This window comes from Apium graveolens, chromosome 7 (assembly GCF_009905375.1).
Source record: "Apium graveolens cultivar Ventura chromosome 7, ASM990537v1, whole genome shotgun sequence".
In the NCBI taxonomy this organism is placed as follows: domain Eukaryota; kingdom Viridiplantae; phylum Streptophyta; class Magnoliopsida; order Apiales; family Apiaceae; genus Apium; species Apium graveolens.
Window position 1 is genome coordinate 3,409,038 of NC_133653.1, and position 144,179 is coordinate 3,553,216.

Sequence of the window (144,179 nt, forward strand, 5' to 3'; positions counted from 1 at the left end):
TTTGACTTTTTGGCACACATGTGTATGAGGTTTGACTATATAGTTAAAAAAAATCAAAAATTTATTTTTGTAAATAAAAGTTTTGATCTCATATTTTTATTCAAAAAAGGAATTTCTTAAAAATAATAATTCTAGTTCCTAAATATACGTACCAAAAAATCAAACGTCATAATAAACTCTGTAGTGATGATAGTATAATACTATTATTGTAAACGTGAAATAATAGTAACGTTGTTGCTATAAACCTGAGACTGAGAGAGTTCCGTTGCGGAAAATGTGAGAGGGAATCTAGGGAAGAGTCGGTTACAGCTGGTGATGTATGTCGACATGCATATATCTCTACCAAACGTACTAGGTACAAAAGCTCCCTTCTCTGGTTGGCTAGTTGCATATCGGTAAAGATGTAAACGAATCGAATTCGGATGAGTTTTTAATGAACTTGACAAAAATTCGATGAGTTTTTAATGAACTTGACAATTTTTTTTGTCCGAACTTGAGTTCGATAATATTTAAACAGAATATGAATTCTTCGTGAACATATCAAATCGAACCGAACAAAAATGAACTGCGAACTGTTCGTGAACATTATATGCATTTTTTTAAAAACTATTTTTAAAAATTATTTTCAGTAAAGAATTGTATCCATATATTAATTAAATATTTTTCACCAATAAAATATTTATTTGAAATAATCATAAAAATATAATTAATATATATTATTAATAACACATATATTATTTATGCATATAAAATTATAAATATACTATTTTTTTTCGAACCGAGCTCGAGCATAATGAACGAACCAAACACGAACCTAACTCGAGTCGAACACCTTAAAAGTTTGGTTCGGTTGATTAAGATTATTGAACAAAAAATATTGTTCAAACTCGAATTAGATAAATTTATCGAACAAGTTTATTAAACTCAAATTCGTACAAACCGGACAAATTTAACGAATAACTCGATTCATTTACGGGCGCACGCATGCTTGAATCCATTACATCTTGTAAAGTGACTGAAGAGGATACCAATACGCGAACAGGTATTGGATTGAGTTCAACATTTTCTTATCATTTCGAGGCCTATTTATTAAATTTATCACACAAATTTTTATGTTTAGTGTGAATCATGTTACTACAAGACAAATCTGTTTTCCGATCAAGTGTAGATGAACATTTTGAGCCGAGATACTTGCATGCATCCGCCCACTTAAACCTACTTCTAATTTGTATTTACTTGATATTTATATCCTAAATGAAGTTGCGTACAATCCTTGTTTAGATGAGACCCAGATATATATTTGCAGCTTACGGAAAGTGTAAGTCAGAATAAACAAGTTCCTGTCTGTAGTGACAATTGCAGTTTTGTAAGAGGTTCTCACGTATTGTATAAACACAACTTACATAATTAAAAACTCTTTCTGCTAGTGTTTTACAGGAAATAAGACAGGGAAGTTCTGTCATATTAGTACTTTTCTGGTGATCGTTATGTTCAGTTTTAGTAATATATCGGAACCTGTAAGAACAACCTTATAGTTTTGCAAGCTTGCTACGGTGTTTTTGTTAAAGAGTATAAGATTCGGGACTCGGGCCTTCCTCTACCACCTTAAGGTTTGAGTGTGATTGATTACTTAACACGGTATCAGAACTCGGTTTAGGGAGAGATTCGGGTTCGAGTCCTCCCACCCCCATTTATTTAATTTAAATATTGTTTGTTGATATTGGTATTGGTATTGGTTACATTTGTCGTTTTCAATCGTAGCGAAAAGTATCGTACGATTGAGGGGGAGTGTTAAAGAGTATAAGATCCTGTTCGGACCTTCCTCTACCACCTTAAGATTTTAGCACTGTGAACCCTCAGGGTGAGATAGAAACTGCAACTATGAAACAGATCAGGGTGATATAGAAAATGCAATGATGAAACAGATTTCATAGAGATACTCAAAAACCATAATACGAAACGCTTGAAAATGAAATGAGCTTATTTGTTTGTATGCCAGATTCTCGTCATCGGTTGATTTCATTGAAGTTAGTAGCTAGGGAACAAGAAACTAAATCATCTATGTGTTTCTACTGTTGTAACTTGTTCCTGGGCAACTTTGGTTGGAAAACAATAGCATGCAAGTCAGCTTCGACTGATAAAATCAGGGAAACAATAGTGTCTCGACTCTCGAGTTACCAACTCGTTTCTGTTGAAGAGTATATGATCGTGTTGAGTCCTTTTTGAGTTTCTCTACTGCCTTAAGATTTTAAATGGACCAGTTACTTAACATGTGGTTTCTGCTTTGCACGTATGATAAAACTTTGATGAATGTAATGGCCTGAGTGAAACTCGTACTACTAAGGCTCTTAGTACTATTAACTTTTATGCAAGTTAAAGACTTCACCAGACACCAGAAAGATTAATGTTTCGCATTTTCAAATTAGTCTTCGATGAAACTAAACTGCTTTCTGATGACAATTCTCTGCAGTTCATTTCAAGATTCTCAGAATTTCATAGCAATTTAAAGAAAAAATGACAAAAATAGCCTATTTTTAAAAAATTTTAACAAAAATCTGAAAAAAATGGTCAATTTTAACTGATTGAATACTCCTCAGTTTGGTATCCCAATTTGTATAGTAAAATAATTTTATTTTTATTTCCTAATGGCGTTAATGAATTTTAAAAAGAAATACAATTAAGTTGTGATAAATATAAATTTTACATAATTTACCTACAAAATTTTCATATCATTTATGAGATAAAGTATATTATTTTTTTTTCCCTAATAAAAACTCGGGAGCCCTAAATTTCTTATGTATAAAAACAAATTCATTAGTTTGCATTCTTACTTTCTTTCGTTGAGCTTTGGTAATGTGATAAATAAAAAAAATAATATCCTTTCATTCACATTAACTAAAAATTTAATTATACACTATATTATTATAAGTGAAACATGGTTTCGTTTGATCAGTTGGTTAAAGTCTTCCTAAAAAGTATATTAACACCTTCCAAAATAAATCATGTATCTAATATAACCACAAACTCTATGGATTATTATTCAACTTAATTTCTAATCGTACTCAATTTTTTTTACCTCTTTTATAGGAAACCAAACACTTCCAAAATTAATTTTAATAATTCATATTATAATATAACAAAATAATTAATAAATCAAGAAAATATTAAAAAAAATACCAAATCCACATACACCATTGTTATTCAATATTTTAAGAGACCTACATAGACCGTAATATATGGAGTTTTTAAGATTTCATCTATCTAAATTTTGAATTTTTCAATAATATAATACATACAAATTAATACGCAAATCTTTTAATTTCATTAATCTGAATAATATATAATTATGATATTTTATAATTTATTTTTATAAAATAATAAAATTATAAATATTATAATCAGTCCGTGCATCACACGCGTTATAGGTTAGTATACGTAAATATTGGTCGTAATTTATTATAAATTATAAATTATTAAAAGAAGAAGAAAGTTTCACAAGTATACCAATATTTTTGAAAATAATAGTATTATGTGTGTATAGATGGTATGGTTCTCTCATTTATAATTTTCAAAAATATTTTTTTTTCCAAATTCTTTTTTATAAACATATATTTTTAAAAATTAGGAATCACAATAGTTACCGATTTCGAAAATCCGAAATATTCGGTTGATATACTGATTTGTGATTTATCTATTAATCTGTTAATTTTTAAAAAATGTAATAATTTATCAATGATTATCGGAAATTGGTCAAATCATACAGATATTTTTGACCGATTTTTGAATAATCTTTTGATAATTTTTGAAAAATCAATCGATTTTAATAGCTATGAAAACCATACCAAAAGAAGAGAATTATTTATTATTTAATTTTAAAATGAATGAAAAATTCTCCCATTAATTTTGATTAGAATTTAGAGTTGGCCGAGAAAATGAGCATGAAACAAGAGCCGTCCGATACACAAAAAGGAACAATCCAGACCCTCCAAACCTCCAGAAGCTTCTGCAGCTTACCCGATATAGAAGCATCTAGAATTAAGCCCAGTCCTCACTCTCCCCCTCTTTATAAACCCCCCTCAAAACACTCACTAATCCACATCGCATTCACAACTAATCATCAATTAATCTCATTACTAATCTCGATCAAACCCTAATTAATTACTCTCGCAATGGATGACGATTTCGATATGGCTCCTCAGATGAACGGCGGCGAAGGAGATGACTTCATGGACGGAGATGAGGCGGTGTCGTTTATGAAGGTCGGCGAGGAGAAGGAGATCGGAAATCAGGGGTTGAAGAAGAAGCTGATTAGAGATGGTCAAGGCTTTGACTTTCCTGATGCCGGTGATGAAGTTGAAGGTATTAATTGATTGTTTTTTTTATTTTAATTGATTAATTGGAGTGGATGGTGATGGTATCGTTTTTGAAGATCAACGCTAATTGGGAGTTTTGGGAAAGTGGAATTGATAAAATACTGAGAGAGAGAGATTTTATCCGTGGGAGAGAGAGACTGTGTTTATGTGTGGGAGAGAGAGAGAGAGAGAGAGTGAGGGAGAGGGAGAGAGAGAGACTGTGTTTATGTGTGGGAGAGAGAGTGAGAGAGATTTTATCTGTGGGGGGGAGAGAGAGAGATTTTATCCGTGGGAGGGAGAGAGGGAGGGAGGGAGGGAGAGATAGGGAGGGAGAAGGAGATTGTGCGTGCGTGTGTGAAAGAGGGATTTTGTTTTTTGTTTTTGATTTGGTTTGTTTTGTTGCATTTTGCTTTTGTGTAGTTCATTATACTGGGACGTTGTTGGATGGGACGAAGTTCGATTCGAGCCGCGATAGGGGAGATCCGTTTAAGTTTACTCTTGGACAAGGTTTGCCTTTTGGATTTCTCGAATTTGTGTTGATTGTTAGTGTGTTTTGTTGTAAAGTTTTTAATTTTAGCTGGTAATTTACAGAATGCTGTTATGTGATTACATTGTGCTTATTGAATGACATTAATAGGTTAGGATTGTTGTCATTTCTATCAATCTCGAATTTTGGCAGTGGGGTAGTTGTTTTGTATGGCAGCTGTAGTGTTACTGTTACCCCTTTTCGTTGTTTATGCATGGTCATATATTTTGCTAGTGTCTGGTTTGAATATGACATTTAGTAAAAATTGCGATTTTTATGCAATAGCTGTTGACAATTGTAAGAGGAGGAAATAATTTATGGTTTCGAAGATAGTCTGTGATTTCATTGTGAACTGGACTTCAATCAGTTTAGTTGTGTAATTATATTTAATTTAAAAAGATATATTTTATTAGCAATTACCATTTGGAAATGTCAGTGGCAAAGCCTTCAAAATGCTTTTTTGGTGGCTAAATTTGAAAAATATGATGCTTTCTCTGACCCAGCTCTTAAAATTTGTGACAAGTTTTTCACTTTTTCTTAGTGAGGTAGAGCTATGTTTTGTGGTCGTTTTATGTAATGGTGATTGTATAGTTTATGATGCTAGCTTTCCTTCTCAAAGTTGTGCACTAAAACATAAAATTTGCAGTATATTGAAATTGAGATTATTCTATCTACCATGCATAGTATTAGTTTTTATCGTATCATTTCCTTTACAGGCCTTCTATATTTAATTGTTTACAAATCATTTGTTCATTGTTGATTTGATTTTGTTATAATAGGGCAAGTTATCAAGGGATGGGATCTAGGAATCAAGACGATGAAGAAAGGTGAAAATTCCCTTTTCACCATTCCTGCTGAGCTAGCATATGGTGAATCGGGTTCTCCACCCACGATTCCGCCAAATGCTACTCTGCAATTTGATGTTGAACTCCTCTCGTGGGTTAGTGTTAAGGACATCTGCAAGGATGGTGGATTATTCAAGAAAATCATCAAGGAGGGAGAGAAGTGGGAAAATCCAAAGGATCTCGATGAGGTGTTAGGTATATTACTAGTCTTTTTCTGACAGTTTTTGTTACTTGTCAGTTGTGTATATAGATGTGTTTGTTTTTATTAGACAGTGATGACAATATGTATTGGTGGTTTATGTTGCAGTCAATTATGAGGTTAAGCTTGAGGATGGGACAGTCATTGCAAAGGCTGATGCGGTAGAGTTTACTGTCCAGGATGGTAATTTTTTCGACCCTGTGTTATAATTCTACAATGTGGGGGGATACATTTGTGTGCATATGTATTGGAGCGGTTCTAATTTGCAATTATTACAGGTCATCTATGTCCTGCTCTGGCTAAGGCTGTAAAAACCATGAAGAAAGGAGAAAAGGTCCTCCTTACCGTGAAACCACAATGTAAGTAGGGTTATGAATCATTTGATAATTTTTTATTGTGAGGAGTAATTTTTCTTATTTTGTTCTTTCTTCTTTTAGATGGGTTTGGGGAGAAAGGTAAACCAGCCTTTGGTGATGCTGCTGCAGTTCCACCAAATGCCTCATTGCAGATTACTCTTGAGCTATTGTCCTGGAAGACTGTCTCCTACGTTGGTGATGACAAAAAAATTATTAAGAAAATCTTGACAGAAGGAGAGGGTTATGAGAAGCCTAATGAAGGAGCTGTTGTCAAAGGTAGGTGTTATGCCACTATTGCTTGCTAGATGCTAGCACCACAATTACTATATTAATAATTTGTTCTCCTATTTTTGAAATTTTGTCGCTTATTCATATCACAGTGAAATTGATTGGAAAGCTAGAAGACGGTACAGTCTTTTTAAAGAAGGGTCATGATGGTGACGAAGAGCCTTTTGAATTTAAGACCGATGAAGGTACCAAACTGTACCTTGGCATTGAATTTGGTTCCAGCTGGTTTGCAAAATAGTTTGTTCTAACTTTTTTGAGGTATTTGTGAACAGAACAAGTTATAGACGGGCTTGATAAAGCGGTGATGGCAATGAAGAAGGGGGAAGTAGCTCTATTGACAATTCCTCCTGAATGTGCATTTGGTTCGTCAGGATCACAGCAGGAGCTGGCCCTGGTTCCACCCAACTCGACTCTTTACTATGAGATTGAGCTTGTATCTTTTGTGAAGGTAATTTTTTATATCCTAATATGTTCCTTTGTTGTGTTCAGTCATGAAGTACGGGATTCACATTGTATATATAAATTAATATATGGCAATTTTAGGACAAGGAATCCTGGGATATGAACACAGAGGAGAAGATAGAGGCTGCTGGTAAGAAGAAGGAAGAAGGTAATGCCTGCTTCAAGGCGGGTAAATATGCAAAGGCCTCAAAGCGCTATGAGAAGGTAGAACTTGTAACTCATTTAAATGAGTTAAAAGTATTGTATAGGTGATTTAGTTGCTCTAGTAAAATTTTGCATACTTCTTTTTGACTCAGGCTGCCAAGTACATTGAGTATGACACCTCATTTGGAGAAGAGGAGAAAAAGCAGGCCAAGACACTGAAGGTAACTTGCAATCTCAACAATGCAGCTTGCAAACTGAAACTGAAGGATTACAAGCAAGCGGAGAAACTTTGTACCAAGGTTGAACTCTTAATCTTTAAAAAATAACACACATTTGATATCTTGATATGGTTTACATTCCCCTTTTCTATGTTTTAAGAAACTAATTGCACGTTGGTATTCAGGTTTTGGAAATTGACAGTAAGAATGTGAAGGCACTTTACAGGAGGGCTCAAGCTTACATCAACCTTGTTGATCTAGACTTGGCAGAATTTGATATCAAGAAAGCCCTTGAAATTGATCCTGCAAATAGGTTTGTGAAAATCTTGAAAATTATGTGATGCAAGAGGGGATGTTCTGTTTTTTTTTTCCTCGTAAAATTATGTGATGCAAGAGGGGATGTTCTGTTATTTACGCCGGGCTACTTGTAGGGATGTGAAGCTTGAGTACAAGGTTCTGAAGGAGAAGGTGAAAGAAATCAACAAAAAGGATGCCCAGTTCTATGGAAATATGTTTGCGAAACTAAACAAGCTTGAGCCTTTTGACACAGAAGTGAGTGTTTTCTGGTCCCTTCTTTTGTTCGAAACTAGACAGCAGGTTTTGAACTAACTAATGGTTTTTCGATTCTGTTGTGCAGAAAACAGCTCCTCCCCAGGAGGCAGAATCGATGAGCGTGGACAGCGTGGACAGCAATGCATAAGAGCCTCCAAAAATAATGTTTGTGATGTGATGAGTGTCATTGCCTTGGTTTTAATGGTTTTTGCTCTTATCATTTATGTGTTATTTGTGTTTGACATGGACACTAGACTAGTTATTTCTGATGCATAAAACTTCAAAAGGAAGTTGTAATGGAGTTCCTCTGATTTTGATTTGGTTGAACTTATAAAATCTTAATGGATACTTTGTTTTGTTCTTTTTGTGGTAGATAAATTGATTTCACCAACTATTTTTTTTTATTATGCAATACATTTTTTTAACCGGTTTTGCAACCGAACCCGAATCGATATAAATCGATCCAGAGTTTTTAAAACCGCTCTGTTGGATCGGTTGCGATTGAGATTTTGGATTCCGGTTTTATCTAAAAACTCAACTGATATGAGGTTTGCTCTCCCTACTTCTTTTATTATTGGATCGAACACCCTTCTTCTACATACATAGTTTTGTAAGTTGGCAATAAGTTCTCGAGTTTTGGTGGGTACACTAAATTTGGTATATTTTGATTGATTCTTTAATCATAAATATTGATGAACTCCCTCCATTTACAATGCATTAAATTCATGGGAGTTAGTGTTTATTCTGTGCTTAAGGGCACATATTAGAAAGACCGTTCATTGATTTTCACCCGACTTGCAAAGGATTTCAGAACAGAGCACCCACCAGCTTGATGAAAAAAAACATACTAGATTTTCCTCTTCATCAGTCATAGCATCAGGCTATCAACCATATATGAAGCGTGACCAAATCCTAAAATCAGAAACAAAGAATAATGTTGTGTTCTAACAAGTAGGAATGGTTGTAAAGTTTTGAAGTTTTTTCAAAGACAAGATTTAATTTTCTGCAAACATTTGTTTTTGAATTTTTTTTTTTACAAATGCAGAAAGTTCTTATTAAATTTATTAAATTGAATGTAGTACAGTTGGGACAAACCTCCAACTGTCGATAGAAGCAAGTCATAAAACAAATAACATACTAAAAACAATTAAAATAACATACTAAAAACAATTAGATGATTTGTTTTCTGATCGTTTAACATATAGAATTTAAAAATTCTTGAAATTGAAAACGAAATCAAAGACATCTCAAGCGATCCAAATTGCAGCAGCATTTCTGAAAATAGCAACATCGCAATTGACCATATCACATAAAAACTATGGTTAGCTCAGTGTTCAGAAACACCAATCACATAAAATGAGATTGGAGAAGCGGCACCCCGGCTATCTACATGCCGGACACCGACTATAGACAGGACGAAGGCACCCCAGCTATCTACATGCCGGATACCAGCTATAAATATGCCGAAAGTATAAACCCATGAAAGATGAACAATCTTTAGTTGTGAAAGGTGAGCTCTTGTAATAATCACCACCGTCCCAGATCCGGGAGAGACAAAACACACACTCCAAAAGTAGAGACACACAAACACCCAAAAAATTGGGTTTTATTAAAAGGAAATAAACAAGAATAACAGAGAATGAAGGGGGGCTTTTCACCGGAGAAAACCAGTGAAATCTCCTCGATTTACTTGAAAATAGACAAACCCTAACAGAGAAGATGAAAGAAGGGAGGCGGCCGAGGAAAATACTAATTTTTAATCTTTTGTTTTTGTTTTTGAAATTTTTAATCTGCAAAAAAAATGATTTTGTAAACAAATGTAACCCCAAATGCGATCAAATGCATTCTTGAACGAAACCAAAAGTAACTTCAATAATCATTTAAAAAATATAAAGAGAAGTTGCATTTAATGTTTTATAAATATTTCATCCGTCTCAATTTATCTGTCTTGTATGATTTTTTGCGGTCAATTGATTCAATTTTGACTAAAAATTTCACATAGTACGTTAACGAATATATTTATAAAAATTATATTATTAGAAAGTATGTTTAATCTATTTTAATATGTATTTTTCAGTTTTTCAAAATAATAAAAAAATAAATTTTTATTTACGGTCAAAAGTTGAGTCAATTTGATTATCAAAAATCAAAACTGATAAATGGGACGGAGGGAGTATTTTCAAAAACGTGTAAAATCGCAAAAAAAAATTGAAAAAAATAATATTTCTAGTAATTTTTTAATTATATATATATATACACCTAATTTATCAGTAAAATATGTCATTTTTGTATATTGTCAATTTGATTATCAAAAATCAAAACTGATAAATGGGACGGAGGGAGTATTTTCAAAAACGTGTAAAATCGCAAAAAAAATTTGAAAAAAATAATATTTCTAGTAATTTTTTAATTATATATATATATACACCTAATTTATCAGTAAAATATGTCATTTTTGTATATTGTCTTTAAAAAAATTATATATTTCATTTAAATATCATAAAATGCCTACTTTTGAGGTTTTTCTAAACATAACATATATTTTAAAAATAAAAATTTAGATTGTTTTCACGAAAAAACAGTCATAATCAACAATAAGGATTCGTTTCAAAAAAAAAGGAATCATAATCAACAAGAAGGATATTCATAATCAAAATCATAATATAAAACAAAGTTTTCAAAAGTTAATTTATTTTTATTATCTTCTAAATAACCAGTAAAAGAATTATTGAAAAACTAGGGATTAAATATCACAATTACATAACCAAAATAGGTTTTTATTCTTACAACTCTCCTTTTCCTAATAGAAATCACATTTACAAGAACCTTCCTTGACATAAACCTTTGTACTTGCCCTATATATAATCTGATACTTCTATTTCATTAACCATTTGATCATACAAACAATTTTTAGTTAAACCCTAAACTCAAAACACCATGAATACACCAAATCCATCAACAGACCAAGAAAAACAAAAACAAACAGCTGAAACAACAATGTACAAGTCATCAAGAACTCCTCTTCACAACTTCATGCTAAACGATCTTGTCTGGGGAACTCGAAACCTACTTCAATGCGTCAAAACCAGACCAAATATCAGTAGTGCAAGTAACACCAAGTTGTCTCCTGTGTCGAAACCCTGCATTAAGGCTACTCGGTGCAAAAGACAGGCGTTTTCGAGGCCGGTGAATGGAGTGGTGCAGGAGAGGAGGGTGAGGAGAAGGGAATGCCTGTTTTCGCTTTCGTTGCGTAATGAAGTGATTGAGGATGATTTTGTTTGTCTTACTGGGGAGATACCTGAGAGGAAGATTAAAGTGAAGAAGGTTTATAAAGATGATCAGAAGAAGGAGTGCATTGACTATCAGAAATATCTTAAAGTAAGTTCTTGAAAACTTTTTTTTTATTGTTATTTGTGTGTTTTTGTGGATTCAATTGTGTGTTTTATTTGTGTGATCCTATTAATGTTTGGACATCTTTGTGTTGATTGATACTTAAGTTCATGTTTACGTGTTATTGTCGGGGAATACATGGTATAATCGATTTTATAATGTATCTGTATGTTGCCTAGATGTGTTTCTAAAGTTGTTGTTTTTAATCTTGCAGGACATTGTTCCGGGAAACTGGATGTCAGAGATATACGAGATTCCTCGTGTCCAAGTAACATGAAAATTGCAGATGAACAACAGAAGAATCGGAGTTGTGACTTGTGAGAGTGGTAGCTGTTGACATGTATTTGAATGTTCTGATTGCCTACTTCTGGTTTGAAAAGTTAGGTTCTGTTAATCTTCTTGTAGGGGAAACAACTGGTAATTTCGGCAATTATGTAGATTATGATTTCAGCTATTGAAAATGTGTAATTGAATTGTTTGATGATAATGTTCTTGTGTTATGTAGATCTTGGTAATCAGATTTATAGCATTGATTTTGTGTGTTAAGTTCAATTTGCTGCTTGTTTATTTGATTTTAGTTTTATGCTTCAAGTTTACAGCCCAGACTTGTCACAATTTTTGCAAATATTCTGTTAGCAACCAGCTCGTCTAAAAACTTAAGGTGTTAGAGGAAGGCTCAACCGGATCTATATTCTAACATATTCATCCCCGTTCCTCGAGCAAGTAGAGAGAAGCAAGTAGTAAATATTTGCAGATCATGTATGTCTGCAGAAACAATGTGTCGGAAACTTGTACATATCTTATAATTTGGCTACATCACTGAACTACTAATTTGCAGCATTTGCAGGTAACATATTGTTATATTGCTATCTTTCCAAGTTTCTTTCTGCCTGTTTTTTATTTGTGTTAATATAGTTTTTTGGTGAAAATGCTGGTGATCATTCTTTCTAAGTTTAATCTAAATCCTTCCTGAAAATTCATATTATTATTCAAAATAACTTCTCTTATCATCTCTGGAGATTCTGCAGACACAACCCCCCCCCCCCCCTCCACAGAGAGTCACTCTTTTACTGAATCTTATACTCTTCCCCGATAAAATTCTCACAATCATTATATATTTTGAGCTTGATTCTAGTTCCATTTTGGGCTTACGAATGTTAAACAAGCGTGAAGAACTCATAGTTCTGTACAATGCCAATTAGTTGTTGAGTTTTGCATCAAGCAATAGTCGTATTAGGTCATTGATTTTAACCTGAATGACTGACTTGCTGAGGATTTTTAACAGAGCATACATCAGTTGATTGCATTGATATTACAGTGTTTTAGCGAGCTTCTGCATAGTGGATAAGATTCAAACTTGATTATGACAAAAATAGCTGGAGGTTCAATGGTTTATTGAATATAAACCATTTTCATTTCAGTAGTATGTTGTGCACTTCTACTTCTACTTGTCATTGTTTATATCCAACATTCCTTTTGTTTTAGTGAAATAACTCAGTGCTAACATGCTATGTTATAGATGCTGCTACTGTTTATTACTTCTGGCTGTCTTCTCTAATTTATATAAATACTCTTAGTTTTTATTATATATTTCAATTAGGATAGTATGTGAAATTCGATGGCTCGATAGATATAATAATATTCTAACTGTCAAGGCAAATGGGACAATCTCTTATGCAAATGAGACAGTCCCTTTACAAATGAGACAGGGTATGAGACAGTCTCTTTTAACTGCAGAAAATAAATTACTGAAATATAAATGCAGTAATAAAGAAATTAAACAATGCAGAACACCAAGAGTTTTCACTTGGTTCGGCCCCTACACCTAGTCTATGACCTACATCCAAGTCCCCATGCCAACTAGCATAGAGAATGTATTATATCAACTTTAATAAAAGAACTTGCAGTCTTTTCCTTGATTACAAATATAGCACCTGAAAGAAACTCTTTCCCAAGCTACCTTGCTACCTAGCCCACTGTTATTCCTTAGCCTTCTAGCTACCTTGTTATACTTTGAAATCAAGTTTGCCACAACCTGGCACAAAGTTGATATGAATACACACAATAGATAACAATGAAATATTACAACTCAAACTAGGCTTCTTGTTTGACTGGATATTCAAGAGATATAAAACAAGAATGGTGTTTCAGATTATAAAGATAGAACATGGAATCATTAGGTGTAATCTGAAAATATGAGATGTGTCTTCTTCTTAAATAGAATATTCAAGAGAATGGAATAAGAAGAGTTTTTCAGAGAATAAAGATAGAACGTGGAATAAGCACTCTCTTGTTGAATCTGAAAAACAAGATGTGTATTTATACACACAAATCTAACGAGTTTGATTTTCAAAACAAAGAAGAGATAAGATTAGATAATCTATTTGTTTGAAAATATTTGAATAAGTCCTTGTAAAACAACCCGTTAGTTGGTTGTAAAAGATAAATCTTAGAAATGATTAGATTAGAATAATTCAAATAGGTTTATCAAGATAGAGTTTATTTTGGAGATAAACTTGTTTACCCAGTCAAATAGAATTACACCAAACTCTATCACTTACAACAACTAAGTCCCATAATCTGCATTCTCTACGTATATCTTGAATTAGGTCATCATCAGAAATCTGCATATGGACCGAGAAGAACTGGGTACCAAGTAATTCTAAACAGCTTTATCCAGAACTGTTCTTGAAGCTCTACATGAAAGAATCACTGCTTTGCATTGGGGGAGTCTGCTGTTGAGGTATATGCTACCAAGTACACATATAACCCTCTATAACAGACTTGTCACTTAGGTAATAAAATATAGCATGACTCAGTAGCTTTCATGTTGAGCTTTGTTTCATGATGAAAAATGTAATAATAAAAATATTTAAGTGATAAGTAATATTTATTATTTGTATTATATACAAACTTTATCTGAGGCGAGTCGAGTTACTGAGTTCACGCCGAATTCGAGCGGAGTCCGAGCCGAACCGACAAAAAGCTCGGTTTTGCTCGTTTATTTATCCGAGCTCATTTTCATGTTCAAGACCGGCTCATTTTAGAAAATGAGCCGAACCGAGTTTACTTAAACGAGCCGATTCCGAGTTATGTTCGCGAACGACTCTGTTCCTTTGCAGTCATGTCCTGAAAATTGATATGTCCACTTGAACCCTACATTTTTAAACCTTCATGGTTCATGTGTACATCAGTGTAAACTTCGATGGTTTTGGACTAAATAAGCCTTACTTTCATAGAAACTAACTTCTACTCTGGAATCAATCAAAGTCTCATGGAATATCCTTGCCAAGATAGTCCATCAGAATGTGATGCTCAAACAAAATCACCAACATGAATCCCTCATTTTGCTGGTTGTTTCTATTCTTCTGTTCGAAAGTTTAATGATCTGCTATTATTATCTTAAAGAATCCGATGTACGCCTGCATGTTGCAGTACAGAAAATTGTCATCTACATTAGTAAACACTCTGTCGAAAGAAAGATCTTTCAATATCTGATCAAGTACATGAAATGGCCACTGAAAATATAAATATCTGATGCACACATATTTTTGAAGTACATGAATTTGTCACTAACAGCAACTTAACTTATACCGCGGCCTCAAATGATCAGGCAATCAGGCCCTGCAGCTTTTCTTTCTCTTGTTCTCCGGCCTATTAGACCTCCAGATGAGGATAGCAGTATAATATCAGCAGCTTCAGTTGCTACTTGCTGGAAGAACAGATCATTAACTTACTTGCTGCCCAATCAAATCCAGACCAACAGCTAAGAAAGTGAATCCTTGAAACAGAAGGAAGTAGAAATGGACGCCTTGAGCAGACAACAAGCTTCTTGCAGCTGCAGCTAGTAAAATAAACGCAAGAGTAAGTTCCTTTCTGTATATGTGATTCTTTCTCCTTCGCGATTTTTTTGCAATTTCCAGTTTTGTTAGCTCTGTAACATCTGATTCTGAGGATGACTTAGGCAAACCAGGACTTTCACCTGAATGTTCCATATCAGATTCAAAGGCCACCAAGTCTGTTTCTGAGGACCTACCTAATTTTTTAGTAACTATCCATTCGTAAGAACTCCCTAACTGGAACAATCCTGATATCATTGCAGTGAATTTTGTGACAGACATGGTATTTTCAAACAGAAGGTAGGGAACGATGAATGGAAATGAGTTCGGTGCTGGAAGAATGTTGAGAATGGACACGAGTCCGGGGATGTAACAAACTACCCAAGCTGGTAGTTCAGCTTCCGGTAGGAACATTGTCAGAGGAAGAATAATGCAGAAGAGAGTGAATGAGTAAAATGGTAGGATTAGTTTTCGGAGGAGGAAAAAAGTGAATATGAGGTTGATTTTCTTGGCTAAACTTACCTGCAATGTAAAATGAAGAAAGTATCTGTTAAGTGTTTGTACTCATTACTAAAATTTTTGATACTATCTCACTATTTCATGCTGTGTGCAGGCCACTGCAAGAATCATAATTCTTCATGAAATCCTAGGACTATACAAGGAATTTTACCAACCTTTGAGTGGATAACGTCAAGAAAGCACAAACGAAACAGCTGCATTGGGCCTGAGTGCCAGCGATATTGCTGCTTCATGTATGCCTCATAGGACTCTGGGAGCTCACACGGACACTGCAGAACTAACGATATTATGTTCACTGTGTTCAAGCCAGAAATGTGACAATTGTCAGCAATCGTAATAAGCTAACCTTAACATCGTTCAGGAAAATAAACTTCCATCCACAAAGGTGAGCACGAACAGCAACATCCATGTCTTCCACTGTTGTTCGATCCATCCAACCACCACAATCCTCGAGGGCCTTTATTCTCCATACTCCAGCGGTTCCATTGAAACCAAAGAAGTTGATAAAAACTCCATTGACTTGTTGTTCTACTTCAAAATGAAACGTTAAGTTTATGTACTGCAATCTTGTAAGCAAATTTTCATCCTTGTTCACAAAAGTCCACCTCGTCTGGACCAGTCCTAGGTCCTCATTTCCCTTCAAGATTCACAGAACAGACTAAGTATTGCAGACAATTCCGTATTCACTAACAGTTCTAGACTCCTAGTCAATCTAGGAAATCTCTTAAACAACAATAGTTTAGTTAGAAGTCTAGTAAATAACCCATTGTGAAAGTTCACAATGGCGAATGTTCAGAACTTTCAGGTACACAATTCTTGATGAGCAAATAGACTCTGTGAATACGATACTTGTAAGGTTACCTTGAAGTAAGGAATGGTTTTCTTCAAGAAATCTGGAGGCGGTTGAAAATCTGCATCAAAAAGTGCTACAAATTCATAATCTTTGACATAATCGCAACTCATTGCTGATTTAAGATTGCCTGACTTGTAGCCTGTACGCATAAGGCGATGCCTGTACAGTATGTTCACACCCCTGTGCTGCCATTTTAACACTTCTTCCCTGATAAGATCTTGAACATCCATATCATCAGAATCATCCAAGACCTGGACAAGCATTCTTTCCCTTGGCCAGTCTTGTATACACACTGATGCAATTGATTGGTGGTAAACCTGTTTGACAAGAACCGAGCTGTTAGCAAACAAGCTCGATAACAAGCTCAACTTGTCCCGAAAAAAATTGTGAAGCACAAAACTACATTTTCTTACCTCCCTTTCATTGCACATTGGAATTTGCACTAATACCATTGGATAAGCCTCCACATTCTCGTGATCGATACCATCTTTATACTCCATCTCTGCCACCGGCTTTATTCTCCAAATTTTAATCCAAATAAACCCTAAAACTAAAATAAGGCGATCAAATGACTGCACCAGAAACATAACAATGCAAACATTTGTTAGTTGTTGCAGAGGTGGTGCCAAATAATGAGCCCTGATACGAAGCCAGTACGCGTAGAAATACTCAACAAAATCCTGAATCTCCCATGATCCTACAGAAGGAGGACTAAAATGCCATCCTTTTAAGTAAGCTAGAAGCTCAAACACTAACAACAAAACTACAATGACAAAAAACACTTTAATGACACGATAAAGGCGCGATTCATAAGGCCTTGCATGGATAAATGTAGGCGATTCGGGGGTATTAAGGCGACGTTTGGCAGAGTTATAGAATGATGAATTGCAGAAATTGCTGGGATTCATAAAACAATTGGCTAATTGCTGGACTTTTAAGAGAAATGCATAAGATAATTGCCTGGCTGTTCGAGGACGGGCTTTTTCGAAGATGAAATCAGCGGTGGGAGTAGGGGGGATCTCGACAGTTAAATGAGGACGAGTTTTTTGAGGTTTGTCTGAGAGTAACAGGTCCTCTTCCCTCTGATTGTTCCACCATTCTTGAAATTCTTGGTTACCAGCTGATCGAGACATTTATCGATTAATGTGTGCACAATGTTGCCGGATAGTGTAACTAAATTATTGATTAATTATATGTATGTTTGATCCGGAGTTTTGGGAGAAAGAGAAGAGCATGGGAGAGAGATCAGAGCAAGAAAGAGATCAGAGATCATTGGTTAGTTTCAATGTCTAACACTACTGTTTTTTTTGCATGCATGGGAGATGATTTATATAATGGGCTTGGACAAAGCCTGGTTTTCTATGTATTTAGTTTTTGGGCTTGTAATGAGTGGACAAGAGTTGGATATGTAGATAACCTCTTTCACTCTCACCTTCACATTTGGGCTTCCCTTAACCCAAAATTTTCAGTACATTTGGAGCACCAAACTAAACATGCAGTCTGGGAAGGCCCGAACAAGATTTTATACTCTTTAAGATTCCCCCTCAATTGTATGATACTTTTCGTATCGATTGACGAGGATTCGAACCCAAATCCCTCACTAAGTAACCAGCTCATCTAAAACCTTAAGGCGATAGATGAAAGACCGAATATGATCTTTTACTCTTTAACAGATTTCAAGTCTTTCTTTCACCCCAAAGGGCAAAAATTCTGGATTTGATAAAGAAGAATGACCTGTATATTCCCCCACTACAAGTAGCTTCATAGAGACAGCATGCTTCACACATTCACATATTCCTTTCCTCCTATATTCTATGCACTCAGTAACAAAAAAGTGATCATCTTACAACTTGTACACAATTTGTTTGCACTTCTGTCTAATGCATTTGTGCCATTTTTACTTTCTTGAGAAGACAAATTAAAGTGAGTCGGCGGTAAAGGAATTTTCTAAATATCTCCAGTCTTTATCATTTTCTCTGTTTTTTCCTCTCAACACCTTGCATGTAAAGAATAACTTCACCATCCTAGTAGGGACAATGCCTTATCATTACTGTCTATCATGATTAGTGAAAGACGATTACAGAAATTTAAATACTCGCACATCACCTGTCTTTCTATCGTAGAGCTCGTAAACTACCTAAGCACAACTATAGTGCAGTAAAACACTACTGCAATTTTTTCATCTGCAGAAGTAGAACAATCTTGCAGGCATACATTCTTCTTGATTGAAGCAAAGTTAACAAATTAAGATAATGAAAAGAAGTTACTGGAACCAGAGCTGCAGAGAAGAAATGAATTATATTACAGTAAGTTGTGATTAAAGAAAGAACTGTGCCAGGCTCAATTTGCAGTAAACAAGTTATTTTCATCATTGACAACTGATGATTGACTGAGAATCTTGGATAAGGATTTTCCTGAAAAAATACATATTTTTTTTGAGGATCATTTCTGCAAGTTACCATCATGTTCCTAGTAAAAGACAATATAAAAAAGCAAGATCCAAAGATGTCAAATTTATGAACAGAAATAAATTTCAAAATTTTAAAATTCACCTCTGTGACACCTTGCATTATATGGTTGCTCAGTTTAATAAATTTAGAGGGGACAAAACTGTCACAATAACATTACTCTATTTTGTTATATCAGCTCTTTTGTATCATTTTCAAAGAATCTTTTGTCAATTATATGAAACTAATAAGTAGATCAATAATACAACTTTATTTTAATATAATAAGACAATGCACCCCAAAATTTGATTTTTACTAACCGCCCTTAATTATATATTTAATCCATCTTTAAGGGCATCTTTACATAGCTGAGCTCCACTACATTAACCTTTTTTCTGCACACTTTAATATTTAATTAGGTAGGATGTGATTAGATTAATCCTTCACATTCATTGTGTCTAGACATAATGTCACTTATTGCCAACCTGGGATTCTTATGATGGTTCCTATTCATTGCTAATCTAATTTGTTTAGCAGTAGAAACTTGATAACAATTCAATCAATCTCATTGGTAAAACAGATAGCATAAAGTATGTACCTTTATCAGTGCTTCTAAAAGTTAGTTTTTTTCTTACTTTTTAATCTTTGCACACAGTAAAAGTCATCAGAAGCTTCTGTTTGTTGTTAATCCATCCAATAAACAAGAAAACAGTGTTTTCAGGCTCAGCCTATCACATTTCTCTTATTTACAAGTTTAGTTTTTTAACAGTTACAAGCAGAAAATGTGCCAGAAATTAAGGAAGGTTGACTCCAGCTCCAAGCTAATGTGAGTCTTAATCATACAAATTAGACTTTTTTTGCAGAGCAAGGGATCCCACAGAGTACTGATACAGCTGGTTAACACACAATTAGTAATCATTTTCACCATTATGTGATAAAATACTGTTTGATTAATTGACACCAGGGGATGAGAATTGAGATAGCCTTCTCCGTTTATTTCAGGTCTTGAGTTCGATTCTCCCTCACTCGAGAATTATCTCAGAACGGATGCTCCTTTAGGCATTTACTCATAAGAAAAAAATCATTTTGACATAGTCCATAAGTAATATTATGGTGAAAGATTGTGAGAATCTTGTGAAATTGATGGAACATTATTCTGAATTCAGAAGCAACAGTGTCTTTGCTAATAATCTGAGAATTCTTATTATATACTAGTAGTTACAAATTTATATTGCAGCTGTATACAGGATCATACAGCAGATACAGATGAGAAGTTAAATGAACTCACCAAGAAAATGTAGAAAGATAAAATCAATTACTAAAATTACAACTTGTTCAATAACTAATTGGAAAAGAATCTCTACATTATATCTAATGAACAATCTCTTCTTATTATATACAGAGAGGCCTTTCTCTCCCCTTGGACTTTGATTTGAGGACCATTAAAGTATGATCAAAGCTCAATATTCATGTGGGATGTCTGGTTTGGAGCTGCATTCAACAAATACCATGAATAAGGCCCTAACCGCGTAAATTATGACAAATATATTCAGATTCATTAATAATAATCTTTCTTACCAAAGCCTGTTTGAACAATGCTTTGTAGATCATCCTCAGAGAATGCAGGAAACTGGACATAATAAGATAATGAAACAAAAAGTTAGCAAGACATGATTATGAAAAAAACTTTAATATATAAGATTAAACTGTAGTTTTTGTGTAAAAGTTTCTGAGTTTTCACCTGAGGAAGGCCTTCTCCGAATCCTTCTAATTGAATGCCAAGGTTGCGGCACAATGTGGCATCTAGTGGCTGCACTGGTTTATCATGATGTAGCTGTGAGGTTTGGTGACCATGATAAGCTGAGGCAGAAGACTCCACTGGGTACATTTGATTCGGAAAACTTCCGTTTGCCTGGAACATCTGGAGATCAGGATTAATCTGATAAGATAATTGGTAAATTTACGATCTAAAGATTAGTTAAATCTTGAATTTTTATACACTTACATCCTTAGGAAGAAGATTTGCAATGTTAACATTCTGGCTTGAGTTGACTGTGGATAATTTCATCGAAAGAAACTGCAAGCAAATTTGATAATCTTAATGAGCAATTACAGATCATATTCGGAAATGACATCAGGTTTCTGGATAGTAAATTATCAGTAAATTTACCTCAACCTGGCGCTGTAATGACTGCACATAGTTTATAATTTCATCAAGCATCACTGCTTTTCCGGTCACCTAATTACAAGCCAATTCGCGATGAATCCCATATTAGTAATGGCCTTGAAATTATTCAAGTGACAAAAAAATGAACCAAGTTTGAGTCTTTATGCAATTATACCTTATTGCAACCTGGTACAAGATCTTGCAGAAGCTTCATTCTTTCACTAATCTTCTCCCTTCTAACCTGATCAAGCGTAAAGGTAAGATTTTACATCACTACCATTAGCATAAAAAGGATGATATTTAGTAGTAAATGTGATTTGAGTTTTGGTAGGGTTGCTTACTCTTTCTGCTAAACTATGACTGTCAGTAGCTTGACCTCTTCTTGCTCTGACATGAATATAATCCTTTGGTGGCTCTGGAGGCTTTTGGCTGTTGTTATCCTGTTTCTTATCCTCTTCTGTACCTAAATTTGTTTCTTCTTCTTTCTTAACCCCACCATTTGCATTTAAATTTTCACTTATCTTGGATTTCTTCATCATATCTGAATTTTCTTCACCTTCTGTTACCTGTATATCATATAGGATTAAAAAGTTGAGTTAAAAACTTCATGACAATATGAGAACATGTATTGCATAGAGGAAAAATGATAAATTTACACACTTTTGTAGACTTGAGTAATGCAGCTTCCTTGGCTTTTCCTCTGGGGAATCCTTTTCTCTTTCTTGAGCCTAATTCAACAGGAGCTGGTAACTCAACATCCTGAGCTGGGATTTGTTCAGAAACAGAAGATTCCTCATTAGAGCCATTGTCAGACCTCAAATTCATCTGGTTTTGAACATAATTCTTGTTCACCATTGGAGATCCATCTGCATTAAGAGAAGGACTGCTTGAAACTCGTGTTAAATTTCCACTTCCCATCACTTGTCTACTACGTCTATATTGAAATTCAGCATTATTTATCCCAATTGCGCTTGTTCTTCCATTCAAACTACGGCTCCCAAAACACGAAAACTTAGCAGCCCTCTCCGCGAACCCTGGATCAGTAGGCAGTGCAGGCAAAGCAGAACTCATAGGCATTGGATTGCCTAACATAGACACATTTTCTTTCACAAAATGATTCATCATTGGCACTTGCAGTTGAGGTGGTGAATCTATTGGTGTGTTGTAACATGAAGTGTTGGGACTGTTCATGTAACTAGACCTTTGCAAAAACTCTGATGAAATGTCACCTGCATTGTTAATATTTCCCAGCTTTCCAAACAATTCCCTGACTGCAAAATGATCAGTGACTGAATTAGAAGCTGTAGGTGATGAAACCATTGAGCTCAGAGCTGTTTCGTATTGCGAACACTGTTCCATTGAGTCCTCAAAACTAGGATTTGTTTGGAATGCATTGCCAAATGGCTGGAAGTTAAACTGTGGTGAAACTTCAGCATTGAAATAATAGTCCTTCTCCATGATGAAAGACTTGATTTTGACAACAGGGTATTTCAAAAACTGCTAAAAAATGACAGCCCAGGTGAGAATCTCCAGCAATGAGTCTATGTTTAGACAGAACTTGAGTTTCTTGGTAGTTCTTGAAATGTTCTTGAAATTCACACACACACAAGCACACTCACACCAGTGTGTTTCAAGATTGAGTAAGATGCAAGTATGAGTAAACTGGAGAGTTATGATACAATGAATGAAAATAATGAAATGTGGGCTCAAAATGATTGAGATGTGAGAAAATGCAGGAGAGATTTGTGAATGGAGAAAGAGAAAAGAGATTGTTGTGTTGCAAAGTAAAGCAAAGAGGAAAGGGGGGAGCTTACAGAATGCAAAGTAACAAGTTATATAGGCCAAAAAAATGAAGCTTTCTTTGACTTTTTAACTTTGCTTATATCAATTATTTTTCATTTCTCCCTCCCCCTCACCGCAAGCTGCCCACACGCAATACCTACTGATCAATAATACAACATTATATACGAGCATATATGTATTGTGTAATTTTCTTTGGCAATTTATGTTGCTAATTTCATAAGACTAAGGGGTCATTTGTTAAATCATCTTTTCTGGATGAATAAAATTGTTGGATGATTGATTATCTGAATATGGATAAGTAATGTAGTTTGATAAAAAATATGTTTTTTCTGAACAATGTCTTTTTTTAAGTTATTAATAAAATGTCATGTCAAATTTTTTCATATTTTCTAGAATAAGCAAAAAATATTTTTTATCAATTTTATACGTAATCATAACATTTTAAAGAAAGGTACAATCTTATAAAATCAATAATTTTTGTTACCCCCTCCGTCTCTATTTACATGTCCATTTTATTTTTCTAGAACTCTAATTGACCAATTTTTGAATTAATATAAAAAAATATTGATTAATTATTTTTCAAATATACAAGTTACATTTTAAAATAGACTAAATGTACTTTCCAATGATATTATTTTAATTATTTTGTCAATTATATAATAGGTGTAAATTCAGTTAAAAATTGGTCAAGTTGACCAAATGGACATATATTTACGGACGGGGGAGTATTTATTTAATTATAATAAATTATTTTTCATATGAGATTTATAAAATGTAATTATGTCAAATGAGTATAAAAGGATAATAATAATAATAAAATATAAAATTAATATAAAACACATATCAATCTTTTTTTTCCCAACAAACATGGACACAGCAAACCACAACACCGGTGTGGTATGATTCAGGTCATCCAGAGGAAAATTTGCCTGGTCCAGAAAAATAACTAAACATACAAACAATCTTAACCGGTCAATAGCCACTCGTCCGGTACTTTTAGTTTGGTAGTACTTTTAGTTTGGTTCAGGAGTTAACAAATGACTCCTAACTATACGGTTTAACCTCCTAAGGTGATATCGTTGGGATCGGAAAATATTATCATTTTAAAAAAATTAAAACATTAGAGCATTTCATATATTATTACTCATTATCATACTAGAATTTTTATCACTACAAGGATGTTATCACTTTAAAGAGTCTTACTCCTCCCGTCCCATATTACGTTTCCCGTTTTGACTTGTTACATTGTTCATGATAAGCGGTTGACTATTAATTTACGTCTAATCTATAAGATCAAATATAGTCTGAGTGATCTTGTTGGATTCGTATTGGTAAACGTGTCCAACACAAATATGAAACGTTTTTAGAGACGTAGAGAGTAGTTTAAAAGTACGCTTTTTTACCAATGCATACCAAAGGTCTACATGTACAAAGTAGAAGCAAAAATGAGTAATGTTAGATGTCCAAAAACCGTCACAAAAATATCAAGAAATAGGATTTCAGTTTTTAACCCATTTTCAACAGTTTTGATCTAAAAATCTAAAGTTATATCACCAAAATCCAATTTTTTGATAAACTCCAACAACGTGATCCAAATTTTAATACAAATTATTTTTTACATATTCTAATACCCAAATATCATATTAAAGTCTTTATTCTTAAATTTTATATTTAAATATGAATAACTATTTATATTATATCTAATAAATTAATTGAATCAAAAATAATTTATCTTACTACACTTAAAAAATATTAAAATTATAGAGTAAATTAGCTAAAAATATATGAATTTTCATTAATTAACATCTAAAATATCATTAACATTCATTAATTAATCACAAATCAATTTTAAATCTAATAAACTAAAATTATAAAAGTAATAAAATCATTATTTTATATTAAAGTAAATTTGGATACATATTATTCACTGATCCAAATTTGGATCATCATTTGAATCACTGTTGGAGAAGAAATTTGGGATAATCTACCCAAAATTAAGATATTTAGATCACTATTAGAGATTTTAGAGATGCCCTCAGTGCTACCTATTTTCTCCCCCATCTGCAAAAGCATCATGTCAAAATGCTAATTTTTCTTAATGTATTTGAAAAAATTATACATTGCTAGTAAATTTAAAATAACAAATTATTAGGAGCAAGGATACTTGGGTAGTATGTGGAGTTTTCATGTCGAATACTCGGACACACATATTCCCGTATCGGACACGTTAATTCTTCCATGATACTAATTTGAAACTTTTTCTATAGAAATTGTAGTCAAAATCTATTTTATCACACTACAATCATAAAATTAAGTATATATGCCTATTAGTTATTACAAATGTATTGAGCATCATATTTATTTTTGCATAAACTAAAAAAATTTTACTTTTAATTTTGTATTTTAGATTAATAAATGATTCATTAAATCATTTTTTATGTAATTTTTTGTTTTATTAATAGGTTTTATTATATTTAACATAAAATATATGTAATTTTTTTGTTTATTTTTTGCGTGTACCCCGCATTCATATTCTCATATTATCATTTTTGTGAAATTCTTGTATATCCTCACTACACACTCAAACTCCCGCACCCGTGTCCGTTGCTGCCTAGAAATTTCACTATACAAATAATGTAATTTTTTTGATATCATATTTCTATTATTAAGCAGACTATCGAAAATCTTAAGGTGTTACGTAAAATTATATAACAGTATCTTCATTTTAAATTAAACTATATGTTTGGATTTTTCCGGTAGTGGTTGTTATTCGGATCCAACAGAGAATAATTATAGCGGTGATAAAGAAAATTGTAAATAAAAAGTAAAGGAGAGAAAGGAAAGGAGGGCAATTCAAATGCCGGGGCTTCAACGTCAAAGCTTAAGAACAAAATCTTGTTCAAATATTCTCTCCGTCCCACTGAATTCTTTATATCGGAGAATGTTTTAAAGTTTTCGTAAAGTATAATTTTTTAAATAATTTTAAATATTTTTTTAAATAAAAATTATAATATTTAAACTTACATATTTAAAAAGAAAATTTTAAAAATAAATTGTAAAACTATACTTTATAGTAGACTTAAAATACGTGTCAAGTATTTTAAAAAAATATGTAAAGAATTCAGGGGACAGAAGGAATAATATAATAATAATAATAAAAAAATAAAGTTTTATGGAGTTCACCTTTTAATCGGATTCCTCGGAGTCGATCTATGTTCTGCAAATAAAATATCTTCTAAAATGTGTTATCTTGCAAAACATGTTTCACATATATCATTACTTCAATAAAATCATGCAAATCTCATATATTTACAAGTACAATATGTATGTTCTACAACATGAACATTTATGTTCTGCAAACTAAGTATGTTTTGTAGAATAATATATTTTGCAACGTTCTACTTGTAAAATCTATACAATCTGCAAGATTTTCAATAAAATTGTGATATTTGTAGAATACCATTTGAAAAATAATACGTTTACAACAATTTAAGCTATATTTTACTTGCAGAACATATATGGACTTCAATGACTCCAACGAAATAGGGGACTTCATAGAACGTAACCTATAATAATAGTACTAATATAGTATAGTCCTCTCCTGTCATATCCTTTGGAAAAAAATAGCACGAATTAGAGCTGTTAACGATCTGGAATTACATGTCTTTTTCTGCATTTTTGGCTTTGTTAAATTTCCGCTGTTAACGAGTTTTTTGACTTAATATCCACTTTCTTTTACCATCTTTTCTAAAAAACTAAAGTCACTACCTCTACCTAGACACTAAAGTGATACTCATGTTACTACCTACTTTGATCACTATTTTAATTCTATTTTTTACTTTAATTCTACTAGCTTTACGACCCGTGCGTGCGATGTACGAGTTTTTATTAATATTTTTATATTATTTAAAATTATAATTTCGGTTAATATTATATAGTATATAATAGATCATATTTGAACCATTAACCTTTTAGTATGTTTATAATATTAATATTTGTTGTTGGCAGTATTCGAACTTAAAACTTGAATAACGTATAAATAATAAATTTTTGTTGTTGGCGGGGATTGAACCTGCCAGATTGAGTAGTGTAAAATAATAACATAAATATTTGTTGTTGGTAGGATTCGAACCTAAAATCTTGAGTATTGTATATTTTGTAGTATTTTGATATAATAGTCACTAAAAAGATCCGACGATCATAAACAGGGATAATCAAACCAACAAAAAAAATAGATATCAAATTATTCATCATTTCGGTTATTATAGTATAATCAGTGTTCTAAAAATCGGCTGATTAACCGATTAATCGATTAATGGATTAATCGGTCGATTAATCGGAATTCGGATGGGTCACGTCTCGACTAATCGTTAATCGAGTCAAAGTACGATTTTTTATAAAAATCGGTCAGAAATCGGACAGTTCATAAAAAATCAGTCGTTTCGAGTTAAAAATCGGTCGAATTGGACAAAGTTTTTGTTACATATTTTTTAAATGTTGTTCGACATTATCTTCTATAATGTAAGTAACATGTATTAGGTACTGTTCTTAAGATGATCATAAGAATTTTGTAACAAGCCAAACAGAATTCAGCGGTGTTGTGTGTCAAAGTCATATAAAGATTCTGTCCATAGTCATATAAAGATTCTGTCCATGGCAGAGGAATCATTTATTGTGTAAAATGTTCATGCTAAATGGTTGTGAGGGACCGGCCCCTTATTGTAATGTACTAGTTCCGTCTAATTGAATTGTATACATTCAGTATTTACACGTATTTCGAGACTTCTATAAAGTATCGTTTCATAACATTTTTTTAATTTTTTTCTTTTGAATAAAAGTTTAAACATAAAATTTTTATTCAGTAAATAAAAAATTAAAAAATATTTTGGAGTTATATTTTAAATGAGTATTGAAAACCGTGTCGAAAAGTAACGTATATAATTTAATGGGATGGAGGGAGTATCTGTCTATATGAACCGAAAATTTAACTTTTAACTTATACGTGTAATTGGTCTTTTGAATTAAAAAAACACTTGGATGTATTTAAAAGGAACAAAAGTGTTATATTGATTGTTTATTGGAAACTAGAAAACATGGAAATTATTAAATGTTTCGATTGTAATTAACATTCATACAAGAAAATCTATTTCTTTAAAGTTTTCATTTTTAAATATATTTATACTTTTCGAGAAACTTGATTTATGGTAACAAAAAAATATATATAATGTACAAGATTAAATAATAAATTCTATCATACGAAAACATGTTCAACCGAGTCTGGCATCATAATATTTTTATTCATAATCTTATGTAATGTCCCAAGAAACTCAACAGCATCCGAGCCAAGTATCCAAAATCAGGATATTATTTATTGAGTAAAGTGCACTTTGTGTACTTATATTTAGGATGTCAGACCACTTGTGATACTAAAATTCAAAAACCACCACTTGAAATATTGAAAAAGTAAAATAATTACATGTTGCACCTTTCTGTCAATTCTGTCCAACTCTGTTAGTTTGAGCTGGGGTATTTTAGTAATTTTCTGGGTTGGGCTCTGTTAGGGGTGTACGCGGTTCGGATCGGATCGGTTTTGGGGTAAAAGTCGAACCAAACGGCGAAAAACGGTTTTAAAAAATTGTCATCCGCAACCGCATTTGCGGTTGCGGTTAACCGCGTCATTTGCGGTTGCGGTTAACCGCGCCATTTGCGGTTGCCGAATTTGCGGTTATTGCGGATCGGTTTGCGGTTCAACCACTTATTTTAAAATAATTAATAATTTACAAAAATATAAATTCGGATTATTAATAAATTAAACTTTAAGTTACGTGATAAATTATATTCAAAAATAAAATATAAACTAATGTTCCGTGTATAGTAAGGATATTAAAAACATATAAAAATGTGGAGGCGAGAGAAAAGAAAAAAGAAAAGGATTAAAAAAATTACATGTTGATTATATTTTTCATTTGTTTGGTTATATCTCTTATAATAATTGTGAATCTTACGAACGAAATCTAAACATTAACCTAAGATTAGTTGATAAATGTGTATACTTATTAATTTATATGATATCAACTACATTTTTGGAAATATATTTTATTATAAATATATGTTGCGAGTTGCGGTTGCGATTTTCAAGAATTTAAAACCGCATCCAAACCGCGAATGAGCGGATTTTAAAATTTAAATCCACAACCAACCCGCGTTTCGCGATTATGCGCAAATGCGGTTCGGTTGCGAGCGGTTGAGCGGTTGGATGCGGTTGAGCGGTTCGTCTGTACACCCCTAGGCTCTGTAACGGGGTTAAAAACATCTTTGTGGTCTGCACTTTGCCCCAACTTTATTTCCATCCTGTTTAATTAGAAGAAGACGTTCCATTTCCTCCTGCACAAATTGGTAAGGCGTCGTTGCAATGGTGTGGTACGTGATAGATGATAGATCGTAAAAATGCAGATATATATATCATCCTGATGAGGGACTGGATTATGGAGGTAATTATCCCTAATTTGAGTTAAGGTTTATATTTATATTTATGGTTTTATAATGATCCATTTGATGTTTTTCGAGACATATACTGAGGGTTTTGAAAGTGATCAGTAGATTATGTTCTTGTAAAGCTAATATTTGTCGGTTAGATTCCTTGTTACGAGTTCAATTGTTTATGTATTGTGGTCCATGTGTGCTTTCATGACCGTAGCTTTAAACTAATGTTCGGTTGTCCCTTGTGTTATAGGCCGTCAATCAGCAGTAAAACAAACACTTGTAAACAAACCTTCAAAGCTTAGCAACAAGGCAAACTACAGATTTCAAGAAAACAAAAGACAACAAGCTAAAAGGCATAATACAGATCTATGCCTATGCTTAATCCATACTTAACAAAAGATTAGCCCTAAATAAAACAACCAACAAAGCATCAGGGTGAAAGGTCGTTGTCGTCCTCAATGTCACCAGCACTGTCATCATGCATCGTGTACACAACCAAGTTCATCAGTAGGGAGACAAGGGCAAACATTCCAACTACTATAGCCTGCTTCTTCTTCTTTATTTTCGCCTTCTCGACTTCATGTCTTTCTGTGTATCGTGTTAGCTTCATCCTCCACTTCGCCTCCCACTCTAAAGTACTTTCCTGTAGCTCCTTGATGATCTCCAAGGTACGAGGTCCCATAGGATGTTCATCCACCCAAACATGGCAGCTTCATCTGTTGTTCCAACAAGTCCTAAAGCGCCTTCTCGCATTAGGACCAAACCAATGCGTCTTCGTAAAACTCATCCGGTCACATGAACAAGCAAGATCCAAGATAGCATATATGTCAGCATCAGATCGAGCCATTTCGTGCTTGAGTCGGTTGATTTTGTGCTAGGGCTCAATTGGAGATAATGTGCTCAATTGGGGACAAAAGGACTGTATATATAACTCATATATCCGTTACAAATGGTTCTGCCAAATATACTCCTGCTCAAACTAATAGAGTTAGACAGAATTGACAGAAAAGTTTAACATGTAAGTATTTTAGTTTTTCAGTATTTCAAGTGGTGGTTTTTGAATTTCAATATACCAAGTGGTCTGACAGCCTAAGAGTATCTCTAGTAGCCTCTTTAAACATGCTTTTAAATCTAAAAATAAGGAGTATGGCTCAAAATGAAGCTACAAGAAACTCTTAGAGTCTCTTTAAAACTCTAAGAGTCTATTCTCACTACTCTCTTTTAAGAGCAACCAGTAGCTATTAACTTATATTTTATTAATAAAATTTGAATACTTACCAATTATTACACAATTTTTGGTCATAGTGGAATTAATTTATTAATAAAATATGAATAAAGAGCTAATATAAATAATATTGTTGTAGTTTGACACATTAACCTATGCAATAACTTGTTAAGAGTCACTTTTTTAATATTATTTTGAAGAATAAGTTAGGAGAGTCTTGGAGATGCTCTAAGTGTAACTACATAAACTGCACTTTACTCTTATCTATTTATGGGTTTTTTTAAAAAGTGACTACATGGCATGAAAGTAATTTACAAAAATACGTTTTTTTAGTTTTTATTTTTTAAAATAAGATCTGCAACTCTTGCAACTTCAAATGCAACTCAATTTCAAAATTTTCAAAAATAATTTTTCCGATCTGCAACCATTGCAACCTCAAATGCAGCTTAAGCTTTATTTTTTTCAAAAGTTGATTTTGGAGTTGATTCCGTTGCACTAGTTATTTTTTGCTACTGTATTGTTGGCATATGGTGATCAATATAATGTAACTTTATAAGCAACCGTAATTGATCGAAATTCAGTATCAAAATCGCTACAAGTAGTTGGAGACTCAAACATAATGGTTCGGAGATTCAACATCAAAGTTAGACATAGAAATTCCCCTGCGGGGCCTGATTAAACAATCAAAACAAACAGATTCAACTTTTTCTTTTGATATGACATTTTATCGAACAATTTATATGTATAATCAAAACATCCTAAACAACCCAAATTGAATCAATCCAAATCTGCTTAATCAAAAAAAAAGAAGATAAAGAGGGATGAAAAGAGAAAGAGGGCTCCATAAAATTGACATCATCATCTCCAATATTTAATCACGACCGTGTGTGTACGTGTGTGTCTCGAGTGTTTGCGTATGTGTGTATAGACATATATAAGAGAAGGAGAGAAAGATGATGAAGGGAGAACAATGAAGAGAGTGAAAAAACAAAAAAAAAACTGAACGTATTCTGGCAATTCCAAAGCCGAGAATAGTAAAGATGAGAATAAAATTAGGAGACCGTATAATCAGAAATAAGATTAAAAAAACACGTATGTACAACAATTTCCCTTTATTTATTTGAGGGAATGCAAAATCAGGTAGCATGTAAAGGCTACGAGTTATTTATCTAATAATCAATGGAATATTAATTACTATCTTCTTTTGTACTTTAATACTCCTTTACATGATTAATATTTAACATTTAACCGTGAATGTCCAAGCAATACCCGACGGATCAGGATTACTACTCTAATTTTTAACGAGTTCAGACTTTTAATTAAGGTGAAAAACCTAGCTATATTACATCTATATTATACTATAATAATCTGAATGGAGTATAATTTGATATAGTTTTTTAGTTGGTTTGATTATCCACATTTATGATTATTGGAGTGATCAGGACCGTTAGATTCAAATACTAAAAGAATATACACTACTCAATCTCCCAAGTTCGAAACTCGTCAAAAACAAATATTTATATTATTATTTCTAAAATACTAAAACTCACGGGTTCGAATTCCGCCAATAGCCAATATTAATATTATTATTTATACACTACCCAAGATTCAGGTTCGAATCCCACCAATAACAAATATTTATATTATTATTATTCATAAATGTACTAATAAGATAATGATCCAATTTTTTTTATTATAATTTTAAATAATATAAAAATATTAATAAAGACCCGTACATCCCAAATGTCGTAAAGCTAGTATTATTTAATTTGAGGTACCGGGGAGTAAAAAAAATGGTTAACGTGTTTTAAGTAAGGAGTTAATAAAGACAAGTCAGTCGTTGCATAAATACTCTCACTACTCCGGCTGAACCGGCTTCTGTCGGGTTCACATAACCTAACCCACCGTTAACAATGAAAATCAATACCCGGTGCTTACATTTATGCACCACTTCTTTTTTAATGCTAAATCAGAAACTAATTAACCGACTCCAACTTCCAAATACAACTACAGTCAACGAGTAGGATACGTACTCTCTTCGTCCTAATTTATTATCTCTCGAGTTTAAGTTTTTGACGGTCAGATTGGCTGAATTTTGACCATAAATATAAATTCATTATTTTATTATTTTGAAAAACTGAAAAATACATATTAAAATAGATTGAACATACTTTCCAATGATATAAATTTTATAAATATGTTCTACAATATACTATATGCAATTTTCAGTTAAAATTGTGTCAATTTAACCGTAAAAAATTAAGGACATATAAATTGGGGCGGAGGAAGTATTAGTCTAACTTAACTTAAAATGGACGTATATATGCACAAATATTTAAAATTTATTCATAAGTATACGGATACAAGTATATATATTAAACCTTGCTTTTACCAACTAATCTTAGGTCTCGTTTGGTATTGCTGTTGTAGCAGCTACAAGAGTTTTTTTGCTGAAAAACTATGAGAAAGTGTTTAATAAATTGTAAAAGCGGCCGTCTGGAAGAATTTTTCAAAACTACCCCTATATATATTTTCTATTTCTAAGGTTTGACCCTTTTAAAATTATCTCATTTTTAAAACATTTATTTAGGTATTCACAAAAAAAAATTATCTAACTAAGAATTTCTTAATTTGCGTTGGTTTTTTTAAAAAAAATTGACTTGCAACATGAGATGAAAAGAGTACTCCCTCCGTCCCGCTGGGATGTTTACGTTACTATATAAAGTATAGTTTCATAATATTTTTTTCAAAAAAAAAAGTTTTGAATTAAAGTTTAAACATAAAACTTTTGTTCAAAAAAAAAAAATTAAAAAAATTTTGTGAAACTATACGTTAAACGAGCATTGAAAAGTCTGCCGAAAAGTAACGTAAACAATCAAGTAGGACGATTAGCAAGTCCAACAGTCTCTTAATAGATTCCTTATAAATATTATAAAATATTAACTCTTAGTGATTTAAGACATAATTTTATTGATAAAATATTAACTCTTAGTGAGAAAAGAACTAAAATGAAGAGAAGGAAATCAATTTTTTATTGATAAAAATGATATAAGGGATGACTTGTGATTTCTTAAAGATAAGGTATGACTAAAACACTGTTGAGTGCAATTTTATTTTATTTTCTTTATATTTGGATTTAAGAGCATATTTAAAAGAGCCGCTGAACTTGCTCTGAGGGACTAATATTTTTTTTATCGGTATTGATAATTTTTTGTCAACCCTGTCTTGATTTTAATGATTTGTAAAACTGTAAGCCATAGATGATCGGTTACTTGTGGACAAAGAATTTAACCAACTGCATTGGCTGCAACTGCAGTTCCATAAAACATGCTTACAGAAACTGATAACCTGCAGTGAAATACTAATTTTTAAACTGTGTTTCTCCATGCATGCATGTTTCACTTAACCTGATTTGATTTGCAGACTAATGGGCAGACGCCTAGTTGATGATGATTCATGTTTGACTAATCACATATCTAGTTGGTTCAAGATTCATGGAATAAGATCAGCATGGGTCACACAGAATCGATAATCATAAATAAATAAGTTAATTTGTCAATCATTCATTTGCCCTTTCTTCCAAAACACCCAACTCCAGCGTTCTTTTTCTTGGCCCTCCATATCACAAACTTTAACGTTTTTGAATCGAAATCACACGTCGAGATTGTGCCTCATTATTTATATGATTTTTATCAAAATGCATGCAGTTGGTCACATATACTACCAATAATTTAATTGATTTTTATCAATAATTTATCATAAAGCAATGCTACGGTTGCCGTTTTAAATCTGATAACTTGATGACCATTAGTTATTTTGTGGAATTCATGATACTACAAATCTTGATAAGAAATTAATCAATAATGATTAGCTAAGGGTTAAGGGATAATCTAGCTTGCTAGTTGATAATCTAACCAACTCAATTTCAATAATTGGGTTCTAATAACCATTCGTGAAACCGTTTTTAGTTGTCATCGTGGTATTTGATGTAAACTTTTAAATAAAATGCACTGTATTACATTAATATGAATCTCGTGAATAAAAATATGAAACGTTTTATTTTGTAAATATTTAGGATTTTTTTTAACATGTAGTTGCATGTATTAAATACATGCAATTACCTACTAAAGTCACATTACAAAAAACAAAAAACAAGTACATTAGAGCGTGGTTGTATAACTTAAGTGATTAAGAGTTTATCATCTGTCGTCCCAGGTACTGGATTTGATCCTCGCTTACTCCGAGATTTATGAGAACAGATACTCATTTGTAAATCATATTTTTTTTTAAAATGATATGATTATGTGACATTATAAAATATTTATATTGATGATATTGATCTGAATGCACGTTCTTCCACCAAGATATAGTCGAACAAAATATTACACAAGACATTTTGTAATAAAAAGTTTACTTAATTTAGGATCTCTAGTATTTTTTAGCAATTTTTTCATCTACTTGACTATATGTTTTATTAGATTATTAGTGAAAAACTTAAACGTAATTAAACGATAAACCTTATACTTTTTTTAGGTCCCTTTAGCAAGATAAAGATATTGGTGGCACTTGAAAAGATAAAAGATTCTTATAGATAAAGTTGCAGGTGTGTCGATGTTAAGCTATCATCAGTATAGCGTGTAGATAAGTGGTGGATATATGCATATTATAGACGGGGACACGTAATGATTACATCACATTTTGTCACCATTCTTTAAAAGCATATTGTTACCAATATTCAAGGCATGGGTAAGGTTAATGTGATTCTTGATCCAGAAACGTGTCGATGCTTCTGGTTAAGATCAGTATTTGATTTTGTTAAATAACATCTAATATCTCAATAGGAATGTATGCTCTTTATACAACTCCAGTAGATAGCTAACATGTTTCGTAAAAATATTATTATAAAAATGAATTCTAGTGTTTTAAGATATTTTATTGTATGTCAACTGAAACAACATTTCTTATAAGTTTAATATTGTAACGACCCGCACTTCCGGACTATTAAATTCTAAATCGAAAACTAAAAATAAAATATATTATTACTCGATAATTCTAATAGATCACGAAATTCAAAGCAGCGGTCAAACGCAATAATCAAAATCATAAAAATAGAGACGCAGCTCCACAAATCCGATAATAATTGTCTAACAGATAATTAAATTTATTCTCTAAAAACAAAATCTTTATTCTAATTCAAATAGCACAAAACGAAGCAGCACAGATCTCCACATAGTTCTCATTCCTTAATCTTAATATGCTCCAAATTCCGAACCTGAAATGTTAAAAGGGGTGAGCTACACAGCTCAGCAAGTACAAATTGACTAACTTTTAAACAGAAAAACAATGGGTGTTTTGATAAAACGATTTTTCTTAAAACAATAATAATTTTGTAAAACATTTTCTAAAATAAATCCAACCCAAAGTTTTATATTTTAAAATTCAGAATTTAAAACAGAACAGAGCAGAATTTATAACAGTACAGATTTTATAACAGATCTGAGCAGAATAAAACAGAACGAAACGATAATTCTTATAAATACCACAGTCTTGATCTACGGCCACAATTTGCCAGTAGCCGGCATCTAATTCTTATTCTTATTCTTTATACCACACTTTGCCAGTGGTCGGCATCTAAAGTTCAATAATTACGCGCCCTTAATAGGTATCTAAAGTTGCACACTTGTGCGCCTACTAAGGGTATCTAAGGCTAGTTCCGGAACTATAGCGTAAATTACGAACAGGTTCGAAAACGTAGAGACTGGGTTCTAAAATTCACAAATACTTATATCTTATAATTTCGAAATCAAAATTCTTATATCTTATACGAAATTAAAAACAGAACTGAAATATATTTTCCGAAAAATAAAAGTAAGTCAAAAGTACTTACCTCAAAGCCTGACCAGATCTGAATTTACTCTTTTTGACCCTCTAAACGATATTTTCTTGAAAAACACGAAACACGAAAGCTGAAGATAACGAAAAGACCTTTCTGAAAAGTCCAGAATCACTGAATTCTGACTTACGATGAATTTTCTACGAATTTTACAAGACAGCTGATTTTTGCTGAGAAAGTCCTACGAATTTTAATGATAAAAACAAGGAATACGAATATGGTGTATTTATAACGATACAAAACCCTATATCTCAACTAGGAAATAATAATATTTCCTCCTAAAGATTTACAACCTCTCCAAGTAAATTCCATAAATAAAATATTTGATACACACAATTACCTAAACTAAAAAAATTTCGATTTTCTAAATTATTCTTACACTTATTTCCACAAATAACAAATCTTTTCACAAATCAACTACCTTGCACAAAATGTTTTCAGAATATTCTAATTTTAAAATATTTATCTAGACAAATTAATATCTAATTTCTAATAAATAAATTAAAAATAAAATTACGAATTTTACATTCTTCCCTCCTTAAAAGAATTTGGTCCCCAAATTCACATAACATAAATAAATTAAATAAGTCACTAAAGAAAAGAAATCATACCTTAATTGCGATAGTTGTCATTTCCTGTCAGCTGAAACACACGTCCTTTGCCCATCTTGTTATCTGCTTCCTTCCTTGGTGGCGGTGGCGGATTGTGCGGACAATTCGAAATCTTATGTCTTACTTCTCCGCAATGAAAACAAGCACCTGTATTCCAACGACAGACTTTGTCCGGATGATTCTTGCCGCACCTGGTACACGTCTCTCGATCACCTTGACCCCCGATGTTATCGTACACGTGTGGCTTCTTGAGTGGTCCCCCTTGAAAAGATTGCCCACTAGTTTGAGTGAACCGCCTCTTATTCCAACTGCCAGACGCCTTTTCAGATTCTGCCAAGCCCCTTTCGATCACTAACGCCTTGTTGAGGACAGCCTCGTACGTCTGAAGTTCAAACGACGCCACTGAATTCCTGATGTCACTTCGAAGTCCCTCCTCTAATCTTCGTGCTCGACTGCTCTCATCTGCTACTAGGGTCGACGCGTACTTCGCAAGCTTTGCAAATTCTGCTTCGTATTCAATGACGGTTCTTCCACCTTGTTGAAGTCGAATGAAGTCCCTCTCTTTCTGCAGACGAACTGTTCTCGGAAAGTACTTGTCCTCTAAAGCCTTCTTGAACTTTGCCCAAGTGTACGGTTCATGATTTTCTTCAAGATTTGTCGTCTCATTCTTCCTCTTTTCCATAAGCCACCAGTCGTAAGCGCTTCCTTGCAATTGGTACACAGCTAAGGTCACCTTCTGTTCCTCATTGCTCCCCAGAAGTCCGAAAGCTTTTTCCATCTCTTGGATCCACATCTCAACGATAGCCGGGTCTGTAGCTCCATCAAAAGTTGGCGGGTTCAAACGCTTGAATTGAGAGACGATGTTGGGCTTCGGTTGCTGATTCACAAGTACAGCTAGAGTTTCAGCCAGCTGGTCAAAGACGTTTCCTCCTTCATCATTATTGCCCTGATTTTCATTGTTGTTCTGATTTTCTCCATCCATCTTTACTAGAACACACAAAACAAATTCTAAACTTATAGTCAATAATCAAAAAAAACACAAAAGTCAAACATATCAAATAATCACACAAATAAATGCCCTAAATCCAAAATAATTTTCTAAGACCTATACGATAGTCTAAAGGATCGCATCCTAGGGAATGTACTAGTCCCATACCTAATACACTCCGAAGGACAGCCTGCTCTTGATACCAACTGTAACAACCCGCACTTCCGGACTATTAAATTCTAAATCGAAAACTAAAAATAAAATATATTATTACTCGATAATTCTAATAGATCACGAAATTCAAAGCAGCGGTCAAACGCAATAATCAAAATCATAAAAATAGAGACGCAGCTCCACAAATCCGATAATAATTGTCTAACAGATAATTAAATTTATTCTCTAAAAACAAAATCTTTATTCTAATTCAAATAGCACAAAACGAAGCAGCACAGATCTCCACATAGTTCTCATTCCTTAATCTTAATATGCTCCAAATTCCGAACCTGAAATGTTAAAAGGGGTGAGCTACACAGCTCAGCAAGTACAAATTGACTAACTTTTAAACAGAAAAACAATGGGTGTTTTGATAAAACGATTTTTCTTAAAACAATAATAATTTTGTAAAACATTTTCTAAAATAAATCCAACCCAAAGTTTTATATTTTAAAATTCAGAATTTAAAACAGAACAGAGCAGAATTTATAACAGTACAGATTTTATAACAGATCTGAGCAGAATAAAACAGAACGAAACGATAATTCTTATAAATACCACAGTCTTGATCTACGGCCACACTTTGCCAGTAGCCGGCATCTAATTCTTATTCTTATTCTTTATACCACACTTTGCCAGTGGTCGGCATCTAAAGTTCAATAATTACGCGCCCTTAATAGGTATCTAAAGTTGCACACTTGTGCGCCTACTAAGGGTATCTAAGGCTAGTTCCGGAACTATAGCGTAAATTACGAACGGGTTCGAAAACGTAGAGACTGGGTTCTAAAATTCACAAATACTTATATCTTATAATTTCGAAATCAAAATTCTTATATTTTATACGAAATTAAAAACAGAACTGAAATATATTTTCCGAAAAATAAAAGTAAGTCAAAAGTACTTACCTCAAAGCCTGACCAGATCTGAATTTACTCTTTTTGACCCTCTAAACGATATTTTCTTGGAAAACACGAAACACGAAAGCTGAAGATAACGAAAAGACCTTTCTGAAAAGTCCAGAATCACTGAATTCTGACTTACGATGAATTTTCTACGAATTTTACAAGACAGCTGATTTTTGCTGAGAAAGTCCTACGAATTTTAATGATAAAAACAAGGAATACGAATATGGTGTATTTATAACGATACAAAACCCTATATCTCAACTAGGAAATAATAATATTTCCTCCTAAAGATTTACAACCTCTCCAAGTAAATTCCATAAATAAAATATTTGATACACACAATTACCTAAACTAAAAAAATTTCGATTTTCTAAATTATTCTTACACTTATTTCCACAAATAACAAATCTTTTCACAAATCAACTACCTTGCACAAAATGTTTTCAGAATATTCTAATTTTAAAATATTTATCTAGACAAATTAATATCTAATTTCTAATAAATAAATTAAAAATAAAATTACGAATTTTACAAATATAATAATATTTTATTAATATATTCAAACTTTAGTTATGCATTTGATATGGAAACGGGTATAACTTTTGATTTTTTCATGTTGTGAAATAGTTGATTAATGATGCTTTTGAAAAAAAGGTATGTTGTTATTTATAATTAATAGCATAAAAAAAATCTAATAATTGGATCAGAAGTTACAAAAGTGAATTGAAATGATACTAAAACTCTCGTTACACGATAATCATACGAAATAAATGTCAACTCCTCACTTAAAAATTATTTTTCTCAATTTTTTACTAGCAAAATCTTTAATTAAATCTTTAATATAAGAATTTGTTAGAATTTTTTTTGATAGATCACATAATCAACTCATTCAACCATTCTTGTGACATACCCCCTTCATCTCATATTATGTGTCACATTTACTTTTATAGAAATTAAATTTATCAACTTTTGACTAACGATTAAATATTACTTGTATATTATTTCAAAAAACTAAAATTATAGATTAAAGAGATTAAAGTAGATTAAATCTACTTTTCAGTGATGTAATTTTTTTATTTTGTTCAATTATAAATTATTAATAAATTTCAGTCAAACTTAAGTAAATTTGACCGGCACAAATTCAAAAAAGACACATAATATGAGATGGAGGGAGTACTAGAAATAATTCATATGTACGCCTTAGTCAACTTCAATTTCTAAGTTAGGGTCTATTTGACATTGTTACAGCAACAACAGTTTTTCGCTGCAAAATAGATAAAAACTGTTTGGTAAAATTAAAAAACTACTTTTCGGAAAAGTGTTTTTGGCATAAAAGCTGCTGTTAGAAAAAGTAAGGGTCCCATACTTTTCGAAAAAGCTGATTTTCAGCTTTTGCGGGAAGTATATGCAGATTTCGGTATCAAACCTCATCAAAAACATTTTGTTATAATTTTTTACATCAAAACATATACAAATTACAAATATTATCATACAGTAATCTGATTTTTTTTCAACCACTTTTTTCACAAACACTTTTTATAACAGTATAGTAATTTTCAACATCAATCTCAAACAGATTCGTATCCTCTAGTTTTTTAACATAAAAATTGCTCCCTAATGAGAGATATCTCATGCAATGGCTTGTGTTGTTTACCCTGAGTTCCGGCCTGCCAGAGAGGGTGTGTGCGCGTACGTGCGGATGGACGATGTTAATGGTGAGAGATACAAGAAACAGATAGGAATCCTAAATTAAGAAAGTGCGTGCATGCATGGATTTTGACAAATATGATCCTCCAATTAACCACCGTCGGCGTCTGCATCAGATATCTGCAGTCTCTGACCACGCTAACTCAATTATACGAATGCAAACAAACAATATATCGTAGTCAGAGTGATTTTATCATCACCCATATCAGAAAATGGGGATCGTTTTGCACTGTTTATGTTTATTTTATTATTGTTAGAAGTTTCATGAATCAGTTCAGAATGATTCAATTTGCAAGAAAACTGATCCTAAATGTCGGTGTGATGGTCAGTGTTATATATTATATTATATCCCCTCGTACGTAAATGAGTACACTATACATCACCATTTCTATATATGGACTACATGTTTTTGTATATTAGCAGATGACGTATTTAATACGTAATGCTTACTGCATTGCCGATCTATTGACATTGAATACATACCGAATATCTAGCTCGGTTTAGATCATGCTATTTTAACCCGACTTAAGGGGAAATATTCTCAATTTTAGTGAAATTTTACATTTTTTATCAACTAATTTCAACTAATAGAGGATGTTCGAAAAAGATAGTTTATAACTGACCGAAACAACCTATCATCAAAATCGGTAGTAAATAATATCCTAAACAATCAATAGTGGTCAGTTATAAGACAATCTGAGAGCAGTATCCATGTCATTTCTGACCAACTCAACCAATTACGTCAAAACTGAGGTGTATAGAGGGGGATCCAGTCACGTCGTGTCATTTCCGATCACCATAAAACCGACCAGCTATGTCAAAACCGACTAAATTTTATGATCTAATTGGGAATCTTACATTTTCGCTAAATTGTTGTTTATCATCGTATAAAGACTAGAGACTAGGAAGGCATAATTATATTTGTTCTTATATAAATGTATAAAATGTATAGTTAGTATTATATTTAGAACTAAGGATAACTATATCTATACTTACCACATCATTAAATAATTATGAATGTAATGTATGTTGATTTTCTTAAAATAAAATTTAGAAAAGAGAGACAAAACTTTACTAAATTAGAAATATTTGGTTGCAAAATAGAACTAGTATTGAAGTTGAAGTTATATTTTAGAACTAAAATGCACTCTTTGGTTTCAAATTATAGCACTGTATATGGTCATTTTAGCTTTAGCATTGGACTTGCTCTCAATAAGTTAATTTTACGGAGAAAATTAATTGTAAATTACTACATATCTATACTATACTATACTATTATAAGGAGAACATCCTTTATTTGGTAGTCGTCGGTTGTTCGGTACAATTGTTTGGTACGACAAATAACAACCGTCAGATCTAAAGTCAAATAGATGAGAACCTTTGGATGCAATAATAATTATTATATATATGTTAAACTGCTCTCATGGATTCAGGGTTCGAACCCCGTTAACAACTTATTATATTTAAACTTTTATATTCTTTATTTTAACAATTTTTACAGGTTCAGGGCTCGAGTCTCATGAACAACATATAATATTATATTATTTATTTTCAGTCAAGTCTCAAATTATCACAAAACATCCTTTATTTGGTATTCAGTTGTTCGGTACAGTCGTTTGATACGACAAATAACAACCGTCAGATCTAAAGTCAGATAGATGGAAACCGTTGGATGCAATAATAAAATAATATTATATTAATATTTAAACTGCTCTCATAGATGCAGAGTTCGAACCTCGTCAACAACTTATTATATTTAAACTTTTATATTCTTTATTTTAACAATTTCCATAGGTTGAAGGCTTGAGTCCCGTGAATAATAAATTATACTATTTTATTTATTTTCATTCAAGTCTCAAATTATCGCACAACATTTATTATTAGAACTTATTATATTCTTCAATTTATTTTTCAACTAATGAAAATATATATCAAAATATAATAATTTTAAGATATAATTATATTATTAAAAATCATTCAAGTGTTAAAAACAATCCTTGCATCGCACGGATCATAGGCTAGTAAACTATTAAATTAGTAAATTGTAAGTATGGAGCATGGCGTGACTTGTCGTGTACGTACGTGAATGCAAAGTAATTAGAGATAAAACGGGGTTTATGTTTTGGTTTGGTCTGTTCCTTGTCTTGTAAGTTGCACAACAGGGCATCATGAATGCAGCTTTAAATTAATAATCCTGCATGAAAAGTTAAAAAACTGGAGACCATACATTTATTTATATATCTAAATTAAATAAGGGTTTAATTTTATATGTAAAAGAATGCAAAGAGAATCATTGTAAACCTTCATAAGACAGATAGATACAGGGAGGAGGGGAGACACAGGACAAATACTACTCCACTACTGTACTTTAATTAAATTATTAAATACATCTGTTTTTGGAGTTATTGGTTTACATATGTTTACTTTCATTGCAGGAACTAATAGCTAGATGTGTGAAATTAAAATAATTAAATGAAATTTCTAATAATTCAACTAGATTACTATAAAAGATGGATGAAATTGTCCGCAAGGGTTGGCTCTGGTTAAGGAGAGGATAAGTTCGAATCCTATTTCATCCAAAGAATAGCGGTGCGGGTTAACTACGATAAAAAATGGATGAAATTCAAAATTTACACGATAAATGAGCTCCGCGATTTAACCTAACCCAAACTGGATTTTTCAGTTGTAAAATTGATCAAAATTTGACTAGAATATATATAAATAATTTAATATGTATTACTCCCTCCGTCCCATAATATTCTTCTCGTTTTGACTTTTCGTACTGTTTATGATAAACGATTAACTATTAATTTACGTATAATATATAAGATCAAACATAGTCATGAGTAATTTTGTTGGATTCGTATTTATGAGTACTTTAATACAATAAAGTTTTTATATTTAATACTAATACGAAATTAAAGATATTAAAAATCAAAAGTATGCATTGGCAAACGTGTCCAACACAAATAGGAAATATTTTTAGGGACGAAGGGAGTAAAATTTAAATATAATAAAAAAGTTATAAAATTTATTGTAAAGCACATGTAATATATTTTAATATATAAATTTTAGTTATATGATAAGAGGATAGCTCATAATTATTCATTCAAGAATTTATCAATTTAACCATTGAGTAATAAAAAATGGACAACGGAGCTAGCTAGCCGGCTAAGTAATCACTCTGTCCCATTTAATTGTATACAATTTTTTTAATGATTGACACATATTAGGTGAATATAAAATATACTTTCATAATTTATTTTTAATTTTTTTCTTTTTCAATTAAAGTTTAAACATCAATTTTGATTCGGAGGAAAAAAACCGTTAAAATGCATCTCTCGTTATATACTACGAAAAGAACAGAGGGAGTAGTAAACAATTAACACACAAACTACAAAAATACTAAGCCTAAATATATAAATAATAATTTATTTATTTATTTGAAAAAAATCAGAATTAATTCAATAATGAAAAGCCATACGGCATCTACAAGAACAATCGAGTCGAACAAACATAAAACAGATTATATCGCTGATTAATTTAGTCTTTACGAAGACACAATCAAACGATTTGTTGAAATTGATATATACACATATCGCCTTCACCAAAATCAGCTTGAGCTATCGATCGTAATTGCAATCCCATATAAATCTTTATCACTGAATCAAACCTCTGAAAATCCGGCAGATCTAACGTCCTGGACATCGAATCACACCAAAACACACCAAAAAACACATCAAGCTCTCACAAGAAGAGAGTAAACAAAACCCAAATAAATTGAGAATAAATCTCACCCAACAAAGATTTTATCAAACAAAAATACAATCTTGAACGATAAAAAATTTTATCCAAGGAGGAGTATTATTGAAAAACAGGAACAAAGTAAGGAAAATATCTGATTTATTATTATAAATAATAATTAAAGATAAAGTATTAATTATATGGTTTGGTTTGTGTTTGTGTGCAATAATGGAAATATGGCGGTTTTATGGCGGGAAAACCAGAGGTTGATGAAACTATGTGCAGAAGGATTAAAGAATAGATAAAAAAAAAGGAAAAAAAAGGGAAAAAAAGTCATCGTCTATAACCGCTCGATCGAAGCATAAGCAAGTAAAGGTTTCACTTTCACTCATCAATAAACAAACAAACCAACCGTCTTTCTACCGTGAGCCCAATGGTATACAATAACCACTAGATTTTATGAGTTTGTTCCATTTTTATTGGTGGAATTGTTATATATATAGGAGGGTCCATCAATATTTATAATTAGAGAACCAATCAAAATGCATCAAATTCATGGGAGTTGGTGGTTATTGTGTGCTCTTGGACACACATTAAAAAACCCGATAAACAAATGGGATATAGGGCACTAGGCAGGCGTGTTCCGGTAGAATGAATATATTTCTTCAATTTTAGACTATGTATATTTATCATTTTTTGACTGGCTCAATTCCCAAAGCTTATATCTTTATGCTACCTTGATAAACAAAAAACATCTTATCTTAATAATATTTTATACTGTCTTTGTTTTTTTACATGATGTTTAATTTTTGTATGTATATACTTCTAAGTGTTTTGATCACATAATTAAAATAATAATTTTTTTAAAGAAAATTGTAAATAAAAAAATATATAACTAAAATTTTAATTCACAAAAAGAAAATTTTAAAAATTATTATTTTTACTGTGCGGTCAATATACCTAAAAGTGCGTGAACAAAAATCAAATGATAAATAAAAAAACGGAGGGAGGTGGATTCTTATCTTTTATAAAATAATTGTTTTAGATATAAGTTGATTTCAAAATATCAAAAAAATAAAAAAAAATTAATTTGAAAATTAATCCAAATATATAATGACTTGTACTAATATTTTAAGTTAACTAGACACGGAAAATAAGAAGAATACTAGAACCGTAAAATTGGTTATCAAAATAGTTACAAAATATCCACTGTCACATTTTCATTTGTAAACAAACTGGTCACTTGCTCTCGAATTTAAAAAAAAAAAAAATAAGTTGAAGTTAAGTAAAGTGATTTCACTTTGCATCTTCATAGCGATGTTGTCGGGTTTTTGAAAGAAGCGAATGTAAATATTAATTAATATAAATTTAACAAATTTTTATCTCAAAATTTTTACTTCAAAAATAAGATAAAAGTATGTCACCTACTAATCAATTACTTCATTTTTATTTAGAAATTCTGGAGCAAGATCTAAAGATGAGCTCAGGGTGTGTAGTAAGTAGTAGTAACTAGTAACCCTAGCAACTGTATATATATTTATATTGGAGTTGGTTAATATGCAGACTATTAGGATCCTAATGTGCATACCCCTTGACAGCAGGAATAACCTCATTGCCTGTCAATAGAGAATTACAAAACAAAAATGGGTTTTAATCCCTGACAATTATGTGTTAAATAAACCTTATCTAATACACTATTTTACAATCCTTAGATCTTTATTTCAACGGCCCGAATTCAAGAATTCTTTTTTTACCTTCCGCTTTAAATAGCCGCGGAAAAAAAGTCCTTTCCGCGGATATTTATAGGAGAAAGGAAAAAGTCATTTCCGCGCATATTTATAACGGAAGGTAAAAAAAAGTTATTGAATCATGGCCGTTGAAACATAGATCCGACGGTCCGGCAATAGTGTGTTATTTAAACGGTCTCTGACACACGATTGTCAGGGACCAGGACCCAGCAAAAATATGTGATCGTTGAAAAAAGAGTTACCTTATGCCGGGGGTTATGTACCTTCCTTTTCATGTTCACCCTTCTAGTTGGGGTACCTCATTGAGGCCCATTCATGAATCATAGTCTATATGTAAAATCAATCATGCAGAATTGCATTGTAGCTTGGTAATTTTGATTTGATCTTGTGTGTCTTTTTATGATAGTTTTTATGCAATTATATTGTTTTAGAGAAATAACGCCATTTATTTTTCGTGATCGTTTAATGTCCCTTTGCGGGTCATTTCTTAGAAAATATGTGCGATTTTGTTTTCGCCTGAGTTTTCGGGTAAAATCTATTACTTCCTCCCGTCTCCTCCGTCTCACTGGATTTTTTACATATTTTTTCTCATATTTGACAAACATTTAAAAATTTATTTTTAGAATTTTATTTTTATGTATAAAAATTTAAACTTTATATTTTATTTAAAAGAAAAAACATTTAAAAAATGTAGGTAAACAAGCTTTACGGAAATCTTAAAATACGTGTCTATCTCCGTCAGCCAATATAAAGAATCCTATGAGAGGGGGAGTAACTATCTATCTTATATTCGTACCCCGTCACCCAATATAAAGAATCAAGTGGGAGGGGAGTACCTATCTATCATACATTGGTACTCCTCCGAAAAAAAATCTTTTGGAAAGTCAACACTACTGCTAAACAATATTTGGTGGTTGGACTTGTGAAGTGGGCTAGAATTACTTGTTGAACGGTTGAAGCCATGTGGGCTGGAACCGTAAACATTTGACGTATTGTGTATATGAGCTTGCATTGCTGGCCCAATCATTCAAGGCAATCTGCAGGGTTAGCAAACCCATTAATATTTGTCGGTTTAAAAGAGTGACACAGTATGGCATATCGTTGGGCTTTCTTTGGTACTTCATACTAAGCTCCCCAAACATATTGTTTCAAATAGAGGCCCAACCAATGAGTTGATTTAATTGAAAATAATATTTGACATTTGGGGAAGCAAAGTTAGAAAGAATACCCAGTATACCCCATTTTTCAGTCTCAACTGCCCAAAATACCCAGATGCGCACGGACTGCCCAAAATATCGACATATTACGCATTATAGCAGTGCGTATATAACCTTCATTTTTTTTATAAAGAATACGCATGTGTGATATGCGTATTCAGTTTTTGAAAAACAAGGAATACACATATCAGACATACGTATTCACTAAAAACAAAAAACTGAACAAACATGTGTATCTTTTATAAATTTTTTAAAAACAAAATTCGCATGTTGCACATGTGTATTCAACAGGTAATTTGGGCACTCCGTCCCGCCAGATGGTATTTTGGGCACCAAGCCTCCAAATGGTGGGTATTTTGGTTTTTCATCCACAAAGTTATATGATATATTTGGATGAAAGCTTTAAATTGAACATTGATTATTTAATTTAAAACGTAATTCTCCGTCATCGTTGTCTTGTGTTCGATTCTGACTTAATCCGAGAAGTTTTTTTAAACATACACTTAATTACAAGATTTTAAGCTATATTTGTTAAAAAAGTATATTGTAAGTAATTAAATGTAATTTACCATATATTATAACTAAGATACCTTGATGTTGGATATATATTCGAGAATAAAATTAATACAGAGAAATGATGCGCGTCACTCTATTCACGCTTAATTTTAATTTAAATTATTTTTTATTCGCAATATTTTTACAAAAAGATAGTACGAAATATAATGTAATCTATCTTATTTTTAATCATAAGATTCTTTCCGAATATAATGATCCAAAAGAGTTCATTAAGATACTAACGAGTAAGAGGTCACTACAATTTATGTTTCGAAATTCAAATAAACCAACTAACTAAAATAATTTAACCACAATATTCTAAGTTTGTTGAATCAAATAAGCCAACAATACCATTCTCATGCAGATTCTACATTTAAAAAGAAATTGGCTATATATATAAGTTGGTGTTTGATAATGAAATGTTAACCAACTTATAACAATCAGTCAAATTGTCTTACGCTCCCTGCACCCTCCCATTTGTTTATACTTTTTTTAATGTCCTTTTCAGTTGTTTATATTTAGAAAAATTCCAAAAATAGTAAAAATTTATAATATAAAAAATAATTACATCTAATATTTTTCCCATTATACCCATTTTATACATGTAATATTAATTAGTTTTACTATTTTACTCATTTTTTTAACTTTACTCTACTATTTTGTCATTTTTTTAAATTCTGTGCACAATCTAAATGTAAACAAATGGAAAGGACAGACAAAATGGAAGAGGGAGTACAAATTTTAGCAAAAGTCAAGATTTGTCATCCTTACAAATATTCTCAAAAACCCTCCTTTTGCTTGGAATGATTATGAAGATAAGGTAAATAATTAGGGATATTATAAAGTTGAGTAGCATCATCTTTAGTTAGCATCAAGTGAACTTAAAAACATAAAAAGTGATTTACATTACATTATTGAGGCATGCATTATCTTGTATATATAACTTGACACCAATAAGTTATAACATATCAGTTGTGAAGTAGGGGCTAAACCTAGATTGTTGGTAACTGAAAGTACCCTAATTTACTTGCTTGGTTAGAAAAAATGTACTACTCTTTGCTTGTAAGTGAATTGGAAGCAAAGATTACATTCTATGAATATTGATTGCTCTACACCTCAGGAATAATTCTATAATATATATCTGAACGCGGTACGAAATGACCCGAATAATTAGTATTTGAATTTAAAAATTTAATATATGGATATGAAAGTATACGAACACAAAAAAATACGAATATAATTAGTGTCGGGTTTTGGTTTTTGAAATAGTTACACGACACAGAATGAAAGTAAATGGAATAAATAAATATATTAATAATTTTTAAAAATATTAATATTTATAATATAATTTACATATCTTATTCTAATACTAAACAACAAATGTGAATATTATATTTTTATAATTATGTATTCGGAATTTAGTTCACTATCCTGGATAATTTAATCATCCAGTATATTTTCTACCAAATGATTTTTTCGTATATAATTAGTGTAGTTTCGTGTATCAAACGGGTAGAGAACCAAATGGTATACGAATACAAATTAGGATCGAATTCGGAATAAAAATTTTAACATGAAAAAACGAAATTATACGGAACGAATGTACATGTATCATTACGGGGTCTAATCAAATGTTGCGGATTTTTTTTATCGTAGATAACTCGCAGCCGCTACCCTTCGGGTGCGTACTGGGTATACCCTACGGCTACGGGTTCACGCAATAGCCTGAACAACACGTGAATTAAGCTAAACCGCAATTAAGCGACAGGAAATTGCACCATAAATATAGTAAAATATTAGATGGAGGACTATCTTATAATGCAACTTTTCTCTTTAGACAAGGATCTAAAACAGTAAATGTCAAACAAGTTCTACTCCGGGGACAAGTAGATTTTAGAAAATTCATTTAATTCTATATAATTCATAACTTTTATATATCGCACAATTGAAAAAAATCAGAACAACATCAATTTTGGTTGGAATTTAAAACCCTAACATGAAATGATGAATAATTTTGTGCAAGACAAATTGACCCACAGTCTGCCACCTTGTATGGACAAGACACATGCATGCTGCTTACAATTGAGAAACACATGGCATCTTTCTTTTACAAGTGTGATTATAGATACCACATATTTTCTGGTTGTTATAAAAAATAATTAAAATCCATGCTTAAATTCATAAATTTCCAATGCCCTTGTTAGTTCTCCCTATCTGTGATAGTCTTTCGGTCCCCCCAATTATAATTATTTACGAGAAACTGTCTGACACGTATTTTGACACGTATTTTAAGATAAATATAAAATATAGTTATATATATATTTTTTAAAAAATTTCGTTTTCTGTATAAAAATAAAATATTTAAACTTTTATTCAGAAAAGGAGAATTTAAAAAAAACGTAGTCAAACTATACTTTCTATTCATCTTAAAATGCGTATCGAACACTCTCTTACAAATCATAATAATTAGGAGGTACGCAGGGAGTAATTCCATTTATAAGTTAAAAATATATCTATTTTTAACTTATAAATTACCTATAACAATATGATTAAACAAGTCTCTATTTATAAGGTGAGCTGAAAATGGAAAAAAATGACGAGTCATGCAAAAAAATGGAAAAAGTTTATAATGTGAGCTAAACTCAAGGCAATAAAATAAAAATGGTCAATATTTCACAGAATTTTGAATTTCTTCAAATTTTTCTTGGTCCCCTTCAATAATTAAAAACAATTGGAATATACACTATATTATACACCAAACTGGATGTTTGTGGTAGAGGTATCATCTTACAAATAAAGTTTACTCCAATACCTAGTTTTAAGTCTCTTACATAATATATATTTAAGCAAAAATAATGTATATAGTATGGTTAAGTTTAGAGTGTGGGTATGAAATTGTTATCTTAACACATACAATCAATTATAATACGTGATTGGGTACTCATATATTCAACGTGAAAAGTTGTCATACAATGTTCGTGCAGTATTAGTTACTTCCTCCGTCCTATTAAATTTTATATATTATTTTTTGACATATTTTTCAATACCTTTTTGAAACATAACACCTTAATATTTTTTTAATTTTTTTTCTAAACAAAAAATTTATGTTCAAATTTTTATTCAATTTTTTTAAAAAAAATATTATGAAACTATATTTTATAGAAATCTCGAAATGCGTGTAAACAGTAATCGTTTTGAATCGAGTGTGACGGAGATAGTACATTTTTTAGGATGACTATTAGAATCTATATATAATTTTATATAGGCTTATTAACCTTTTGGCCCTGAAGTTTATGTGTTTGTACCTATCAGCCCCCGAATTCTGTGAGCGTGCCCATAAAACACCAAGGTATGTACTTACATACCTTTTAGCCCCTAATCTGATATTATAATAAAAACGTTACAAATCAGATGGGCAAAGTTGTCTTTTCCTATTGGCATTCCCTCCAAAATGAAGAGAACTCTCCCGCCAAACCTCATAGCCCCTGTGGTTATATATATATATATATATACAAATATGTGTTTTTAGCTGATGTTTTATTAAAGGAGTAAAGAAAATGGAACCTAATTGTTGTTGTGGAAGAGCAGCAGTGCTAAGAACTTCTATGAAATTGCAGGAGGATCGGAGAAATTCATGCAACTTTCATTTATGGTTTCACCCTCCTATGTGCCATAGGTCAAGAATGATTATTCCTGGGCTGCTGAGAAAAATAGATAAGCTAGAAGATGATTTGGGCAAACATGAAAGAAAGGGAATAAGAGAAGCCCTATTTTGTATTATGTAGTCATGATATTATTAGTGTGGTTGTTCGTAGTGTTGAACAATGAAATGGAGTCGATGCCGACATGATATGAATTACCTAAGTGAAGCTTTGTAGTAGTGAATAATGAGTACCATGTATGACTATGTACTACTTTTGGCATCTATGTAATGAGAAGCAATAAGGAATGAAATGAAAATATTTGCAAAACAAAGTACTTTCATTACTGCATAATGTAACAAGTTCAAAAGCAACAAATTGATTCAGAATTTAACAAGTTCAAAGCAAAATAAAGTCTGAACTGCAAAACAAAGTGCATAACATTACATAGATTTCCAATAATATAGGTTCCTCATGGATCCTTTTTTTCCTTAGTTGTTGAAGGGCCTGCTGGTTTTTTGTCATTCTTTATCTTTTGTAGTGCTTCTGCCAGAGCTCCAGGTGTGATTACACTTCTACCATGAGATAAAAAAGGTGCAGATTTGAGTTCTGTTTTTCCAACAATTGTTTTGTATTGTTTCACTGGTGGTACCTGTTTCCCAAATTTCATTAGACCAGTGTATGAGTTACGCTCAACTGGTGTGATAACCTTTGTAGATGGATCCTCATCAAGACAAACTGGAGTGTCTTCTGTGTTTTTGAACCTCCCAAAGGTTGTTTTGATGTACAACCTATTACTCCTTTATGGTGCCAAATTTGTAGCAACAACAACTGGGGTCTTTCTTTTAAGATTATTTCCTCCAATGTTCAACCTCTTAACAGGTTGCCTCCCTTGATCAATCTTGTCTTGCATTTCTTTTTTAATCTTCTTTCTGGTGGCCTCCTCTTCACTCTCAAGCATTATCCCCTTACCCTTGTCTGTTACATTCTTCACAGTTGCATCCATGACCTTTTCTGTGCCACCCTTCTGCTTTTCTTTCAGTTGTTGAATTTTCCTAGCAGCAACCATGATAAGGGAGTCAGTAGTAGTTGTTAGTCCTAACCTTCTGACTTTCAATTGTATTCTCAAACCTCTCCACTGAATAAACTGGATCCACATAATCCTTCACATTTTTTCCTAACCTATTTATGCAACTTATGGCATGGTGACATGGTATGCCACTGAGGTCCCACCTCTTGCATCCACATGTTCTGTCACCAATGTGGACTGCATACTTAGATCCATTTACAGTTGTGACCTCAAATTCATTATATCCTGCATAAGTGGAGTAGCAACCTCCACTCCATTTCTTGTATTTATCAAGAAGTTTCAATGTCTTAGGTGTTAGCTTATTTGGACCTCAACCTTCTATTTCATCCCTCTTGTTCTGCAACCTCCTCATGAGATACTCCCTTATCATCTCTAGCATGACTAAAACACCCTGCTCTCCAGCCCTAAGTATGCACCTATTGAAACTTTTACACATGTTATTCAATAGAATGTCACACTTGCTGTCAGTTCGGAAATGAGCTCTACTCCAGTGATGGAAAGGGACTTCTGTCAACCACTTCCAAGCACCCTCACTCTCCTCTTTCATGTAGTTCATGTTGGTTTCAAATGCTTCCATATTTGAAGCCCTAGCACAACTCCACAATCTATCTTTCAAGGCTCTGCCTCCAAACTTACCTTTGAAGTTGTTATGCATATGCCTAACACAATACCTATGCTCAACCAAGGGTAACATTTCATTTACTACATTCAACAATCCCTTCTGTCTATCACTAATAAATGTCCAACCCTCCCCAGAACCTATTTTTAAATCTGTAGCAACTAAGGCCAAGAACCACCTCCAAGAATCCAGTATCTCAGCTTCAACCAAGGCATATGCTAGAGGGTACATACAATTATTACCATCTACTCCTACAATACATAGCAGCTGACCTTTGTATGCTGACTTTAAATGGCATCCATCAAATCCAAGAACCTTCCTGCAACCAAGTTTAAATCCATGTTTCAACCCACCTAAGCAAATATACATCCTTCTGAAGGTCCTGTCATTAACTGCAGAAATGGAATCAATACATAGATCTTGTATTAATTGACACTTAATCTAACAAAAAATATTAATAATTGAACAAATGAAGAAGTAGTACCTGGGTCTAACTCAATCTCAACTGTGGAGTTGGGATTTCTCTTGAGTAACTCAAATTTATAATCCCACAGTTTCTCAAACTGTTCCTCAAGGGTGCCATTAATGATCCTCATGCACTTTCTCCTAGCTTTTCTCAAAATGTGGTCCTTGAACTCAATTTGTAAATCTTTCAAGACAGTCTTGCCAAAGGCCTTAATTGGCCAGTTGGGATTTATTCTGAACTCAGGAAGATATTTTTTAGCTAAATACCCTGAATTTATTAGGGGCAACCCAACTTACTCTCTGGCACATGTATGGTCTGCAAAGGACAGGGGGATTGAATAAACTAATAAACATAGAAAATAGTGTATTAAAAAGGTGCATTGTAACAGTTAAAAATTGTACCTGGTCCCACTTTTTTATTTGTATGCTTTTGTCAAAGTTGAGTGAAGCAACTAATATCCAAGGACATGGTGCTTTGCACACAGCCCTTACCCTCCTTCTGTCACTTTTCACAAACTTGATCATCCTACCCTCACTAGCAGAATGCTTCATAATTGCCTCTCTGGCTTCTGTGTGATTTTTGAATACCAAACCAACTCTCCATTTAGGATCATCTATCTCTTTGTACACTGGAAAAGCTTTCATTCTTCTCTGAGTTTGATTGTCTTCATCACTGTCATTGCCTTGCAAGCTCTGAAGATCATCACTGTCTCCCTCACTTTCAGACTCCCTCTCCACCTGAAGATCATCATTGTCTCCCTCACTTTCAGACTCCCTCTCCACCACTATTTCCTTACTAAGGCCAAGTCCCTGCCTAAGTCTACATACCCACTCCACTTCTTCATCAATATTGTTAGTAAACAGCATGTCATCATCTGTCATGGAGTAATCACTATCCACAAAGTCATAATCATCAATTTCATCACTCCAATCTCCTACATCATTGCTAGCATCTCCTTCACTCCCATTAACATTTTCATCTTCATTGGAATGATGAACATAAACATTTATTTTGTTATCATTATCTAAGGCATATGATCTCATACAATTCACATCACGCTGAGTTTGTATTAACACTAACCCAACTTCCAAATCTCTCTTATGCAGCCTATAATACAGAGAACTATGCCCACCATAACCTAATGCCTTAGTCCACCCTCTAAGATTATCCAAAGTAACTTCATTAAGGTCCCGAAAATGATAAACGGTAACTTTTCCCCCCACATATTCAGTCCTGGACAATCTCTTTAACTTTCCCCCATGAAACAAAGACATACTAATAACATCCTCACCTTCAATACAGAAAAAACGTTATACCAAGCATTTTAAACAAATCAATACATGCATCCCATTTTAAACAAACAACAACTGGGTTATCAAAATTCAAGCTTAAACATACATCGATACATTAATAATCAAAGTTTAAAGCTTAACCATTAATAATCGATACATTAATTGATACACTAATTGATACATAAAGAAACAGATCACAAATAACCAATACATACAATTAAAACCCAATATAAGGGAAAGAGAAGTACCTCCAGAGCTCTCATCACTACCTGCCATTGAATTCCACGACTGAGAGTTCTTAATCGCCGGTGATTTCCAAGAACAACTCTCAAATTTCTCAATTTTGTATTAAGGACAGTGTTTAGGGTTGAAAGAGTATATCAAACATCAAATGTCACAGGTTTGATGTGAAAAGACAACTTTGCTCATCCGATTTATAACGTTTTTATTATAATATCGGGTTAGGGGCTAAAAGGTATGTAAGTACATACCTTGGGGTTTTATGGGTACGCTCACAGAATTCGGGGGCTGATAGGTACAAACACATAAACTTCAGGGGCCAAAAGGTTAATAAGCCTTTTATATAAGATTTAAGTATTACATATATACATTAAAAAGTGTTTTTATGAGTAATATATATACTTGAGAGCAAGTCCAATACATTATTATAATTGGTCTTATAGTTATAATATAGTTTTAAAATGAAAAAATTTTACTCAAATATACATATCTATACTTATTCTTATAAATGCATACATAGATAGTTAGTATTATATTTAGAACTAAAGATATCTATAACTATCTTTTTCAGATCATTAAATAACTATAAATGAAATTTATATTGATTTGCTTTAAATAAAATTTCGAAGAGAGAGACAAAATTTTATTAAATTTGAAGATGTTTGATTGCAAAATAGAACAACCTTTACTGTTGAAGTTTTATTTAGAACTACAATGCACTTTTTTATCAAGTAAATCCAATGTATAGCTATAGTCGATCTTATAGTTATAATATAAGATCAAATGGGAAAAAATATATTCGAATACCTAACTATACTTGTAAATGTAAGTCGGTCACATATTGAGAACTTAAGATAGTTATAGCTATCCATCAATATCATTGAACTACTATAAATGAAATGTATATTGGTTTATTTTAAATAAAATTTAGGAGAGAGATAAAATTTTACTAAATTTGAAAAATATGTGGGTGTAAAATAGAAAGTCGAAATCCTATTTTAACAGTAAAATATATTTTTTGATATCAAATTGTAACGATGAATATAATCATTTTAATTTTAGCACTAGCCTTACTCAATGTTGCTCCCGAGATGAAATATTACGGTTCAACCCATTAAAGTAGTGCTCATTGCTAAATAAGTATTTAGGAGCATTTTCTCAAAATATTACTATATTTGACTAGTTTTTTTTTCCAAACAAGAATTATTTTAAATACTTTTAAAAAATTTAAAAACAATAAAGAATATAAAAAATGTTGAAAATATAAGAGTTAGGAATGAAGTATCACCGTAAATACCAAATTCCAACTTTAACTTCTTCCGGACACTTTTCACTTAGGCCACGCTCATAATTTTTTTTTAAGGGAAGTAAGCAGGTGATTTGAAGATAAGAACTTTCTTTCATTGAAAAACGGTTGAGCACGGTTGGATAACTCAATTGGTTAAGAGTTTATCCTTTGTTATCCCTGGATTCGATTATCGCTCACCCCGAGAATTTACGAGAACAGATACATAAGGTTATAAGCCATATTTGTCAAAAAAAAAAGAACTTTCCTTGCCTTTTTGAAGTGAAAATTTTAGGGAAAAATATGTCTAATTTTATACTCCCTATATTTAATGAATAAAGTTAGTGTAGTGGGTGTAGTTGATTTTTATATTATAAATTTTTACTATTTTTGGTAAGTTTGAAATATATAGAATTGAATGTGACATCCAAAAAAAGGAAGTGTATAGAAATATGGGACAGAGGGAGTATATTATTTTCACCTATTTTCATTTTTCTAAAAACTCTCAAGCATAAATATAAAAAAAAATTACTTACTCATTACTTGTTTTCTCCTTTTTTTAAACTCGAGAGCAAGTGAATGAGGGGTTGCGAATTCATCAACCCTCCAACACACAGATTTCCCTAGTAAAATTTTCAATTGTTCGATTAATGAGATTTTCTATGGTGTGTCGAAGGGCACACAATAGTCACTAATTCTTATATAAATAGACTATTTTTGTTGGTGGTTGAATAATAAATGTTAATGACCCCTGCATTCACATCAATTCACATCAATTCCACCAATAAAAAGAGCCCATTTTTATTGGAGTTAGTGACAAGGGGACCGTTGATTAATAATCCACATTATTCAATTACTATAAAAAAATAATCTTTTCATTTGAATTTCAAAAGTTAAAGTAAAAAAGTGATTTTACAACTTGTTGTCTTGTAAAGCGAGAGAGACAGGTGTAACAAATATATCCTTACAGCAAGATTCAGCTGATGGAATTCAATTGATGCGTCCTCAACGGACCACTCAACTGTGGCCCCACACTTCACTTCCCACATAAACACAACAACACATACACACACAACACAACACACACAGTTACATTATGTCAGAGAGATGAGTAAAAAGATTCATTTTTTGTTAAAATGAGAATGGCCCATTTGGTTTGATTATTATCTTGGGAGCATCTGATAATTCTATGGCCAAGACTGGGGTTTATGATACTCATCCAGCTATGGTTGCCAAGGCTAAAGAGTTGAAGAAGGAGTTAGAGAGATTGGTTAAGTCTATTGTTGATGAAGATGGTGTTTTGTTTAGTTTGGGAGCAGTTGATGGAGCTAGTCAGATTTTATGTTCTTTGAAAGAACTTAAAGTGAATGGTTCATCATTGTGTTTGAAATTGAAAGATGGAAGTGATTCATTGCCTTTTCCTGAGGAGTTCTGTTGTCCCATTTCTAAAAAACTTATGTTTGATCCTGTTATTGTGGCTACTGGCCAGGTTTGTATTAATCTCTCTCTCTCTCTCTCTCTCTCTCTCTCTCTCTCTCTCTCTCTCTCTCTCTCTCTCTCTCTCTCTCTCTCTCTCTCTCTCTCTCTCTCTCTCTCTCTCTCTCTCTCTCTCTCCCTCCCTCCCTCCCTCTCTCTCTCTCTCTCTCTCTCTCTCTCTCTCTCTCCCCTCTCCCTCTCTTCCTCTCTCCCTCTCCCTCTCTTCTTTCTCTCTCTCTCTCCAGGGGAGGAATTCAACTTGTTTTCTGTGTTGCTCACTTGCTCTGTTCATATGCATGTTCTTTAATATTTTATAAAAATTTTAGGCCTTTTTCATTTTGTATGATATTGTGATTGGTTCTTATAAATAGATTCACATTTGTTGTGCACTTCTTTTTTGTATGTTCATGTAATTGGTGAATTAATATGTTGTGTGAATATGTTTAATTTTCCTTTGTAGTGTGTTTATCTGAAATGAATAATTTTTTGCAGACATATGATAGACCATTTATACAGAGATGGTTAAAATCTGGAAATAGGACATGTCCTAAAAGCCAACAAGTTCTTTCTCATACTATCCTTACACCTAATCACTTGATTAGAGATATGATATGTCAATGGTGTAAGAACCATGGAGTTGAGTTTCCAGATACCCTTCAGTACTCAGATGAAGGAGTAACTGAACCCGATCGTCACCGTTTCGTGTATTTGCTTGAAAAGATGTCTTCCTCATTGTTGGATCAAAAAGAAGCTGCAAAGGAATTGAGATTATTAACTAAGCGGACTCCTTCATTCCGTGCTCTGTTTGGTGAATCAAATGATGCCATACCTCAATTACTTAATCCACTTTCGCAAACCAAATCTAGAAATGAAGTTCACCCTGATCTCCAAGAGGATTTGATTACTACAATTCTGAATCTATCAATTCATGACAACAACAAGAAGATTGTTGCTGAAACACCAATGGCGATCCCTCTTCTTTTAGATGCTTTAAGGTCAGGAACAGTTCAAACGAGGAGCAATGCAGCTGCTGCTCTCTTTACTTTATCAGCTCTTGACTCTAATAAAGAACTCATTGGGAAATCTGGCGCTCTAAAACCTCTCGTTGATCTTTTAGAAGATGGACACCCATTAGCTATGAAGGATGTTGCTTCGGCTATTTTCAACCTTTGTAAGCTTCACGAAAACAAATTGAGGGCTGTTAGGAGTGGTGCTGTGAGAGTGATCCTTGAAAAAATCAAGAACAGAATGCATGTTGATGAGTTATTAGCTATTCTTGCCATGCTCTCAACTAATCAGATAGCAGTCGAAGAATTGGGAGAGCTCGGAGGTGTTCAGTGTCTTCTTAGTATAATTAGAGAGAGCTCTTGTGCTCGCAACAAAGAAAATTGCATTGCAACCCTTCATACTATATGTTTCAGTGACAGGACCAAGTGGAGGGAAATGAGAGAGGAAGAAAATACTAATGGCACAATCTCTCAGGTTGCTCATAACGGCACCTCTAGGGCCAAGAGGAAGGCCAGCGGTATACTTGAGAGACTTAATAGAGCAGTCAATCTCATCCATACTGCATGAACACATGTTTCCAAACACGAAGTCCGTAAATTCTACATCCTTTTTCGTTCGTAAGTCACTATTTCCTCCTCTGTATATCCCGGTCATTCTCAACTTTTAATATTTGTACATAATGTTATCTTGAGTTTGAGTTTCAGGTTGTTGAGTAGTAGTCATTGTGAATAACCACGTTTAAGGATGGAACATTGTCTGTAAGATTGATTCTCTCCGCTGTATATATCAATAAGCATTTTCACAAGCAAAAAAATAGTTTTAGAGATATTATTATATATAAGTGTGCGCTAATATAGCAAAAGGCTCTCACTTGTTGTTAGATGGCTTCTAGTTCACTTTGAAAATGCAAGTGGGGTTTCTTAAATTTGTCTAGAAGCAACATTTAAAATCTAGTTCTAATTATTCGTGTAGTGAGTAATCAATGCCTCTTGTGTTCTGTCCACAACACCTTGCTGTATCTGCAATCCACATGGCTCTCATGCTTTAGATATTACTTCCGGTACATACTTTTAAGGTGGTGGCACTTTGTTTGCTTGCGACAATCAATCCATTCTTGTTGTTTGGAGTTATTGTTGGTTTGATATCAACCCCCTTGCAGAAAATAAGGCCAAATCCTTTACCACTTCGAATAATTCAGTTGAAATTGGGATAAGATAGGAATGGCTTAGGATTAAGGTGAGAAGGCAATAAAAAGCTCTTCTTTTATTGAATGGTGCTGGTTTTTTCATGTGTTCTAATTAATATGCTGTGCCTTTTCGTTCTAATCTCATGGCTTAGGATCATGTTGGCAAGGGAACACTAGAACTATCGCGAATGGTGCTGGCTTCTTGCTTCTGGCTGTGCTCTATTAAAAAATGCCGCCCCTATCACTGATTGTCTTTATCAATCTATTATTATCCCACCGTAATCAACATGGTGCTTCGATGTAGGCGTGCAGCTTAGATTTTTTCGATGTTCATTTGGATGAAATAACTTGCGGTAATTTTATCACCTTCTTGTAACAAGTTCAGCAGTGATACAAATAGTTGTGCAGAAATAGACAAAATAAATGTTGTACAGATCAGAAGTCAGTGAGTATGGTATGGCACATCACTGCAGAAAGGCCTAAAGTGATGCAATGAAATCTCAGATCTTATTGCGAAACACTTGTGTAAGCTGAGATTTTTTATGCCCTTGCACATGCATCGCCTGAAAATTCTACTTGTATTTCAGATTTGCAGGTGTTTACTGTATCTGGATTTGGAATTTTTCTGGTGGAACTATTAAACCAGCTGAATTTTTCTGTTGATGCTGCTGATCTAAAAATCACCGATTTTACCGATTAATCATCTAATTAATCGTTTTAATATGTTCTGCCGATTCAGTTTTATAATCCGATTAATCACTGCACTATTTTCTTAAATTAATATATTTAGTATAATAAATTAAGTATTTTTATATTTTATCAAACACATCCGATTAATTACCGATTATCCAATTAATTAAAGAAAGACTGCTCTATCGAACAATGCCGATTTCCGCTTTTTAGAACAATGGTTCCAGATATCAAATGCAGCTTGATTTTATTCAGACGTACTAGAAAGGGAATACTATCAAAATCTAAAATCACGCTGGAGATCTAAGTTAAACCAAAACGGAAAAGCTACGAGTATTTTCAGTTTCAAGCAAATCATGTCTATTCCTATTTTATATACAAGCAAATATTCTGTCACAGTACACAATATGAAGAATAGTTCACTATTAGCTGTAAGTACACAAGATCAATTAAGAGCTTAATAATTCAGGACGGGAGAGCAAAAAACTGGAGACCTTCGAGCTGGGCACACCACAAGCATGAAACCGACCATCAATGTTCGACCAAAAGTGTGAAACTGTACATCACCTATGAGGCTACGACAAATTTTGCACTAATAGTAACACCAAGCGTGGCAGTAATTAACCCTTGCGATATATCCTGTTAAATGTCAATACATCCTATAAGCCCAACCATTTTTCCGCAAAAATGCATTTACTGCTTCTTTTATAGCCAGATTTGGGATCAGCTGGGACTGATTAAGCAATTCGCGTGTGATTGGATCAAATTTTCCCACCTGCCCAGTTGTCGACTAGCATATTAATATATACTCAATCCTCAGAAAAAAAAAAGGATTGCACATGAGAAACTTGATATACCTTGTTGAGATGCTCAAGAATAGTTGAACGCTCATAGGTGATTCCACTAGGAGTAATGACCGGATCACGGAAAATGTCGAGTGTAATTTTACAGCATAGATAGTCCGGCACCTGAAATTCCCAATAGAAAACTAGTAATAAGTAAAGTCCACTTAAATAAGATTGAGGGGGCGGAACTCGAGGTAAATTGAGGGAGTAATGCAAAAAGTAAATGGAAGTGAAAGCAGTACGAGCAATTGCTTTTACATCCATTTTCTACTATAACAATAACTAAGTTAATTACATACGATAGAAAAAACTATGGAGAATAGAAAAAACATAACAGCTGGCCTGTCCTTTGACTTTGCAAAACTTTACACGGGAAGACATTTTAGAATGCTAGACAATGTGAACAATGCTCACCTCAGTTGGGTTGTCATCTTCAATAGCTTTGTCAATTACTTGCCCAAGAGCCTTTAACTGTTCTGGATAGACACTATTAGAGTGATCAACAAGCCCTCCCAAATTATGAAGATCATGCTCATATTTCTCCCTAAGAGCAGTCTCACAAGCTTCTCTGAGTAGCAAACAAAAAACAGTTTAGTGGCAATCGAACAGGAACAAAGGAAACACCAAAGGTGAAAAAAGCATTTAGATAACCACCAGGTCACAATTACAAAGCTTTTGCATTGTAGTAATGAAAACGGTGCAAAGCATTAAGACCTTCACGCTATTACTAAATTAGGCTTTTGCATATATAAAAATTTAAGAAATAGATGAAGAAAAAGAAGCAAATACTTCAAGGTTTGTAGATTCCATGCTCTCATGGTAGATTCTTGCTCCCACTCAAGGTATCTTGCTTTGGCTAGCTCTTGCCATATTTCTTCCACCATGTAACCCTTAGGATCTGCGCCTCTCCCAAGATCCAGAGCCTACATTTATATCAGATTAGAAAAGTTTCCTTCCTATATTCCTTAACAATCAGCTGTATTTGTTTCAGACTGCTTGAGAAACATAAAATAGTACTTCAGAAAGACTCTGCTCCCAGGCCCGTGGATAGGATATCGTGCTAAACTCAACACTCTTATAAAATATTTGAGAATTGAGATGATAAATCTTCAGCTAAATGCCTACTATTTGAAATTAAATTTGAATGTATGCTTCCAGCCAAATTACGAAGAAACCCTATGTTTACAGATTTGCCAGCTTGTATGTATAAGACCATATGAATAATCCGTTTCTTCTTTCGAGGATTTCTAATTATCGCATTTAGTCTTGCTATCTTTAATACTCTAGGTCTATAGTACACAAAATTATTTTCTTAATGTGTGCATGTCATATAATTCACTAACAGTTTTCAGTTTGCACACACTCACACACACAGTACAGTTATATATAGATAAAGCGGTCCATATGCACTAGAATGAAAAACATGAATTAGACAAAAAATTTATCATACTTTCTCCAGTTCCTTGACCCCATGTGCATACACTTTCCTCTGTAGTAATGCAAGACCTAGCATATAATGACCCTGCAATTAAAATCATGTCTTCTGAGATGATTATATTTGAGGGAAAAAAGTGGCATATGTATTAGATGATAAGGATGCAAGAGCAAATTATTCAAAATAAACCAGCATCCATATTGTTGTTGATTAATTATTACCTTAACTGGTCTCACATAAACATGATGTGTGTATGACATGACCTTTTTCATACAAGGCTTAACTCTACTTCTAGGTGCTCCATTAAGTAGTGACTTATACCTTTATTCTAAGAAAAAAGCAAGAGCATCACCACTAAAATATAGAAAGGCCAAAAAACTCTAAAGCAAAATGGGTTGCCAAATGTTATCAAGACTAAAGCCGTGAAGGGTGATTTGACTGATTTCTAGTATAAGCTATTGTCATTAACATTCACCTCACTACACCATCGGTACTTAACTCAAATTGAATCTAATGCATAACTTAATCATCTATACAAAAGAACTTAAGCTAGAACATTCCAATATGCAAAAGTATATACAAAAATCAATATTAACAAAAAAAACCTTGATACTTCTTTTTTGCTAATTAACATCAATATTTTGCTTCTGTGAAAGTAGTTATATAACACAAATTTCAAGTACACCTTGTCAAAAAAAAATCAATTGTATTTGTGGAAGTATCGGATGTGTCCGAGTATCCAACACAGAGGGAAACACGTTAGGTAACCTAAGAATCCCCGCTTCTTAGATTATGAAAAAATGAAGGTACAGTGTTTAAACATGTACAAGAACTTGTACCAAAAAAACAAGAAACATGCTCAAAGTATAATTAATAAATGCAGTCGACATTAAAACCAATAAATAATACAGACCTTGACAGAAGTGCGATCAAGCTCGATAACTCGCCTACAATCCTCTTCAACTTTGGTCCAATCACTACAGTACACACATAAACAATAAAAACACGAAACAACAAAGATTGACAAAGATTTTAAATGTAATCGAGCATAATTACGACACAAATTGATCAAGAGAGGGGAGTTCATTTATATAAATTACTTGCGCTTGCGATGACAAAGAGCACGATTACTCCAATAAACAGGAACATTAGGGCACAAAGTAATAGCCTGAAAATTATAATTAGAACTACATTAGCAGGATAATTATAATTAATTAATAAAGAAAATGAAAATAAATAGGGATTAATAAGGGGGAGACCTCAGTATAGGCATCAATAGCAGCAGCGAATTTGAGTTTAGAGAAGTAAAGATTGCCGTCTTGACGGAGTTTCTCGGCTCTTTGGGTGGATGTAGTTGACCCTCCGTGTCCCATTTTACAATTCAATTCTGTTGTATGTAATTGTATCCTAATTTGTGCTTATATAGACTTGTCTTAGTAATCTGTAACTATCTCTCTCCTCTCTTTCTCGCCCAATCTCTCTCTCGCCAAATCTCTCTCTCTCTCCAACCTCTCTATCTCTCTCTCGCCCAATCTATCTCTCTCCAATCTCTCTCTCCAATCTCTCTCTCTATGTCTCTCTCTCGCCCAATTTCCCAGTAGTTTTCTTTTTCTTCTCTCCAACTTTGAGACTTTTCTCGGAAATTGTATGAATTTAAATTTCTTATATACTTTTTTCTTTTTTAATGCTGTATTGATTTTAATAAGAAGAATCTTATGCACACAAGACGTGTCTGATGTGAATTGGGTTTGGGACCACGTAAGCGAGAATTTGAATTTCGGACATTTCTATACAGGTATTACTATTAAGGGGTTGGCCCAAAGTTGGCCCAAATATCACTTTTTTATTCAAATAACCCTCATTGTCACTTTTTGAATAATTGGCCCCAAATATCACTCCAAAACGGAGTTCCGGGTGGAGTTTTTGTTATTAATGAAAAACGTGATTTCGTGTTCTGTTTTGATTTTTTTTTCAAAAAAACATTGAAAATGCAACTTCAATTCGTGTTTATGGGGAAAAACGCAATCTCAAGATGAGTTTCTCGTATTAACTCATTTTTTATCTGCGTTTTGAATTTTTTTTTTTTTGCATCCTGAGAAAAACTCCGTATGAAACTGCGTTTTTACGAAAAACTCATTTTGAAACGCCGTTTTTATATCCCTAAACTCAAGACGAGACTGCGTTTTTTACCGAAACAATTTCTGAAATTGCGTTTTCAGCAAAAACTCGGTTTGAAACCGCGTTTTTCAAAAAAAACATGAAACGAAACTGCGTTTTCCTTTTATTTAAAAAAAATAAAAAAAATAGTTATGGTAAAACTCAACACGAGACTGCGTTTTTCGTCTATTTTTAAAAACTTCACCCGAAACGCCGTTTTCCAGTGACATTTGGGGCCAAAAATTCAAAAAGTGACATTGAAGGTCTTTTGACTCAAGAAAATGACATTTGAGGCCTTAATTTTTACTATTTTACTTGAAATTCCGATTTATTTTTATTTTAAAGTACATTCATTCTTTCCTGACCCAAAAAAATGTATATTCATTTCTTCAAAATACGTATTTCTTTTCAATAAAATCAAAATCAAAATCCCCAATCATTCATTATTAGGCATCTTTAATTATATCATGAGCGAGTTATGCAGCTCATCCTCAGTTTATTAGGCATTTTTAATTATCTCCTAAGATATTTATATAGCTCACTCTCGACTTTTTTGTAGTACTATGCATCCCGAATTAGCACGCGGAACTTTTTTGAATGATATGACAGAACGCGCAATGTCAGTGTCAATTCATACAATTATTTTAAGAACTTCGAATGCTTCCGGTAAATATCCCCTCAACTATTATTATATTATATTTTTCTTACTCGTTATTTTATATTTAATGAATGAATATAAACATGATAGTAAGTGTACGTTTAAAACGAAACGATTAAACTTAATCTGTAGAATGCCGTTAGTATTTTTACAAATAAAAAGCTACAAATGAACATATATATTGAATACAGAGTTAGACCAAAATCTTGAATTTTATTTAAATAAACTATATGTACTGTTTTATATTATTACTGAGTTAACTACTAACTTACAATTAACTTACTCAATTTAAAAAGATAAAAAATTTATAATTGAAGTCAGAATGACTTGCAATCATAATATATAATAATATAAAATTTACATTATTGTTAATATTAAAGTCGATTTTAATGAAAAATATTAGTTTTTGAAATTCAACGTATATATGGGAAAATGTTAGTTTTTTGTTTACAATACTGTTAACAAAGTAAGATTAAGTTATGTGTGTGTTAGCATGTAAATTATTGTATGTTACATCTTTTGGCAAATTATGATGGTTTCAATTATTTATATGCTAAATATCTGATTTATGTACATGTATAATCATTATTAACATCTAGTGAGATAATTAATTACTTAAATAACATGTATTTATAATTATTCAAAAATTAAAATTGTGTAAAAAATAAATTGCTATAATTTATATATGGTATTCGCATTATCACTGACAAACCATCCATATTTATTTTTTACGCAATCGGGTATCAATCATGGTTGTAACATAAAATGAATTATATATTTTTAAGACTTATCATTAATATTCATGATTTTTTTCAAGAATTCGAAAAAAAATTGTATTTATATTATTATTTAAACCATTTTAAGTTTCTTTCATTATGACTCTAATATTTCTTCATATAATAATTTGATAACATTTTATACTATTCTTCTAAAATTAAAAATTTTCAGTTCAATAAACTTTTATAAATATGAGTTGAACTGGTTAATTCCTTCAAATTATTGAATAATATATGTTTTTTCCTTAAATAATATAAAATGCATCGAATCAAATTTTACAATAGAGTATAAATATAACTTTTATTTGAATAATTCAAAATATTTGTACAATATTATCTTGATCAATGAATATTGTTGATCTGAAAGAATTCTTTTTAAAAAGTTAGTTTTTTTTAAGTGAAAAATGAAAAATAAATCGATTTAATATATAATCGTAGTTTTAACAAATCTAGTGAGATCTCATTTCAAATTTCAAATATTCTTAAAAATTGGACAAATTCCAAAAATAATAATGCGTTATTTTAATATAAATAATCAATTGACTTGATCCTATAAAGACCTCAAACACATTAATTTATATTAACATAAGATATTAAAAATTTTCACATTATTGGTAAGATATTCTCGCCGAGCTTGTAATTTAAATTTACTAAACGTAAAATGTGACGATGTTTTTCGGCCAGGTTATGTAGTCAAATTTCGAGTATTTTTTAAATAATGGGCTAAGTTCTAAAATGTATTGTCTCATTATAATTCGAACTTATCTAAATATGTAATACCAATATAGATTATTTATATATAACTGATTCTATATTCAATTTTTTTTAAAAAAATTATATATGTACATTTTAATTACTTTTATAATAAAAAAATATGTTAAAAATATATGAGATATATTTTCAAACTAAAAAATGATTAATAAATAAGATAATAATCCATTTATCTACTATACCTAATTATATATATGAAATTTAATTAATTAAAATTAATTGTACAAATATCAACTAACTATCAGTTAAATAAAATATTCATTTAACACACTTACGGCACTCGTGACAATATTGTGTATTGGTAAGAGGTTCGATACCCACAAACCACATCTTTTATATAAATATTAAAAACAGAGGTAACGGGACTTTTTAATAAATAAACAAAAGACCGTGTATGATTAAATATATTTCACTCGTAAATACAGACAACAAACTGTTTTACCTGGTAAAAATATTAATGTCAAATGTAAAATACAGATAAACTTGTATGACTCGGTCTCCCTCCCTAACAATACTTTTACTGCATTTTCTCAATCAACTAAGAAACTAAACATATAAAATACATTCTGAAAATTTGATAATCAAAACAACATGATAGTAAACTCATTGACAATATGTACAACTCATTCCCACAAGTTTTACAATAGGGGTGATCAAAGAATGAAATTGCTGTTATATGTCCACACCACACAGTTTGGAGGGATCAATGTTCCCGCAAGTTCCCAATCAGGCTAGTCGATACTTGATCGCTGCTGTCGGCTCTATAGTTTTCCAAGGATGACAATTTCTCTCGAATGCACTCAACGAGATTTGAAGCTTCTTTACTACACTTCAAGGGCTGTCTTTGCAAACTCTGTAATTTGCAAATAAAGTCTCTCTGGTTATACATATTTCTAGCCTTGTTGGTTTGCATGTTGAATAAATGTGACAGATAAAATATTTACCTCAGAAGCCCATAAGCAATCCCGTGCATTTCGGGGAATTATATGGATGTGGGTCTGAACGTGCCATATTGCAAAATAATATCAAGAATGTTAGTTTCTGAAGAAAATTCCACTTGAGTAGACCAATGTCTAGAAGATTTAAAAACTTTTAAACGAAATTACTGATTTATATGAACTTACATGATATATAACTTGGCCAGCAGCGGCACCATTGTTGACCAACAAATTAAATGAATCTGCAAATTCAGAGTTTATTTTAACAAGGGAATTTAAAGCTCATTATCAACAAAGCATAATAATAAGACCCAGTCAGAAATTATTCTAAACGTGAAGTGACTTGGCTAAACAAGGAAGGTGATTCTAATTATCATAATACAAGGTTATACAGTAATGTACTATATACGGATTTAAAAGGATTGTTGTAGCTGGCATCCTTCCCTATTTGACATTCAGAAGAATCATAACGATGAACAATTTTAGTATGAATGAAACGTAACTTTAAAATAAAATTGCAGAACAAATATTGTGCATAGTTACATATTAAAATAGGTTTACAACGTTAGTGACTGGAAAAGTATAATGTGAGTATAGCATGAATTGAAAATATGAAAAAAATGTGTTGTAAGCCTTCTATCTTCACAGGTCCAGCATTGTGTATATATAGGGTGTTGATGCTGTTCATTTTATATAGCGAAGGACATTTTTTGGGCAACTTACAAGTACATTTAGACAAAAAAAAAACAAAACGGCGCCTCAAGCCTGATCTCAACTTGGACATTCGATATGCTAAATCATATATAATCCAACAATGTCAGACGTATATATCATCAACCGCAGCTAGGACAATTTTCATTACATCAAGTCATTCTAATAAACTGGTATCTAGCATGTGCCATTTCACTACGAATTATAAATAGAAAAAATGTCTCTCCCACAATGAAGGGGATGAGATAGGATGTCTTAAATTACACAGCAGGTTGACTGACCAGAACATCATCAAAAAATAAGATGCATACCGCAACCAGTTGCTTTCATGACTGCATTGCTAATTACTGGTACCTTTGAACACATAGCACCAATTACCTGCACCGTTAAATTGAGAGATCAAAAATAGGCAAACATGTACAAGGAAATTGTTTGGTTTGATGAAGAGACAAATTCTTATCGACAAAGTGAAGGGAATGAAAACAAGCAAAATCAGGTTAGCCTTCCAAGTAATGTGTTTCATGCTGTGTTCTGAAATTCTGGTCCATTATTGTAAAAGAAAACAATGTAACTCAATCAGCTAGATCTTACTAGATTATAATACATGCACTAACGAACTGTGTCGTCAAGAGTACAACTCAGTGAAGACAATGTTCTAACTAGAAAACAAATTCAATTGCAATTTACGTAAGTTTATCCAGGGAATGAAAACAAGCAAAATCAGGTTAGCCTTCCAAGTAATGTGTTTCATGCTGTGTTCTGAAATTCTGGTCCATTATTGTAAAAGAAAACAATGTAACTCAATCAGCTAGATCTTACTAGATTATAATACATGCACTAACGAACTGTGTCATCAAGAGTACAACTCAGTGAAGACAATGTTCTAACTAGAAAACAAATTCAATTGCAATTTACGTAAGTTTATCCAGGGAATGAAAACAAGCAAAATCAGGTTAGCCTTCCAAGTAATGTGTTTCATGCTGTGTTCTGAAATTCTGGTCCATTATTGTAAAAGAAAACAATGCAACTCAATCAGCTAGATCTTACTAGATTATAATACATGCACTAACGAACTGTGTCGTCAAGAGTACAACTCAGTGAAGACAATGTTCTAACTAGAAAACAAATTCAATTGCAATTTACGTAAGTTTATCCAGTGAAGTCCGTGGATTCAAGGTTGCTCCATATAGGGGTTTAAATGAAACAATATTTGCGAGCCTTTCAAGCTCAGCTTGTAAAATATTAGAATTCGACTAGACAGTAAAAGAGTCGAAGACAAGCTTAAACTATTTGAATACCTTATTGATCCTAACGCGTGCTTCGAATTACTCAACTCATGAGGCTCGCAAGCCTAATCGAGCTAATTTTCTATAATTACTATTAACAAGCTACAAATATACTCTTATATAATTGATTAACAATATTATACATATATAATGTAGTTGAACTCGGGCCTATCATATTTGAGCTTTGCTCAATATCTAATACAGTTGCTCGGGCTTTCGAGCTGAGTTCAAACATTTTGAACTGTTGTAAAGTCGGGCTTAAAAGTTAATGGCTTGGTAAAGTTCAAGCCTGAGCCCGAACATTTTGGTCAAGATCAGGATCGAGCGTGACTGTATTTGCCCAAGTGTGACTGTATTTGGCTCAATTAGATTACAACCCTAGCTACATAAAAGAAGCAGAGAAAAAGAATGCTCAAATATTAGAACAACAATCTCAAGGAAGACATGATCAGCTGCTACTCATTGTTATGATAAATGAAAACTAGCTTGTTAAAGGTGGCCAACAGATTTATTTCTCAAGCCATTGCTAAATAATTTTCATTATCAGTGGGTAATCCTTTGTCGCAAAATATCAATTGCTTGTTAAACCCTGGGAATTCTGTGAAAGTAGGATACTCCAAATTATAAAAAAAAAATCATGTTCAGTAATAAAACTTACAGATGGTGGAGTTGCTTCCAGGCAAGAAAAATGACCTTTTGGAATAATAAGAGAGTGCCTGATAAATTAATGACGGTTAGAACTTTAAACAAAATTAAAGAGATATGGTTCACATACAATAAAATGGTAAATAAACAAAAGTTGAACAATCAAATTACCAAAAGGTTGTCCCTTAACCCGAGTTCTAAACAATATCAATTTTAGTTCACCTGTTTAATAAATTTAGTGATTGAGGATGCCATTGTAAAATCAATAGTAATAGCTAGGGACCCTCTAATCTATTGCTACTTGGTCATGTGATCACTCAGCACTTTAATAAAATGGAACAGCAAATAAATGGAAGCCTAGGATCTATTACTTCAGTAACTCGAATTTGGCTGAACCACTACCACGGCAGCCCGGAAAATTTATGCATAAGTACTACAGAAAAGAACATCATGCAGCCTGGCAGCCACAAGGCCATTTATAAATAAAAAGAGTCAAGCCACGAAATGCCTCTATAAGAATAACCGAATTGAATGTTGATAGTATGTGCAAAATTATTAAGCATCCAATCAATTTGGTTGCCATTTAATAACAGGGAAAGGAAAAATGCATCTATCACAACATTGTAGGTCATACTTTTGGAAATCATGGTAGATAAATCCCTAGTGTTAGTTTTGAATTTTTAAAGCCTACCAAATGGAACATATAATTTTACACCAAAACAATAAATACATAACTATTCTGTATTCAACATGATAATACCTTACCCAAGACTGAGTGGGTTTACATCCAAAATGCAGAGGCAGACATCATCTTCATAAATCTGTGGCCATAAAAAATTTAAGGGATCTGGGAAGAGGGAGTAAATAAAGAGTGCATATAAATACCACAACAGAAGCCTGTTTAAATATTTTGTTTTTTGATGTCAACGAGAAATTTGAATGGAGGAACATAAAACTCTAAAATGAAATTTTGTACTAAAGTTAGCTCATGCTTTTTTGTTGTGTGTAATGATCACTTTTCAAATGTCAAGATTGCTAATGAGAGACAGACAGTTTCAAGAGCTATATTATTTGCTCAATTTTGTATAAGCTCAATAAACTTGTTCCCACAAATTTGAAGAAGTCCATAATCCTAATCTTGTCCATAATTCTAATCTTACCAACTTTAAAAGTTCACCACTTCGACCAAACTAATCCTACCGAATAACGTATAGAAAACCTCTAATTTACTTAAAAACATAAAACACCTTTTCCTAACAACTCAAGTGAAACCAACTGTATTCTCTCTAATAGCTTACAATCCAAATATCACTTACTTAATGCTAGTTATAGGCATATAAATACTGTGTATTCAAAATCAAAGTCTACACTTGCTACTAATTAACCAGAGATTATTTCGAATATAAGCAATAGTATGCAAAGAATTAAAACTAAACCAGAGTTATTCACTCTTGTTAATCCCTAATGTTAATAATAGCTAACAATTCTTTATTACCTCTTAAATTCTTTATAAAGTTTGAATCTTTTACAATGGTGGTAATAACAGAACCAGCTGCAACATTTGATACTTATCTAATCCTAGCTCCAAAAAAAAAAAAAAATCAAATACCCACAAATATTTTAAAATTGTTTTTCACAACATTTCGATAAAATGGCCACAAATTACAAAAACCCAAGATAACAATCAAGAAAAGCTGTGATTTTTAGCACTAAAAACACAAAAGAAAAGCAACCCAAGAAAAGAATCAAGAAAAAACTGTGATTTTTAGCATTAGAACAACAAAAGAACAGCAACCCAAGAAAAAGTTGTGATTTTTAGCACTAAAAACACAAAAGAAAAGCAACCCAAGAAAAGAATCAAGAAAAAGCTGTGATTTTTAGCATTAGAACAACAAAAGAACAGCAACCCAAGAAAAAGTTGTGATTTTTAGCATCAAAAACACAAAAGAGAAACAACCCAAATGACAAAATGGAAAGAAAAGATTACCTTGAAAGCAGGAGAGTCTCCATTAATAATCTTGCAGAAAACACAAGAAGAGCTATCTTTATTAATAACATCATTAGAAGAAGAAGAAGAAGAAGAATGAGAATTAGAGAGAGAAATGATAGAGTTGGGAGAGGAGAGAGGTTGTAAATGACAAGTGAGAATAGAGAGACGTCGATGGGCCTCCATAATTTTCAAGAACAAGTGAAGAAGAAGGAGCTAGAAAGTATTGTGGCCATGCTTTTTGTTGGCTATTCTTGATTGATGGTTTTATGAGGTGAGGTCAATACATTTGAGCTGCTTATGTGTATCCTATACAATACATGCGTAATTTTATATTTTTAATGATTTTATATGTAGGAGTATTATATTTATGAACATGAATCTCCATGCCTGATTGAAATGGACTGATTTTGTGAGGTCGGGAGGAAATGGATATGTTCCGGGCCTATTGAGAAGGCGTCTTGTTTTGGTTGTTACGCTTTTTACGTGATATCGAGGTTTCGAAACTTGTCTAAAATATTTTATGAATATTTGCAAAAAATATTACTCATTATCGAGAATATGTTGGGTGTATGAGTGAAAAAAATAAAATAAATTATTATCAGTTAATTTTAGAAACAGTTTTTGTGAAAAACGATAAAAAAAAATTGTTTTTGCGGGAGCAAGAGGATTGTGTTATCTGGAGTATCTATATCTATACTCTTTATTAATAAGCGAAACTATGTATAATTTGGTGTTAAAAGTACCGAAATACCATTTTGGTACTTACCTGACATAAGTTGACTTCTATTGTCAATAAATTTTGTTTTTAACATAAATTGACTTCTATTTTTTATAAATTTTATTTTTTTTGTTAGTATTCATCAAATTGTCTACTTAATTTATAAAATAAAAATATTTTTTAAACAATTTGTAAATTATATTTTAAATTTATTAAGTTACGTTAAATTAATTAAAATAACTTATATTTATTTTTTATTTTAGAAAAACTACAAACTACTAAGTAAACTACTAACACGAATTGACTTATATTCTTCGTAAATTTTATTTATTAATAACCTATATTAAAAAGTTATTAAGTTATGTTAAATTAAGTAAAATAACATATATTTACTTTTATTTTGAAAAACTACTAACTACAAAGTAAATTATTAACACGAATTGACTTCTATTCTCGGTTTTATTTTCTATAATTTTAAAAATAATTAAGTAATAACAAATGCCTTTAGTAACATTTATTAATTTTTAAACTGAAAATTATTGATTTAACGATTGTATTTGTTATTGTTCATCACAACGCTTATTTACTTTAAATTGAAAAACTTATTTTAACTGTAATAAATTTATGGGCTGAATTTAGATTATATTAAGTTATATTAAATTAAGTTTAATAACATCTATTTACTTTTAATTTGTAAATTATTTTTTATCGATAATTAAGTAATATTAAATAAACTATATTGAAAAGACTAATTATAAGATAATTATCAAATATATTAATTAATATTAAATTATATAAAGAACAGATATTTGGTTCATAAGATAAAGATACAATTCATTTCACAAAATAAAACTAATATGTTAGATTTCTATATCAAGTAAAACAATGCAAAATTAGAATTATAGTGAAAAATTTCATAACTGATTCGATTATTTTTAACCACATAACTATTTTTTCCAAGTACCAATTTAATATTGATATTAATATATTAATTTAAATTCGTGTTTCTCCCGTATTATGAATAATTCTCTACAAATTTTAATTCGATATTTTTAATCTCGGACCCGTGTTTAGCACGGGTTATTAACTATCTATACTAATAAGGAAACCATATTTAAGTCCTAAATATTGGTACCCACTATAAATTTATACAACTTTTTTTAAAATTTTATGTAATAAAATCTCAACTAACAAAAATTTATTTATACTCTCTGTATATTTTATTTCCCTTCAATTTTTATTTGTTGTTAAACATCCAAACGTCGGTTTACTTTAAAATAATCATATTAGTAAGTTAACATGTCAGATTTATATAAGTAAATAATTAAATCATATTAGTAAGTTAACATGTCAGATTTATATAAGTAAATAATTAGGTGCATGCATAACTAGAACTATACGGTGAAATTTTAGAGTTACACTTAACTTCGATTTTTGTAACTACATATTTTAACAGCATTTTATATATTATATTTAGATTTATATTTTCCACGAATTATGAGTTTCACTTTTATGCAAATAATAATATGATACTATTATTTTTTAATTTCGAGCCCGTGCTTCGTACCGGACAAGTAGGAATAAACAGCAGTACTGAGGAGACATGTGAAGTGTTGGCAAAATCTTTAAATTGGGATCAGCTCAGAACCGAATGTGGCGACAAATATTTAAATCACTCACGTCCTGTCCTGTGAATCCCCTCTCTATTATACTCCATCCGTCTCATTATACGTTTCCTATTTTTAATTCTGACACTATTTATAGTAAGCGATTGATTATAATTTACGTCTAATTTATAAGATCAAATATAGTCATGAGTAACCATGAGTGATCTTGTTGAATTCATATTTATGAGTACTTTAATATAATAAAGTTTATATATTTAATACTAATACGAAATTAAAGATATTAGCAATCAAAAATATACATTGACAAACGTGTCTCACACAAATAGAAAACGTTTTTAGGGACGGAGAGAGTATTTATCAACTTTTGCCTTATCCCTTCCTCCCGAGTTTTAAAAAAGAAGAAAACGAAGTGTATGGTAAATAAATTAGCTTCAATTTCACTTATAGTCATGCTCCCAAGTTTTAGAAAGGAACTAAAGTAAGCGGTAATAAATACAAGTTTGGCATACATTCACTCGAAAATTTTCAATCCAAAAATAAAATAAAAGTACTTTTATCTTATGATAACTTACTCATCTCTTTGAAAAACACGGGAGCAAGGCCTTAGAGCAAGTCCAACAGCTCCTTTATATCAGCTCTTAAGTTCAATTATAAGAATTTTAACAAAAAAATATCACTCCAACAGTGACTTAGTACTTCTTTATATCACTAAGACATGAGCTTCATTATTTATCTTTAAAACTTCTAGTGCTCCCTTTGAGCAACTTCAACAGCTTAGCTATTAGGAGTCTTAAAATCAAATATAAGTAATATGGAGAAAAAAACTACTCCAACAGTATCCTAGTGATTCTTTAAATCACTAAGAGCAAGTCCAACAGCCCACTTAAACACGCTCTTAAGTCCAAATATAAGAAAGATGACATAAAATTGCACTCCAACAGTGTCTTAGTGGTTCCTTATATTACTAAGACACTTCTCTCATACCTTATCTTTAAGGAATCACAAGTCATCCCTTGTATCATTTTTATCAATAAAAATTTGATTTCTCTCTCTTCTTTTTAGTTCTTTTCTTTCTTTTCCTTTCATATCTCATTCAAATTTATTATTATTATAATAATAAGGATTGAAAATAAGGAATATTGTTGGAGTTGAAATTCAAAATTATGTCTTAAATCACTAAGAGTTAATATTTTATAATATTTATAAGGAATCTGTTAAGAGACCGTTGGACTTGCTCTAATATCCACTAAAATCTTTTTTCCATTCCTTGTCTTTAACTAACCTTTCTCCTCTTCTAACTTTTATCTTATAATATATATTTGAAAGAAACACTTTCTCTTTCTTTATTTTAGTAATAATGTTACTTTTTAATGATTAAATACTGTATAAGGAATGAATATAGGGAATATTGTTGGAGTTGAGAATAATCATTGATGTCTTAAATTAGTAAGATCCAATATTTTATATTAAATTTAGGAAATGAACTAAGAAGCTGTTGGAGACGCTCTTATAACATTTTTAGCAATAAAAAATTCATTTATCTCTTTTCTTTTTACATTTCTCTCTCTATTTGTTCCACATTTTGTCCATTTCTTTTCAAATTTATTAATATAATAATAATAAGGAAGGAATATAAGGATCATTGTTGGAATTGAAATTCAAAATAATATCTTAAATAACTAAGAGTTAATATTTTATAATATTTATAAGAAACACACTAGAACACTGGCTCATTTGTTAAATCTGAACAGTATTATCTGAATGATTAAAATTCTGAATCAATGACTAATCTGATGCTGGACGACTAACGGGTGTTTGTTAGAGTAATTTTCAAATTCCCGAATGATAGAATTTGCACATTTTTTGTTATTTAATTATATTGTACTATAACTTAACATATATTTATTTGTTTAATATATAATTTCTATAAAATTTAACAGTTAATTTGATGCGATCATGTAACTTAAAATTGTCAAAATGTCAATTTTAATGAAAGAGTACGTGTATTTTTGAGTAAAAAAATGTGATATGTAATAAAATAATTTTTAGCTACTAATTTAATATTATAATAAAAATAATTAAATAATAATTACTTATACTATATTATAATAGACGAAATATAAAAATGATAAAATAAAAAATATATAAAACAACCGTGTATGGCACGGGTTTTAAACTAGTAATTATAATATATAATAATATGATAATGTAGCAAGGCAGAGGCCAGAGCAACATCATTTATATGGATGGTTCAGGTAGATTTTTTTTGCCGACTCGTCCAGAGGAAATATGGATTCATCCAGGAAAATATATTTTATACAAACAGCCTGAATGATATAATAACGACTCATTAACGACTCATTCAGTTCAATCCGCTTCATTCCTTTATTAACAAATGAGGCCTAAAGACTTTAGTCATGCAACCAAGACATTGTTGTTTGGACTGAACTCTGACCCAGATCCAACGTCAATCCAAAATCATGGACAACTACAACTTATTTTCTTATTGGAGGTTACGGCCCAAATGTTATAATGTCTGGTTCAAGTTTGAATGTCTTGTACTCCAACTGGTTTTTCATGTAAGTTATACAAACTTTAAAAGAATCAACCTTTCTGGGCCTTATAAGGCCCAAATTTGAAGTACATAGCCCAAATTTATTCTGTGTGCTCCATGCATCCTTATGCTCCTATGTTCTCCATGAGTCCATAAGAAGAGAAATGGAGAAATGTAAATTTTTTGTAAGAGCATTGAAAATGAAAATATCAGGGGTGTAACCAAAAATATAGTTTAGGGGAACGAATAATGTTTGGCCGAATCAAGTTATTTCATATTATTTTAAAATTATACACTAAAATTTCGATAATTTTGATAGTTGGTAGAGACGAGATTTCCAAACAAATGTCAACCAAACTAAGATGATGTCTGGGAATATTGTTGAAAACTGCTGTACTGTGAGAAAAAAGTGCTGGGGAAAAAGTGTTGTCATGAAAATTAAAGGACTGTTTGTTAATTTTTTTCAAATTTATGCATATTTTGAGATATAATATATAAAAATAATATTTTTGAGAAGGTTTAATGGTGAAACTGATACCTACTTTCTGCAAAAGCTGAAAACAGCTTTTTTTAAAAGCACGGGAATAGCGCTTTTCCAGGCATCAGCTTTTATAATTTATCAAACACCTTTTGACAGCTTTTCAGTAAAAAACTGCTGTAGCTGTCTATAGCAGCAATACCAAGCGGAGTCTATCGATATCGATAATTAGTTTGAACAAAATCCAAGGGATACCCACGAAATCTTCAATCTGAATTCAGCTTAGAATCGAATTCTTTGACAATCTTTTTATTCTACATTTACTTGACCTTGAAAAAGTGTACAAGTCAATGCTCTACTCTAAAATCTGCATTTTATATGTGCAAAGTCCTTCGTATTAATGTTATATTGACTTCTGGTCTAGTGTACATTTCAATATTAGTGAAAGATAGGCGTAAAATTAAACCAACTAGTCCTGAATTCAGCCATACATTAAGGAAAAAATACCCCAAAGAAGTTGAATGCATTTGCTTGTGAAACATTCAACCCCATTTTCTCTGCTCCAAACTTGTATTCTATGTGCACACATGTTTACACTTCCGTTCTATTTTGTCCGGTCAGCTTATACGGTCAGCTTATACGTATCTCGACTAATCTTATATATAAATAGCATCACATATGCAAGATTATTGATAACAAGATTATTGATAACATATCATATATGAAAATGTTATTTCAAGATCACTTCCTTTTTATTTTCAGAGCAAAAGATAGTGAAAAGCCCAAATTATCCTTGTATTGATTTGTTTCAAGAGTTATTTATGTGTATTCAGGGGGTCAGTTTTGTCATTTTACGCCTCATTTGCTCTGGAAATGAAAAATGGCTCTGCAAATAACATTTCCCTATCATATAACAAAGAAAAAAGACACTTTCATATATTTACATCAAAATCGTACTGATATAATTCGTAATTACGATAACTTGCTCTAGACGGGATTCTTTTTTATTCAAGAAGAATATAAGTTTAAAACTTTTAGCTTAGTGCTTATTTTGTTTCTAATATAAAAGTAAAATTTTCCAAATACATCTGACTGAATAAGCTTAAATAATTTAATCTCAATTTACCAATGAGGGGCAGGGGAATAATAAGAAAACAGTGAACATGTTAAATACATAACATGCACAATGTCTCATTGTTTAGATTTCACATTTTATATGATATCTTACAGCTCTCAGAATACAAATTAGTCAAACAAATAGAGATATAGATTGGTAACATTCCACAAAATCCTGCTAATAACGTTGACATTTACACAAGACATCTTAGCTCATCCCTCATATCACATCACAAGCATAACTCATTTTTCACTCCTCTTTAGAACCTACCTTTATGATTCAATAAGAAAGTCACTTTTCAACATGATTGGATAACTTTGTTGTAAGAGTTCATCCGCGTTGTCTTGATTCGATTTTCGCTCATTCGAGAATTATGAAAAAAAATTTCGCTCATTCGAGAATTATGAAAAATTGATAGTGTTGTTAAGTAACCAGTGATATTGAAATCTTAAAGTGTCGAAATAAGTATGAACATAATCTTATACTTTATTACTCCCTCCGTCCCTTTCAATTGTTTACATTTTTTAGAGAGTGTCTGACACGCATTTTAAGGTACATATAAAGTATAGTTATGTAATTTTTTTTATAATTTTGTTTTTCTGAATAAAAATTAAAACATTCAACTTTTATTCAGAAAAAAAAAATTATAAAAATAAGTTATATAACTATATTTTTTATACACCTTAAAATACATGCCGGACACTTCCTCAAAAATGTAAACAAAGTTATTCAATCATGTTCAAAAGTGGCTTTCTTATTGAATAACTTTGTTGTAAGAGTTATGAAAAATTGGTACTGCTGTTAAGTAATCAATCGTATTGAAATCTTAAAGTACCGGAATAAGCACGAACATAATCTTATACTCCCTCCGTCCTTCACAATTGTTATCGTTTCTAAAAGATTGTCTGACACGCATTTTAAGATGAATATAAAATATAGTTCTAAATTATTATTTTTAAAATTTTATTTTTTTTGAATAAAAAGTCAAAAACGATAACAATTGGCATAACAATTAGCCGGACCGAGGGAGTACTTTTTAACAATTACATGATTCATTAATGTGAATTTTGGCAGCTGCCGAGTTTCACTAATAAGAGGGGAGCAGTGTGTGAAATCTGTCAAGGAGGTGTTGCAAGATGAATGCAGTTAAAGAACCTAACATTATGTCACCTTCTCTAACTGAACTGAAACCTAACATAAAAATGAATTCACACACTAGCTAAATATGTGTGTACGCCATTCATACATATTGTAGTCATCACTGACTTGGCATGATAAGTTTACAGCAGAGTACAAATTCTTGTGAGCTGTGTCCTAACTCCTAACTAAATGTAGTGGAGGAGAGTCAAATAAAGGAGGTTTCCCATGCAATGTGAGTTATCTTATGTCCACATGCCAATTTTGTGTGTCTACTATCATTCCAGTAAAGAATAACTGAAGTTATTGGGTTTGTGGGGTAATTTTTAATTTTTTTTTTAAAAGAAAATGTTAGAGTTCTCATTTTCTTTTTCAAAACGATTCAGCTTAAGTGCACCTTTTTCTTTTTTTGACAAATATGACTTATAGTCTTATAATTAAGTATCTGTTCTCATTAGACCTGACAATTCGTTCGTGTCGTATACTTTCGTGTCGCGTATTTTCGTGTACTTAAATGCCAAATACAAAACCGACATTTTTAGCGTTCGTGTACATTCGTGTTCGTGTACTTTCGTTTCGGGTCGTGTATGTCGTGTTAATTGAATATTAATATATATTAAATTTAATATTAATATTAATTATAATATAATATTTTTAGGTAAATTTTTTATAAAATATATGAAAAATAAATATTTAGATCTCAATTCTAGACAATATAATGAAACCATATAATATTATAAAAATAAATATGCATACATTTATTTTAATTCTACATATATTTATAAAAATATTAAAATTTAATAATAATATTTATTTATGTCGTATACTTCGTGTCGTATCGTGTACTCGAAGGTTAAACACAAAACCGACACTAAATCTCGACCGTGTACTTTCGTGTTCGTGTACTAAAAATGCAAACACAAACACTAAATTTTCGTATCGTTTCGTGTCGTGTCCAAAATTGCCGGGTCTAGTTCTCATATATTCTCGAGATAAGCGAGGATTGAACTGAGATGACAGAGGATAAACTGTTAATCAGTGAGCTATCCAACCGTGCTCAGCTTAAGCGCACCTTAAGTAATCATGAAAAGATTCAGCACACCATTCAACCGTCATAACCTCTGCTTCAATTCGAGCATCCACATAAAATCGAACTTATAATTTTATAACGTAAGCCCCTAAGGTCCCGGACTGAAACGACTGAATTCTCAATTATATTATGCCATGTAACATTAGTTAACATTATAAAACCGCTAATCTCTTTTTCTTATCACCTACTCATAGTCTCTCTTTTACATGGAATGAGTATCTGTACTGTCTTTATCAACCAATCACATAGCAACACCCCCTAAAAATATTTCGGTTTATATTACAGTGTCATTGTAATGTAAAAATCTTCTATAAGTTAGTAATTACTTCAAAAAACTATTTTGTAAAAGTAACCAAAATGAAAAGTTTATATAATCTTCTTTGTATCACATTGAACCTGACCTATATGTTTATTTTGTTTATACTGATTTCTTTTAGCAGCTTATCTGATTAAATAATTTCGCCTATATAGTAGTATCTTCTCTGTACACCAATCATAACAAAATCTCTTTCTCTCTGCAATCTCTCTGCAATCTCTCTCAATCTCTCTCCCCCCACTCTCTTTCTCTCTACTCTCTACCATGAAGCTCTGGCTCCTGTTCTTGCTCTCACTCCTCATTACACTATCATTTACTCCCACAACACATTCCCAAAAATGCACTTCCCAAACATTCACAAACAACAAGCTCTACAAAAACTGCACCGATCTCCCAACACTAGACTCTTATCTTCACTACAATTACGATGCCGATGAGTCCACACTCTCTGTAGTCTTCATCGCACCTCCTGCCAAGCCAGACGGCTGGATAGCCTGGGGAATCAACCCGAACGGCACGGGCATGATCGGGACTCAAGCTCTCATTGCCTATAAAAAATCTGACGGTAAAATGACTGTCAAGACTTATAATCTTGTCTCGTATCGTCAAATCGTGCAGTCCAAGCTATCTTTCGACGTGTCTGACATGTCAGCAGAGTATTCTGACGGTGTCATGAGGATTTTTGCTAAATTTGAATTACCGGAGAATATGACAGTGATTAATCAGGTGTGGCAGGTTGGTGCTGTGGTGAATAATGAAATCCCCGCTAAGCATGCGTTTGATCCAGTTAATTTGAATGCTAAGGCAGAGCTGAAACTCGACAAAAGTGCTGGTAAAAATAGTACTGGTGCTCCTAATCCGAGTCCTAGCAAAGATGATTCTAATGACAAGGACAAGAAGGAGAATGGTAGTTCGAGAATCGGTGACACCGGATTTGGTTTAATTTTTGTAGTTTTGTTCTCTCTTTTCGGAGTTCTGGTTTTATGATTATAGTCCGATAAATCTGTGAGTCGAGGTTTTAATTGCGTGACCGCTATTTTTTACTGATCGATCCATATCGTATATTGTACTAGTATTTGTGACAACCAACTTCTAGAGTTTAAGTACTAATCAATATTGTTATATTGTATTCGATAAATTCAAATTTGATAAAATAATCTAAAATTCTCAACTTTATGCGGTTTCGCCTATAACGTGTGGAGGTCACGAGTTTAACTCAAGGCGTGTGTGATTAATTATAAAAAAATGAAATATTAGAATTTAGACCTGCTAATTTTGGCAAAGTTGGTAGTAAGCAGTGTAGATGTGTTCTTGCTTTGCTGGTATTATGTTAAAATTAATTTTTTTCGAAACTTATAGGATCTGTTAACCGGTAGAAAGTATAGGCATTAATTGTCAACCAATTTTGTTGATGTTTTGGAAGACTTTTGAGTATTTTTCTTGCAGTAATTACATTGAATTTGAACAAATATACATTCGAGATGATGTTGCTAATTCTGTCCTGCTATCACTTTTCACCGACCTGCGATAGTGCGATCTACTGTTTAAACAAATGGGGTGGGAGTATTCGAACCCGGATCTTATGCTATTCAACGTATGCCAACCAGTGTTTATTCTCGGTTGCATTGACTTCACATACAAGCAACGTGACTGAAGCTCTGATCGCGCATTCAAGCAATAAAATGATCTTGTGACTTGCAATTATCTTGTGTCCTGAAGCTCTGAGCATAATTTACATTGCTGCATTGTCCTGAAGCTTCTACATTTACCAGTGACATGAATTAGGTTGTTATCTAGGACTGTTTTTCGTGTTTGTTTCTGGAATTTTGACACTGCGATTTCAGGCAGATTGTAACAACCCGCACTTCCGGACTATTAAATTCTAAATCGAAAACTAAAAATAAAATATATTATTACTCGATAATTCTAATAGATCACGAAATTCAAAGCAGCGGTCAAACTCAATAATCAAAATCATAAAAATAGAGACGCAGCTCCACAAATCCGATAATAATTGTCTAACAGATAATTAAATTTATTCTCTAAAAACAAAATCTTTATTCTAATTCAAATAGCACAAAACGAAGCAGCACAGATCTCCACATAGTTCTCATTCCTTAATCTTAATATGCTCCAAATTCCGAACCTGAAATGTTAAAAGGGGTGAGCTACACAGCTCAGCAAGTACAAATTGACTAACTTTTAAACAGAAAAACAATGGGTGTTTTGATAAAACGATTTTTCTTAAAACAATAATAATTTTGTAAAACATTTTCTAAAATAAATCCAACCCAAAGTTTTATATTTTAAAATTCAGAATTTAAAACAGAACAGAGCAGAATTTATAACAGTACAGATTTTATAACAGATCTGAGCAGAATAAAACAGAACGAAACGATAATTCTTATAAATACCACAGTCTTGATCTACGGCCACACTTTGCCAGTAGCCGGCATCTAATTCTTATTCTTATTCTTTATACCACACTTTGCCAGTGGTCGGCATCTAAAGTTCAATAATTACGCGCCCTTAATAGGTATCTAAAGTTGCACACTTGTGCGCCTACTAAGGGTATCTAAGGCTAGTTCCGGAACTATAGCGTAAATTACGAACGGTTCGAAAACGTAGAGACTGGGTTCTAAAATTCACAAATACTTATATCTTATAATTTCGAAATCAAAGTTTTTATATCTTATATGAAATTAAAAACAGAACTGAAATATCTTTTCGGAAATTTAAAAGTAAGTCAAAAGGTACTTACTTCAAAGCCTGACCAGATCTGAATTTACTCTTTTTGACCCTCTAAACGATATTTTCTTGAAAAACACGAAACACGAAAGCTGAAGATAACGAAAAGACCTTTCTGAAAAGTCCAGAATCACTGAATTCTGACTTACGATGAATTTTCTACGAATTTTACAAGACAGCTGATTTTTGCTGAGAAAGTCCTACGAATTTTAATGATAAAAACAAGGAATACGAATATGGTGTATTTATAACGATACAAAACCCTATATCTTAACTAGGAAATAATAATATTTCCTCCTAAAAATTTACAACCTCTCCAAGTAAATTCCATAAATAAAATATTTGATACACACAATTACCTAAACTAAAAAAATTTCGATTTTCTAAATTATTCTTACACTTATTTCCACAAATAACAAATCTTTTCACAAATCAACTACCTTGCACAAAATGTTTTCAGAATATTCTAATTTTAAAATATTTATCTAGACAAATTAATATCTAATTTCTAATAAATAAATTAAAAATAAAATTACGAATTTTACATTCTTCCCTCCTTAAAAGAATTTGGTCCCCAAATTCACATAACATAAATAAATTAAATAAGTCACTAAAGAAAAGAAATCATACCTTAATTGCGATAGTTGTCATTTCCTGTCAGCTGAAACACACGTCCTTTGCCCATCTTGTTATCTGCTTCCTTCCTTGTTGAAGCTAGTGGAGGTGCTTAATACTAATGGGACTAGTGCTGCTAGAAATGGCACGGGAGTCTTAGTAGTGGTGTTGAATCCACTAGTAACTAAGTTTTCTCCCTGTGACAGTACTAAAGATTAGTTCCATTGAGATATAAGAAGTAGAGAGACTTGGGTGACATGTCGAGTCCCCGTGTCAAATACTCAGCGTATTACCGTATCGGATACGCAAATTCTTTCCCGATATCAATTTAAAATTTTATCTTCAGAAACTCTAGTCAAAACCTATTTTAAAAAACTACATTCATAAAATTAAGTGTATATGTCTATTAGTTACTACAAAAGTATTGATTATCGTATTCATTTTTGTATAAACTAAAAAATTTTACTTGTATTTTTGTGTTTTAGTAAATGATGCATTTGACTCATTTTTCATGCAATTTTTGATTTTGTTAGTATGTTTTAATTTGTTTAACATGTAATATATATGATTTTTTTGTTTATTTTTTTCGTGTCCCTCCGCACCCGTATCCCCATATTATTTTATTTGTTGAATTTCCGTATATTCGCACTACAAACTCGCCCCGCACAAGTGTCTATGCTTCTAGATTAAGATATAGCTAATCAGCATATAACACGTGACATTTTTGTAAACTTTTGTCGTACCTAATTTGGAACCTCTAGCATTTTTCGATTAACATAATGACCTGGGCTACAATTTGACAGCACCTTTGATCACAACTTAAGGCAAAGTCCCGGTTATGTACATATTTGAAATTATACTAGATGGTTAACAAAGAGTCCAGCTAGCTTAACAAGATGGTTGCAGATATTTTGGTAAATAGCTTACATCTCCACTTGTTTCTCATTTGGATTTAAACAAACAGTTGTACAAGAATCTAATGACGATAAAGTTTATTTTTGTCATCAACTGTAAACCACACACGATCTCTCGTCTCTACGCACATATCCATAACCTTAACCCTCCCTCCTGCAAGTCTCGCATTGTCATGTTTCTATCAACTGATGTTTACAGTAACAGGTCCCCAACTCGTAAATTCGAATATCGATCGGTGACCTAAGTTACTCCGACTCTTTTGTTTAGGTTGTCGTACTACTCGTGTCGGACACTTGAACACTCGAACACGACACTTATTCCGTGTCGGATCCTTTGACTGAAACATGGACACTTTGACCAATTTCGCCGTGTCGGATAAAAAATAGGACATTGTCCCCGTGTCCCCAATTTTTGGACTTCTAAAATCCGACACTCGGATATGTGTCGTGTCCGACACTCGGTCAGTCGGTGACTACATTGCATTCATATGTATACTTTCAGTCGAACCTGCAGTCATCACATTTTTGCGGGAATATGAACTAAAAAGAAAGTAAAATTTTGTTGGTTTTGCAGATGCATATAGTGAACAGTTGGTGCGTGATGGGCTAATTGTGTGACCACTTGGGAGCACTGAAAGTCTGAAACCATTAATGTATAGCCGAGAAGATTGAAAACTAAAAAAAAGGTGTAGGTTTGAGTCTAGTCGCTAGTGCATGCATATTCTTGGTAAGATGGACTAAACAATTTTAGTTGATTAACAAAGTCTTATGTGAAACAATACTATATTAAGAAGATAATTAGGCATTGGGAAAGACAATTAAGCAATGCATGTTATTAATTTGGTACTCCTCTTTCTACTTCATACACAATTCAAAGAAAATGGAACTTTACTTCTCCATGGGATAATTTGAATGTGTCAAGTTCTCATGTACTACGATAACATGTTAAGTAACTACTCTCGGATCGTGTGTTATCGAACCCAGTGAACAAAAGACTCAAACACGAGACCCCTTTTTAGGGTTGTAATTCGAGTCGGGCGGCTCGCGAGCTCGCCCGGCTCGAACTCGTTTAAGTGGGCTCGACTCGGCTTTTTTAACTACAAGCCGAGTTCGGGCAGAAATTATGGCTCGTTTAATTACCCGGGCCGGCTCTACTCGACTCGTAAAATTAAATGAGCCGAGTTCGGGTAGAGTTTTAGGCTCGATTAAGTGTAAAATTAATCAAGCCGGCTCGACTCGATTTATGAAATTAAACGAGTCGAGTTCGGTCAAGGTTTTGGCTCAATTAGTTAAACGAGTAGGCTCGGCTTGACTCGATTAATCTCGGCTCGAATTACGTCCGACTCGAAACTCGGTTCGCTCGGCCCAAATTATAGCCCTACCCCTCTTTAAACCGAGCATCTAAATCTTAAGGCATGAGAAAAAGAAAGAAGAGTTTTTTATGATACTTAACAAATAGAGTTAATCAACATGTTATACAATATTACTAATATTTTGGTAGGGTAGAGTGGTAGTATATAGAAATTGTTTGTAGTGTACATGGACCCTGAGTTAGTGCAGTATTGAAAGGGAAGGAAACTATATATTAGTGTAAAATGTAAAATACAGTTGTTTGTATGTGATGCACCTAGGGCTAGTTGTTTGTTGTCCAACGGCGTGTGTTAGAGCACAAACAAGAAAAGATAGGAGGGGATGGTCCAGTGATTGTAACAGCTGCAATTTCAATCAGTTCAGTCCATTTTTTCTTTTTGGTCATCTAAACATCATCATGACATGTCCTTCATTAGATTAAACAGACTTTGTTTGTGATAATGTATGCTAATTAATTAATTAGTTGTGTAACTTTCAATCAAATCCTTGCATTATGGGGGATGTCGATCTCACTTTGATTTTGTTTCTTCATTCACAAAGGCCACTTGTTTTACGCCGTAACATCTGTTTGCGGAAAATTATGCGGATACGAGGAATCCTAAAAACAAAAAATAAAGTGCGGATAGAGAAACGTGATCCTCGCGTGTTCAAATTAAATCTATCCACCTATCCGCAAAAAATTCCGTAAATAAATGTGTTACGCCTAGATTTCTGCCGATGCAAGAACACCATTCGGCTTCCAAAAATTCCCTTCGGTTATGACATGAAAAGGAAGACCTCCCCCGATTCACTTCCAGTTTAAGAATCAGTAAGTAATTTGAGTATAATTTGAATGTAGAAATAGGACGTTGTTTCAGAAAACAAGAAAGTAAAGAGTATTTGAGTGTGGCTTGCTTTCTGTCTTACTTTCATTTTCTCTTTATACTCGTCAAATTTGTGCAATTAATGCTCGTCTGTTATGCTGAAAATACGAACGAACGTTGGAGGAGAAAATAGAGGGAGCCGTTTTGATTTTGTCTTTCAACGGTAGGAAGAAAGGCTTGATGGGCCTTCAACGGTAGGAAGAAAGGTTTGATGGGCCTTCGGCCCAGTGATCTCGAAAGCTCTTGCGCCTTCGTTTGATGGGTTTTATTGGGTCTATAGCCAACAAGATGGCCGCAACCATTGATGGCCGGAAATCAGGACTCTCTAGATTAATGTTTAATAGAATAAGAGCAAACAGTTTAAAAACCAATGCATTTAGAAAAGCAACTAAGCAAGGGTAAGAGAAATGAGAGTGAAAGATCCCACTTTGCTCAGATGGGTTCAAATTAAGAATCCAATATAAACCTAGGGACCATGTGGTAAAGAAAACTTCACACAAGGAGAAAATGGTTAAATAACAAGGGATTTCAGACTCAAAACAAAACACCCTGGACCAAGGACCAAACACCAGGGCCAAGGCCAACAAATTTACCTAACAAAGTAGAAGTATAAACCAAACCCTCAGAAGCATCATGAATAAAGAGTGGAAATTTTAACTTTTATGAATGACATTTTGTATAATTATAGATGGTTTGCATCAATGCCATGTGCACCTCAACATACTTTAAAATAAAGTTGCCTACACCTCAACATAGCATCATCTTCTTTCTTCCACAAGAATGATGATGATTTTAGATTTAGCTCATCTTTAGATTAGACTAATGAAGAAGCACTGGTGTTAAACTGCTAATTGAAGATGCAAGATTCTAATTAGTTAGTTCTAACAGTTCCGATGCATACAGTAAACCTCCAAGGGAAATACGTCTTATACTTATAAAGGCTGCTAAATATGTCTATACAATGCAAAGCGATAACCAAGGACTATTTTTACAGATAATGATGAAGGGAAGCCACGCAAACAAACCTCTTTAAATATCTAAAGCAATAAAAGGGATGAACCCCAAACAATATATTCCGCGGAAACTCAATCCCCAGTCCTCTAATTACATGATCACTGTGAAAGCGGTTGTTGCCTGCCGTCTCCATTGTGTTCACCATTGTAAGGTTTAGTACTCCCCGACTTTCTCTTTGAGACCATAATCCACGTGATTGCCTCTAATATTACAGCAATCACACCCAAGGCAACAATGACACCTATGTAAGCTCTTTTCCACTTCTCTTCTGGGTCCAAAATATCTAAACCTTTAAACACATTAATGATACTGAGAATGACAATCGCATAACCAAGTCCGTGGTGGTAGACTCTCCAGTGAAATCTGTACTTGTGGTCCTTATTTGGTCTCAAAAACAATGCAAATATCTAATGAAAAACATCAAAAAAGAGAGATGCCATAAGATATTATATTTTCAGTCCGGTCACACTACAAATAAGGAAACAAAGACAAGACACAATTCCAAAATTATTTTCTTATTTAAACAGCCAACATTAAATCTTAATATCAACAAGAATTGTTACAATACATATTATTAGACATGCATTGCTTGATTAATAGTTATCAGTCCCTTTCTGATGATGTTCAATTAATTTTACAAATGCTAAACAAAAATCCTAGCAGAACTATATAGAATGCCAAACGAGGGGACTGTTATACTTGCCATAATATTATTAAAAATAAAACATTATGAATGCAAGAATAACCTACCTGAACTGTTGCGAGAACAAAGAGTGCAATTCCAATATTTCGGTGAGCACTGTACTTGACCCCCTTCGATTGACTCCCGAGCTTAAGACCTGTTCCCCAGCCAGCAACCCCAACAGCATAAGCTGAAACCTGGCAGAATGCATGAAGATAAAACCATGCTGGATCTGCTGACGGGAAAGTGCTCATATACCTCGCAATGATGATTCCTACTGGTAATAATATACCCCAACTCACAGCATTAAGAACTCCGTGAATCTGAAACAAAACGATGGATATATAATTACTTTTACTTCAGTTCAATCAAAGATACGATGCGTGATAAGACTAAGAAAGTGTTAAAAAAGAGGGGACAGAACCTATCACAATAAAATTTTCAAATTTATCAAATCCTCACCTTTTATAATAGTTACTTATATTATATCTACATGAAAACATAAAGATTAATTAACAAGTTATTTCTTGCTTGCTTGCTCTGAAATAATCCTGATAATGGCATTAAAACACGAACTTTGAACTAGCCTAAGCTGAAACTAATATTTCGAACTGCAGTAGGTAAATAAACCAATATTTAATTCTGAAATCAATTTGTGACTACTTTGGACTATATCACCCCAAATAAAACAGCCAGAAATTGCTGCAACCCTATTTAATTCTGTTAACACATAAATAAAATCAGCTTTACATACTAAATCCCAAAAAATCCAAAATTTTCTGATCTGTTTGACCATAGTAGTACAAAAATATGACCTGCAGATTAAAAAAAATCACTGTACAGTGGACCCAGCAGAAGAAACTGAAGGTGTAGAGCAGTTCAGAGTTCACACATTGTTGCTATGGTATCTCCTTACTACCAAACACATAAAAATTTCAGCTTTACATTCTTTATTCCCAAATAAAAAAAAATCAACACTTCTCTCATTTTCTTTGACCATAGTACAAACAAAAAAACCCCTTTCTGATAGAAATTCAAAATTAAAACAGCCATAGGAAAAAAACTGAAGGTCTAGAACAAGATCAAACATTGCTGCTATGCTGTCTTTTTCTGACAAACACTTAAAAATCTCAACTTTACACTCTCAATTCCAAGATCCATGCTTCATCATATATAATTCAAAAACACACAAACACTTGCATATATAATATAAAAATCTCAATTTTACATTCTTTGTTCATTCTAATTCATTCCAAGATCCATGCTTTATCAAATATAATTCAAAAACACACAAAAACTTGCATATATATTCCAAAAATCTCGACTTTACACTCTTTATTCATTCTAATTCATTCCAAGATCCATGCTTTATCAAATATAATTCAAAAACACACAAACACTTGCATATATATATATATATATATATATTAAAAAAATCTCATCCATTAATTTGTATTCACATAATTCAAAAATCTAACATACAATTAAACAACTAAACGCACACAAAAAGGTCCAAAAAAGTACTTACATTCTTTTTCCTGTGTCTATCACCACCACCACCATCACCACTACTCATCCCACTAACCAAATCCAACCTCCCTTTGGAATTCAAATTAGCCGGCGAAAAATCATGTTTATCCGGCACGCCACCAGTCACCGACGCACCCACCTGCCACACCTGATTAACCATCGTCCCATTCAATTCCGGCAACACCACCGTGGCAAAAATCTTGAAAACCCCATCAGAAAACTCAGCACTTTTCTGGGTCACATCAAAACTCAACTTAGACTCAACAATTGGGCCATAAGATTCAATACTATAAGTCTTGACAACAACTGACCCATCAGAATTCTTAAGCCCAATAAGAGCTTGTGAGCCTATCATGCCCGTGGCTGTTGGGTTAATAGCCCAAGCAACCCATCCATTAGGCTTAGGTGGCGTTGCAACAAAAGCTACAGAAAGTGATGATTTTTTGGGATCATAAGTGTAGTGAAGATAGGAGTTGAGTTGGGGGAGGTCATTGCAGTGTTGGTAGAGCTTGTTGTTGGTGAACTTTTGGGAAGTGCAGGTGAGAGAGTGGGAGAGAGAGAGGAGGGAGAGAGAGATGAGAAAGAGGAGAGAGAGATTTGTAATAGAAGCCATTGATGTGAAAAGAAAAGCTTGAGAAGAGAGAAAGTGTGTTGTGGAAGAGAGACTTGCTGTAGATGTGGTGTTGAAGAGAGTCTTGCTTTTGTCTACATGATGTAGAATTTATAATTTCTTTATGTCTGGATTTGGTTCGAATTCACGTTCGTAATAGTTATTTTATGGAAAATTGTTAAAAAATTAAATTCGACCCTAAAATATTGGGTAGTCTCCAAAAATAAAGTATCTAACTTCTAATATATGTTTGCCTTTGATTATCATACATCATTTTTCTTTGCATTTTTGTAATATTCACAATTTTTGGAAATTTTTGACATTAATTTTGTATTTATTGGATATTTAAAAATTCATTATTAATACCCAAAAATTATAAAAATTGGGGCCAAATATTTTTATTAGGAGGGTAATTAGCCCCTTAATTTTATTTAGGGGTATTATTTTCATAAATATAAATAGTTGATTTACTGTTAATTAATTAGTTAATTAATCATAAAAAAATCAGAAAAATCAAGAAAATCCCCAATTCTCTGAAGTTAGGGTTTGGAGTTCTTGGAATTAAACCGGATTTTGAAAGTGATTATGTGCACCGATTTGATCATGTGAGTACTCGTTGTGAAGCTCTTTCAATCCTCTATCAATTTCTGTTATCAATTTCATGCGTAGTTTTATCGATTTTTGATTTGTATTTTCGGTTTTTAATTCGAATTCGGGTTTTGAGTTTGAGATGTTGTTTGTTGATTATGTGATTACGAGCTTAAAGATCGTCAAACAGGGAGTCGAACGGCACCGGTTTTGTGCTTGTTGGTGTCCGTTTTGAGCTTGCCGGAAAACGGCGACGCCGCCGCTGTTCTTCGCGATTCCGGCGTCGTGTTCGACGAGGACGAAGAAGGAACCAAGGGAACATCGTTTGTGTTGCTGTTGAACAGAAGCGTGGAATAAACGGGATTTAAATCACGCATTTTGATCGATTTTTGATCGCCGGAAAATCCCCGCCGACGTCGGGTTTCTGGGCAGCCATGGGCGTTCTTCGCGACCCGGGTTCGACTCGGTTTCCAACCCGGTTTCGACTGGGTTTGATCCTAAAAACCCTAATCTGAAACCCTGGAACATGTTTCTGATATATTATTTATTTATTATATTTTCTAAAATCAGAAAATCAGTTTTAGTAATTCTAATAATTAATTAAAAATCAGTTTTAAATTCTGAAAATTATTATAATTAATTTCTAAATTATCTTATTAATTTATAAATTCGAATTTAATTATTTAATTAATTATTTAATTATTTATTAGTTATCTAATTAATTAATAATTAGGTAATTAATTAGTAATTAGGTAATTAATTAATAAATAGGGATTAAATAATATGATTAATAATCCGATAATTAGTTAATATTATACGAGTAGTGATTCGATAATGAGAATTATTATTCGAGCAATAATTTATTCGAAGAATGTCGTAATAATTGTTCGAATCGTATAAGTTATAGTAATAATATAATAGTTCGATAGTATTCGAGACTAGTGAGTAGCTCGTATTTATACCAGTAGTTAATCGTTGAGTTAGATTATAATTCGAGTAGTTAGTATTTATTCGATAAATAGCGTATCAGTTAGTTGTATCGATTATTTATTTATAAATAATCGATCTAATCGAATAAGTAATAATAATTTGTAAATAATTGTAATAAATAGTAATTAATCCTAATAATTAGGGATTAATTATTTTAAAATACAATAATTATTAGTTAATTATTTAAAAATATAATTAAGGATTGTTTAATTATAATTAATTAATTATAATTAATTATTAATTAATTAAATCTTGTTTAATTCAAAATAATTAAACTGTTAGTCCGATTTGAGCGAAACGAAGACCCTTAGACTTAGAAAAATGAAACGAATCTAATAAAAATAATTGTAAGTCATAATTTCTTCCGAAAGAGAGTGGTCTTGTGATAGTTAATTGTTTATATGCCCTATTAGGGGTAGAATCGATTCAAATAAATCCCGAAAAATTATAAATAAAATCAAATAGGGTTAATTAATATAGGTATGAGTCTCGTATCGATTCTAATAATAATTATGAGGTTAAAATTAATTATGTGCCTTATGTGCTACGTGCTTTACTTGATTACGTGAATCTTATGTGTTATATAATTATATGTTTAGATATGCGAGTCAGATAGAAACGCATGGGTAGATTGATACGGTTACGTGGTATCAATTCAAGATACGCGTATGTAGTAAAGTAACTAAACGACTATCTTTCTATGATTGGTTCAGTATCAGCAAGGTAGATCAAGCTAGAGACCGAATGCGGTGAGTTGAACCAGGTTAAGTACGCGCAAGACACGTTTTCCCCTATTCTAAATTCAGAATAGTGAATTATACCCCATTTTACATATCAGTTACACTTTGATAATTCTTGTTCATATACACTGATATACAATTATTGAATCTTGTTTATATTTCATTTCGATTCTTGATTTCCCCCAAGTTATTGAATCCTCTATTCATATTCCAATACTTTTACCCCTGTTACATATATTATGATATATCCTTATATTGGGATACATCAAAAGCATTCCGATTGTTCCGGATGGTTACGATACGGATTGGGCATTACCTAGACCTTTAATTAATAGGCCATAGTTGCATGAGTACTCCTTATGTTGGTTGGGTCTCTGCAGTTGGGTATAGATCCGCACCGTATCCTGACTGATCAGCGGGTTATAGTGCATATGTTGGTTCTTGTTTCCAGTCTTGTTCCTTTGGCACTCGCCAGTGTTGACAAATTATTATCCTGTACAGATACAGATGGTTGTTCAAACCAGCAACTTATTGGTTTACTTATTCTTCTCTCTTAATACTATATATATATTGTTACAGGCTTGTTGAGCAATTTTGGCTCATTCTCCTTTATTGTGATTCCTATTGTTTTACAGTTAAGGTAGAGAATGAAACCCATCAGAACCCGCATAGTCAAGAAGCGAGTCAAGCAGCGGGACCCTCTTATACCAAGAGTGTTTATCCCTATTCCAGAAGAGAGTTTTGAGCTACCAGATCAGGTGTAACAGGATAAGTAGTAACGTTGAGTTGAATACAACTTTTGTGTATTTTGAATAAAAGTTGTGTGGCGAGAATGTAGATAGAATAAAGTTTTGTAACAAAAAGAGTTCTTAAGACATATTGTTTTAAACTGGTTTGTAATAAAGTCAGTGTGTCGTTCTTGTTTTCAAATCTTAACCTTAAATGATCCTGAGTAGTAGTAGTTTGGGGTAATTATTTTATTTATATTCCGTTGTGCAAGATTAGTGAGTAGTTATTATTAGTAATGCCCCAAATCTATACCCCGGATTTAGAGGGTGTTACAATAAATTAACAATATAAGCCCCCAAATATTTTCCAACACCCGTATCGGTATGAAATATGAATACCCAATATACTCAATAACTCGTATTGTTTATCCATACAAACATTAACAACGAAATCGAAGACTTTTGAAAGTTTTATTCATGGCCTAAAATGAGTTTAAAAATTAACCAAAATAAATTTAAAAATAAAATCATATATGTATAGATATTTTAAAAATCATATTACAATTTTAAGGCGATTTTTTTTAATGTGCTAATAAAAACGACTTTCTTGAAGACGAAACCGATTATTTGTTTCAAATTTAAATTTGAGAAACAAAATCGATTATCTTTGTCCATCAATATCATTATCAATCTCCAATCATCACAAAAGATCAGATAAATTATTATTAGTTTTGACTTTCGTAGAACATAAAATACTTAATAATGATAAAATATAACCACAAAATATAAAACAAATCAAACGTACCCAGTATATCCCGCAAAAGTAGAGTCTCGGTGGGTGTGATGTACGCAACATTCTCTTCATTCAAAAGAAGAGCGAGGCTGTTTCCACAAAATATTTCTTTAAATGAGAACATTCAATAGAATATTAATAATAAATAAATAATTAAAACAAAAATAACACATAAATAAAAGTAAGTTACAGTTATAGTGCAACTAACGGTGGAATATACTAGAAATATTTGGTTTCGGGTACATAACGTAACTTGATTGATTTCACTTAACGACATACATATACATACAGGTAGTTCGTAAGTATACTCAATTAATTCGGCGGATCATCTCATCATCAGTGTCGGCAATTGAATTAATTCAACAAAATCGAACTAGTAATAGTATAAACATGTAATGTAGTAGCAGTTGTGTTGTTTCTATAGCTTAATCGAAGATGGATTGGTCTTTACAACAAAAAGTAGAGTCATGGATCAGAGAGCAACGATTGAAGATCAGTTGGGCCGTGAAATGGCCCGTTGTGGTGATTAATTGGCCCTGGACTAGTGGACAGCAACAGAGGAAACGGATCAAGGAGGAGTTTGAGAAGAGGAAGAGACAGCTTGTTAATTTGTGTCATGCTGTTAAGGCGGATTCGATTTCTGATTTGCAGGATATATTGTGTTGTATGTTGCTTTCGGAATGCGTTTATAAGGTTTGTTTTCGGTTTCCCCTCTTTCGTGTTTGTTTGCGAGTTTTTTGTGTTTATGAATGTTGTTTGTTTGTTATTTGAGGTTAATGATAGGTTAGGGTTTATTGAAATGCGTGTGAGATTAGTGGTGTAAGATTGTAAATGTATTAGGAATTAGGAATTTAAGTTATGATTGTTTTGGAGTAGGGATTATATGAAATTAGTGATGTGAGATTGTAAATGTATTAGGAATTTAAGTTATGATTGTTTTGGAGTAGGGATTGTATGGGAAGGGAAGTGATAGGTTGTTCGGAGGAAGAGGACGATGCCTCTTTGTGTCACATTGTGTTTAATAATGTGGTTCGATGTACATTATTTTAGGATATGTGAGTTGACAAATGAAGGCAGTCTTATACTTGTTGAGAGGCAACTAAAGGAAAGCAAGGATCTATGGTAATTTTTTTTAGTGTTTTTGTGTCACCCTTGTAGCTTGTTGCTACTCAAAAAAATAATAACCAGGTTTTATCATAGTTCATCGGTAGTACCATAATTCAAGGGTGGCATGATGAAAAATTGTCCACCGAGGCTGAAGGGGCAACTTCTATAGGGTAGGCTTCTGGCTTCTGATTTGGTTTGGGTTGAATTATGGGTTTTAAGGAATTAGTCGAAGTTAGATGCAACCTAAATGAGGATGTTGCGGTGGACTAATGGTCGAACCATATTGGAAGAAATACTTATTGATGTTTTAAAAGGGTTTGGATTCAAACATATCCATACCTATCTCAGAGGAAGTAAGGGAGAGGAGATTGTGGTGATTTTGACACATCCCGGGTGGCGTATGTCGAGTGTGGACTCATGTGTGTTGGGTGAACAGTATTTTAGTTGAGGGATCGAGGGAGAGAGGCAGATCACGATGGAATGGGAGAATAAGTAAAACCCTAGATTTAAGGAAGCATATCTCTATGTTATTCTACTTATATAATCTAGAATATTCCTAATAATATTCCTAATAATATTAATAAAAGATACATAATCAAGCATAGGTAATATCTCCGTAAATAAAAATTTATAATACTTACAAATTAATTTATTATTTCTTCTATCCGCGTCTTTATTCCTTATTGATTTCTATTGAATATTTGAATGCCATCACTTTTGTGTTCTTGTATATGTTGTTATTACTGTTTGGTAATGTTTAATTTGGGGACCTTCGCACAAAACGTCTGTAGTTTTACCGAACTCTACCCAACCTATTCCTTGCTCTATGTGTGGGATGCATTAGGTCTGCTTGATTTGATTTAGCATTCTGATATATTTTTAGTAATATGATAAGCTTGTGTTTATATCACTATTCCATACCTATGAGTTGTCACTATTTGCCATACGAGGATGCTTCACTGTGAAATTTCATGATTTAAAGAAGCTTCCTTTACAAAAGTTTGTATTTATTAATGCTAGGATTGAAGGTTTGAAGTTAAATTTGTTTTTTTTGTTCTTTGCATGACAGAGACCTGACACTGAACTGCTTCGATCCGTGAACAAATTCAAGGCCGACTTTGGAAGTCAAATTGTTTCCATTGATCGTGTTCAACCTTCTTCAGATCATGTTCCTCACAGGTGTTTAGTTAATTTTTAAATCCTTTATAGCTATTTAGTTAATTTCCTCCCCAATTTCAGTACTTGTCAAACTAAATACCTGTATTTCTGCCTATTTCACTCCGGTTAGATTAGTCTACACCTAAATACAAACTTACTCAAATTTCAAAATTTAATTCAGCTAGTCTACAAGGAAAGATGTTGTTGATTAGCTACAAGTAATGGTGTCAAATGCATGTGCTGTTGATATTCTATCATGCATCTTTTCATATTCGTTGGGGAAAAGTACGATATTTAAATGTGCCCATGATTTGAATAGGAAATTAGGAGGTATTGTTTAAAAGCACAAATGATAGGTTATAATATCTGAAGCTGCTGAGGTTGAGCGTGTTTGCTATTATACATATCCTGGCGTACACCATTTTCAAAGTAATTCATTATACATGAGTTGTACATAATTTTAGCTTCTTTACTTCTATTTATCTTCTTCTGTTCATCCACCTTCAGGTATTTATTGGCTGAGGCAGGGGACACACTCTATGCTTCTTTCGTTGGAACCAAGCAGTACAAGTAAGTGTGCATGCATAAGAATATATAGCATTCTTTGGTCCTCTAAACTCACTTTTTTTTCTCCCTTTTATGCTTTAATATATTAAGGGATGTCATGGTTGATGCAAATATACTTCAAGGTGCCATATTTCATGAAGATGATCTAGAAGATCTCAATGGGTCTAAAACTTCCGAATCTGTTGATTTTGATAGTCAAAACAAAAATGCTGATGATCTTGTGAATAGCCACGAAGTGAGGCAACTAAAATCGTCTGTTAAACCAGCTGCTCATCGGGTAAAAACACAACATTTTTTTATTATTATTAATGGCATCACCTTGTGAGACATCCTTTGGTCTTTGTATTAAGTGCTACTAGTGATTATAATATGTTCCCACTCTTTGCAAATACAAAAGCTAAAATGTTACAAAATTTTGTAGGGGTTTATGGCTCGTGCCAAAGGGATACCGGCATTGGAGTTATATAGACTGGCCCAGAAAAAAAATCGAAAACTAGTGTTGTGTGGACATTCACTCGGTGGAGCTGTAAGTTGGACTAGTTTGCTATTTTCTGTAGTTTATATTAATAATTAAGTGTTCTAAGAATATGTGTTTTCACTGTCCAGGTTGCTGTTTTGGCTACACTAGCTATTTTAAGGGTCATTGCAGCTTCCTCTTCAACAAAAGAATCTGAAAAGGTCCAGGTCAAGTGTATCACATTCTCCCAGCCTCCAGTAGGAAATGCTGCCTTACGAGAGTATATTTCCATATCTCATCTTTGTCGATTATACACGCTAATCAGATATGTATCTATAACTTATGATGTCAATGTGTCCTTTTTTTGTTCTTCCAGCTATGTTAATAGAAAAGATTGGCAACATTATTTTAAGACCTACTGCATTCCGGAAGATCTTGTGCCCCGTATACTATCCCCTGCATATTTTCATCACTACAATACACAAATTCCTCCGGTTCGTGCTGGTGATGACGACGAAACCTCTTCTTTATTAATACCAAGAAGTGAAAATAAATTGGATAACAGAAAGCCAGAAAAATTAAGAGAATCTAACGGAGAGCAGTTAGTACTGGGTCTGGGCCCTATGCAGAGCTCCTTTTGGAGACTTTCGAAGCTTGTACCGATTGAGGCCGTTAGAAGACAAATATATAGGTTCAAAGAGAAAGCCGATGATCCTCCGGTAATGTCCGTTTCTAGTGATCCTTCTCGAGCATCTTCCATTGAAGATGTGGTGGCTGCACCACAGTCTCTTGAGATCCAAGAAGATTCTGATGGCATTTCTCTGAAACCCATATCGGAAAAGAAAAGAGAGCCTCCTGGTGGAAGTAAAACTGAAAAGTCATTTGGAAAAATTAGTAGAACTGGAGGGGATAGTAGAACATGGCGTAGAGTGCCGTATCTACCTTCATATGTACCTTTTGGGCAGGTAATTGCTCTGTGAGCCCGTGTTATACTTTTCTTGCATTGAGTACATGAGCTTTTACATTCAATATATGTTTATACAGAGCAGTGTGAATGTTTGACCGGAAAGTTTGAAAAATGTGATTGTGCATCTGTGTACAGCTTCACATCTCATTAATAAAACTCGTGTTGCAGTTTCAGATGTGGGATTTTTTTTTGTTATATTCTACACGGTTCATGATTAATTTGCTCTGTAGAATATCTGGTTACCGGTGAAGCTAAAATATTATTTAATTGTACCAGCTTTACTTGTTGGGGAGCTCCTCGGTGGAAGCACTGTCTGGTGCAGAGTATTCGAAGTTGACATCGGTCTGTTTTTTTTTTTGCTTCTTTATAGTTTAGAGTGTATAATTTGCATAGCAATTTTGCTTTCTTCTAAATAAGCTAGTAAGTCTGGCTACAGTATAGCTACTCTGCATGCCAACGGTTGACGCCTCTAATGTTGTTTGCTTTCTTCTGGCAAAGACATGCTCAGGTTAAATCTGTGATATCTGAATTAAGGGAACGGTTACAGTCACATTCAATGAGATCATACAGATCAAGATTTCAGAGGTATTTATATACTTAAAATTTCTTGGTCATACTGCGAGGGAACTACATAGCCTAATCAAAATTACAGGCTAGCAATCACATGTCTTTTTCTTTGTAGCCAATTATCATCTGAACTTTAGCGTTTTACTATTAGAAAAGGGGATATGTGAATCTTCATGTTGGATCACCCTAACAATTTGTCTATAGATCACCCCAACAATTTAATGTTGGATGTTCTTGTAACTATTAAACCATGTAGATGTGACCTACAACTTGAACACAAGCATTAATCAAGTTTCATGTTCTTTATTTTCTTTGCTTTAATTATAAGAGATATTTGTACTACAACTTACCAAATTTGACATACTCGTTCAATTATGCAGGTAGATTATGTTTACATGGTTGGACTGTCTTTAAAAAAATAATATCAATTATTAAGATGATTTATACCCTAGCTTGGTTAGGCTTGCTGCATATCCCTTGTTGCGTTACAATTATATACGTCGAATGATCTCCATTATTTCAATGTGCTTTCATGTATTATATGTCCGGAACAATGGATTGAGATGAATACTTGAACTCCTTTGTGATGTTCAATTTGTACTCGTGAATTTTTCATCAAAACTTTGTTTAGGTCATTCATCTTTTAGCAATTAAAAATATAATTTGGGCCAAGTAACTTGGTACCAGAAGTATTCGATTTTCAAACATCATTGAAGTATCAGTCTTGTTTGTAATCTGGTATCATCAGAGCAATTGATTTATAATCGTAGGAATCGTAGTAGATCTTTATTCATTGCGATTGAAGGTATAGGTATCAGCATGCATTTTTTTTGTGGGCCCAATCATTTCTTCAGTATTCATATCTTGCCACAAATCCTAAATGTCATGGTTAAATTTTGTTTTCAGGATTTTTGATGTTTGCATGAATGATAGTTCTTCGACATTTTTGGGGATAGATCAGCTACAGCAATTTCCTCAGCTACAAAAATGGCTAGGTAGTTCTGTTGCTGGTGGTGTTGAGCTTGGGCATATTGTGGAGTCTCCTGTCATTCGTACAGCAACTTCTGTTGCTCCTCTAGGATGGACTGGTATTCCTGGTGAGAAGAATGCAGATGCCTTAAAAGTAGATATTACTGGTATTAGGTTACATCTCTGTTCGCTGGTTCAGGCTCGAGTGAATGGTATCTGGTACTCTCTTTTTTCCCTTCTCTATATTTATGCATTAACATATATAGTTCATATGTGTATATTAGGATATAAATGAGCCAAACTTGTTTGCTTTGTAACTGGCATGCTCACTTTTCAACATATTGGTTCGTTCTTCTTTATTGGATGGGATTTTTTTTGCGCTACTTGCTTCGTATTTGAGAGGGTTGCCATATTCCATAGAGTGTGTGTAGACTGCATTAAACTCTGCACCCTGATAAGAGGGTTGCTGTTTTCAATAGACTATTTTATAGGAAGTCAAGAGATATGTAAAAGATAAATAGTGACCAAGCTCCTGAAAAATCAGAATGGCTTGTTGCCTTTTTTACTCTTGAATTGTAGTATCAATACAGGTAACCGAATTATTCAAGACTGGACAATCTGATACCGTCTTATATGCTAGTCCTGTGAATGCATGCCATTTTTGAGTAAACGCTTGGACTTTAAATAACATGAATCACCTTTCTTTCATATATTGTATTTTTTCGCTAATTTTTCCTTCTTATAATGTTGCTGTAAACCATTGTTTAATATTAAACTGGCAATGCGTACCTTATTTAAAAGATGATTTGCGTCATGTACATCTAATTTAGACAAATCAGGGAATATTAGTTTATTGTATTAAACAAATTTTATCTAAATGATCTAGTGTTTTTCATTATATTTTGTAGTTCATATCATCTCACTTATTATCATATGTATTTATACTATACCACTAAACCCGAGTTCAGTCCTTTGTACCGGGTAAAAGTAATAAAAATTTGTATCAGTTGGTCTTGTGGGATAGGTTAAAATAATAAAATATGGACTTAAAATTTTTGGATTTTAATATATATATATATATATTATATTGATCTTTTGGGCCAGGAAAAGATTTGTGATACTTAAAAAACTTTTTAAAGGTAGGATCTTAGATGGTATATATACTTGAGTGATTGGGTTATACAAATAACATCCCAATGAAAATAAGATCCTATATAGTTAGTATATAAGAAATATCTATATTTAAATATATAGTTTCTTTTAAAAAGATGGGCTTTTAAATAGGAAGTATAATTTTTGGCTTGTAGACTATAGCAGAATAGTCAACTAGAACTCCTTTCAACACCCCGTCATAACAAACATGCATATGAGACAACTATGTTGGGGCAGGGGTTGATCTGATTAACACTTCTGTGAAGAGCTCTGAGTTTGATTATTCGTCAAATGCCAACCATCATGTATGCTGAATCACTCCTGCACAATTATGAAAGAAAGATCAAGTTATTTACTTTGACTGTTACATACATAAAGCCATTAACTCTATCAACTACAGTTTGTTGGACTACTCTGTCTGCGATGCATCATTTTTTTCCTTGTCTTGATTAGGTGCTCAACCACTGTGGAATCATTTCCTCCTGAACCAATGTGTACCTCAAATCATCATGACCTGAAGCCAGATATACAACGCATACGAATAGTGGTGGGGCCTCCTCTGAAACGGCCTCCAAAGAACCAGATGTTGATTGATTCATTATTATCAGACTTTCCTTCAGCTGATTCAAATCCTACCGATCTAAGAAAAAAACAGAATGTCTGTGCATCTCATGTAGGAAAGTTCATCTGCCCCAAAGGTTTAGATGATGTTGTTGTCTTTTGTACTACTGATTTCTCAACCATCTTCAAAGAGGTCCATGTTAGAACTCGCAGGGTGCAATTGATTGGTCTTGAGGTATTCTTGGACAAAGACTTTTTTCCTTGCAACAGCTAAATGATTTACATATATATAATTTATGTGTAGAAGTAATGACTTAGTGGTGGTGTAGGGTGCTGGTAAAACTTCTCTTCTCAAGGCAATAATGGCCAAGGGCAGGCTTCCTGCGGCTGCTCGTGCTGAAGATATGCATGTGGATTTTGATGAAGGTGTTTCTGGTGGTCTGTGCTACTCAGATTCAGCAGGAATAAGTCTGCAGGTTCATCTTTTTATTATATCTATAATGTAAACTCTTTGGTTTAGTTTGTCCTTTCGTGTTTTATTATGTCTCCTCAATTACTTGAGATATCTTCCAAAGCTTTGCAGTATAATTTTGTGCAGAAGTCTTTCATATAATTTTTTTGGGAAAAAAACATCATCAAAATATTATTTCCATATTTTAAAATAAATCTCAGTTCTTGCATCCTATAAAAATATCTCTTTAGTGTGTTTTATTACTTTAATTTTCTTTTGAAAAGCATCTCCCTTATCAGTATTAGTATTTTTTTTATTATTATCAAAATGCTCTCCATATCACATAAATTTTTGAACAATGGCAAATAGGTACCTTCTTTTAATTTTTGATTAACCCGCTTTAATAGTTTAACAATTTGTTTGGTTTTGTTGTAATGCAGGATCTGAGTAAGGAGGTCTCTGCTTTCAGGGATAAGCTGTGGATGGGAGTTCGTGATCTTAGTAAAAAAATAGACTGTATTATTCTTGTGCATAATCTATCTCATGAAATTCCCCGATGCAGTCAAGCAAGTGCACAGGAACAACCGGCACTCTCCCTTCTACTAGACGAGGCCAAAGCACTTGGAGTCCCTTGGATCCTGGCAATAACGAACAAATATTCTTTAAGCGCACATCACCAAAAAGCAGCAGTTGACGCTATCCTACAAGCATACCAAGCATCTCCCAGTAGAACTGAAGTTATCGATTCATGTTCACATGTACCCAGTGTTGCAAATACTACTTCATCCGTACTTTCTACTGGAAGAGATTTTGATGCCAAGTTGGCTGCGTTGAATCTAATTTTTGCTCCTATAAATTTGGTTCGTAGGCCTTTTCAAAATAAATCACCCAGTCTTCCTGTTGAGGGTGTAAGTGCTCTATTTCGAATTGTTCAACGTGTTCTTCGAGAACATGAGGAAGCTGCTTTGCAGGTAAAGCATGAGACATACTATCAAAGTCGTGTTAATTGTAAGCATAAAACATAAGTAATAAAATTCTTTAGAAGAAAGCTAGGCCAAAAGCTTAACACAATTAGAACCTTTTGCACGTAAAATTTTACATTACCTGTTTTTTAAAAAGCTACATAACTTTGGATGCAGTATTGTTTTTATAACTTATATATGCTCCAATTAATTATTTTTAAGGTTATCTCTTTCATCTCATTAAACCAAGGGGTCCAGATGTCACACATTCACACACTTATGAACTGCATAGATATTCTGTGACATACTGATATAGAATTAATCTTATTGACACTGTTATCTGGAATTGGTTTAATATCTTTGAGGGAAAAGGTTGATTTTTTTTATAACTATTGAAGGAGCTTGCTAGAGATAGACTTCTGTTGGAGTCTGCACGAGAACATGCTGTTGCTGTGGATGCAATTCGGGAAGCACAGGCTAGGGCTAACTCTTTGACTGCTGCAGCGGTTGGTGGTTCTCTTGGTGCTGGTCTTGGCGTTGTTATGGCAATTGCTATGGGTGCTGCATCTGCCTTGAGAAAACCATGAGCTCTTAAGTTATGGAGAATTGCTCTTTAAATAGTTTGAGTAAGCTAGTCATAGGAAGTTACTGCTGAAAATGTTGTTAATTTTTTTATTATATTTATATTCTAGATTAACATCGAATTTTATATTTTTTAAAATAAAAATTTACAATTTATGATGAGATTCTATGATAAAAACAATGGTTATCCACGGTTTTCCATATAAGATGGTTCTCCACGGAGTAAAGACCTATATATATATTTATATTAAACAGAGAAAAAGGCCCCATATATCATTAGTTGAGGGAGAATGACCCTGAATGTCACTTTAGTAAAATATGACCATAAATGTCACACCAAAATGGAGTATCGTTTGCCGTTTATAAACGAAAGTGTGTGTTAGGTTTTCAAATTTTTAACTTTTGAAAAAGTGAAAATGCAACCTCCTAACATGTTTCTATCATCCTAAACTTGGTTTCAACTTCCGTTTTTCTTTTTTAACATTAAAAAATGGACCTAAATTTTAATAATTTTTTACATTTCAGGTTTCACCAATCCCCTTTTGGATTTTAGAAATATTAAAAAATAATATCAATAAAATATATACCGATTTAGGATTTAAGTCCTAAACCCTAGAGTCTAAACCCTAATTTATTCTAGGGTTTAGTGCATGTAATTATTAATTATTTTTAATGTTTTAGGTTTCACCAATTCTCAATTTGTGTTTTAAAAATATTAAAATATTTATATATATTAATAAAATGCAAACAAAAAAAATAAAGTTTTGAACTTGAAAACATCAGGTTATCTAAATTAATATAAATTAATTTATGAATTCATCAAATACTAATTTAGATAAACGAAAAATATGTGTAAATAAAATCTAAAAAAGGAGGAAACATATGTAATTTATAGTCCACTATTTTGTTGATTATGATAAAGCTAGCAATATTTTTGTTGTAATGGTTAGACTCAATTTTTTATTTATGTAAATTCATAGTCATGTTATACAAAAATAACGAGATTAAAAAGTGAGAATACCTTTGTCAATAGTTAGGGCAATACAGAAGAAAATTACTATTAGAGCATTTGAAAATAGAGACTTCCCATTGTATATTTGACTTGCTCTTGTGCAGAGTCGGAAGATCCAGAAGAACGATATAATGTAATTTATTGCATATGAGTAATATCATATAATTTATATTTATAGTAGAAATCTATCAAGATATTTTACTAAATGGATATTACATTAAATCTTATAGATTTCATTTCTGATTTATCTGAAATGATAAAATTTTCGCATATAGTAAAATCTTGAAGATTCGTAATCTACAAAACTTATATTAGAAAAAGCTTAATAATTTGCATTTATCATATAAATATATCGTATATTTAGATTTTATTTGATACTCAATAAAATTGTTACTTAAATGAAAATCTCTTACTTAATTAGATATTATGTAAATCTTTGGGATTTGATTATTGAATTTTTACAATTTAATCGTTCAGAATTCATTAATCTTTAAAATGAAATCTGAAAGATTAAATCGTAAAATTCAATAATGAAATCCGAAATATTTATATGATATATAATCTTAAGTAAGAGATTTTCATTTAGGGTATCAATTTTATCGAATATCTAATAAAATATAAAACAACAATATATTTATATGATAAAGGCAAATTATTAATATTTTTCTAATATAAGTTTAGTATATTATGAATTTTCAAGATTTTATTGTATGCGAAAATTTATTCTTCCGGACAAACCGGAAATAAAATCTGAAATATTTAATGTAATATTCGTTAAGTAAAATATTTTACTAGTTTTCTACTATAAATATAAATGATATGCTATTACTCATATGCAATAATTTACATTATATCATTCTGTTAGTTATGCAATGCACACAGAGGCTGGGAGGGGTGAATGTGTGACTCTTGATTTTTCTTACTTAAAATTAAGTTATGCATTTTCGTACTCTTGAACTTAGCAGTTAAGATAAATTGCAATTATAATCAATTTACTGTAAAAGACACAAAAAATAATTATCAAAACTTACTTGATCTTTATATTTAAAACCAAATATGTTGTGCTACAAAAATGTGGTTTTAAATGTTTAAGAACTCAGATGCTTCTTGAGAGAATACAAGAAATCCTAGATCTGTTTTGTTACATCTGAACTAAGGACTCATGACATGTTTTATACACCAACATGCACAGTTTACAGAGATTGCACTAAAATAGACTAACATATTTTCTAAATTCCTTTTGTCTATTTTTATTTTAAGTGCTGCAAACCTGCATACAATTTTCAAGGTCAGTGACCCTCTTTTATCCAGTTCATCTTGGCCCTTGATCTTGCATTTTTCAAACCGCGTTTGTACACTCGTCACCACTACAACTCCATCTTCATCACTTTCACACACCACAATAAGAATCACTAATATTTAAAACATCACCAATATAGAAGCATTAAGTAGTACCCATACCGTATAACATCATCGAAAATGGAATAGAAATTTGAGAAAAATCAAATAAAAGTATAAATTTAAAGTTGAGTTCGATTGATCGGAGTTGTAGATCTGAAAGCGGGGCATGGGAAATGGTGGGAGTAAGGGTACAGTATCCAAGCCCACAATCGAATGCACACCGGGCCCAACAACCCACCACAAGTCAGTCCGAAAAATCTAGCGATTTTGGTACACATTAGTTGTTGACTTGTATCTATATAGGCCTCAAATACTCATATTCTTATCGATGTGGGATGTTACAAACAACCCCTCCTATAACATCGACGTCCTCGTCGATATCATAAACATACATACGGAACCCGAGATGTGCCTCTGCACTTCCGACAGGGCAGAGCTCTGATACTATTTATAATATCCAAGCCCATGACAAATGCATAACGAACCCAACAACCCACCACATGTCAGTCCAAAAAAGCTAGTGATTTTGTAACACATTAGTTGTTGAATTGTATCTATAAATGCCTCAAATACTCATATTCTTATCGTTATGGGATATTATAAAGGCGGTTGCGAGAGAGATGAAAACGTAGAAGTGTGGACCAGGGAAAATAGGAGAGCCTTGTCGGCATCAATTAGATCGGGATAAAAAGGTGGAGAGAGAGAGCAGATGTGAGGGGGGTAGAGGTCGACAGCAACCAGAGTAGTGACGGACGGAGGAGCGACGTGCGTGGTGGCGATGGGTGGTGGTGGGTGTTGACGATGGGTAGTGGTGGTGGGTGTGTGTGGTGGGTAGAGATGAGATGTAGGCGGATGAAAGAGATGAATCGTAAAATAAAAATTAAAAATGTGTGGTTGTGATTTAATTTAGGGTTAAAATTGTGCGGCTGAGATTAGATCTCAGTTCTCACAATAAAGAGGGTTCTCATTTGAGAAATTTCCCACATGATTCTTGCTCTAATGAGAACATCTACTATAGTGAGTTATGAGATCTAATCTCCATCACCCAAATTTACTCTCCTTTTAATCTACACCTCTCATTTTAAATCTCATTGTCATATATAACCATCATCTTCTTTCTACCCCAACCACCAACCACAACCTACAACCACCGACGATTATAATTTCTGGCGACCACCACCTCCGACGACCACCAGAAAATTACCACCGTCAAATATAAAATCACCACCATTTAAATAAGGAACCACCACAAAAAAACTCAAAGATTACCACATTTGACCACCGGAAAACAGAAAATCACCACCGGAAACAACAAATCACCATAACCATCACGTGACCATCATTACCATATGCCAGTAATATAATTATTATCACGAAAATCGGAGACAAAACCATCAATAATCACCGGAATTGTAAAAAATAAAATCAAAATCATTAAGAACTACAATTCAACTCATTAATTCCAGGAAATTAAGGACCACCACTGTCTTTTAAAAAAATCAGAAAATTTAAAGACAAGTCATTATCAAAAGAACTATAGTGTTCCGTTTGAAATTACAATACAAAATATTAAAATCGAAGCCACCAGCGCAAAATATAAATTTAGATGACAAAAAACGCGAGATACACGATTAAATACCAAATCCAATAAACATAAACTCTTTCGAGTTAACTCAGTTACAACTCGGGCTACTAAAATTCGTGAGTTGACTCGGAAAAAAATACCCGAGTCGGGTTCAATTTGATAGCATTTTTCATTGGGTTATAGAACATAGTTGGTGACGATGGTAGCGGTGGTTAGATGGATTTGGGTTGTGGTTTTGACGGCAACGAAGGTGAAGGGATGATGGGTTTGGTTTGATGGAAAAAAGGAGCGAGAGGATGAATGAGAGAGAAATGAGCAGGTGAGGTAAAAGAATTGTGTGCCACAGATTAAAAAATATTTTATGAAATGAAGGCCCGAGATTAGATCTCAGTTTAACAATAATATAGGGTTTTCATTTGATCAACTCCATATACATATCTATACTATTATATTAAAGATGAAACAATGATGTTATTGGTAAAAAAACTAGGGTATATTAATTGTTGTATTTATTACTAGGGTTCGTGAGCTTCGAGGCTCGATTTGACTGCTCTTGTGTCTCGTGACTCGATCTGCCTTAACACGTACCTTGCTGATTGCCGAATACCTTGAATTAGATTAGGTTTAGGAGACTTAGTGGGCAAGTCTCAGAATTATAATGGACTTTGAAGTCTTAGGAAGTAGGAACTTGATTCCTTATCCTACGAGACCTCTTGGAGGCTGATCCACAAGGTTTTATACCTTTATTAGGACTTTCCTCAATAGCTGATTTTTCCCATATTTATTAATTACGAAAATAATAAATATTCAGGGTTATCGGGCCTTCTTTGTTCCATCGGGCCTAATTAATGTGTTAACCTTCTTGGGCCTGATCAATGTGTTAATCTTCTTGGTCTGAAAGTCATACATATGACCTTTTTTAATGGGCCTTATACATAATCCAAATCAAATATAATTAATGCAACATTTATGACATAATCAAGGTTCATTTTATCCCTATCATTTGCCCCCAACTTCTGGGAAATCATTTTAGATTTCGCTGAAGTTAAGCTCATTTAATCCTTTACAGGGTATCGTTTTTAACATAAAGTGTGGAGGGACCTACACATTCACAACGATCTTTTCTTTTTCAAGGCTTCAGGATATTTATTGGGGCTTCACTATTATTTTCCTTACCTTATTCCTATTTTTAGAAATTTTCTGGCACTTTTGAGATTTTTTCCCTTATTTTCTGGGATTTTTTCCTTAATTTTCAGGAATTTTCCTTGATTTTCTAGGATTTTTTTTCCTATTTTCAGGAATATTCCTTAATTTTCAGAAAATAATCATAAATTTTCTGATATTTTCTTGAATTTTTCGAGAAATTATCTCAAAAATTATTATTTTTCTGAATTTTCTGAATTTTTCTCTTTTATTCTTCCCCTTTCTTTTCTCTGTTTTTTTTACATATTTTCGACCAGGAATTATAACCTTTTGCACGTAAAATTTTACATTACCTGTTTTTTAAAAAGCTACATAACTTTAGATGCGGTATTGTTTTTATAACTTATATATGCTCCAATTAATAATTTTTTAAGTTATCTCTTTCATCTCATTAAACCAAGGGGTCCAGATGTCACACATTCACACACTTATGAACTCCATAGATATTCTGTGACATACTGATATATAATTAATCTTATTGTCACTGTTATCTGAAATTGGTTTAATATCTTTGAGGGAAAAGGTTGATTTTTTTTATAACCATTAAAGGAGATTGCTAGAGATAGATTTCTGTTGGAGTCTGCACGAGAACATGCTGTTGTTGTGGATGCAATTCGGGAAGCACTTGCTAGGGCTAACTCTTTGACCGCTGCAGCGGTTGGTGGTTCTCTTGGTACTGGTCTTGGCGTTGTTATGGCAATTGTTATGGGTGCTGCATCTGCCTTGAGAAAACCATGAGCTCTTAAGTTATGGAGTATTGCTCTTTAAATAGTTTGAGTAAGCTAGTCATAGGCTGAAGTTACTGCTGAAAATGTATGTGGTTATACTTGTAACCACTTATATTATAATTTATGTGTAGTGTATTTATAAGTTATAAGTTGTAACCTTCCATTTGTTCATTTAATTCTTGTAGATTCCTGTAGGACAGAGTATTATGTGCTCCACCCCTTTGTTTTTTATTTCTATACATATGATTTTGGAAGAAGTTTTTCATCTCTGTAGACGTGACAACACTGTACTAGTTTACTGCACTATTGTGAATGTTGAAGTTTCGTACTTTAATGGGATGGTTTGAACTACTTGGCATTGTGGGGCGGGATGTTTGGTCGAGGGTTAATGAACGTGATTAATGGGAATTGGAATCCTATTCTTTAACTATAGTGTTTGAATTATATTTTATAAGGTTGGGAATATGAACCCGTTTACTTTTAGCCGGGTAACCCAAACCTTATCAGTACCCCGGGATTTCAAATTCATTCCCGACTCTTTTTTTCTATCTCCTACTTCGATCTTTCCTTGTTCTCTCTATATATTTCCCTCATCCCCACTCTCTCTCTCTCATATATATATATATCTGACTTTGAAGAATGTACTTTATGTGCCTGATATTCGCAAGAACCTTGTGTCTGGTTCTCTGTTGAGTAAGCATGGCTTTCGCATTGTAACAAAGTCAGATAAAGTTATTTTGTCTAAGAGTGGTATGTTTGTAGGCAAGGGTTATTTAACCGATGGGCTTTTTAAGCTCAATGTAATGTCCGTTAAGGACGATAATGAAATGAAGAATACTTCTGCTTACTTGCTCGAATCTCCTAATTTATGGCATGCTAGATTAGGACATGTAAATTATGATACTTTACAACGTTTAAGTGCAAAAGAATACATACCTAAACTTACTATCGATTCAAAACATAAGTGTGAGACTTGTGTTGAGGCAAAATTAATGAGATCATCATTTAAACGTGTGGAAAGGAACACCAAAGTGCTAGACCTAATACATAGCGACATATGTTATTTAAAATTCGCTCCAACAAGAGGAGGAAACAAGTATTTTATTACATTCATTGATGATTGTACAAAATACTGTTATGTATATTTGTTGAAAAGCAAAGACAAAGCTATAGATAAATTTAAAATCTATAAGGAAGAAGTTGAGATACAACATACTGAGAAAATCAAAACGATATGAAGTGATCGTGGAGGTGAATATGTTGAACCATTTGGGGAATTCTATTCACAACATGGTATAATCTAGGAGGTCACCGCACCATACTCCCCTCAGTCAAATGGTGTGGCTGAAAGGAAGAATCGCACTCTGAAAGAAATGATGAATGCTATGTTGTTAAACTCTGGGCTTCCACAATCGATGTGGGGAGAAGCCATCTTAAGCGCAAATAATATTCTAAATATTACGATGCGCAAGAATAAGGATGTAAGTCCTTATGAAATGTGGAAGAAAAAGAAACCAAGTTACCAACACCTGAAAGTGTGGGGATGCCTTGCAAAGGTACTGATCCCTACACCGAAGAAGGTGAAGATAGGTCCTAAAACTGTGGATTGTATCTTCATCGGATATCCTCCACACAGTACTGCATATCTGTTTCTTGTTCATGAATCCAAGATTCCTGATATTCAAAAGAATACCATTATGGAATCAAGGAATGCCTCATTCTTTGAGACGATGTTTCCCTGTAATCCAGGAAACCAACAACCTACGACGTCTAAACGAACTCATGAGTCTGTAGATGACGATATTGAGAGTGATGAAAGTGAAGACGAAAATGTGGGGGTAGTGAGAAGGAGCAAAAGACAACGAACGGAGAAATCCTATGGGTCTGATTTTATGACCTATTTGCTCGAAGAAGGTGACCCAAAAACCTATAAGGAGGCGGTTACCTCACCTGATGGGCCTATATGGAAAGAGGCCATCAAGAATGAAGTTGATTCAATTATGCAGAATCATACTTGGAAATTAGTGGACTTGCCAACTGGTTGCAAACCATTAGGTAGCAAGTGGGTTTTCAAGAAGAAGTTGAAAACTGATGGCACTATTGATAAGTATAAGGCCAGACTTGTGATTAAAGGATACAAGCAACAAAAAGGCCTTGATTACTTTGATACATACTCTCCTGTAACGAGAATAACGTCCATAAGGATGATGTTTGCTATTGCTGCAATGCTTAATCTAACTGTACATCAAATGGATGTGAAAACAACTTTCCTAAATGGAGACATAGATGAGGAAATCTATATGGAACAACCCGAAGGGTTTGTTGTCCCAGGACAAGAAAGAAAAGTCTGTAGATTGGTGAAATCATTGTATGGTTTGAAGCAAGCGCCTATGAAATGGCATGAAAAAATTGATGAGGTCGTGCTGGCCAATGGCTTCAAAATTAATGAATGTGATAGATGTGCCTATTACAAGGATAACGAGAGTGGCTATGTCATGAGGACACTATATGTAGATGATCTACTTATTGCCGGAAGCAATGATAAAGTGATCAAATCTACCAAGGATATGTTGAAATCAAGATTCGACATGAAAGACATGGGACTAACAAATGTAATTCTGGGAATTCAAATTTCTAGAACATCAGAGGGTCTCGCATTAAGTCAACCACATTATGTTGACAAGATCCTTGAGAAGTTTTTTAAGGATGACTTTGAGAAAGTTAGGACACCTGTGGATATGACTTTGCACCTATCCAAGAACAAAGGTGTAACTGTTTCCCAATTGGAATACTCGAGGATAATTGGTAGTCTGATGTACCTCATGAGCTGTACAAGACCAGACATTGCATACTCAATTAGCAAGTTGAGTAGGTTTACGAGTAATCCGGGAGCTGATCACTAGAAAGCGATCATAAGGGTACTAAGGTACTTGAGGGGAACTCGAGACTATGGACTGCACTATGGAAGATACCCAGCAGTATTCAGAGGATATACTGACACAAACTGGATATCTAGCAAGAAAGCACTTAAGTCTATGAGTTGCTATGTGTTTACATTAGCTGGAGTGGCAATATCATGGAAATCCTCAAAACAAACGGTGATAACTCATTCCACGATGGAAGCTGAGTTTGTGGCACTAGATAAATGCGCCGAAGAGGTTGAATATCTACGTCAGTTTCTGGAGGATATTCCAAGATGGCCAAAGCCTGTAACTGCAATAAGGATTCACTGTGATAGTCAATCCGCTATTGGCAGAGCACAGAGCACGATGTATAATGGAAAGTCTCGTCATATACGACGACGACACAGTTCCATTAGACAATTGATCTCAACCGGAATTATCACTATTGACTATATACCATCAAAAGATAATATCGCGGATCCACTAACCAAAGAGTTATCAAGAGAAGTGGTTGAGAAATCATCGAGAGGGATGTGCCTTAAGCCTTTTGCTTAACGGCATCATGGTGGACACCCAACCATTGCTGACTGGAGATCCCAAGAACTTGGTTCAATGAGACAACTAAATCATGATGACCAAATCACTGTGGGGGTAACCCCTGGCCTGTTCCTATGATGAGGAAACAGTGAGACCCGTAAGGTACGAGGTTAAGTTTTGAGCTTTTAATGATCTTTGATGAATACATGGAGTTCAGGAGTGAACATATAAAATTCAGTTCAGTAAACGCGGGTTACTCTATAAGATAAAGATCACCTATGTGGGAGAGAAGTGGGGCCGCTTCAAAGGAGAACTGCGAGGCACAATTCTTTAGAAACTCCTGCAGAACCAGGACGATGTTCCATGGCCAAAATGGACAGAATCATGAGAACTGAATGAGTCAGGAAATATATAGTGATGAGTATGTCATCGTTTACACAAACGGTCGAACATTTCAAGGACATCGCGTCATACTGTCTACCAGTAAAGTCGATATAATTATTCGAGCGAAGGTTCAAGGAGCATTCTCTACCTATCGTATGCTATATCTAACCGCCGGAACTATCACCAAGTCAAGCTCCGCGTCTGTCTGTCTATGTGGTGCGTGCTACTGGATCATCAATCTCATTTGTGGGGGATTGTTGGACAAACTTAGTATTTTAGACTAAGTTGTGAATCATTTTGAGACTCTATATGAGTGAGACACATTATGTGTTAGTGGTGCGTATTTATTGGAACGTATTCTCCTCTTCGAGGGGATTCAAACGCATATTTATACGCTCAAAATGAGTAAAAGGTGAATGAGAACTGATGTTCCAAAATTTTATCTTTTAATATGAAAAGTGGTTTTGTACCACATCGAGAGTAGCACAAACCTATTCCTTAATTTTTCTTATAAATACCATGTACCACATCGAAAAAAAAAACTGGACTCGAGGATCTTCCTTTGGTTATATCCTTTCTTTTTCTGTTTGATTTCGTTTACTCACGCACACACTTATTTGATTTATATGTATTAATCACAGATTGTATTGACAGATAATACCGTGTGCGTATATAACCGGAGATTCTACAGTATAAATAGAATGGTGTCAGTTCCCATTTAGTCAGATATAAAATATGAATAGTTGCACTAAACAAGGCCCGGAAGATATCTGATAATATCAAGGTCAAAACAAAGGTCACTATCATCTGTCTAATACCAGAAAATTGGATAAGGAAGAAAATAATATAAAATTTTATGGAGTAATTCATTGCACAGAAGTTGATTTGCCAATAAGGGTTCTTCAGAAGGAATCTGGAGTTCTTACAGGTTCTTATTTGTGCAAATTTATGCACATAAATATATTTTACTATATCCAAATAGAATAATACTTGAAGTACTTGAACATGTCTTAATATATTTAGTATTTTTCTGTATATTAAGAGAGACTAGTAACAAATTAAGGATAAAAAAAGAGAGAGATTGTGATGAAAAGGAGGAGAGAGATGGAGATGGAGCTGAAGATGAGATCAGAATTAAGGTCTGCCATTGAAGAGTTCTCTAAGGAGGCTTTGAAAGTTCAGCCTGTTGATGATCAAGTTCAAAATGCTGCTGCACATATACCCCTCAAACCGTTTCTTTTTCTCTGCAATATGGTTCTTCAAGTTCTCGGTCTCTCTCTCTCTCTCTCTCTCGTCCGCTCTCTCTGTCTCTGTCTCTCTCTCTCGTTCTCTCTCTCTCTCTCGGCGTCTGTGTGAGAGTCATGTTCATGTATTCCGTTTTACTTTTCTTGTCTTCATCTTTCAATTATATTAATTTTTGTGTTCTTGTTGCAGATAAGATTGGGCCAACAATGGCTGTTTTGAGACAAGACATCCATCAGAATATACAGGTAAATAGAAACAAAACTTTGCTTAATTATTAGGCCATATTGTCGCCTGTTTAAAATTTTTATAAAAATAGTTTCTTGTTTTTCTCATGGTGTGTGAGAAACACACTTCTTCCCTTTGGTCTTTTCTGATACAAATGTTTAGGACATTTTCACCCTTCTTTGTCCACATATGTGAGGACCAATAGTAAATTGTAATGTTGTTCTATTTCATTTCCAGAGATTGGAGAAGTTTCAGGAATCAAATCCTTTACTATATTCCAATGTGGTGGAGATCTTGAAAAAAGATAAAAATGAAGTCTGTGCAAGACATGTTGCCAGCTGCAGCAGAGCATTTGTATGGCTTACCAGGTACTACTATATATTAAGTTCATTTTTTACATTGTATACAACTCCTTTTTTTTAATTCTCCAAGTTTGGTTTGTCTCTGATAGCTATTTTTACCTCATGTATATGGAACACTAAACTGTTCACAACAAAGTAGACTTGAAGGATTCGACATTTTAATTTTGTTTTTGTAACGTATCTCTTCCAATTAAGCTCTTAACCACTTCGCCAATTACTTTACTAAAATAAATAAATGATATACTGGTGCATAAATTTAGGACCCATGTCCCATGGCATGTTACATGTGGTTAGTTGACTAATGAACTTTGCTAACTCCTTGTATACTATAGTTGAGTTGTTTGCAGCTTTTCAAATTATAGATAGAAGCATATTCTGTTAGGGATTTAAAGGAATTCATGCTAATATAGGGAAATAAATTACAAGTGTCAAAGAACCTGGTTTGTAAATATATGTATTACTATCAGCTAGTATAAAATTAACTCTTGGCACATACCAGTAATTAAAAAAAAAACATCTAAATGTGTATTTGTGTAGTATATATTAATGGCTGATGAGCAATTTTATAACAACTATATGTTTTACTTGGCAGATCTCTTAATTTTACAGTGACATTGTTGCGGTTATTACTGAAGGATTCTGAGCTTAAAATGGAGCGAGCTGTAGAAGAAGCATATATTATCACTTTAAAACCATGGCATGGATGGATCACTTCAACTGCTTACAAGGTAACTGTTAGATATATTTGATAATGTCATGGCTAATATGTTTTATGTTTAGATTTCAGATCTTATTTGAACAGAACAAATCAGTACTTAACTGATCAGTACTTATACTGGACGTCAGAACTTAAGGGATATCAGTACTTATGTTATCAGGAGATAAGCATCAGGAGATAGATATCAGAACTTAAGTGCTGAAGGACGATCAGATAAGGACAATAGCTGATTAAAGTTAAGAAGATCAAGATAAACATAACAAGAGATATGCATGAAGAAGGAATTCCGTAAAGAATGGAATACTTGGAAGGAAAGATATCTGATTAAAATATATTAGGAAGCAGAATTATATTCCATATCAATTAGCGATTATCTTGTAACTGTGTAATATATAAACACAGACATAGGGTTTACACTATAAGTGTTATCATTATCGAGAATATTATTTACTGTAACCCTAGCAGCTCTCGTGATATTTTGTTCATCACTGAGAGATAACAGTTCCAGATTGTAACAGAGTTTATTGTTTCAATAAAGTTTGTTTTCTGTTACATAAGTTCTTGAAGTTTGATTTGATTGTAAAAAAACACTGTATTCACCCCCTCTACAGTGAAAGTGTGACCTAACAAGTGGTATCAGAGCCTTCTGTTAACACACATACAGTTAAAGATCCAAACACAATCATGTCTGACACAGAAACTCCAACTAAGCCTACCAAAACTGAGGAATCATCAAAGACATCAACTCAGAGTCGATATGAGACTATCAGAGTTCCCATATTGAGACCATCTGAATATCCCATATGGAAGGTAAGGATGGCCATGTTTCTGGAAGCAACAGATCCAGAATACCTTGATAGAATCAAGGAAGGGCCTCACAAACCTACCAAGCTCGCTGTTGTAGTTGCAGGTGAAGCAGCAAAGACCGTACCAAAGGAAAAGAGTGATTACACTGCTGAAGATATAGCATCTATTGCTAAGGATGCCAAGGTACGACACTTATTGCATAGTGCCATTGATAATGTAATGTCAAACAGGGTAATCAACTGCAAGACTGCTAAGGAGATATGGGATGCACTGGAGACAAAGTGTCAAGGAACTGAAACAGTTAAGAAGAACAGGAAGACAATACTCACTCAAGAGTATGAACACTTTGACTCTAGGACTAATGAGTCATTGACTGATGTATATGATAGATTTGTCAAACTCTTGAATGACTTGTCATTGGTTAATAAGGAGTATGATCTTGAAGATACAAACCTTAAATTCCTGTTAGCTCTTCCTGAATGTTGGGATTTGAAGGCAACAACAATAAGAGACAACTACAATCTTGATGAAACAACTCTTGATGAAATCTATGGAATGCTCAAGACTCATGAACTTGAGATGGAACAAAGAAGCAAAAGAAAAGGAGGAAAGTCAAGGACAGTTGCTCTCAAGGCTGAAGAGGAATCCCCCAAACCACCTTTCTCAAAGAAAGACAAGGGTAAAGCTCTTATCATAAAGTCTGATACTGAGTCATCAAGTTCTGAGAGTGATGATGACTCAGATTCTGAAAGCTTGCCTGAAACTGATGCTGATGAGGAGATGATGAAGCTGTGTGCTCTTATGGTGAAAGGAATCACAAAGATTGCATACAGGAAGTTCAGGAAGGGAAAGAAGTTTTCCAGGAAAGGCATAAGTTCTGATAAGAAGAATTTCAGAAGATCTGAAGGAAGAGGAGGAAAGTCTGACAGAGGAGATTACGCTAATGTTAAATGTTATAATTGTGGTGAGAAAGGCCACATATCTCCTGATTGCAAGAAGACCAAGAGTGACAAAGGCAAAGCTCTTGTCACAAAGCAGAAAAGCTGAACAGACACCTCAGACTCTGAAAGTGAGGAGAACTATGCATTGATGGCAAATGCTGATAAATCAAGTTCTGAGAGCAGTTCTGAAGCTGCTGAAACAAAGGTACCTCAGACTACTTATGCTTTTCATACTGATGATATTAATGAGTTGAGAAGATATCTTAAAACCATGTTTGTTAGTTATAGAGATCAAACTTTAACATGTGAAAGATTAACTTCTGAAAATCTTGCTTTTAGGAAAAGAAATGATTTCTTAGAAAAAGAGTTAGTCATGTTCCATCAAACTCAGAAGGATAGAGATGATGCTTTTTATGTTAGGGTTGAAGTGCTAAAAATGAATGAATCTCTAAAAACTGAGTTAGAAAAGGAGAGAGAGATTATCAGAACTTGGACTAACTCTGGCAAAACAACTCAAAATTTGCTAAGCAGTGGAAACTGGAAAGAGGGCTTAGGTTATGGAGAAAATAAAAATGAAAAAGGAACTGTAGAAATTAAGCCTGTTGATAAGCAAAAGCCGAAGTTAAAACCTGTTAAGTTTGTAACTGAAAAATCTGAAAATGAGAAATCAGAAGTTAAAAAGGAATTAGCTTCTGACAAACTAAAACAGGAAAAGACAGCTGAAGTTAACATAGGCTTAATGACAAAGAAGCAGCTTAAGCATAAGCTGAAAGATGTTAAGAATGCAAACAAGGTAAAATCACCTAGGAAAAACAGGAATGGAAAGGAAGGTGTGAATAAAAGCAATAACTATAAATCTGTTCCTGATGCTCCTAGGAAAGCGTGTCATAACTGTGGAAGTTCTAACCATCTGGCTTCTTTTTGCAGGAAGAATAAGAATATTAACTCCTTATCTTCAAAATCAGGAGTTAAGAGTCAGTCTGTTAGATACAAACCACAAAATCCTTGTTTTCATTGTGGTAGTTTATGGCATTCCATTTATACTTGTAAGGAATATCATAGTTTGTACTATGATTATTATCAAATAAAACCTTCTTTAAAGAAAGTTTCTGTTGTTCCTTCTAGTGTAAGTTCTGATTCAAAGTCTGGTAGTATAAGTTCTGATAAGAAAACTGTTAACATAAAATCTGATGCTAAATCCGCTGCAAATGTTAACAAACCTAAAAAGGCCAAAGGATCCAAGCAAGTCTGGGTCCTTAAAACTAATAATTAGTGGTCTTTTTGATTGCAGGGCAACAGGAAAAATATTTTAGTTCTGGACAGTGGATGTTCAGGACATATGACTGGAAATAAGGCCCTGCTATCAGACTTTGTGGAGAAAGCTGGCCCAAGTGTTTCTTATGGAGATGGCAACATTGAAAAAACTTTGGGATATGGCAATATCAATCTTGGGAATGTCATCATTAAAGATGTAGCTCTGGTCTCAGGACTTAAACACAACTTACTGAGTATAAGTCAAATCTGTGACAGAGGTTATCATGTTGATTTCTTTGCAGAATATTGTGAAATAGTTAGTAAATCTAAAGAAAAAATTGTTCTGAAGGGATTCAGGCGTGGTAACATTTATGAAGCTAAGCTTTCAACAAGTTCTGATGGTTCTGCAATCTGTTTAGTGAGTAGAGCCTCAACTGAAGAAAGCTGGAATTGGCACAAGAAACTCTCTCATTTAAACTTCAACAAGATAAATGAACTGATCAAGAAAGATCTTGTGAGAGGACTGCCAAAATCAGTGTTTGTTCCTGATGGTCTTTGTGACTCATGTCAGAAGGCTAAACAAAGAAAATCTTCGTTCAAGAGCAAGACTGAATCATCAATTCTTGAGCCTTATTATCTACTTCATGTTGATCTATTTGGTCCAGTGAATGTCATGTCTATTGCAAAGAAGAAATATGCGATGGTCATAGTAGATGAGTTCACCAGATACACATGGGTGTATTTCTTGCACACAAAAAGTGAAACTGCATCTATCCTGATTGATCATGTCAAACATCTGGATAAATTGATCAAAGATTCTGTGAAAATTTTGAGGAGTGATAATGGCACTGAATTCAAGAATCTGATAATGGAAGAGTTCTGCAAAAATCATGGAATAAAGCAGGAATTTTCTGCTCCTGGAACTCCACAGCAAAATGGAGTTGTTGAAAGGAAGAATAGAACTCTCATTGAAGCTGCACGAACAATGCTTGAAGAAGCAAAGCTTCCAACCTATTTCTGGGCTGAAGCTGTGCAGACTGCTTGTTTTACTCAAAATGCAACACTCATTAACAAGCATGGAAAGACACCATATGAGATGGTGAAGAACAAGAAGCCAAATCTCAAATACTTTCATGTATTTGGATGTAAGTGTTTTGTTCTCAAGACTCATCCTGAACAGCTATCCAAGTTTGATCTAAAAGCTGATGAGGGAATCTTTGTTGGATATCCACTTTCTACAAAAGCCTTCAGAGTCTATAATTTGAGAACAAAAGTGGTCATGGAATCTATCAATGTCTCTTTTGATGACAAGAAGATCACTGAACTTGAAGATTGCATTGATCATGATCAGCTGAGATTTGAAAATGAAGATTCATATTCTGATACCTCAAGTCCTGACAGTCTAAGTCCTGATACTGTAAATTCTGATGGATTAAACTCTGATGTTATTGAAACTGTGGTGACTACGTCAAAGGAAGATGCACCAATGCAGGGGGAGCATACTCAAGATATTATCACATCTCAAGAAGCATCAGAACATACATCTGGCTCTTCAAATTTTGATTCGTCAAGTTCTGATAAGCCAAGTACTGATAGTACTGAAAATCTAAATGCTGAAGGATCCAACTCAGAGAGCATAGTTTCAGGGGGAGCATCAGAAAATGAAACCGAAGACAGCATGAATCATGGGGGAGCATCCAGTTCTAGAGAAAATCTTCCATCTGCAAGGAAGTGGACAAAATCACATACACCTGATTTGATAATTGGAAATCCTGAGGCAGGTGTCAGAACTAGAACAGGTACTTCAAATGAATTCTTTACAATTCTTTTCTCTCTCAGTCTGAGCCAAAGAAAGTGGAAGAAGCTCTTCAAGATGCTGATTGGGTGCAAGCAATGCAGGAAGAGTTGAATGAATTTGAAAGAAACAAAGTCTGGACCTTAGTGCCAAGACCTAAGAATAGATCGGTTGTTGGTACAAAGTGGGTATTCAGAAACAAAACTGACAGTGATGGCATAATTGTAAGGAACAAGGCAAGGCTGGTTGCAAAAGGATATTCTCAACAGGAGGGAATTGACTATGATGAAATATTTGCGCCAGTTGCTAGGTTAGAAGCCATAAGGATATTCATGGCTTATGCTGCTCACAAAAAGTTTACTGTCTTTCAAATGGATGTGAAAAGTACTTTTCTCAATGGAGAATTGGAAGAGGAAGTATATGTTGAACAACCTCCAGGCTTTGTAGATTCCAAACATCCAGATTATGTCTACAGGCTTGATAAAGCACTTTATGGACTTAAGCAAGCTCCTAGAGAATGGTATGAGACTTTAGCTCAGTTTCTTCTGGAAAGTGGATTCAACAGAGGAACTATTGACAAAACACTGTTCTATCTCAACCATGGCACGGACTTACTTTTGATCCAGATTTATGTTGATGATATTATTTTTGGGTCTCCAAATGACAAACTTTGCAAAAAGTTTGCCAAACTAATGCAGTCAAGATATCAGATGAGTATGATGGGAGAACTTAGTTATTTTCTGGGCCTTCAAGTCAAGCAGAGTGAAGAAGGAACTTTTATTTGTCAATCTAAGTACACCAGAAACTTGCTGAAGAAATTTGGAATGCAAGACTGTTCAAGTGCATCCACTCCCATGGCCACTGCAACAAAACTGGATAAGGATACTGGTAATTCAGTAGATATTACTGATTATAGAGGTATGATTGACTCACTTCTCTATCTAACTGCTAGTAGACCAGATATCATGTTTGCTACCTGTCTTTGTGCAAGATTTCAAGCAGATCCAAGAGAACCTCACTTAACAGCTGTAAAAAGAATCTTTAAGTATCTTAAAGGAACAGCTGATCTAGGATTATGGTATCCTAGAGAATCAGATTTTAAATTAATAGGTTACTCAGATGCAGATTTTGCAGGTTGCAAAATTGACAGGAAAAGCACAAGTGGTAGCTGCCAATTTCTTGGAGGCAGGTTGGTTTCTTGGTATAGCAAGAAACAAAAGTCAATTTCCACATCAACTGCAGAAGCAGAGTATATTGCTGCAGGAAGCTGCTGTGCACAGATTCTTTGGATGAAGAATCAGTTACTGGATTATGGGTTAACATATTTCAAAATCCCTATTTACTGTGATAATCAAAGTGCTATTGCTATGACAGGTAATCCAGTTCAACACTCTATGACAAAGCACATCAGCATCAGGTACCATTTCATCAGGGAACATGTGGATGAAGGTACAGTGGAATTGCATTTTGTTCCCACAGATCAACAAGTAGCAGATATCTTCACAAAACCACTGTGTGAAGCTACCTTTACAAAATTGGTAAATGAACTTGGAATGATTTCAGGTTCTTTCTCTAAATCTGCTTAAACTTGTTCTATGTTATCAGACTTTATGATCAGTATTTACAAAATTAATCTCTTTGTATATTCTGTGCATTAATTGATAAATGTTTTTAAGTACTGACTGTTGTCTGATACATATCTCTTAACTCTAATAAGTGATATATCTGTTTAAGTAATCATTCAATCCTATGAGGATAATTGTGCTAGATACTGACCTACTAGTCTTCAATAAACAAATGATCCCATGAAAGAAGTAATTATTTCTGTGGAAATCTTATGACACAAGCAAATTCTGATCCTTGAGCTTAGTTTAGTTTACTTTATTCATCTTATTACTAAGTCCCAAATTAGAATAATGCTACTCATCTGTTTAAGTTCTGATTCTAGTAAAACTGCTGAATGTACTAAGTGCTGATAAACCTCACTTATCAAAAGAAGAAGAACAAGAATCAAAGAATAATATCAGGTACTCCTTTGAGATCTAGAGTAAAAATGTGAATGGGACGACCCAAGTGCATAGCTGGTATTAAGTAAATATGCATTAGAAAAGCAAAATATTTTCTTGGTGACTGTTCACACTCTATGATTACTGGAGAAATACTCTGATAATAGCATAAATTCTGATAAGCAGTCGTGACTCACTTACACTGAGAAGCCACTGTAAAAGAGAATTTCAAAGATGCATAAAATTAGCACAAAAACAGTTGAGGTGGACTCATGCATGAACTCATTTATCAGTAGGTTTCAGGATAATGACAGCTCTTTAGCAAAATTTTAATTATGACTTATTTCTAAGATGTACTGAAGTAAATCAGACTTTACTCTTTATTAGTTATTTAGCTTAATGCACACACAAATCACTCCATATGAATGATGAAATTTTTGTGGTGGTCTATGTTCTTTTAGACAAACAGTCACTGTGTCCCTTTGCACAAATTTTGAGGACACGTTCTAGTTATATGCTCTGATGATTAAGTCCTGAAGACTATAACTCAGAACTTGTATGAAAACTTACTAAGATAGATATTCCTTGTTCGAGTTAAGACATTATGTTCTGATGACTGTTAAGTTCTGGTATAGGTCTAAGTTCTGATTTTTCAGTCTAACCCTTTACTTGACTTATCTGTGAGTAAAATTTGGTAACAGTCTCAGATTAATTTCGAAATGTTGAAGTGGAAGATTAATAGTCTATGGTTAAAACATAATGACACTCGTCCTTGAACAGTTCACTCTTGTTACATGTGCACATTCCTTTTCCAATGACTATTATTCTTTTTCAAGTCTAGGGAGACGAGGTAGACTTAACTCTATCTGTCAGCATTGAATATCTTCGCGTCTCCTGGCATTCTCTTGCCTATATAATCAGCCACTTCACATTAGCCCTTTCATCAATTTTTCTCACAATCTTAACTTCATATTCTTTTTCAAAAGCATCATGGTTCGATTCAACATGTTTTTGAATTACCAAAATTTTCATATGGAGCTAAGCTGCGCCGACTGGCAGCAGGAGTGGCATGTAACTGCCATTCCTGAAGAGATATGGGGCTCTGTCCCACAGGCGGTGCTGAACCAACTTCTGTTCTTCGAGATGGACTACCAGCTTCATCTTGATCGATTGGAGGCGGAACGGCGGGAAGCTATCCGTCAGCAAGAGCGAATCATTCGACTCGCTATCTTGTTTGTCGAAGATAGGAAGAGGAAGATGACTTAATCTCGTCTTCTTCCTGTTCTTCTTCATCCTCAGCTTTGTCAGGCTTCTTAGCTAGGACTAAGGCTGTTGATGTTCGATTTAGAAGCTTAGGACAAGAATGTAAAAGTTCTGATGTAATTTCAATTTCCTCAATGTATTATTTTGATATATTAATGGAATTTGTTTTAAGTCTTATGCTCTTGTCTCTGAGAAATTTTGATACGCATTGATAAATCCTGATAAATATTCTGATGATCGTATAAATTGTGTCTGATTTTAAGTTCTGATAATGTTTTATCAGTACTTACTTAACTGATTGATTTTACTCATTCTCACACACAGTTTTTTTCGGAATATTAATATTGCAGAGTAAAATATTTGAATTAGTGGGTACAGTTTCAATTTTAAATTAAAACTGATTCACCTTGATTAATGGAATCTAGGTAAGTGGAACGGTTTGTTTTTCCTTGAAAAACTGCAAGTGGGTGGTAATTATTCCTTATTTACCGTGCCCATTACTTTTTGCCTTCTCTATGAAAAACAGGTGTCAAGGTATTTACCACTACTTTTAAATGCATGTCTGCCATGTGTCCTCAACGGTTACTTTTTGTGTATAAGTAAAAGAGAGCAAAGATTGTCAAATCTTTTATTTACCATTATATTTTATCTCTCTCTTTACTTTTAAACTCTCTCATCTCCTGACGATTTTCTTTTCAGAGGCATTTTCTCAAACACATTACAGGTTACCGTTTTTCTTTTCAAAACATAATGGCACCCAAGGACATTCTCTTTGATGGAGCAAAGTTTGTTCCTAATAACTTCTCTGCGATACTACACACTACAGAGGCACCCTCTGAACTTCATTTTATTCAGGACTTTCTCACAAGTTCTGATATTGGGTTTGCTCTAACTGAGCCTACATCAATTTCTGGGGTTCAAGTACTGGAGTTTTGGAGGAGTGGAGTATATGACAATGGTGGTGCTCACGGGTCCCCAAGTTTAATATTTTCATCAGGGGAAAATGAGTATGTTGTGACTCTGTCTACGGTTAGACAGGCATTACAGCTTCCTGAGGACTGTGTTTATTCTACTGTTGATGACTCAGTTCTTCAAAATATGATGGTTAGTCTGGGATATGAAGGAACATTGACCAAGCTTGGACAGTTGAAGAGATCTTTCATACGGAGGGAATGGAGTTTCTTCTTTGATTGCATTACCAAAGCTTTCGCCAACAAATGTACAAATTTTGATGCAATTCCCATATTCAGCCAACAAATCGGGTATGTACTTCTAAATCACACTGATTTTGATTATGCACGTGCAGTTTTGGGTTTTATTGGGGATAGGATGACAGAAGATCACAATACTGTATATTTTGCAAGATTTTGTCAGCTTATTTATAATTTTTGTTGTAATTCCCCCCAAAATTTTGGTGATCTCATTCCATCTTTCAGAATAGCTAAGAGAGCTTTTACTGATTTATTATCTTCTGATAATAAAAAGGCTGTGTTAAGACCCCTCTTAATACCTTTATCTGTCAAACAAGCCTTAATCACCTATGATCCTGTTAAGTACACTGCACTTTATCCTGATGTTCAAACATCAGAACCTGGTTCATCAGCACCTACCATCTCTACTCAGCCACCTCAAACCTCTCAACCATCTCTCAGAACATATCTCAAGTCCTATGTGAAACCTACATCTTCCAAGCCAAAGAGAACAAAGACTGTTTCTCACACACCTCAGAAGAAGAGGAGGATCACCTTGAGAGATGACTCAGATTCTGAGGAACCGATTCTTTCTTCAGAACCTGTGGTAACTGCAGCTGAGAAAAAGATTTCTCAGAAGGATTCTGAACTTGGAGGATCTAAGCTTCTCAAGAGGCTTAGAAAAATGACAATTCCTGACACTTCCAAGGACTCTAAATTACCAAGGACATACAAGAAACAGAGGGCAAAAAGGCCAGTTTCAGATGATGAGGAGGAAGCAGCTAAGGAAGGGGATCAGGAATCTCTGATCTCACAAGAAAAAGAATTTGCTCCAGTTACTTCTTCTCCATCCACTCCATCTTAGGAAACTGTATCTGACAAGGCTAATTTCCCATCTGTGTCTCTTGGTCATCAAGGCACAAGTGCTGATAATGCTGATCAACACTTAGTTGTGCCTGGAGTAATTTTCTTAGACGCTCCAACAGCAACAAATCTTTTGCCAACAACTGTTACTGATGCTATTAAAACTCCGGAATTATCTAAGTCACCTTCTCTGCATCTAGACACTGATGATCAGACTTTAGGTGAGCATCAGGATTTGGCTGTTGATCAGAACTTAGCATCAGATCAGCAATTAGAGGATGCTGACGCCTCCATTGCTACTCACACTGCTATTATATCAGATGATGCTGATTCTATAAGTTCTGATGCTGCACATGCTGGAGATACTGGTGATGCTGCTCCAACTGCAAATACTGATGCAGCAGGTCCTTCAGGACACATTCCTCTTTCTAAGTCTGAACTAGTCAAGAAGTATGTTACAGAGGAACCACCAGTGCCTTGGAGTGAAACTCCTGCAGGACAGGAGTGGACTAAGGAATGGAACTCAGTCTCATGTATTCCATCTGCGTTACATCTTACTGAGTACTTTACTAAAGCTGATGAAATGTTAAATTCTGATGATTTCAAAGCTCAGCTTCGTGTCACTGCATTGAGTACTAAAAATCTACAAGGTCTTCATTCAACTACTCATGCCGAAATACACAAGATTCAGGAGAACTTTACCAAACAAGAACAAGTTTGGAAACTTGATAAGAAAAAGTTCTTTCAACCATCTATGGACAGGATTGCTTATATTGAGAAGACTCAAGATCGCCAACAAGCACAGATTGATAAAATTCTGCAAAATCAAGCTTCTCAGCAATCACAACTGACAGAAATCCAATCTTCAGTGGAATTGCTTATCTCTCTTCTACTTCCTGCTGATGCCAAAAAGGGGGAGAAAGTGATTAAGTCCAAATGCAAGGATGACAAGACACTGCAAGGAAAGGATGATGAAAAAGATGACCAAGGAAACTCTGGAATGGGTGGAGGTCATAGTCAAAGTAAAAGATTCTCATCAAGAAATGCTGAAATTGCAAGTCACAGGATAAGTTCTGATACTGGGAAGAGATTAAGTTCTGATACTGGTAAAAGAATAAATTCTGATGAACTTCTAGATCTTGATGAAGAAATGTCAAGACAGTTATTTCTTCAAGAAAATCCAGGAATGGACTTGGAAAGTTTAAAGGAAGAAGAAGCTAGACTTAAATCAGAGAAAGTCACATCTAAATCCGAAGCTTCTGGTAAAAAGTCACTTCCAAAACTGAAAGGTATTGTGATTAAAGAAAAGGCACAAACTGAAGCAACATTTGCTAAATCACAACCAAAGATAGATCCAAGATCCAAGGGTAAAGAAAAGGTTGGTGAACCTGTTAAAGTTTATGTACATCCTGAAGATGAAGAAATTACTGATGACAAAGATAATCTTGCTCTGACTTCAAGAAAAGTTCTTAAAACAACCTCTGACACAGCTCAAGTTGTTCAGAGTCAAGAAATTAAAAGTTCTGATATTCAAAAGAAGCAAGTAACCTCTGACACAGCTCAAGTTAACTTGATATCAGAAGGAAGATCAAAAACACTCCTACCAGGATTCACTAAAGCAAAACAAACTCAACCTTTGAAGACTATTGCAAGTCGTTTTGAAGCTAGAGTAGTTACTGGAAAGGAAGCAAGAGATAAAACTGGATTGGGAAGTGCTGATGAAAGAAGAGTACACAAAACTACCAATGATCCAACTTTCTTGTGTGAACCAGGAATTGGAGCAACTCCTGAAAGATTGAATCAATTGGAATCTGTACAAATGGTTTACCATACCTACTTGAAGGAACACATCTTGTTGTATTTCATGACAGATGGTAGGGTTTATCATATAAGACAAAATGCCATTCCATTGAAGTATTTTGAAGAATTGGAGCATGTATTATTCTTACTTCAAGTGGATGACAGATTGACAGGGACTGCTGCAAATTATTTGAAAGAACAGATTCAGAGACAGAAAAGACTTTATTCTGTTAAGTCTGACAGCATATATGTTCCAAAGTACAGAAATCACAATGGTGATATTGTTGATATGAAGCCTAATACTGCACAGATCAGAACATATCTTGGTATTAAGGGGCTTGAATTCAATCTAGAGTCTGACAAAGCTTATGTCATAAGACTAGATCGGGAGTTGAGGAAAGCAAAGATTAATGATCTCAGAGCTGCAATATTTCAAACTGGTGAAGATACTGCAGAGCTTAAAGATGTCAAACGGAGAATGATTGATGAACTCAGATATGCTGAGAAATGTTTGTTGAAGAATTATCTCAGAACAACTCCTGACATCAGAGAGATCAGAACATGATGTAGCCAAGTCAAAGATCTACAACTACTTAAATTCTGATGTGTATACAGACTAAAGTTGTTATCAGAAGTTGAATTGGTAAAAGCTTTAAGGACTGTAAGTTGTAGTTATCTTGTCTATTTCTCATGCATTTGTACTTAATGTTTTTGACATCATCAAATATCTGTTAAACTTGTATATTTTGCTAATTTACAAGTTGGGGGAGATTGTTAGATATATTTGATAATGTCATGGCTAATATGTTTTATGTTTAGATTTCAGATCTTATTTGAACAGAACAAATCAGTACTTAACTGATCAGTACTTATACTGGACGTCAGAACTTAAGGGATATCAGTACTTATGTTATCAGGAGATAAGCATCAGGAGATAGATATCAGAACTTAAGTGCTGAAGGACGATCAGATAAGGACAGTAGCTGATTAAAGTTAAGAAGATCAAGATAAACATAAGAAGAGATATGCATGAAGAAGGAATTCCGTAAAGAATGGAATACTTGGAAGGAAAGATATCTGATTGATATATATTAGGAAGCAGAATTATATTCCATATCAATTAGCGATTATCTTGTAACTGTGTAATATATAAACACAGACATAGGGTTTACACTATAAGTGTTATCATTATCGAGAATATTATTTACTGTAACCCTAGCAGCTCTCGTGATATTTTGTTCATCACTGAGAGATAACAGTTCCAGATTGTAACAGAGTTTATTGTTTCAATAAAATTTGTTTTCTGTTACATAAGTTCTTGAAGTTTGATTTGATTGTAAAAAAACACTGTATTCACCCCCTCTACAGTGAAAGTGTGACCTAACAGTAACCATTCAATTTTCTGAGGGAAAAAGCTATTTGTTAGTAATGTGCATGCAATCACATTACTCCTTTTTTTTTCTTGAAATAGTGTCTTGTGTAATGCACTAATGCTTGCAAAATGTTGTTCAAGAAAACTTCTTGCTTTACTTGCTTCTCTATTACTTTGCTATAACTTATTTACCGAGTGTCTGAGCATCAAATTACAACCGAATCTCTTTAATTTATTCCTTGTTTTCTCAAGCTTCATGTATTTACTCGCGGTGTTTCTTTTGCAAATTTGCAGTAGCTGCCTCTGGTCCGAAATTATCCTTTAGAACGGAAAAGTTTATGTTTTGAATTATACTTGAACGCCATGCAGTGACATATTTAGAAGTTCAAATTTAAGTGGACTAATTTATGGTTTTTCAGGTAGCTCTCAAACTGGTGCCTGACAAAAAAGCATTTCTTACCATTCTCATGTCCAATAGAGAAGACAGTGACAGACTTAAAGAAGAAATGGACACATTTGTTTCACTACTTGTGCCTTTCCTTGACAAAATACACTCGATTTCGGTATGTGGATCCTTCATTTGATTGGTCAAATACAAGTGCAATTAACGTTGTCAGTGTTGAAATCCTATCTGATATCTTGCAGATAACATTCAACTTGGATAACATGAAGTCTCCCTGAAGATGCAAGAGAAAGAATGAAAAGAAACCAAAATGCTGTAGATAGTTCAGTTTTGCTTAGAGTGATGTCCCATATTATCCTGTGTTGTATATAAGTATGTGAATCACCTTCTGATTAGGAATAGTATACAATGTAAAACGTTCGTTGCAATGCGAAACATTTTGCTCTGTTAAGCAATAGTTGCAATTTTAGTAAGACCTTTTCTGGTGATGTAATTGTAAATATGCTGTATTTTCAGAAAATTTACTGTAAAAGAACATCTTTTCTCAGCTGTAAAACCTTTTAAAATATTCTGTATCTTTTATAGTTTTCACCATAGAGCATTGCAGATCTATCTATTTTAAACTTGATCAACATACGAGCTTTATGTTACAGGGGGTATTCAACAAAGCATAGGCTATGAAGTACCAATAAAGAATTTGAAGGCACTTTCTAAAAAATAAATTAGCAAGGAATATGTAATGCACATCTCAAGGAAGTAGATGAATATTTTGAAAAATGCCCATCATGTCTATCCCTAAATTGAGGCCATTTGAGGTAGATGGATTGAACTTATCACGAGAGGTAAGCAGAGAGTCATGATGTGCTATGAGCGCTGCTAGTAAACCAGCATTGCCAGAAATTGTGGGCTCTGTAAACCATGGCTTTTCTCTGTAATCAAAGAATATGTCACTTTGGTCGGGACCTCCGACCATGGCTCCTAAAATCTGATTCGGATTTGGTTCTTTGGCATTCAGCCATTTATCTCCTTGTGCACACGAATATTCTTTGTGATCCCAGGGTATGGATGCACCTCTGTGGTGAACATGTGTTGGATACTCATCTCCAAATCCAACAATATAGCTCATCTTCATTGGATTATCTCCAAGTATATAATCAACCTGAAACAAAATTGGTTGAAGAGAATAAAGAGATTATGATTGTAATATCTCCTCCGTACACTAAAATTCATGTTAAGGGGTTGACAACTTTGCTAACTTACAAATGAGGCCTTCTAAGAACATATATGTAGTAAAAATTGAGGAACACTTACCTGAGACCTTGAGAAATTTCTCAATTTATCCAATGTGAATACAGTGCCTGCACAACTGCTACCAGATCTGCGCAACAGATCAAGATAATCGCTATACAATTTACTCAGAAAAGATGCTGTTGCAGCATATGGTAGTGGTGCACCATATTTGGGTTTCAAGAGGATCAAACCACTTACATGACATCAAAAGAAGTCTGATTCATAATCAAATGGATTAGTTGAGGACAATTCAAGCTTCAACAAAAGTAGTAAATCAACAAATAATTTACCCTCTGTCATATTAAATTGCAGTTTGTGAGACACGAACACATGAGCAAGTCCGTCCTATTGGTTGATGATTCAAATGCATCTTCATAAGGGTATCCCAGGTCAAGGAAGAATCTAAGTCTTGTTAGCAAAATCTAGAAAAACAACAATTACAAAATAATGTCAAGAATCAACACAGATTCTGTACATTCCCACCACAAAAATGCTTGATTTTCGAAGCTTACAAGTCATACTTACTTTTCCGGATCATTAAGGAAAAAAGACTTAAAAATTAGATCATATACCATAGTAGCAGTGAGCTTATTATTCCAATAAAAGATTCCTTTTTCAGAGGACAATTCTTCTTGCACCGCTGCATCAAAATTTATGGTGGCATAATCAAGGTAAGTTTTGTTCCAGGTAGAAAAAAATAACCAAGCTCCACCCCATATCAACTCGTCTTTGAACCCTGAAGAATTGTAAAACTCACTGGCTTGTTTGCCACAATCACTGCTAGTGTACATTCCTTGTATATGGCTTGTGCTATTTTTACTAGCAACATCAAACAATGCCTCAGCGGCTTTTATTAGTTTTCCAGCATAAACTTTGTCATTCTTAAATACTAATGACGCTGCTGAGAATGCTGCAACAATTTCCCCTGCTAAATCTGCAGCAGTACTATCACAAACTGATACATGCCTTTCGTAACGCATGTCTTCTGGTCTTTGCCAACAGTTTATATCATTCTCAACCTTAGCATCATTACTAGCACCCCCAACCTAAGAAATGAAAAAGCACCCCCAACCTAAGAAATGAAAATTTTACATAATCCTGAATAGTAAATGGTACGAGATCTCAAAGGGGATCTTTTTTCAAATAAGTTCAGCATACCTGCGAATAAATTTTAGTTGGACTAGAAGTACTTGAATTTCGAGGAACGAAGGCCTTGAGCAAATAGTCACTTCCCCATTTTATGATGTCTTTTATATGTTCAAGTTCGGCTATATCATCATATTTCTCATGATACTCGATCACAGTCCAGCTCAATAAAGTTGTTGTATAAGCTGTTGACAAGCTAAATTTGATGTTGTTCCTGTTGAAAAAACTTGGAGAAAAAGACACCTACATTTTTTTTGCAGAGAACTTATACTGCTATATTTCTTGTTTTCTTTTCTTCTTCTAAAACTCAAGGTAAACTAGCCATTATATAGGCTTTACAAACATATTAAAACAAACTATTACTAAAACTAACCACTACTAATTAATGAGTAAATTACATGTCCATAATTTACTTCATAACTCCACTACCCCAATACTAAACAATTCTAAAATAATATTTTTCTCTAATAATTAATCTATTGCTAAATATCTAATAATTAAATAAACAAATAATTAATAACTAAATTTAAGATTATTCCAACATTCACCCCCATAATCTTAAATTTACGAAGCACTTTCTCTTCGCCTGTGATGCACTTCTCATCACCATCAATTTTGATGCACTATCTCATCAAAAACACTTTGGAGCACTTTCTCTCCAAAAACACTTAGGAGCACATTCTCTCCACAACTCTAAAATAAAATTTCTTTCATGGCCTCTTGAGCCATGATATCTTTCTCATTATTTCCCCCGCTCATGTTCCTCTTTCATTTTTATTCTTGCTTCTCTTTCCTTTTCCACGTACCATTTCATCTTGATATTTCACTAAATATATATGGAGAAATTTTTAATACCATTTGAAATCTCAGATAAATACTTAATATATATATATATATAAATGTATGTATTTTTATAAGAGTCTCACAAGCCTTATAACATATAGCTCTGATGCCATGTTGAAAAAACTTAGAGAAAAAAGACACCTATATTTTTGAAGAGAACTTGTACTGCTATATTTCTTGTTTTCTTTTCCTCCTAAAACTCAAGGTAAACTAGCCATTATATAGGCTTTACAAACATATTAAAACTAACTATTACTAAAACTAACTACTACTAATTAATGGGTAAATTACATGTCCATAATTTACTCCATAACTCCACTACCCCACTACTAAACAATTCTAAAATAATATTTTTCTCTAATAATTAATCATTGCTAAATATCTAATAATTAAATAAACAAATAATTAATAACTAAATTTAAGATTATTCCAACATTCACCCCCATAATCTTAAATTTACGAAGCACTTTCTCTTCGCCTGTGATGCACTTCTCATCACCATCAATTTTGATGCACTATCTCATCAAAAACACTTTGGAGCACTTTCTCTCCAAAAACACTTAGGAGCACATTCTCTCCACAACTCTAAAATAAAATTTCTTTCATGGCCTCTTGAGCCATGATATCTTTCTCATTATTTCCCCCGCTCATGTTCCTCTTTCATTTTTATTCTTGCTTCTCTTTCCTTTTCCACGTACCATTTCATCTTGATATTTCACTAAATATATATGGAGAAATTTTTAATACCATTTGAAATCTCAGATAAATACTTAATATATATATATATATATATAAATGTATGTATTTTTATAAGAGTCTCACAAGCCTTATAACATATAGCTCTGATGCCATGTTGAAAAAACTTAGAGAAAAAAGACACCTATATTTTTGAAGAGAACTTGTACTGCTATATTTCTTGTTTTCTTTTCCTCCTAAAACTCAAGGTAAACTAGCCATTATATAGGCTTTACAAACATATTAAAACTAACTATTACTAAAACTAACTACTACTAATTAATGGGTAAATTACATGTCCATAATTTACTCCATAACTCCACTACCCCACTACTAAACAATTCTAAAATAATATTTTTCTCTAATAATTAATCATTGCTAAATATCTAATAATTAAATAAACAAATAATTAATAACTAAATTTAAGATTATTCCAACAGTTCCCAGAATCATAAAATCCGCCCACAAGATCAACGTTCGTAGTGCTACTATTGCCATCTTTTAAACCTGAATCACCACGGAATCTTACCAAATTGTTTTTCGGAAGAACCCCAGCTGAAAAAAGTAAAGTTCTAACTAATTAGGAAAGCAGATTTTTTTGTGTTTCACATACATAGAAAAAACATGGTATTTTTTATATTACACTTTTGAGCATCAAAGAAGACAAGTGCTTGATTTACAGCAAGTGTAAGATTCTTGACAGAGCGATGGTTACGGTGCTTGTGCAATGGAACAAAATGTAACAAGAAGAAGCAAAGGGCAATAACAAGAAAAACAGAAGCTGTAGCATAAACGCAACGTCTCAAGTGTGTCTTATCAGTGACAATGACATTAAAATCATAGGATTTAGAAAATTTTGAAGGGAGTGATTCATATCCTGAAGGCCCGCTTGATTGAGGTAAGATGTTATAGTCAATTTCTATGGAGTTCCAGTGGCTAGATGAAGGGAGAAGCCGGCCAGCCCCAGATATTGTTGTATGAACAAAAGCAAGTGGTTGGTTGTAGTCCACCTCAGAAGCTGCTGTTTTAGCGTGTTGCGGTGAACCTACAGATGATGATTGAGGCATGGTAAAATAATGGAATACAAGTGCAGAAAGCAGAATCTAAAAGTGGTTGTGCATTGTTTGAAAGATATTTGACATTTCTTATGTAGATATTGTCCTCCTAGCTGTTTTATGGGTTGTCTGGTACTAGGTTTGAGTTTAATATGGATGAAATGAAAAAATACTGGGGCAAATAGTGATGTTAATGTTGGTATGTGAAAAAATGTACACGGAAAATGTATGGCTAAGTAAGTGAATCATCTTAATGGTATGACTGTAAGAGCTAGAGGTTGATGCATGCAACAACAGAAGAACCCTGAAAGCTAGGGTGATGTGAAGTTCGTGATCACCGGTTTTCTTGATCGAAATCTTTTCCAAAGTGTCTGGAATTCTGTGAACAAGATTCAACCTTTCCAGTTCCAGGTTTCAAAATATTGTAGAAGAAGAAATCAGAAAAATTAATGGGAATAAAGCTTGAAAATGTACTTCCAAACATAAAATTGTGAAAGTCAAGCTGGATATATGCATGAAAGCATTTTAACATAAAATAAAGCATTTCTCAACTTATCATATATATGATAAGTAGAGAAGATGACTGTCATGACGGTTACTACAATGCAGTAATCGTGTAAACTAAGCTATATGAATAGATATTCTAACAAATGGAAACTTTGAGATGGAACAAGCTGTCCAAATGGCAACAGCATATCAAACCGAATTGCCTGCTATCCTTTCGGCTTAAATATTTTAAAGACAAAAAATGCTGATTAAATTTGACCGGTTTCACTGTGTGTCAATTTGAGTAATTCTGTTGATTTTAACGTTTAGTACTAACTACCATAATTACAGGTTGGCACTAAAGATCATTTAGGAAACTGGGAAATTGCATAATTTGCTGTAGTACAAACTACATGTAATACAAATTATGAAGATGCATTATTGATTATTATAGAATAATCAAAAACTTTCTACACAATTCAATATTGAACTTGATTGGTGATCACAAATTTCTTATCCTGTTCTCATAACAGGGCAGCTTGAAGCCATTCCACTAGAAGAATCATTAGTCTTTTCGCCTTTCACCAGACCTCCAAGAAGCTCTCCCCTATCATAAAAAAGCTCCACCTTGACGATCTTTGAGTTTTCGTCCAACTGTTTGACAAATACTTTTGTTTATCAATTTTAATTACACATGGTACAAGATATGGTGGTAAAATAACATGATTCAAGACCATGAAAATAAAAATGCTAAAGTCTGATTCAGTGTACAAGGCTCCCCTATCAGCAGGATTCGGGATGACAGGGGTAATGATCGATATAATGTACCTCAAAAATGGCAATTCCCTGAAATTCTGCTTTTTCTCCAGTTGGGACATGGCCTTTAAAATGACCTTCCATAAAACCCCAGTGTCTAAACTTGTAAACGATCACAGGTGGTCCTGCATAAACTTGGAGAATCTCAAGTGCAAATCCTCGAGGAAATGCTGTGGTGAACACAAAATGAGATGAATCAGCTGATTCCTCAGCTGGATTGTAGACGCGATAATGTTCTGGCAATCGTGTTTGTAGCATAGCATTGTATCCCCCATTAATTTTTACTATCTCTCCCATTGTCAGGCCTTGCCTTCCTAGAGAATACAACAAGTTACTTTATTCAGAAAACGTAGCCAACTTTTGACTTTAGTCTTTAGCCATCTTTTAGAATTATGTTGAGTCGCAGGTTGGCAATGTCCAGAGCAATTTTTTGTGGAAAAAGCTTTTCAAATATTTACAAAAATAATATTGCACGCTGCACACAACATGAATTGAAGCTAGCCATTACAAATGGAACATAGCGTGCTTACAAACCAATCTAGAACTGGCTTTGCAACTTTACCATTAACGCATAGAGTAAACTTCTCTGGATCAACAGTTCTGAAATCTTCTGGTCGGGTTTTATGAAACATCTCCATCTCCCATGTCTTCACAATGTTCTGCACTTTCTCTTCCAACGAACCTGCTGGCCATAACTACACAGAAACATAATACTTTTCAATCACTCATCAGAGAATAATATTTTAAAAGAGACAGTCACGACGATGATGACAATATCGAGGGAAAGACCAATGACAATTTATTGGCTTGGCCGACAAAAAATGTTGAATCCTTGACTTACATTCTATCAACCACTTATCTTCTTCACTTTCATCATCAATACAAGACTATGAGTAGTAAAAATGCGAAAATTACCTTAGTTCGGCCTTCTTCAAAAAGTTTGTCAACAACATCATAGTTCGGAGGAGTTCCAAATCTCCATTGAACGTCTTTCACATTCTCTGCATCCAAAAAAGACCTGTATTTCTCTACCTTGGTAGCTCCTGCCATATATTTATAGTAAACTACTATCAAATATAAATAGCTTAGCATTAATTTGCAATTTATGAAAACAGTACTGCTATCTGGGATCATATATATGGGATTAAAATTTGGCAGGATGATCAGTACTAGTCAATGCACATGCATATCCTTGTTAGTTGCTTCTTCATGTTGTTCACTCCAGTTTACCAGTCAGAGACTTGACGTCCACACGCATTTGTGGCTCAAATCATATACTCTTTTCATCCCAATTTACCAATTTATCTGTACTGTTTGACTTTTTGTGCTTAAATTAACCCAACTTCTGAAAATTGCATATAGCACATTATTCAAAATATTTATAAATATTATATCATTAGAAAGTATGTTTAATGTACTTCAATATGTATTTTTCAGTTTTTCAGAATAATGAAATAATAAGCTTATATTTATGATCAAATTTGGGTCAATTTGACCATCAAAAATCAAACAAGATAAATAAATCGGGACGGAGGGAGTACAAGAGACCCAAAAGTTTTATATTGTTTTTCATATTTATATGCAAATTTAACTATGTGAAAGATGATCACATCAATTTTGTATTCTCACAAATATAACATCTCTTTCACTTTCGTTGTCATTAATTCATATCGACTTTTTTTTGACAGAATTTGAGGACTTACCGCAAAAATAAATGTTTTTTTGCATTTGAATTATAACTAAATTTATATTTTTTAATGATCTCATACAATTTTAAAATTACGATCAAGTTCACTATATACTTTAAAATTGTCTAATGGCATGTAGTAGACTATAATAAGTATGTTTACAATAATCTCTATTCTTATAATTGCAATTAATACTTTAAGTGTTCATATACATAAAATTTACGTATATTTGTAATCCTACAAAAAATTAGTTTTATTTATAATATTTTAAATAATTTTTTGTAGAAGGGCCCATCGAATAATTTCGCATTGGGTCTTAATATTTTGAGGGCTGACCCAACCTCAAATGCGCTGTTTGGTTAGATTTCAGGTCAGTCAATCGGTTTTAAAATACCCACCTTGGAGATACGTATTCGAGTTTTAAAATTTAAACAAAGAATACGCATGACTAGAATGCGTATTGTTATCCACTAACAATCAATTTAGGTTAATTTATAGAAATGGGGAGGGAAGTTGAAAATTTCCAGGTGGTTTGTTTTTCGACTTGGCACCTGAGATTTTTTTTTTTGAAAAAATAATCTGTTACAATAACAAAAATAATCTCACATTTTCGATTTACAGTATTTCACTTCGGTGTACAGTATTTCACTTAGAGAAAAATCCCTCATTCTTTAGCTCTATAAAAATATAAAACATATTTCTTAAGTGAAACATCTGCTACTACTTGGTTTATAAATCACAAGTTACAATACTTGCAAGACAACACATGACACAGTCTTCGAGTTCCAAAAAGATTGCTTCATTCTATTTCCCGTGAAACTTGACAAATGAGGCTATATTGTATCTTGATATATTACTTTGAATATCCCTTCAATTTGTCATTCATGAAAATAAAATGTTTCTTTTTCTTTAGAATCCAAGATCACATGCAAAGTTTGTCTTGACTTCCATTTTCTTTACTGAGATTCCCATCAGCCCATGTGCTTTGTCAGACTCGAGACTTGACCAATGTCTAGGCGCTGTCATACTTAGTCATTGACAGTCACTTTATTAGCCGTTGGTGGGTTGATATTGCTAGCCATTGATGTTGTATCTTCATTTAGCAGTTGGCAGTGCATGAAATCGAGTATTTACAATTAGCCACCCTATTCAAGATTATCCATTGAGTCCAAATGAATTCTGAATGAATAATAACATTGCTATCTAAAACAAAGAATCTCATAAGAAAGTGTTGCACAATCCTCATCAGTTGATAGGCAACTCCTTCAACGGCTAACCCTTAAGATGACTAGCCTTTGAAGGCTACACTTTGTCTTAACATAATTATGTAATGTGATTTGTTTATCATCATGATTTAGACTTGATTCCTAACAATCTTCCCCAATTTATGACTAATAGAATAATAGCCATAAATTAAAATTTTGATGATAACATAACACATTCTGACTTATATATATTAAAAGTGCATAATTATGTTATGTTAAGTTACTAATACATGGAGTATACAAGAAAATAGTTTTTAGGAAAAGATGTTACTCTAAAAGTAGCTCCTTTAGTCTTTTTAGAAAACATCTCTTCATCCTTCATCTTGACAGTTAGATTCTTCAAGAGAAATATTGGATCTTCATTAATTCTCTGAAGTAATAGACTTCAGGAAGTGAAATTAAGTTTTCCAACTTTTGTTAAGCCTAAGCATGTCTTCTTGTCAAGAGCGAGTATCCTTTTTTCAAGATGTGATATTCTTGATTCCTTTTTATGGTCAAACACTGGCCTAACAGACAATTTTGAGGTGGAATACAATTTTCTAACTCCATGGATCTTGTTTAGATGAAATTTGTTTAGGAGAATGTTCATTACTGTTAGCTGGACACATGATTGAGTCATTGTCCTCGGCCTTCTTCATTGGATTATGAGATTTTTATCTTTGAAGATTGGTTTGTCTGGAACTTTCTTATTATTGATGGCCTTCAAGCCCTTTTTAGAAAAGAGAATTGTAACATATATTTCTTGGGATTGACAGGCTCTTTATTAGACATAACTGGATCCTCATTAAATGCAGTAGTTACTATGATTGATTCATTCAGATTTAACCGAATTATAAGTAACAATTGAATTTCCTTTGTTCCTTGAAACTGTTCTTATCATTTTTCCCTTGGGCTTGTTGAGTTCTTGTCAGCTTTCAGTTATAACTCTAGTTCCGTGGCCAGTTTCATCTAAGTGGTTGACGACTGAATTGTCAACAACTCATTGTGTGTACAAGTCTTCAACTTTAGCTAGTTCATAACTTTCAAGTATTGGAAAGACTTTGGTCTTTACTCCCCCTTTTTGTTAGCATCAAGGGTTTGAATTTGTATCAAGAATTTTGTGTTCTCTTGATGATCTTAGAAGATACCCTTCTCCTTAGAGTCCGAATTGTTTGCAGCTAGAGTGTGATAGATTGTCATCGGATTTGTAGCATACTCTCTAATGTCATCACCAAGAATATATATATTACTTCCAGTTGTACACACACACACATATATATATATATATTTAGGGTAGCACTCCATGTAGTACCAATCGTGGAGAACCATTATTTAAAAAATATAAAATATATAATTTATTTTATTTTTCATCATATATAGTTAAAAATTTTAATTATCAAGTTAAGAATCGAAGTTACACAATTTGTATTTAAAAAATCATTGAAAAAGTTTAAATTGGTTCTATAGCAGAATCACATTAAAATCACACTTAGTAAAAATTATTTCACTGTAGAATCAAATTTAAAATCAAGCAATTTTATCAAATTTTAATAGTTAAATTTTTTATTATATTTATATTCTAGATTAGCATCGAATTTTATATTTTTTAAAATAAAAATTTACAATTTATGATGAGATTCTATGATAAAAACAATGGTTCTCCACGGTTCTCCATATAAGATGGTTCTCCACGGAGTAAAGGCCTATATATATATATATATATTTATATATTAATTAAAGAAAAAGGCCCCAGATATCATTATTTGGGGGAGAATGACCCTGAATGTCACTTTAGTAATATATGACCATAAATGTCACACCAAAATGGAGTATCGTTTGCCGTTTATAAACAAAAGTAAAAAACGAAAGTGCGTGTTAGGTTTTCAAATTTTTAACTTTTGAAAAAGTGAAAATGCAACCTCATAACATGTTTCTATCATCCTAAACTTGGTTTCAACTTCCGTTTTTCTTTTTTAACATTAAAAAATGGACCTTAATTTAATAATTTTTAACATTTCAGGTTTCCTCACCAATCCCCTTTTGGATTTTAGAAATATTAAAAAAATAAATCAATAAAATATATACCGATTTAGGTTTTAGGTCCTAAACCTTAGAGTCTAAACCCTAATTTATTCTAGAATTTAGGGCATGTAATTATTAATTATTTTTAATATTTTAGGTTTCACCAATTCTCAATTTGTGTTTTAAAAATATTAATATATATATATATAATAATAAAATGCGAACAAAAAAAAATAAGGTTTTGAACTTGAAAACATCAGGTTATCTAACATTTCGAGTAAAAAAAGAAAAAAAAACGGAAGTTCAAAAAATGTTACCTATCAAAACACTACTTCCGCTGCCGTTTTGTCTCAATTGAAAAGTAAAAACCCCCAGAGAAAACAGAGCGCGCATTTCCGTTTTACACATATTTTCTAAACGCTGTCACAGATTCCGTTTTGAAATGATATTTGATGCCATTTTTCTCCAAAATGACATTAATGGTCATTTTCAACCAAATAATGACATTTGGGTCCAACACCCTCAATTAGATTAGTCATTCGTTCATGTATGTGATTATGAGTTTGGATATTTGTACTTCATATATGCAATTCCGGTTATACATGATTTGAAGTTGTTTTAAAAATATGGGTTATACGAATTTTGTGGATTAAATATCAGCTTTACAATTTATATGTA

At 33.1% G+C, this 144,179-nt stretch overlaps 14 protein-coding genes across 20 annotated transcripts; 6 read left to right on the forward strand and 8 right to left on the reverse strand.

Annotated features, from left to right (window-relative positions):
* Nucleotides 1–4,056: 4,056 nt before the first annotated feature.
* LOC141671056 (peptidyl-prolyl cis-trans isomerase FKBP62-like) lies at nt 4,057–8,303 on the forward strand. Its single transcript, XM_074477144.1, has 13 exons — nt 4,057–4,359; nt 4,773–4,859; nt 5,658–5,918; nt 6,031–6,105; nt 6,201–6,281; nt 6,360–6,554; nt 6,659–6,751; nt 6,839–7,014; nt 7,110–7,232; nt 7,325–7,471; nt 7,576–7,703; nt 7,822–7,942; nt 8,028–8,303. Exons 1-13 carry the CDS (start codon nt 4,170–4,172, stop codon nt 8,088–8,090), a joined length of 1,740 nt encoding a protein of 579 aa, XP_074333245.1. The 5' UTR covers nt 4,057–4,169; the 3' UTR covers nt 8,091–8,303.
* A 2,551-nt stretch (nt 8,304–10,854) lies between these two features.
* On the forward strand, nt 10,855–11,844 carry LOC141670892 (uncharacterized). Its single transcript, XM_074476949.1, has 2 exons — nt 10,855–11,320; nt 11,547–11,844. The coding sequence occupies exons 1-2, from the start codon at nt 10,880–10,882 to the stop codon at nt 11,607–11,609; spliced, it is 504 nt and encodes a 167-aa protein (XP_074333050.1). The 5' UTR covers nt 10,855–10,879; the 3' UTR covers nt 11,610–11,844.
* A 2,950-nt stretch (nt 11,845–14,794) lies between these two features.
* On the reverse strand, nt 14,795–17,676 carry LOC141672924 (putative xyloglucan glycosyltransferase 6). Its single transcript, XM_074479624.1, has 5 exons — nt 16,957–17,676; nt 16,552–16,860; nt 16,037–16,327; nt 15,846–15,959; nt 14,795–15,693 (listed from the first exon to the last, which is right to left on the reverse strand). Exons 1-5 carry the CDS (start codon nt 17,674–17,676, stop codon nt 15,061–15,063), a joined length of 2,067 nt encoding a protein of 688 aa, XP_074335725.1. The 3' UTR covers nt 14,795–15,060.
* A 2,493-nt stretch (nt 17,677–20,169) lies between these two features.
* Nucleotides 20,170–22,978, reverse strand: LOC141675086 (transcription factor bHLH62-like). 2 transcript variants are annotated; one of them, XM_074481807.1, is made up of 8 exons: nt 21,818–22,978; nt 21,499–21,723; nt 21,333–21,398; nt 21,161–21,229; nt 20,996–21,067; nt 20,732–20,902; nt 20,569–20,620; nt 20,170–20,481 (listed from the first exon to the last, which is right to left on the reverse strand). In XM_074481807.1, exons 1-8 carry the CDS (start codon nt 22,613–22,615, stop codon nt 20,444–20,446), a joined length of 1,491 nt encoding a protein of 496 aa, XP_074337908.1. In that variant the 5' UTR covers nt 22,616–22,978; the 3' UTR covers nt 20,170–20,443. The 2 variants fall into 2 exon arrangements, with proteins under 2 accessions (XP_074337908.1, XP_074337907.1); XM_074481806.1 differs by having other exon boundaries at nt 20,732–20,911; nt 21,818–22,975.
* A 14,195-nt stretch (nt 22,979–37,173) lies between these two features.
* On the reverse strand, nt 37,174–38,154 carry LOC141673113 (uncharacterized). The gene has a single exon (XM_074479847.1). It carries the CDS (start codon nt 38,152–38,154, stop codon nt 37,174–37,176), a length of 981 nt encoding a protein of 326 aa, XP_074335948.1.
* A 19,726-nt stretch (nt 38,155–57,880) lies between these two features.
* Nucleotides 57,881–61,275, forward strand: LOC141671530 (U-box domain-containing protein 9). 3 transcript variants are annotated; one of them, XR_012555164.1, is made up of 4 exons: nt 57,881–58,371; nt 58,851–59,983; nt 60,526–60,602; nt 60,705–61,275. XR_012555164.1 is itself a non-coding variant. In XM_074477800.1 (2 exons), exons 1-2 carry the CDS (start codon nt 58,072–58,074, stop codon nt 59,931–59,933), a joined length of 1,383 nt encoding a protein of 460 aa, XP_074333901.1. In that variant the 5' UTR covers nt 57,882–58,071; the 3' UTR covers nt 59,934–60,192. The 3 variants fall into 3 exon arrangements, 1 of the variants encoding a protein (XP_074333901.1); XR_012555165.1 differs by lacking the exon at nt 60,526–60,602; XM_074477800.1 differs by lacking the exons at nt 60,526–60,602; nt 60,705–61,275 and having other exon boundaries at nt 57,882–58,371; nt 58,851–60,192.
* A 275-nt stretch (nt 61,276–61,550) lies between these two features.
* LOC141672184 (E3 ubiquitin-protein ligase CHIP-like) lies at nt 61,551–65,167 on the reverse strand. The gene is made up of 8 exons (XM_074478715.1): nt 64,782–65,167; nt 64,623–64,690; nt 64,436–64,499; nt 63,538–63,609; nt 62,877–63,010; nt 62,502–62,655; nt 62,100–62,210; nt 61,551–62,017 (listed from the first exon to the last, which is right to left on the reverse strand). Exons 1-8 carry the CDS (start codon nt 64,893–64,895, stop codon nt 61,892–61,894), a joined length of 843 nt encoding a protein of 280 aa, XP_074334816.1. The 5' UTR covers nt 64,896–65,167; the 3' UTR covers nt 61,551–61,891.
* A 3,108-nt stretch (nt 65,168–68,275) lies between these two features.
* Nucleotides 68,276–73,827, reverse strand: LOC141673040 (adenylylsulfatase HINT3). Its single transcript, XM_074479771.1, has 7 exons — nt 73,452–73,827; nt 72,230–72,285; nt 71,478–71,535; nt 69,845–69,911; nt 69,009–69,064; nt 68,829–68,882; nt 68,276–68,737 (listed from the first exon to the last, which is right to left on the reverse strand). The coding sequence occupies exons 1-7, from the start codon at nt 73,635–73,637 to the stop codon at nt 68,588–68,590; spliced, it is 627 nt and encodes a 208-aa protein (XP_074335872.1). The 5' UTR covers nt 73,638–73,827; the 3' UTR covers nt 68,276–68,587.
* An 8,686-nt stretch (nt 73,828–82,513) lies between these two features.
* LOC141674471 (cytochrome b561 and DOMON domain-containing protein At3g25290) lies at nt 82,514–83,685 on the forward strand. The gene has a single exon (XM_074481175.1). The coding sequence runs from the start codon at nt 82,757–82,759 to the stop codon at nt 83,477–83,479; it is 723 nt and encodes a 240-aa protein (XP_074337276.1). The 5' UTR covers nt 82,514–82,756; the 3' UTR covers nt 83,480–83,685.
* Nucleotides 83,686–89,906: 6,221 nt separating this feature from the next.
* Nucleotides 89,907–92,934, reverse strand: LOC141671746 (cytochrome b561 and DOMON domain-containing protein At3g25290-like). Its single transcript, XM_074478075.1, has 3 exons — nt 92,228–92,934; nt 90,768–91,022; nt 89,907–90,424 (listed from the first exon to the last, which is right to left on the reverse strand). The coding sequence occupies exons 1-3, from the start codon at nt 92,840–92,842 to the stop codon at nt 90,116–90,118; spliced, it is 1,179 nt and encodes a 392-aa protein (XP_074334176.1). The 5' UTR covers nt 92,843–92,934; the 3' UTR covers nt 89,907–90,115.
* Nucleotides 92,935–96,918: 3,984 nt separating this feature from the next.
* Nucleotides 96,919–106,337, forward strand: LOC141671330 (uncharacterized). The gene is made up of 14 exons (XM_074477529.1): nt 96,919–97,371; nt 98,855–98,964; nt 99,451–99,513; nt 99,601–99,787; nt 99,932–100,036; nt 100,117–100,247; nt 100,344–100,932; nt 101,211–101,276; nt 101,443–101,519; nt 102,408–102,689; nt 104,076–104,418; nt 104,513–104,659; nt 105,075–105,605; nt 105,995–106,337. Exons 1-14 carry the CDS (start codon nt 97,114–97,116, stop codon nt 106,181–106,183), a joined length of 3,078 nt encoding a protein of 1,025 aa, XP_074333630.1. The 5' UTR covers nt 96,919–97,113; the 3' UTR covers nt 106,184–106,337.
* A 10,348-nt stretch (nt 106,338–116,685) lies between these two features.
* Nucleotides 116,686–132,767, forward strand: LOC141670575 (glycolipid transfer protein 2-like). 4 transcript variants are annotated; one of them, XM_074476507.1, is made up of 6 exons: nt 116,686–116,859; nt 117,366–117,421; nt 117,639–117,769; nt 118,356–118,491; nt 127,403–127,809; nt 131,228–131,361. In XM_074476507.1, exons 2-6 carry the CDS (start codon nt 117,383–117,385, stop codon nt 131,337–131,339), a joined length of 825 nt encoding a protein of 274 aa, XP_074332608.1. In that variant the 5' UTR covers nt 116,686–116,859; nt 117,366–117,382; the 3' UTR covers nt 131,340–131,361. The 4 variants fall into 4 exon arrangements, with proteins under 4 accessions (XP_074332608.1, XP_074332605.1, XP_074332607.1 ...); XM_074476504.1 differs by having other exon boundaries at nt 116,689–117,201; XM_074476506.1 differs by lacking the exon at nt 131,228–131,361 and adding an exon at nt 132,193–132,329 and having other exon boundaries at nt 116,690–117,201.
* Nucleotides 132,768–133,762: 995 nt separating this feature from the next.
* On the reverse strand, nt 133,763–137,257 carry LOC141673114 (endoglucanase 7-like). Its single transcript, XM_074479848.1, has 5 exons — nt 136,834–137,257; nt 136,657–136,745; nt 134,625–134,855; nt 134,039–134,512; nt 133,763–133,888 (listed from the first exon to the last, which is right to left on the reverse strand). Exons 1-5 carry the CDS (start codon nt 137,255–137,257, stop codon nt 133,763–133,765), a joined length of 1,344 nt encoding a protein of 447 aa, XP_074335949.1.
* Nucleotides 137,258–138,147: 890 nt separating this feature from the next.
* On the reverse strand, nt 138,148–139,741 carry LOC141675187 (pathogen-related protein-like). The gene is made up of 4 exons (XM_074481898.1): nt 139,463–139,741; nt 139,110–139,242; nt 138,560–138,861; nt 138,148–138,385 (listed from the first exon to the last, which is right to left on the reverse strand). The coding sequence occupies exons 1-4, from the start codon at nt 139,679–139,681 to the stop codon at nt 138,245–138,247; spliced, it is 795 nt and encodes a 264-aa protein (XP_074337999.1). The 5' UTR covers nt 139,682–139,741; the 3' UTR covers nt 138,148–138,244.
* Nucleotides 139,742–144,179: the final 4,438 nt, after the last annotated feature.

Coding starts and splice junctions, on each gene's coding strand:
- LOC141671056 (XM_074477144.1), top strand. CDS start 4,170: ATGGATGACGATTTCGATATGGCTCCTCAGATGAACGGCGGCGAAGGA. Junction 4,860..5,657: donor TAAGTTTACTCTTGGACAAG/GTTTGCCTTTTG, acceptor TTGTTATAATAG/GGCAAGTTATCAAGGGATGG. Junction 6,752..6,838: donor TGAATTTAAGACCGATGAAG/GTACCAAACTGT, acceptor ATTTGTGAACAG/AACAAGTTATAGACGGGCTT.
- LOC141670892 (XM_074476949.1), top strand. CDS start 10,880: ATGAATACACCAAATCCATCAACAGACCAAGAAAAACAAAAACAAACA. Junction 11,321..11,546: donor ACTATCAGAAATATCTTAAA/GTAAGTTCTTGA, acceptor TTAATCTTGCAG/GACATTGTTCCGGGAAACTG.
- LOC141672924 (XM_074479624.1), bottom strand. CDS start 17,676: ATGTCTCGATCAGCTGGTAACCAAGAATTTCAAGAATGGTGGAACAAT. Junction 16,861..16,956: donor CAATGTGCAATGAAAGGGAG/GTAAGAAAATGT, acceptor CTTGTCAAACAG/GTTTACCACCAATCAATTGC. Junction 15,694..15,845: donor TTGACGTTATCCACTCAAAG/GTTGGTAAAATT, acceptor TTTACATTGCAG/GTAAGTTTAGCCAAGAAAAT.
- LOC141675086 (XM_074481806.1), bottom strand. CDS start 22,615: ATGGAGAAGGACTATTATTTCAATGCTGAAGTTTCACCACAGTTTAAC. Junction 21,230..21,332: donor TTGTACCAGGTTGCAATAAG/GTATAATTGCAT, acceptor GCTTGTAATTAG/GTGACCGGAAAAGCAGTGAT. Junction 20,482..20,568: donor CATTGTTCAAACAGGCTTTG/GTAAGAAAGATT, acceptor TGTTGAATGCAG/CTCCAAACCAGACATCCCAC.
- LOC141673113 (XM_074479847.1), bottom strand. CDS start 38,154: ATGGATGGAGAAAATCAGAACAACAATGAAAATCAGGGCAATAATGAT.
- LOC141671530 (XM_074477800.1), top strand. CDS start 58,072: ATGGCCAAGACTGGGGTTTATGATACTCATCCAGCTATGGTTGCCAAG. Junction 58,372..58,850: donor TTATTGTGGCTACTGGCCAG/GTTTGTATTAAT, acceptor AATTTTTTGCAG/ACATATGATAGACCATTTAT.
- LOC141672184 (XM_074478715.1), bottom strand. CDS start 64,895: ATGGGACACGGAGGGTCAACTACATCCACCCAAAGAGCCGAGAAACTC. Junction 64,691..64,781: donor CTATTGATGCCTATACTGAG/GTCTCCCCCTTA, acceptor TATAATTTTCAG/GCTATTACTTTGTGCCCTAA. Junction 62,018..62,099: donor TTCTTGAGCATCTCAACAAG/GTATATCAAGTT, acceptor ACAACTGGGCAG/GTGGGAAAATTTGATCCAAT.
- LOC141673040 (XM_074479771.1), bottom strand. CDS start 73,637: ATGGAGGCCCATCGACGTCTCTCTATTCTCACTTGTCATTTACAACCT. Junction 71,536..72,229: donor GTAAACCCACTCAGTCTTGG/GTAAGGTATTAT, acceptor TTAATTTATCAG/GCACTCTCTTATTATTCCAA. Junction 68,738..68,828: donor ATTGCTTATGGGCTTCTGAG/GTAAATATTTTA, acceptor TGCAAATTACAG/AGTTTGCAAAGACAGCCCTT.
- LOC141674471 (XM_074481175.1), top strand. CDS start 82,757: ATGAAGCTCTGGCTCCTGTTCTTGCTCTCACTCCTCATTACACTATCA.
- LOC141671746 (XM_074478075.1), bottom strand. CDS start 92,842: ATGGCTTCTATTACAAATCTCTCTCTCCTCTTTCTCATCTCTCTCTCC. Junction 91,023..92,227: donor ATAGACACAGGAAAAAGAAT/GTAAGTACTTTT, acceptor GTTTTGTTTCAG/ATTCACGGAGTTCTTAATGC. Junction 90,425..90,767: donor TTGTTCTCGCAACAGTTCAG/GTAGGTTATTCT, acceptor GTTTTTCATTAG/ATATTTGCATTGTTTTTGAG.
- LOC141671330 (XM_074477529.1), top strand. CDS start 97,114: ATGGATTGGTCTTTACAACAAAAAGTAGAGTCATGGATCAGAGAGCAA. Junction 98,965..99,450: donor TCAGATCATGTTCCTCACAG/GTGTTTAGTTAA, acceptor ATCCACCTTCAG/GTATTTATTGGCTGAGGCAG. Junction 101,520..102,407: donor TACAGATCAAGATTTCAGAG/GTATTTATATAC, acceptor TTTTGTTTTCAG/GATTTTTGATGTTTGCATGA.
- LOC141670575 (XM_074476504.1), top strand. CDS start 117,018: ATGAAAAGGAGGAGAGAGATGGAGATGGAGCTGAAGATGAGATCAGAA. Junction 117,422..117,638: donor ACATCCATCAGAATATACAG/GTAAATAGAAAC, acceptor TTTCATTTCCAG/AGATTGGAGAAGTTTCAGGA. Junction 118,492..127,402: donor TCACTTCAACTGCTTACAAG/GTAACTGTTAGA, acceptor CATTTTATTCAG/GACTTTCTCACAAGTTCTGA.
- LOC141673114 (XM_074479848.1), bottom strand. CDS start 137,257: ATGCCTCAATCATCATCTGTAGGTTCACCGCAACACGCTAAAACAGCA. Junction 136,746..136,833: donor CTTCTTTGATGCTCAAAAGT/GTAATATAAAAA, acceptor TACTTTTTTCAG/CTGGGGTTCTTCCGAAAAAC. Junction 133,889..134,038: donor ATAAGCTCACTGCTACTATG/GTATATGATCTA, acceptor TTGTTTTTCTAG/ATTTTGCTAACAAGACTTAG.
- LOC141675187 (XM_074481898.1), bottom strand. CDS start 139,681: ATGATCCCAGATAGCAGTACTGTTTTCATAAATTGCAAATTAATGCTA. Junction 138,862..139,109: donor GTTTACTCTATGCGTTAATG/GTAAAGTTGCAA, acceptor TGTATTCTCTAG/GAAGGCAAGGCCTGACAATG. Junction 138,386..138,559: donor AGGGAATTGCCATTTTTGAG/GTACATTATATC, acceptor TTTGTCAAACAG/TTGGACGAAAACTCAAAGAT.